This window comes from Alosa alosa, chromosome 2 (genome assembly GCF_017589495.1).
Source record: "Alosa alosa isolate M-15738 ecotype Scorff River chromosome 2, AALO_Geno_1.1, whole genome shotgun sequence".
In the NCBI taxonomy this organism is placed as follows: Eukaryota; Metazoa; Chordata; class Actinopteri; order Clupeiformes; family Clupeidae; genus Alosa; species Alosa alosa.
This window is the reverse complement of record NC_063190.1, coordinates 2,327,670-2,471,848: the sequence shown is the minus strand read 5'-3', so window position 1 is coordinate 2,471,848 and position 144,179 is coordinate 2,327,670. Positions and strand designations below refer to the sequence as shown.

Below are 144,179 nucleotides of genomic sequence, written 5' to 3'. Positions count from 1 at the left end.
GTAGGCCTAAGACTGGACAAGACAGTAAACAAGATTTATGTATTATTATTATTATTATTATAAGTTTGCATATTTTTGTTAGACATATTGCTTGCAGAGACTAGGCTAATTATGGTCATGCCCCCAAAAACGAGCATCTCCACTTTAGCACTTATTAGTGACTAGGTAAGTTTTTGCAGTGTATTAATGCCAAGTTGTTGATGTCCACAACATCTTGAAACAACAACCTTCCAATATTCTAAGCTACTAATTATGCCCCATAAGCAATGTCAAATTCAGTTGCCTATTAAGAGACACATTCTTGCCACTGGGATATATTAAGAAATTATACCATGACTGCTGCTCTGGCATATGTTTGACCAACCAGTTTGTTTCTGTTAACATCACCATGAAAATGTAAACAAAATGTGATGAAATTTGAACCTACCAAGTAATTTAACATCAACAATGATCAGAATAAAAATACGTTTGTCAAGGAAGGTCTGCTTGTCAAAATCAACGTCTAAATATGTCCTGATGGTGTGCTGACCACAGCTAGGCAGAAATGCAAACATTTTCATTTAATCTCTTATGGCACCTAGTGGCGGTAGTACTTCATTACAGGAAGTGACGAAAGAAGCGGAAAAGTGCTACACAAAAACTACGCGGCAAAACTTCTGACTATTTAAATATTATAAGAACAAAGTGGGTTGTTTTCCAGATCCTACAACCAGACGCTGTAGGGGACTTTGTGGTAACGCAAAGGAAATTGGGCTGTCACTTCTGTAATTCGCGATTTCAGGAACTTCAGGGGGTAGGAACTTCTAATTACTGTTAAAGGTACGTAAACTGCATTCTGTTGCAAACAATCTTCGACATCGTACTGGGCTAACTAGCTATTACTACTACATTAACGTTAGCGTTGTTAGCAATTTAGATAAATAGCTGTTGGTCTGAAAAATTCATCCGACTAACATCAGTCAACAATTTAACGATTACGACGTGACTATCATAACTTACATTGAAAGATGTATGTAACTTAACTCTCATTTCAGTTTAGTCACGCCTCTAAATCTGGATCTACTACCCAGTTCAAGTTCATGGGTGATTTTGTTGTCTTACAACGGAATTAAATTGTAATGTAATTTAAAAACTAACGTCAAAGTATTTGTTTTCTTAGATATGGTTTTACTATTTCACGAAATATTCCGAAACTCAGACTAGACCCCTTGAAAGTTGCTCACCACATTGATTGAACCGGTGTAGTTGCACACATTTGTCCATTCAAAGTCTCAGTCTGGTCTGTTCTTTGTAAAGTAACGTAGGGCCATTTCTGTTTGAGAGTTGAGGATAACCCATCTTATGTTACTACTTACCTTTCAGATCATGGCAGTGCCCTTCGTCCAAGACTGGGATGTAGTGCAGGATCTTGGAGAGGGGGCATATGGAGTGTATGCATCATCAAATCCATATTCTTCCATTCACACAGTCTTTATGAGCACCTTATGAACAGCATAGCTAATAACATTACATCTTTTTATCTTCTATCTTCAGGGTGCGACTACTAATGAACAGAAAGACTGATGAGGCAGTAGCTGTGAAAGTCCTTGACACCCAAACTAACTCTGACTGCCTTGAAGTTGTCAAGAAGGAAGTTTGCATCCACAAGCTGTTGACACATATCAACATAGTGCGTTTCTTTGGACACAGAAACGAGTCTAATTTACAGTACATATTTCTAGAGTATTGCAGTGGAGGTGCACTCTTTGATCGTATCGGTAAGTACATATTGTTGTACTGCTTGTGAATGCAAATCTGTTTCCCTGAGACCTGATGCCTTTCCATCTGATGTCTGATACCTCACTCTAACATTTGATGATGTCCTAATATGTACACTGTACTTCTGTGATAAATATGGCACCAAGTGGGGCATTCCGATTTTTCTTAAAAGATTTCCCAAACATGCATCTCATCCGTGTGGCACTTCTTGTTACCCATAGAGCCAGACATCGGAATGCCAGAGAAAGATGCCCATCGTTTTTTCCAGGAGTTAATTGCAGGAGTGGTGAGTGCCATCACAAATAACTGCAATTTTACGGAGTTGAGACATTTTTTCTTCTCTGTTTATCTACATATATTATTCACTGTTTATTTTTGTTGTTAAAGGAATACCTCCATGGACTAGGAATTACACATCGTGATATCAAACCAGAAAACTTATTGCTAGATGATAAAGGTGAACTATGTTAATGTATATATCTATGTTTTGATTTAATCTACTTGTGACTTTGTAAATAACAATACAAAATATCAATTTCTAATCACTTTTTACTTTTCAGATACTTTAAAGATTGCAGACTTTGGGCTAGCAACAGTCTTCCGTCATCGAGGCCGAGAGAGGTTGCTTGGGCGGGCTTGTGGCAGTCTGCCCTACATAGCACCAGAGGTCATGTCACGGTCACAGTTCAGAGCCCAGCCTGCAGACACATGGTCTTGTGGCATTGTACTCACTACTATGTTAACAGGAGGCGAGTTTACTGGTTTTATCATTGACGGCATCTTGCACTTGCGGAACTGAAGCTAATTAAACTCTATACCACTTACTTATTTTGGAGGCTATCTTTTTTCAGAGTTGCCATGGGATCAGCCAAGTGATAACTGTCAGGAGTATGCAGACTGGCTTCAGACGAAGACCTATCTCAACCCATGGAAGAAAATTGATGCCATGCCCCTTTGTAAGATGGTTTTTAAGTGGTAATCTGTATAGTTTGTGTGTGATGGCATACAGTCAGTAGGATAGTATTACAAAGTAGTACTTGATATTCTTGCAGTACCCTGGATGCACAATACTCAACATTGTTGTATTGCCTTGGGGAGGCTTACTTGCTAGTAATAACTGAATGTCCATTTGCTATTAAACTTATGGATTGGCTGCCTCAGTAGTGTAATGTAATTTTATTTCACTAAATGAATAGAATGGATATTATAATAGATATGGCTGAACATTTTCCAGTATTGGTTCAATTGCTCTTTTTTAAATAATTGTCACAGATTGGTGTCTATCAGTGAGATTGTTTATTCTATGCATTATTTATTGAGTTCTTGTTTCCCTATGGACTCAGGCCTCCTCACTAAAATCCTGCTTCATGACCCTAAAAAGAGAATTGCAATTGCTGAAGTCAAGAAACACCCCTGGATTTGTAAGAAATTCCGATCAGGTAACAATGTTAGCAATGCTTACATTTTTCCCCACTTTGTCTGTGAAATATGAAAATGTTTTCTTATGCTACTGTAGATAAAAGAGTTTTCAGACCCATTGTAATAATATATAAAGAACAAGCATCACATTTCCCAACATCTTGGTGCTTTGTTTCTGTTTTCTGTGTTTTATACTATTATTTATGCTTAGAATTATGTTATTAATTTCATAGAGTAAAGTCAGTGGGTTTTGTTTTGGATATTAAAAACTATATATTACACTTTGCACATTACAACATAACATATATTGGTGATCTTAAGATGGGTGGTCTCGCCTCCAAGGCCAAATAATAAAGCTTTTTCTCTTTTTGTTTGTTTGTTTGTTTATTTATTTATTTATTTATTTATTTATTTATTTTTTAGGAATCAATCAGTCACCCAACAAAATACTGGCTTCTGGACGCCATCTTGGACGGACGAACAGGTCAGACTGCCAACGATGTCTGTAGTAAGCATTATACTTTATTTGAGAACATAATCAGATTGCCTAAATCCATCTCTCCCCCCCCACCCCCACCCCCGGTGTGTGTGCTCTGTTGTTCTCCTCTTCCTGTCTCAGTGATGACCGAACTCAGATCTCCAGCTCACAGCCGGAGCCCCAGGATCTCTGGGAGCTCACTGGCCCTGTTAGCTACACTGATGGGACCATGGTCAGTTTCTCCCAGCCAGTCTGCCCAGACCACATGCTGCTCGGAAGTCAACTGCTTGGGACACCTGGAGCGAGCCAGGTAGCTTTTATGCCACCATCAGTATACTAGTTTTGTAATGTGTTATGTGTTAAGTGTAAAGCGCTCTGGCTTTTAAGACCTTCTTTTATTATTAAATTATATATTCCTTCATAATAAGGGAAAAAAAAACATGTTTTTTCGTTATTATATATAATTATTTAATTGATTGTGTATACAGTAATTCATGAATTGTGTATAAATAAGATGCAAAAGGAGAGTATGATGATTTGTTTCTTTCTGTTGTGCCCGTGTCAGAATCCCTGGCAGCGGCTGATTCGGAGGATGACCAGGATCACTACTGCACTGTCGGCTGAGGAGGCGAGCAAGGACCTCAAAGCTGTCTGTATATCACTGGGACACACATGGAAACAGACATGCACCAATCAGGTACAAAGGCTTTTCCTACCACCAGTATCCATTTGACCACTGATGTGGCATACGAAAGGGTAGATGTTTGTAGTTGCAGTTTATGTAATAAGGGCTCCAGGGCTTAGTGAATGAGGTAGGAATGGGATACGGAATACAGATGAGAGTGGCACGTTTTTTATTATTATTATTACTTTACATTTTTTAACCACATGAGCACAGCCGTTGAACTTAAATTGATCCTAATGTTCCATCCCCTGATGACCCTTTTTGTCACTTGCTTCGTAGGTGACCGTCAGCACAAATGATCGTCGTAACAACAAGCTAATCTACAAGGTTTATTTCCTGGATGTGGATGAAGGAACCCTAGTCGATTTCAGACTTTCAAGGGTAACGTGAACCAGCCTAAGAAAATGACTACTAAGATTGTCTATTGTAAGGGTGCACTTTCCTCTTACAGATGTTGCCTAAACTACTGATTCCTTCTTTCAGGGTGATGGATTAGAGTTCAAGAGATACTTTGTGAAGATCAAAGAGAAGTTTTGCCACATCCAGAAGCAGAAGGCCTCTGTTTGCTGATGAAGGATGAGTCTGTTGGAGGCTGTTTGCGGTTTCATTTTGTATCATGACGACCAAAACCCAGCACACATTCAGTCAATTATGTCAAATACAAAAAACATGTTTGCAGTGTTAATAGTTTATTACTTACATTAGTTACACCCAGAAGACCATGTGAAATAAAAGCTCAAGACAAAATATTGGTGAGTTGAAAATGTTCTTTTTGAAAGAGTTATTTTTTCCCATACTGTATCAAGACATTTGGTATTGTATTTAATATGTAAACTTTTTATATGTTTTTGTCTGTGTTCTTATTTGTCCTCTTTGTGTGTGTGGCCTACACTTCGAGTTTGTCTGGTTGTGGAGTTGCAGGCTAATAAACTTAATCCAAACATAGCATGATGTGTTAGGGTTGTGTAATAATAATTTCCATGTCATCCAACTAATGTGTTATGTGAGAGTGTATGACTCCCAGTAATCATAGTAGCTTCTGTCAATCTAGTGCCCCATCCTATGGGCTCAACGTTTTGGACAGCATGAACTCGATAACGATAGGTTATGTAGTTGAGGGCTTGTAAAATTAGTTGGCTCTTAAGTGGATAAAAAACTAATAACTAAAATTTGACAGATATGGAACTTGCAGCCGTAACTGTTTTATGTAGATGAAAGGCCTTGTAATGTTGGTCTTGCGGCTTCCATGACTGGTCCTGAAAGAGAAAATGTCCTTGCAATGAGTAATACGTCTTCAAGCTCATTGTTGTCACACTCAACAAATCAACAAAATGGATTATTATGCAAAATTAAGATTTTGATTATTTGGCATAAGTCTTATACTGGATGATTGTGCCACCTGGAATATGTTCTCGGTTGATATCTTCTGCCCTCCCCGAGATCTCATCCTCAGGGAAGTTTATGTTCTCCCTAGACAAGCTGTTCCTACTTATTGGGTAAAAACACAAATGAGGACCTTAACCTTGATTTTGATTCCAGAAGAGGTATTCTTTTCATAATATGCATGAACTGTAAGATACAAAAAACAACCTTTAACTTTTGTACTTACATGCCAAACAGCAACTCATGCAGGCCTAGAGAATTAGAAAGAGATGGGTTTGGTCAGAATGATCATAGTCAGCATTAATGTGTGTCTATCAGAAATGACAGTAAAACAGCTTTTTTCCCATTGTAAGGGGAATGCACACTCACGTGGGTTGTTGTTGCGATTCCTCATAATATATATGAAGAGCAGCACTATGACCACTACAGCTATGATCATGCCCCCGAGGCCTGCACCAATCACAGCAGAGTACGCCGTGAAGCGTGGGTCAGCTGCAAACACATTCATATAATGACATTTTGCCAACAGTCTCTGTCTATGTACTTTAAAAAACGATTACATCAAAATATGACATGTTTTTTTGTTGGACATCTTTTTATTTATTTTTTTTGTCGTACAACCTTAGGATGGCAACCTTAGTAGGCTACTAACCTGGGCTCTTTGCATCTGATGGATGTCCTATGGTGCGATGATTGACAGCCATGAGTCGGACTGCATAGAGGCCAGTTGGGTCAAAACCACTCATCTTGTAGGTCTGAGTGCTGGGGTCCAGGTTCACTGCCACTTCTTGCCACGGAGGATCAGCGTCTCGTTTCCCTGCAGACTGTGGTAGCCGACGGCGCTCGATAATGAAACCAGTGATGTCTCCCTGAGTCTTTAGAAACCACTCCATGTCCACCTCTGTCCGCTGACGGCTACTGTAGACAAGCTTACTGATAGTCACGTTGGGTGGCATTGGATATCCTAAGTAAAACACAGGATAGATTAAGCAACCTATTTATAAGATTGAAAAAAAGACAAAAAGTGAAGAAAAACTAAAACAACATCAATGGGACTCTTGGTAAAATAAAGAATAAATAATAAAAAAAAATCCTTCTCAATGTATCATCTACATTTTAGTAATGGACTAAGTGCAGGGAAATACATGAAAGTCCACCTAATCCTTACTCTTGACCAGCAGGTGAATGGGAATCTCTGTTCCCCCCACTGCGTTGGTAGCTGAGCACCAGTACTGTCCACTGTCTCTCAGGCCGTCTGTCTCCCTCACCGTGAGGTTGGACCAGGCCGCTGCACGCTGCAGGACGTACTTGGAGGGGGTTTCTATGACGTGCTGCTTCAGGTTGTTGTACCAGGTGATCTCGGTGGCTGGATAGTTTGCCTTCAGTATGCAGGTGAGCTGCACGTCACTCCCCTCATACACAGAGACCATGCTGCGCTGGGTCACCAGCACTGGAGCCTCTGGAAGATATTAAAAAATATGTCTGCTATATATTCAAAAATTTTAAAAGCTAAATTGAAAAGGATTTTATAGAATGGAATACATAATTGAAACGAATGGATCATGATGTTGTAATTTACAAAGCCTATGTCATACATACAGTATACTGAGGAAATGCCATCTCAATATTGCTGCGTAGCAGTATTTCATATGGTTTATTGCTAAAGATATTTTTCTGCTGCAGGGCTTACCTAGCTTCAGGACACACTGCTTCCTCTCTGAGAACAGTGGATGCTGAGCGTGACACACAAAGGACTTGCCACTGTAGGTGGCACTGGAGTGCAGCACTAGAATATTGGAGTTCTCCTCAGATTTGCCCTGGGCTTCTCCCATGCTGGAGGCCCACCATAGCAACGCTCTGGGAAACCCCCCCTCCCAGGAGCATGAGAACATCAGGTACTCATTGTTGCGGGTGGCGTAGGCGTAACACTGGGGTTCCCCTGGAGGATGCCCTTAGAACCACAAGAAAATGTAGGATGTTACAGTCAAAATTTTTTTAATTTTTTTTTTAAGAAACCTTTTATTCTTTGATTATTGTACTTTGATTATTGTATGTGCATGTTAAATGTCATGCTATTACCATGATTATCAGTAGAGCTGCTAGTATATCAGCATATCACCCACAGCCTGTAACACGATCTAATCTCTAATCTCTAAAGTAAATGCATGTAAGTAAAACTCACGACTCACATGTCCTGGTGCTGCAGCTTGTTGATACATTCAGGGCAACATGTGACCCATGACACACAAACACAGAGTTGTTTGCAGTGGCCGGCCCTCTCTGGATGAAGCTGACATTGGCATAACCCTGTCTGGACATGCCTTGCAGGAATGGACTCCAGCGCAGCAAGGCGTGAGGGGACCCCCCTTCCCATGAACACCAGAGGGTCAAATCTGTGTAGTTGTTGGTTGGAAGGATGGTGCACAATGGAGTTCCATCTGGGGGATCTGTAAGAATGGCAAAAGTGTGTGTGTTACGTAAATGGGTGCTTGGTGTTTTTTTTTGTTGCTATTTTACAAGTTAGCTATTCCAACTTTGCTGCAAATAAAGGTGCTTCACATTTCCCACTCAAGGGCTGACAATACCATCCTTCGACCCATAGATAAGAAATCTATTTTATGGAACTGTAGATCATGGACATTTATAAGAATGTCATGGGGGCAGGGGGCACCATGTTGGAGCTTTCAAGACTCCTAAAAACAGGAGGCAGAGCTGCACAAGGCACTGTTAAGGGGAAGGGCAAAATGTTCTTTTTTTGTCAGCTGAACTGACATGAGACTCAGAGGTGGTTTCATGGGTTATGAAACAGCAGCCTGGGAGCTGAATTCCTCTGCAAGTATTAAACAAACTATAATTTCACAGCCCAGTTCCTGTTCTCATAATAGAACAAATTAGAACAAACCTACACACTGGCCCTATGGGACGTGAGGTCATGAAGGTGGGCATACCCTACCCTTTTTCGCTTAGGTCAGCCCTGGTTTTCTGAAGATAAAAATATAGTTTTAAATAGAAATACATCATTCTAAATATGCATGTAACTACAGAACTCATCAACCATGTATTAATAATGTCTATCTGACATTTGAGAGTTTTTTACACCAAATAATATGTTATACAGTATGTCTTGCAATCATGCTTTCCTCAAAAGAGCTCTTGGACCTTGTTAATTATCAACTGCATAACCAAAGCCCATAGAGACTAGAGACTCACAGTAAACAGTGAGAGTGATGCTTTTCTTGGAGCGAGTGTTGAGGTTTGTGTTCTGAGCCAGGCAGGTGTAGTGGCCTGAGCTGGTCCTGGGGATGTTGCGGACGGTCAGCATTTGTCCCGCGTGAACCTGGGAGTTGTTGTAGAACCAGACATACTGACTAGGAGGGTTGGAGGACGCTTGACACACGAGGGAGACCGTTTCCTTCTCCAAGGCAGAGTAGCCCTGTTCTGTGACGGAGCGTGGGGTGACCTCGATGTGAGGCACATCTGGCCCAACTGTAGAATGAAAAACATTCAACTGTCTCTCCCTCTGATTTTCACACAGACAATATAACACATGTATACAGCAGAGCCCATAGGGTGATGGTAGGGTTAGAATAGCACAATAGCACAAAGTCACTTGCAAAAGGTAAATGAATGTTATAGTTGCTATGGTCACTTACAGACAACATTAAGTGATATGCGTTTACTTTGTTCTTGGCTGACCTCGTTTCCCACAATGCACCTGTGCCAACCTGCATGGTTACGTGTAACCATGGTAACATTGACCAGGTTGTTGTTGGTGCCCTGTGCCAGGATACTGGTTGTGCCCTCTTTACTTTCCTGCTCCCAGAGGTAGCTAAAGGGTTCAGTGCCATTTTCTAGGTCGCAGCGCATCCATATGGATGAGCCCTCGGCTGGAGAGGAATGGCTCAGGACGATGGATGGTTTTGTCACAGGCACCGCTTCAGGCACTTTCTCCTCAGAGGGATTCCCCAGGGTGAGATGATTAACCGCTCTGATTCTGACGGCGTAGAGTCTAGTCGGGTCGAGGCCTCTCATCTCGTAGCTTCGAGTGCCAGGTGCCAGTTTGGATGCCACCTCTTGCCAGGGAGGCTCAGTTTTTGTTTTCCCGCTGGATAGAGGGAGCTGGCGGCGCTCAATGATGAACTCAGTAATTTCACCCTGAGCTGTTGTGTCCCAATTCAGATTGGCTTCTGTCCGCCCATGGCCACTGAAGATGATTTTGCTGATGGTCACATTGGGAGGCACTGGATGTCCTAAGATCAAATATAACAGGTGTTAGTTTTGGATACTGAATTCAATATAAGCTCATGCATTGGAATCCATGTTAGCATGAAACATCTTTCTATGAGTAGCCTGATTGATTGACATGAGAGAAGTATTTTATTTATGACAGAGGTTAATCAACAATTTTAAGAGTGTAAAACCTGCAAATAACATTCAAAGCACACTTAAATACATCTTACTGTATGTATGGACAAATGTAAAAAATTAAATATTAACATTCTTACTGTTCACCAGCAGGTGAATGGGAATCTCTGTTTCCCCCACTGCGTTGGTTGCTGAGCACCAGTACTGCCCGCTGTCGGTCTGGCTATCAGTCGCTTTCACGGTGAGATTGGTCCAGCCTCTTGCGTGCTTCAGAACATACTTGGAGGGTGACTCTATTACATGTTGTTTCAGGTGGTTGTACCAGGTGATGTTTGAGGGAAAATAGTTGTCCCTTGCTGTGCAGGTGATTTCAACATCGCCCCCCTCGTAGACAGAGACTGTGCTGCGCTGTGTCTCAAGGACTGGAGCATCTAAGGGAAGAGGAGATTTTAACATTGGAACATATTGTCACCAGAGAAGTCATACAAACAATATGATGGACAGTGGTCTTTCAGATTCATTTCAATTTGTTTAATTACCCATTCATTATTTACTTTTTTATGCTTTTTCACAATTTCACCAGTTGAGATGAAATCATTTTAGACCCACAATTTAGTTTTTTCTTCATTCTTGTTGATTTATCTTACGGTGCGCACACACGCACACACACACACACACACACACACACACACACACACACACACACACACACACACATGTCAAAGTTACTGTAACAGCCCCTGACTACAGCCATTCTTACCTAGTTTCAAAACACACGATTTCCGCTGGGCAAGTAATGGGTGTTTAGCATGACACACAAAGGACTGGCCACTGAGGGCAGCACTAGGGGGCAGCACTAGAGTATTGCTGCTCTCCTCGGATTTCCCTAGAGTGTCTCCACTACTGGACAGCCACCAGAGCAATGCTCTAGGCAAACCTCCCTCCCAGGAACAGGTTAATACCAGCTTCTCATTGTTTTGCGTAGCCATGGCAGAACATTGAGCTTCACCAGGTGGATACCCTAAAAGTCAAAAGTATAATATGACGGTCAAATATTTTTTCAGTGGGTTAACTGAATACATCTAATATGTGTGATATTTTAAGGTCAACATCTCATTTTCAGTGACATCACTTCATATTTCGGAGTAATTTAAGAATATTGTCTAAAGAGTAAACTGATCCCTCACATGTGCTGATTCTGCAGCTTCTGGATGTCTTCAGGGCAACATGGGAGCCATGACACTCAAACACAGAGTTGTTTGCAGTGCCTGGCCCTCTCTGGGTGAGAGTGGCATTAGCGTAGCCCTGCCCATTTGCCCCTGGCAGGAACGGGCTCCAGTGTAGAGAGGTGTGGGGGTATCCCCCTTCCCATGAACACCAGAGGGTCAGATCTGTGTAGTTGTTGGTAGGACGAACTGTACAGGATGGAGATCCATCAGGGGGATCTGTGGGAACAATAACCCTACGTTATATGTGTAATTGTGTGTCAATTTTCTTTATTTTCCGAAGAGAAATTAGCAAAAAAGTTTTTTAGACGAACTATAAAACACATCATTTTTATTTTGGCCCCTACTATCTTTTCTTTGTAGACTTGGTTCATTTCAATAGGCTTGTCTAGGCAGTAGATTCTTACCTATTTTTAGAGCACAGTCTTTCCTCTCTGAAAATAATGGGTGTTGAGCATGGCATGTGAGGGACCTGCTGCTGTAGGTGACACTGGAGGGCAGCACTAGAGTATTGGTGCTCTCCGCCGATGCTCCCAGCTGTTCTCCAGCACCAGAGGACCACCAGAGAAGCGCTGTGGGAAAGCCTCCCTCCCACCAACAAGATAAGATCAGGTGCTCATTGTTGAGAGTAGCATTAGCATAACATTGGGGATCTCCTTGTGGATGCCCTGAGAATCAAAGGTAGTGTCAGAATTGTCACAGTCAAGGCCTAGTAGTTAAGTAACAAGATAAACCTTTCTCTAAGGTAAAACATCATGTTGCCTTTATGGTCAGATTCTAAATTTGATTTAACAGTGCAAGTTGCAACTTGCAACAGACATTGTAGAATACATGAAACATTAAGTGACATGAATTAACTTCCTAAACAACATGCTAACACATCTTCAGAATAGCAATGTCAACTTGTAAATATGTTCAAACTTCAAACTCTTCCTGTGCATGAAAAAGGAATTTTCCATCAGTCACACTGTTTACAAGTCCTGCTTGTTCCATGTTTTTACCTCTGTTGCCCAATTGCACCTTAATACTTGATGTAAACATTACTGTTCTTGCTAACTCCTGCCATGCCATTCCAAGTTATTGTAAGGGTCCAATATATTTCTGCTCTCCATTAGTAAAGCTAATTACTCACATGTCCTGGTGCTGCAGCTCCTGGATGTCTTCAGGGCAACATGGGAGCCATGACACTCAAACACAGAGTTGTTTGCAGTGCCTGGCCCTCTCTGGGTGAGAGTGGCATTAGCGTAGCCCTGCCCATTTGCCCCTGGCAGGAACGGGCTCCAGTGTAGAGAGGCGTGAGGGTATCCCCCTTCCCATGAACACCAGAGGGTCAGATCTGTGTAGTTGTTGGTAGGAATAATAGTGCATGATGGAATTCCGCCTGGGGGATCTGTGGGAATAACACCACCCCAATATTATATGGCTAATTGTCTGTCTGTTGTTCCCTATGGGCATTTCTAGACAGTAAGTGACCAGGTTGCAGAACTAAACAAGTAGGCAAGACAGCATTGTTCCTGCTCCTGGCTTTCTTGGTTGCCCATCAATCACGTCATTGTAATGCTATAAAGACCACTAACTGCACTTTGTTCACTGCAGTGTGTGGGTGTGTGTGTTTGTGTTTGTGTGTGTGTATGTGTGTGTGTGTGTGTGGACTGCAATTCTTACCTAACTTCAGGACACACTCTCTCCTCACTGCAAATAAGGGGTGCTGAGCGAGACACGTGAAGGGCTTGCTGTCGTGAGTAACATTAGAGGGCAGCACTAGAGTATTGCTGCTCTCCTCATATGTCCCCCTGGTGTCTCCATTACTGGACGACCACCAGATCAGCGCTCTGGGAAATCCACCCTCCCAGGAGCAGGACAGTACCAGGTGCTCACTGTCCAGAGTAGCGTTAGCATAGCATTGGGGTTCTCCTGGAGGGTGCCCTGAGAATAATAGAGAATGGAAGATGCCATGAGGCCTGCCATTAGTCAATGATTGATGGTTATCAATGCATGCAGCCCTAGTTCAATAACCTGCCAGAAAACCACTTGAAAGGTGCCACTCTTAGATGGGAGAAAGGGCCCTTGTCTCTCTGGTATTCCAGTGGGGTCACCCTAACCACAGGACAGGTTTGATGTGTACCATCATCCCTTGTAGGAACTGACTCATGTGTCCAGGCATCCCATTAGCAGCCTTCATAAAAGCCCCAGAACCAGGGCCAAATCAAGATTCATAATCTGAATTCTCTGTCCTATTCTTCTGGCCATTAGGGCAGCTCTACACACCGATGACTCATAGCATATAGCCATGACAATGGTAATGATTGTGAAACACTACAGTGCTAAGACCCATTGCATGTGGACTACTCACACTACTCACAGTCATGAGTTTAATATGGCAGTCAAATATTCTTTCTGTGCGTTTTCTGGATACATCAAATGTGCATGATATTTTAAGGTCAACGTCTCATATTGAGTGACATCACTTGATATTTCGGAGTAATTTAAGAATATTGTCTAAAGAGTAAACTGATCCCTCACATGTCCTGGTGCTGCAGCTTGTTGATCCATTCAGGGCAACATGGGAGCCATGACACTCAAACACAGAGTTGTTTGCAGTGCCTGGCCCTCTCTGGGTGAGAGTGGCATTAGCGTAGCCCTGCCCATTTGCCCCTGGCAGGAACGGGCTCCAGTGTAGAGAGGCGTGAGGGTATCCCCCTTCCCATGAACACCAGAGGGTCAGATCTGTGTAGTTGTTGGTAGGACGAACTGTACAGGATGGAGATCCATCTGGGGGATCTGTAGGAACAATAACCTTGCGTTATATTGTGTGTCAATTTTCTTTACACTCTAAAGATAAATTAGCATAAGCCTTTTAGACTAACTATAAAATACATCCTCATCTGTGAGGGGAACATGGTATGATAACACTGACATATTGATAAATTGATGTTTGATACAATTTTTGGCATTTTCTATAGAACATTATCACAAAACATGATGTTGGTAAATATGAGAAATGAAGTCAGTGTAACTCACAATAGACCGAGAGAGAGACGGTTTTCTCAGAACTGGTGTTGATGTACTTGTTCTCAGAGAGGCAAGTGTAGAGACCTGTCTGCCCACGCGAGATGCTGGGGAGACTGAGCATTGGTCCACTGTTCACCTGGGAGCTGTTGTATAACCAGACATACTGGCTTAGAGGATGAGAGGATGCTTGACATGTGAGGGACACTGTTTCCCTCTCCAAGACAGAGTAACCTTGTTCCGTGACAGAGTAAGGGCGTATGTCAATTCGAGGCAAATCTGGTCCAACTGTAGAGGAAAAACATATTTTATGAATCTGCCCCTCACCTTCTCAATTGATGTATTTTTCTCCACATATGCAAACACACATATATACTGAAACCGACAAAACAACCGTCATAAAGCTTTAAAATGACAAAAACAATGAATGACAAAATAATGAGTTGACACCTACAGAAGACATCCAGCCAGAAACGCTCACTAAGCACTTTGTTCACTTCATTACGTGCCAAGCACCTATACCACCCAGTGTGGTTGCGGGTGACGTAAGCAAGGTCAAGCACGCTGTTGTTGCTCTGTGCCAAGACACTGATGGCGCCCTCCTTATTTTCTTGCTCCCAGATGTAGTCAATGGGTTCAGTGCCATTTTCAAGACCACAGCGCATCCGTGTGGATGAACCCTCTGCTGGAGAGGAATCGCTGGAGACGACGGACGGCCTCGTTACTGGCACTGCAGAGTACAGAGCAAGTTCAGGGCTAACATAGGACAACACACAATAGTGTATACAAGATACATAGAGCTCTGAAGTTCGCCTGCAAAAAAGACCCAAAGCTGCTATCTTTGCCTGTATAAGGAGATCCGGGTACCATATTTGCCCATATAAGGATATCCGGATCATCTTTTCCCTTACATGGGAAGCTTTGGGTCCTTTTGTAGGCGAACTTCAGAGGTATACAGAGGAGACACACTCTCTTTAGCACTAACCTAATACACGTAGATATATGTAGTAATAGTAAAGTCTGGCTCCTTGGGCAGTGTCATAAAGTGCCTGGCATGTGTAGAGTCCCTGTGCAGCCAGGGGCAGCTTGGCAATGGAGATGGAGGCACTGCTGTCGTTGACACTCAGCTCTCCCAGTGATCTGGTCAGCCGCTGTATCTTAGGGCCTCTGCCAAAGTTGTAGACCACTGCTCGGAGGGTCTCCGTGCCTGGCTTGGTGAAACCCCAGATGTAGACGTCTGGAAGGGAGGGACCACACTCGAGGATCACTTCCTTTTCCACAACACCGCTTTTCTTGACCTCTGTGTACACCACTTCCCAAGGGTCGTGGACCTCCAACCCTAAAGGCAAAGAGTTGAGATTTTGACCATTAATCTGGCTGGCAAACACAATTGTTAAACCTCAGAGAATTTATTGTCATGGTTACCATAATTCTTTGCTTCTCTGTACACAGGTTCTTCATCACTGTGTGTGCCATTCAACCCTGAACACAGAGAACAGGTCAAATTTTTCAGAGTGCCGAGGAAAATACAATCATTTATTATTCATTTTTGTCATTATTAATCTCTGTATTTTGTGCTATGAAAAACAGTACAAATAAATCCATGATGAATAGCAATCATGATTAAAAATTAAGTGGAAATTGATTGCACAACGTTGTACATTTTTAAAAATACAGAATTGCTACGAAAGTATGTATGTATTGTTAATTGTCTTTAGTAATGGCTACAGAATGTTTGAACAGAGGTGTGATGGTATGATAGTGTCGTTCAAATATCTCATACATGCAAAGACCACAAGGAACTACTGTAGGGAGTGCTCCAATAGGCCGAATCACTTGTGGCAGGAGTCAACAAGTCACAAGTCAACAAGCAGTGCTACTGTTGCTTATACCTTTATGATGTACAACATAGCTGTATTAGACATACATTCAAAAACATTATGTATCAGCAACTTGCTGCAATGATACTATATAGGTATTTATGTGGATTTGACATTTTGCAGATTATTTTGTGGTTTAGTTGGATCTATAAATGCATTATAGAATTTCATTAAAACACACACATACAATAATAACAATAATACAAAAACCGTAACAAATACATTGATAGCTTTGATGTTTGAACCCCTTAATTACATAAACATGATGTAACTGAAAGCATTCTGATGGCCAAAGCCATTACTCCATCACAGAGTGTTTGGATGCAGTTTGGTTTAAAATATGAAAGACTGTCCGACTGTACTGTGAACTGTCTTGTGTATTTTTTACAGAATGCCATCACTTTGCCTGGTAACAATGTTTTCATAGCAACAGATAAGTGGTGGTTGCTAAAGTTAAGTTTTATTGTAGTTTAAATCCAGAACCATGAATACAATAGATATTTATCAGACTGTGACACCCTTTCACATTACAGTACATGCCCTTAACCCATAGATTAGAAACAGATTTTACCGTGTAAGAGTGGAAGCAGTATCACAAAGAGGCAGATGTCTATTTGCCCTATAGGTTTCCGCACCATTGTCCCATGACGCTCCTGTGTCCAACGCTGAGCCTAAGAGAAACTGTCTTGTACAAAGTGTGTACGGATGAAAGAGAGAAGTGGCTTTTCTCATTCAAACACACTCTCTAGTGTGCCTGTTGCCTTAGTGAGAGAGCGAGCATAAACTAGACTGAGTGAGGGATACTGGCATGTCTCACAATTTATCTGGCTTTAATAATTCATGCAAAGATGCACTGGAGCAGAATGGCCTGGTTTTGGGTGACACTGTGATACCTGTATGCCATCTATTATAGAACACGGCGGCAGAGCAGACTTCTCTAACATTCCAGCACACTAACGGCAGGTAATGCATGATCACTCACACCTACTGTAGAGACAGGGTCAAAGATTTTACACCCTCTTTGAACATTATTTCAGAACATTATTTTTTTAAAGGAACATAGCCTATTCATTTGCAGGGTAAGAACACCAAAGAACAGGCATGAATGAAATAAAGATTTAGGGAGGGAATAGATAATAGAAGTTTCACAATAAAAGTATAAAAATATGCTTTTGTTAATAAATGTAATGTTTGATTTCACTTGATTGTGAGAGGTAGATGAACCCACCTTATATTATGAATGATTAGGATATCACTGTGCCGTGCTGAGAAAGATACTCTGCTTCCGGAACATATCAACAAAAGCAGCAACTGCTTTTTTAGTGAAAGAGAATTTATTGTCAATAGAGGACACAGGCAATGAGAAAATAGAAAATTATTTGAAAATGTATTTCATCTCTAGACAGTCAGTGTGATTGATGATGTACTGTTATGTTGCTGACACGTTTATCCTAAACTTTGACAACTTAATACATTTTACCCTATATAATCTACAATGCTCTTCTAATTGAGGTGGTATGGTGGTTCTCTTAAAACAGGTAGCTAATAGCCTTGTAAAACATGTAATGCAGGAGACTTTTCACCTCTGTATAGCTATATGTCTCAGACAACCTGACCTTGCATGACCTGCTTTGACATCTCTAACAAAGTTTGCTAATTCAGAAATGGATGAGTCAGTCTTCTCTGTCTTCCCCTGGTGTTACTGGAATTCAGATTGCGATGTAGTCTGACATCTGACATCTAAAATGGCTGAAGGTTTTACTAGTTGTGACAGAAGTAGTCTTGAGAGCATTTCAACTAGTGCCATTTATTCACAGTAGAGAGAAGACAATACTAACCCAGGAAAAAAAGTTAAACTTGCCACCAGATAAGATGTATGTACAATATATACATATTGTTCACCTAAATATATCAAATCAGTGGAATAAGAACAAAACAGCTTTGCTCAACAATGCAACACACCAACTTGCTTCATCTTACACACTCAAAAGCTGACATACTTGTCATCAAACTTGCCAATAAATATGGGCTATAGCCACAGTAACAAATTCTTAGTGCTGTCATGATACAAACAATGTGTAAAAAATGTCAGACTTTCAGAATACCAGAATACAGAATACCAAAACAAAAGAGTTGTGAAATTGTGAAAAGAAAATTATTCATTCATACATGATGTCACAACTCCTAAAACACAAAATAGACCTTACAACACAAACCAATATGGAGATCTACTGTAATATATGATTGATGTGATTGATGACAAAATTGAATGTCAATATTGAATAGGTGATCAAATCTTTGTGTACTGAATATGACAGTGTTGTAAGTTCTCAGTCCAATAAAGAAGGATTAATACTCCTTGCAGTAGGCCTAACACTTTCTGGAATTGGCTAGCTGGTTTTATTTCCTGCTCCAGCGTGTAGGCTATCATGTTGTTAACTGGTCGCCATGACGGTAATTGTTACACTGACAGGCTCATTGTCATCCCTCGGCGGCAGGTCTGGTGGTGAAACAGTGGCTCTTGGGCTTGTCATGGCTGGTCCTGCAAAGAAAATGTCCTCCAACTATTATTTAGAACTTGTACCAGTCATAGTATGGTGCACTTATGTCATGATGTAGATCAAATATATAGAGTCTTGAGTGTAACTTATCAAACACCATTACTAGGTAAATATACACATTGTTTATTGATTCAGTTTTTAGATTTTGCCATTTAATGTGCTTGATGGTGTTTTGGACCCCCACCGTTGACTTCAAGGCAGCGCTGTCTTGCCAAACTCTGACCCTAATGCCTCTCAGGTAGCGCTGCCTTGAAGTCGATGGTGGGAGCCCTAAAGACCATGTAGCCATCATTTAATGCACTGGCCCGTATCCTCAGGGCGTCTGTTCTTACCTGGACTGCCATGTTCTTCTCTGCTCACATCCCTCTCTGCTCCACCAACAGACTCATCCTCGGGATAGTTGATATTTTCCCTTGACTGACTGTTTCGACTATGAAAGGAAAATGCACATTACATCTCTATAGCACATGGAAACCTTTCAGATACTCCATTCAACTAGGTTACAGTAAATAACCAGTAAATAACCAGTTTTCTGAAAAGCATACTTACATGCCAAATAGCATGTCATGTAGGCCTATTGGAGGAAATCATAATGGATTTAGTTAAAGTTACACCTTAGCAGTTTAATTTTTCTTAGCTGTTAACTTTCACGTCATGTAATTGACAGCAGTTATGGAAATTGCATGTATATTCATGGGAATTGCATTATACTGCACCGTCATTTCACACTTACGTGGGTTGTTGTTACGATTCCTCACAATATACATGAAGAGTAGAACTGTTATTATCGCGGCTATAATCATGCCTCCAATGGCTGCACCAATCACAGCAGGGTAAGCATTGAAAGATGGCATAGCTGGAAGACATAACAGGTTCATCAGCTAAACACAGAACACCAAAGGCCAGAGATCCATAGAGGAATAGCCCAAAGATCCTTGATTACGATCTCCGCTTTATCCCTCTCCGAATCCCCCCAACATCCCGTAACTGCCTGCTGCAGATGATACATGATCATACTGCTGTTCATGTCCATGCTCTCCTGATCTCATCATTCAGTGTACTGTATCATATTTAAACTAGTTCACCAAAATACAGTGAAGATTAGGTACTGGGTAGTCTTACATTAATATAGCCATTTGTTATTAGTTATTAACAATCATGTGTAAACAAATACTAACTGCACCAATGTTCTTGTACATGGTTTATGGACAAAGAGATTAAACTTGAAAGGTTGATAGGGACACCAGAAGAGTTGAAAGGCCAGTGTCATATCAGGCGACAGACAGAACAGATGAGAGAGGCGTGTTTTGGATAGAGCGGAGTGTGTGTGACAAGATGTGTGCTTATGGAAATGTTATGCTGTTCACCTGAATGGATAAAAAAACAAAAAGAGACATTACAGCTTTTATTATCAGATATCATCAGGTCTCACCATATATGCATGTTATTTAGAATTGTTATGTTCCAAAGTGTTTATTTACTGTCTGTCGTCACACTTTGATATACAGCCCTTTCAACTTATTTTCTATATGGTCTATTTTACCACATAGTGACTAGTTTCAACCCAAGCACGCAGTTATTTCTTATAACATGTCATCTGTCACTTCTTATAACATGTCATCTGTCACCTTCTAAACCTGCTCACCTGGTCTCTTTTCCTCTGATGGATGGCCTACAGTGCGGTGATTGACAGCCATGATTCGGACTGCATAAAGGCCAGTCGGATCGAAGCCTCCCATCTTATAGGTGCGAATGCTGGGATCTAGGTTAACTGCCACTTTTAGCCAGGGGGGATCGACGTCCCTCTTTCCCTCGGTCGCTGGTACCCGCCGGCGCTCGATGATGAAGCCAGTGATGTCTCCTTCTGTCTTTATCAGCCAATCTATGTCAACCTCTGTCTGCTGATGGGTGCTGTAGACAATCTTGTTGATGGTGACGTTGGGTGGCATTGGGTATCCTGATTCAATCAAAGAAAATGGAAAACAAGCAGTATTTGAGGTATCCTGATAGCTTGGATTAAATAATTGTGTGTTCCAGTGTAAGAATCAACAGCAGCATTCTTACTCTTCAGTATGTGCTCTTACAAAGTGTAATAGTGTAATTGTTTAGACGTTTAGACCTTTTAATTATACATTATGCTTACTATACTTTTACTGAAATACATAATAATAAGAAGAAGAAGAAGAAGAAGAAGAACAAAACCATTTTATGGCCTCCTTACTCTTGACCAGCAGGTGAATGGGAATCTCTGTTCCCCCCACTGCGTTGGTAGCTGAGCACCAGTACTGTCCACTGTCTCTCAGGCCGTCTGTCTCCCTCACCGTGAGGTTGGACCAGGCCGCAGCATGCTGCAGGACGTACTTGGAGGGGGTTTCTATGACGTGCTGCTTCAGGTTGTTGTACCAGGTGATCTCGGTGGCTGGATAGTTTGCCTTCAGTATGCAAGTGAGCTGCACGTCACTCCCCTCATATACAGAGACCATGCTGCGCTGGGTCACCAGCACTGGAGCCTCTGGACAAAAGAGAACAGTGCACATTAACCCTTTGCAGACTGTGCCGAACATTCAATTTTTTCATACTCGATGGCCTTATGGCACAAAAAGGCTTATTGTATGATTATGCTACATGACAAAGATACAATATACCCACCACTCTAATCAGGAGAAATAGCCCTTTCAAATGGTATAAAATATAATTAATAAGTTTGAGGAGAACATACATAATTTTTAAAAAATATCTTTTAAAATTCAACCCCAAAAACGAAAAATATCAGTTTGTCAAGATTAATCTAATTTTTCTCCCAATTTCTATTGTAGATAGAGAAAACATAGAGTGTATGGGAGATTCACAATTTTGTCCTCTACTCAGTGATAAAACAGAATCAATGTGTCACCTTTTGTTCAAAAGTTATGATAAATTTATTAGACCTTTGCAGACGGCACGAAACATTCCGTTTTTTCATACTTGATGCCCTTGTGAGACAAAAAGGCTTATTGTGTGGCCATGCTACATGACAGAGATAAGATATACCCACCATTGTAATCAGGAAAACTAGCCCTTTAAAATGGTACATATCATAGTTAATAAGTTTGAGGGTAACACACATTGTTTTAAACAAAACCTTCAAAATTCAACATCAAAAACGTGAAAATATCAATTTGTCAAGATGAATCTTTCTTTTCACCTAATGTCTGTTGTAGATATAGTGTGCAAAGGATAGCCAGTGTTGTGTTCTCCTCAGTGAAAAAAAAAAAAACAGAATCAATTTATCACCTTTGGTTCAGAAGTTATGATTAATTTACTCATAACAGTAGCAAGTAGAATTTTTAAAGAGTAGAATGTTTTCATTTCCCGGTTTGGCATCTGATCTAAAAATACAGATATAATGGTCATGTAAAAAAATAAGCTGTTTTACCATCAAAACAAGCTCAATATGGGATGTCTTACTGTACTCTGAAGAGGCTAATTCAATTGTGGGGAGGACAGATAAAGGCTGAAAGACAGACTAGCTGATTGTAACTGCTTCTCCGTGTGCTTCATTCTACTATGAAAACAAGAATATAGAGACACTGGCACATGTGTTAGGTTTACGAAAGGGGAAATAAATCATTTTATTTAGAAAAGTCTTCAACAATGTGATTAAATAACCAGGAACAACAACTTCAGGTAAATAACAAACATATGTTTACAAACATGCAGTAACTATTAGAACTACAAGAATGACAAGACAACAGTATAACAAAGATCAACAAATCTTACATGATGAAGCAAACATCAATTCATACTAACATTCACACACATATATATATAAACAATTAAAACGAAATTCAATACATTTAACAACCATACAGCATATAATTCGATACAATATATAATTATCCATATCATTTGCCCCACACATAAGGTGATACACTAACGCCACATTCACACCAGATCCGTGGTGTGTGTGCATTGTCACAGCTGTGGCATGGTTGTGTGTGTGTGTGTGTGTGTGTGTGTGTGTGTGTGTGTGTGTGTGTGTGTGCATGCGTGTGTGTGTCCATCTAAGCCTAGCAGACGATGGGGTGTAAATGCTATTGGAGTTGGTGTCTCTGTCTGTGTTGGAAGGATAGGCAAAGTGTATGCTTTCTACCTGACATGGGACTTGACCAAACTCAAAATAAAGAAATTGTCAGATAAGAAATATAGAAATTGAATTATAAATCTAACCAAACTATTATCACTATAATCCCTCTCATTATTGTTATAAGCAACACTCTTATCACAACCAGAAATGTGCTTGCGCCCAGATGGACACACACACACACACACACAAACATGCTTACCCAGCTGAGGATGATGGAAGATTATCTCCTACTGTAGCACATCATTGTCTTCTTCTTCATCCAGAAGCTACCCATCCATGTCCCATGTCCATGCCATCGTGGTCCTTGGGGTCATATTTGCCATCAGCAGTCGGCTGCTTTCACCCCAGTTGCACGTACTTCTCTCCCTCCATCTAAAATAACAAATCACAGGTCTGATAGTGAATAGGTTGTTTAGTTTTATTTTACATTACTTCCACATAATCTTAATCACCACCAACCATGACTCTTTTCACTAAAAGTATTATTGTCACTGGAGGACTCCAATATTGCTTGGAGAGGTAACATTAGTCTCAGAGCTCACTACAGTAAGTGTTATTGCCTTGGCTAAACCATACATAGCATACCAGCTTACAAGCAAAAATTGATTTATTAACATGAGTCAGGAGATATGACAGAAAACATCTAAACAGCATATGCATACACATACACACCGTGCATAGGCTACTGCAGTTGCGTAAAGACAAAACACCCCTTAGAAAATAATGTGTTGTGAGTAGGCTTGGGTGTATGAGCTCCCATCATAGTTAGCCACCCAAAAACCTCATAATCGTGAGCAGCCAACCTTACAGCCTAAAAGCTAAACCATACTAAAACACATTTATAACAAATCTTCAGTCATGTATTCATGAAAACAGCAGTCAATGAATAAAATCCTTACGTTACAGTGATCAACACAGTCTTCACGTCGGTAACGTAACATTAACGTTGTCATTCATGTCAGATGTTTCTATCTAAGTAAGCTAAGCAACTTGGCTACAAACAACTGTAAATTGTGCTATACATATTACGAAGGAATGAAAGGTTTATTTGACAATAAAATACCAATTAGGTCTACTTGACATAAAGTTGGTAGTCATGAAGCACGGGAGTGAACTTTATCGCGACTACGCGTCAAGGACATGTTGCAGCCTCTCCTGATGCTAACGTTACCTAACTTAGCTAGTTTTCTATCAGATGACAAGCAAGCAACATCGTTCAAAATAGAACAAATCGTTAAAGTTTCAGTCTTAGTAGGTCTGTAATCTTGGTTGACATATAGTAGCCCCCCAAAAATGACTGAAAATGATGAGTTTACTAAAGATTACGGTGTGCTAAAATACTAGCTGTCATCAGCTGAAGTGAACACACACACGCATTATGTTACGGCCATGCAAAGAAGGTGTAATTACCAGCAAAAATAACTTTTAAAAACGATTTTGAAGTAATAACATGGATAACAAGTAATAATAACATAAAAAGACTTGTTTTTACCTCAGATGATCCAGTAGTTTCTCCTTTAGACGACGTCAAGATCAACGATGCATAGTGCTTCCTGCTGTTTTTCCTCTAGTGGAGAGAGACGTCAACTCTTGATTTTTCCTTCACGTAGTAAAACAAATTCGCGCCACAAATCCCTTAACCAATCATATCGCCAGAAAGCCTATGATGTGACGTTTTTGAGGAAGTTTTCAGTGATAAAATTGGTTGGGGTATGGCGGAGTTATTAGACTGAACGTCATCGGTACTGGGGTACCGAAATTAGAATGGGACGTCTGCAAAGGGTTAAATCATGACAATTGTAACAGAAATGGTCAACTGGAATGTGCTCTTTTTTAAGATCTTGGAAAACAACCTTGGGGTTGTGTAATAGGTTTGTTGTGTGCTGTTTTTAAATCAGAGTTATTTTCTCTTTCTAATTATTGCCCTGGTTTGTCTGTGCTGCAGGGCTTACCTAGCTTCAGGACACACTGCTTCCTCTCTGAGAACAGTGGATGCTGAGCGTGACACACAAAGGACTTGCCACTGTAGGTGGCACTGGAGTGCAGCACTAGAATATTGGAGTTCTCCTCAGATTTGCCCTGGGCTTCTCCAATGCTGGAGGCCCACCATAGCAACGCTCTGGGAAACCCCCCCTCCCAGGAGCATGAGAACATCAGGTACTCATTGTTGCGGGTGGCGTAGGCGTAACACTGGGGTTCCCCTGGAGGATGCCCTAACCAAGCAACGAATTAGATACAAGGTTATAGTACAAGATTAGATCAGGAAGTTGTGTGTAATTTAGTACAATATGATAACTCAACGAGGTAAAGAAAATGGTAACAATCTTTACTAAGTAGAATGTGACACATTGCATCAGTTATAAATTCAATCACTCACATGTCCTGGTGCTGCAGCTTGTTGATCCATTCAGGGCAACATGGGAGCCATGACACTCAAACACAGAGTTGTTTGCAGTGCCTGGCCCTCTCTGGGTGAGAGTGGCATTAGCGTAGCCCTGCCCATTTGCCCCTGGCAGGAACGGGCTCCAGTGTAGAGAGGCGTGAGGGTATCCCCCTTCCCATGAACACCAGAGGGTCAGATCTGTGTAGTTGTTGGTAGGACGAACTGTACAGGATGGAGATCCATCAGGGGGATCTGTGGGAATAAAATCATTGTCTAACACTGCTTGGTTAAATCTTTGCCATTTATTGAAGACAACAGAATGAAGGTGCTGTGAGCCTCTGAGAAGATGGTTTGGTGAGAGGTCATGCTAGTTACCATAGAAACAGTTGGAACATTGGTAATTGGCAAGCCAGAATGGATCCAGAAAGGGATTTAGTTTATTATTAAGCATTCTAAAACTGGATTAGGCATTTGTACACCACAGGATGAATAAATACACACACAAAAAAAACTAGTGTTATTGACATATCACTCAGTGATCATTGATAACACTGATTGCTAAGCCCATAAAAGTTATTTTTGGAAGGATATATTCCCTCTTGATGCTTGAGGTAACCAAATAGCATCAAAAATGTGCATATAAAAAACAAAACTAATTGCCCAATTCCTCATGGAAGCCTGCATTGTGTTAGAGCAGCCAATGTAGAGGCCATGCAAATATTTCCATTGTATTTAACCTCATTTTAATAGCAGGTCTACTGCACTGGACCAAGTTAAGGACAAAACATTCTTTCATTTTGTTCCTATACAGTTCTGTCATTTTGTTCCTATACAGTTGTAATCCACCCATCAGACAAGACAAGAGAAGAGTTAGGACAAGAGAGGGCCTCTTGGCCTTTCAGTGTTTGTCATGACAGAGTCACAGGCACACTGGCTCTATACCTTAAAGTCTCTGCTGTTAAGTTTCAGTCACATCCTCCAGATGATCCATTGTGGGGGGGCGGGAGAACGAGTGAGCTTTTTCGTGCACTTCCCCAGTTTGGCCAGATGTCTGACTGCTTTGTGTGGGATTTCTGTTTGTGCGTGTGTGTGTTTGTGTGTGTGTGTTATGTGGGATTACGACAGAAAGAGCTAAAGCCAGAATAATGTCTTTGAGAGAAAGAAGCCCTGATAGAGACAACATAGACAACCATCAAGGAAAAGAAAGACAGAACACAGAAAATGAAGAATGAACAACAGAAACTCAAAGTAAGAAACAGAAAGTAGACAAAGTATTGGAAGGGTGACTTACAGTAGACCGTGAGGGTGATGGTCTTCTTGGAGCGGGTGTTGAGGTAAGAGTTCTGGGCCAGGCAAGCGTAGTGACCCGTGTGCATGCGCAGGATCCTGGTGATGGTGAAGGTGGGACCCATGTAAACCTGGGAGTTGTTGTAGAACCAGATGTACTGGCTGGGAGGGTTGGAAGGGGCTTGACACAGGAGGGAGACTGTTTCCCTCTCCAGAGCTGAGTAGCCTCGTTCCGTGACAGAGTATGGGGTGACCTCGATGCTAGGCACATCGGGACCGACTGCAGAGGGAAAATGAATCATGTAAGTCTATGTCCACTGTAAAAATAAGTCTGAACAGTTAGAACTAGCAGAACCATACCGTAATTTCCCAATTATTAACTGAAGTTTATACATTGATTTGGCAAAACTTTTTCAGCTATGAGGTTAATACACAGGAGCAGGCTATCCATGGGAATGTATTTGTTTCATTCTTCTTTATGACTAAAGCACGATTTGATTCAGATTCGTTGGGCTATTGGGGCCTCTGGTTAATACACGTGTGCAGTTAATACATGGTTTTGTTTTTTTAATTCGCATAAAACACTGTCCTGTGGCTTATACACAATACAGCTAATACACCGGAAATGACTGTATTGGAATGGGAGATGAAGAGAACTGTCAGAGCTGCCACTTACAGATAATATCAAGCCAGGTGCGCTCACTCTGGGCCTGGTTCACCTCATTACGCGCCAGGCACCTGTACCATCCGGTGTGGTTGCGGCTAACCCAGGTGATGTTGACCAGGCTGTTGTTGCTCTGTGCCATGATACGGGTGGTGTTGTCTAGTGTGGTTTGCTCCCAAATGTAGTTAACGGGTCCAGTGCCATTCTCAAGGCCACATCGCATCCACATGGATTTGCCTTCTGATGGAGAGGAATCACTCAGGACAATGTATGGCCTTGTCACTGGCACTGGAACGTTAGGGCACAGAAGAAAGAGGTCACTACACACATCAAAGGGGGCGAAACAGGATGAGTCAAAAGCCCTTTCTGAAAAAGCACCTGCAAACTTTTTGGTCTATATTTGGCTCACTTAGGTCTTCATCAGGTACTCTGTGACCTAAAGGTCACAAGGGTCACTATGGTTTTGTCTGTCAGTTTGAAATTATTATTATTTTTCAGTGTGCAGCTTCTTTTTCAGGGCAGTAAAAGGTTTAGAAGAATTAAATTATGTTAACAAACTGTTAACAAAAACCTCACATAGCATACCACAGTCAATTCATATATAACAAGAGAGATGCTACTGTCACTGACCTAATACATGCAGGTGAATGTAATAATAGTACAGTTTGGCTCCTTGGGCAGTGTCGTACAGAGCCTGACACGTGTAAAGCCCTTGTGCAGCAAGGGGAAGCTTGGCAATGGAGATGGAGGCACTCTTCTGAATGATACTCAGCTCTCCCAGCGTTTTGGCTAGTTTCTGCAGCTTGGGGCCCTTGCCAAAGTTGTAGGCCACTGCACGGATGGTTGCGGTTCCTGGCATGGTGAAGCCCCAGATGAAGACGTCTGGGAGCAAGGAGCCACACTCGAGGATCACTCCCTTTTCCACCACGCCATTGGTCCTCGTCTCCATGTACACCACCTCCCCTGGGTCCAGGATCTCCAGACCTGAGGAACGGAGAGCACGTTGGAAGTCCACATACACTGGAGTTTCTCTTTTCTTTTTCTCTCACACAAATACATGTTTGTGTTCATACTAAGCACAGACACATTAGGGTTTGTGTTGATTTTTGTTGTGTTTGTGTTTATATTTGTGTGACACAAATATCCGGTTGTGTACCTACTCTTACCATTATTCTTGGCTTCCTTGTACACTGTGTCTTCCCCGGGGTCCAGGACCTCTGAGCCTGAGAGAAGAGTCAAATAGTCAAATGCCCTCTACACTCTTAAAATGAATGTATTGTCCCTATCTGGACACAGAGATGTGTTAAAAAACAACGCAAGTTGTGTTATTTTCAACAAATATTGTGTAGCAAATAAAAAAAGGAAACAACACAAACTGTGTTGTCCCTATCTGGACACAAGCATGTGTTAAAAACAACACGTTGTGTTGTTTTCAACACATTCATTCTAAGTGTGATGTAGTTTAATCTCAATTTCTCTAATTGTCTTTTCATATTTCACTCATAAGTATGTAGAACCAACACATACAACCCTTCAATATTTGGCGCAAGACACATTTCATGTTGTAAGGCAATAGCCAGAGGACATCAATATACAGTGGAACATGCTGTAATTTCTAATGCATTAATAAAAACATCTCGACCACTGCAGGAGGCCTCATATGTAAGTAGAGAAACTGGTAAGCTTCTCTTCCAGCTGCAGTTTACATTAGGTCAAAGACTTATTTAACAGGGGGGAGAATGATTAAACATCTTCCTTGGCCCTGAAATATGGTCTGTTGTCGAAGGTGGATACGGTATGTCTGGAAACATTTGGGAATCTGGCATAAACTAGTCTCTGCAGCATCATTCGTCATTCTTGAAAAATGAGTACATTTGCTGTTGATAGAAGTATGGATGCATGTAACCTCCCTGCCTGCTACCTCACATAGGGTGCAGTGGTCATGTGCGCTCACGAGGATTAGTGTATCACTGCGTCCAGCCATCGGCGCTGTGTCTTGAATTACGGGGCCACATTAAAGGTAATCACCACGGATAGAGTTCTTCTTGGAATCTTACAGAGGTCAGTCAGAGCTTTTACGCAAGCAAGGATGATGGACTGTTCATAACAAATAGCCTACTGGATGCCTGTACCAGTCTTTTATAATATCAAAATAATATAACACATACTGTAAAAAGTTTCTGTAAATTTACACCCAGATTCCAACATTATTCACCGGTTTCCTTTAATAAACAGGACCTTCAGGTCATTAGTAAGACAAATATGTAAAATCAGGCTCCAACACTGTTATTTACCACGCCCGTAATGTTTATTCTGGAACACACGTAGGCCTACTTCCTGTTATAACGTTACCTTCGTTCTGGTGATGGGAAGCTGTCTGCTACGACGGAGTATTAGGGCCACACATGAAGAGAAAAAATATTTTTGCCATGGCGAGATTAAACTCGACATGTTGACTTTAAAGTCGACATGTCGACATTAAACTCGACATTTCGAGAATAAAGTTGAAATATCATATCTACTTTAATCTCGACATTAAACTCGCAATAGGCCCTACTGTTTAAACATAGCCTACACAGTTTAAGCTATGTAGCCTACACTAATACACAATATATTACATGAAAAATGGGCTTCAAATAGGTGTAATTTCAGATAGATTGCAGATATTTAGATAGATTGCGTCTTGTCTGTTAACTATCATTGCCGTCATCGTGAAGTGCTGTCTCGGGTTTATGGAAATACTATGCCGTTTAGGCTAAATAGCTAGAAAAATATATATGTATCCAATGATATAATGTTTCTATACAAAATGTTATTTCACTCTGTTTTACGTGGTTAAGGCTACTGCACATCCAAATAACTGCCCTTCATGTCCCACGGGCGTCACTCTCCATAGGCACAACATGGCAAAACTCATTTTTCTAAAACTGCTTTTCCATGTCTCACCTGCAATACGTAGCCTATAGGAGGCTAGAAACACAGGTATAGCCTAAGCATATATACTATTTTAATCCCGTGAGAGAATATGTGTCCATGCACTTTATTTATGCACTTTGTGTGCATATGTGTGCAAGTAGGCTACTAGCCTACATGGGGTGGTCGTGAGGACAGCTTCATTCGTCCCTCCATAGACATTCAGCAATGGGCTGTTTTGCATCCATTACAAACAAGCAACGTGAAAGTCTAGGATTGGGGAGAGCGCCTAGTATGCCTCTAGTGCATAAGCATGAAGTTGAACATTTAGATGCAACAACTAAATGTTTAGAACAACACTTTAATAATAGGCCTACAATAAATAAATAAACCGCTATGACGTTGTGTTATTTTCAACAAATATTGTGTAGCAAATAAAAAAAGGAAACAACACAAACTGTGTTGTCCCTATCTGGACACAAGCAAACCGCTATGATATTTCAACTTTATTCTCGAAATGTTGAGTTTAATGTCGACATGGCGACATTAAAGTCGATATTACATTTCAACTTTATTCTCGAAATGTCGAGTTTAATGTTGACATGGCGACTTTAAAGTCGACATGTCGAGTTTAATCTCGTCATGGCAAAAATATTTTTTTCCTTCATGTGTGGCCCTAATACTCCGTCGTAGTCTGCTCTGCTGAGAGAAGACGATACGTTGGATATTTTTTACAGTCTATGGTTGGAATCATACCCAAACCCATCAAAAGCCATCAACACAATAAGGTGAGTTTATCTGTCATCTTTGACCAGAAATACAACGTTTGAAAACACACTGGTTATGTTTATATTAAGTTGTATAATACAACATCTCTGAATGTTACCCTGCTGAAACGAAGTTAGTAGCAGTGCTATTCAGCTAGCTAAGACCGCGCTTTCGCCCTTCTTAAGCCATGCGTTATCGTTATCACTTGTCGATCAAATTTTACGTTTCTTCATTGCAATCTGAAGCCATCTAAATGTATTGGTATGTGTAGGGTATGCGTAGTTTTTGAAGGTTTAACTCGCGTGATTTACCTGCTATAACACATGCTTGCGAGCTAAGTCTGCTTAGCATCGTCAGTTTAATAAACTAGTGGGCAAATAAACAATATGGCACAAACGGATCAGTGTTGACTGCTGCTTTCAGTGTTTACTTGTATGCATGGATTTCGCCCGTGCTGGTAATTACTTAAAGTTGTGTTAAGTCCTTCAGTTTAGAAAGCTAATGCTAGTTAGTAGCCTAGCTAGCTCTCCATAGCAGAGGTGGTTGCATGACACGCGTATGGTATTCCTCCTGAGTTCATTTGAGCTAGCAGCATGCAACAGGAAGATGTTTACATGTCAGATATGTGGGCATCAGTCCACTGCGTCTATTTATGTGAACCATACCTAAATTCATGACAATATACCCAATGTAGACCTTCCATGCTGTGTTCCAGATTGCCAAATGAAATTTTAGAGACATGCAGGTCTTGAATTTCCCCTGGGGATCAATAAAGTATCTCTATCTATCTATCTATCTATCTATTTATCTATCTAGGTCTTTAGACGCACATAGAAACGCATATAGAAACCATAAACAATGTGGTTTTGATAAGACAGACACAATTTCAAAAGCAAGCACCCTCACTTTGCACACACATACACACATTCCTCACACAAACATCTTATCACACCCGCCTCATCACTTTTAATCATTCAACGGCAGACACACACACACCTTTCATACTCACCTTGCAGACAACTCGCATTCACTCACTCCTTACATACATACACACAGAGATTACATTCACTTTCTCACACACACACACACACACACACACACACACCATGAAGAGTTGTTGAGTGCCTTTCTTTTCTTTTGCTAAGGGATGTGCGACTGTAGCTGATGAGTCTTCCAAGCCTATCTGTGACTCCTCACAAAATCCTAAAAGGAATCTAATCATAGTTGACATGTGGATCTATATCTTAAATTGAATATGATAAATTCTTTTTTTCAGGTGAACGACAAGGTAATCGTCAAAAGTGGATGGTCAGCATTGAATCCTAAATCGTTTGTGAAGGGTCCAACCTCGCCACATTTCTAACAGGCCTTGGGACATGTTTCTCCACCTTCTACATTCTGAATCTGCAATATCAGGAGGAGGCAGCGTGCACCCTTGAATTCATCCAGAGGTAAGTTCATGTTACACTTTCGAACCAGAATTTGTTTTATGTGTGGTATGTATTGGGGGGGTTGTGTAGTAGTCTACTATGTAGTTATAAGCACTACTATGCAGGATTACACCCTCTGAAGAGAGCAATCATGCATAGTACTGCTGTAATAACCACAGAACACTATACTTCTACTTCATACAACTGATTAAATCAAATATAAATGCAGTTACAGTAAGTAATAAATGTCAGTAAATTTCATTGTGAGAAAGTGTGTTAACGTTACAAATTCACATCCGATTCATTCACTTTGGCACACTTTTCCTCTACATGAATCCTAGTGTACCCTATCAGTTTTTGTAACTCTCTCTCTCTCTCTCTCACTCACTCACTCACTCAGAAAAAAGGCCCAGAACAATCACTAATAAGTAAAGTGAATGTTACTTGATTTCCTCCCTGATTATCATTTATACTAATCTCTGTACTTTAAATTCTTCTGGACACAATCTGTCAGTTTATTCATTCTCACATGTACACAAGCCGAATGCAATGATATTGATAATTGATAAATATCTGTGATAATTATTCTGTATCTTATTTGATTTTGAAATAGTACTACTGTAGATAACATGTCTACATTTTACATACATATGTGATACACAAGCCTAATGCGATGTTTTTATTTTCCATGATAATTCTTTTGTACCTTATTCCCGATTTTTGAAATACAACTAGATCTTGTGTCTACATTTTACATTCATACGTGATGCACGAGCCTAATGCGATGTTTTTGTTTTTCATGATAATTCTTCTGTACCTTATTCCTTGTTTTTTGAAATACGATTTTCAAAAACTACTAGATAGCGTGTCTACATTTTAAACGGGCCTAAAGCAATGTTTTTGTTTTCTATTGTAATTCCTCTGTGTCTTATTGCCTGTTCTTTGAAATCCGATTTTCAAAATACTACTACGTATCTACACTTTACATTCATACATGATACACGAGCCTAATGCGATGTTTTTATTTTCCATGATAATTCTTCTGTGTCTTATTCCCTGATCCTGAAATATGATTATAGTCAGTCTACATTTTCCTAAATTACTATTTACTATTATCTTGCTTCATGTCCCTTCATTTTCATCTTTCAAAAAGATTACTTTACTGTTAGACTGTCAAGAAAGTGCTGTGAAATAAAATATCTGTTAAACTACAAATAAGTAACTGATGTGAAAACATGGATTTTTATCTTTAAAATGTTGTTAAAATGAACTCAATTTATGGCACTTGTTTCCTGTAATTGTAAAAAAATAAAGACCTGTTGTGTAACTAACGTGAAGATCACATTTTTTTTTCTTGTTACCCAACATGAAAATGATGTTATATACTTAACAGGAATTTAATGTTATGGTAGTCTGCCTTTAAACAACGGGAAGCTCCTGGAAATCCTGCCAGTTGTTTCCTGTTAATTTACAGGAAATTAATGTTGTTATTTTACATTAACTTAATGTTAAACCAGGGCACAGTTAAATAACAGGAACTTCCTGGAAACTCTGCTGTCAGTTGATTCCTGTTTTTTTACAGGAAAATTTCTTAGGGACATCAAAATCAAGACAAAGGCTTTAAAAGGATTCCCATGCGTTAACATGAATAGTATTCTGTTATATACGTATATTGAGTAAATTGAAAGAAAGCTTTAACAGAAAGCCCAACGGTAGGTCATCTTGGAGCAGAAAAGTTTTATAGAGCCACATTTGACTGCATTTAGCTGGAAAGTCTTCTATATTCTCACTTCATCTGCAGTTAAAAGTCGTGAAAAAAGGTCATCGATGCTACATGCTACATACAATTAACACTAGACGTAACCAAATACAGTCTCACTGGATATGAAGGGAAAAACTTCACCTTGCAAGAGTGGAAGAAGAGTCAAAATAAGGCAGAAATCAATTTGCCCTATAAGTCTTCGCACCATGGTCCCATGACGCTCATGTGTCCAATACTGAGCCCAAGAGAAAATATGCAGCGCTGAGCACAAGTCAGGATGAAGAAGAGAATATGGGATCTCTGAAGATGAAGGCCCTTGACCGCTTTAAAAGAACACTGCCTACGGCTTTGATGAAACAGAGTGAACTAGGTTGTGGGACTTGTGGCATTTCTCACAACTGATTTGGCCTGAATAATTCATACACACCCTCCCCTCACTTGAATGTGTGGCGCTAGAGATACTTGGTTTTGGATGACGTGACGATACCTCTCATGTCATCTATTATTGAGCATGATGGGGGGGGGGTGAAGGGTATTCTAACATTCCATCACAGGAACAGCAGGAAATGCATACTGATTGCCACAGCAAAACAGGGTCAAAGATTTGCCTGGTGATTACTTGTACAACACGTTCGCCATCTTGTTTCATAGCTTGGTGAAGACAAATGAATATCCCCCAACATCTAACATCCAACATCTCCTTCAAAAATCCTAGAGGAGAATATCTAGATTACTTTTGTCTAGACTTGTAAGAAATTATTATTCTAAATGTATTGGTTAACTTGACACTCATGTTGTATCTTAAGCATAAGCAATAAAACTTCCTGAAACTTATTGCGATATGGTTTTCATATATCAGTAGTCACAATGTCAGTATTACAGAATTGAAATTAATGCTCTGGCTTTTTTTTGTGCCATCCAGACTACCTGCCTCTGATGTATCCTCACAGATTGAAATAAAGATGTATACACACATACTACATGCATTATTGTGGATTTGTTTTGTTTTGTGGTGTTATGGTTTAGTTTCCTGCACAGAGCCACACTGTGAGGTGAAGTGAGGAAAGCTGATCGGCCATCTACATTCATTCATGAGTATCTCACGTTACGCTCCAGTGTATTGAGTCTATGCACACACACACACACACACACACACACTAGGAAACACTTGCACACGTTAGATAAGACATGGGCAGACTGATTTCAGAGAAACTACGCAATGTTTACTGATTTCAGAGAAACTATGGAATGTTTACTCCATCCTTGATCATGTCTTCACACAGGACGATGCACACATTATAATTTACCATACGAAAAAAACAAACAGGCTTCATTCACAGATAGAGCTGGTGAGGATTATACAAGTATTTGCTATGTAGTAAGCCCATCTGATACTGTCTAAAATATGTGCTCATCCACAAACAATAAAGGTTACTACAAGGCAAATGACAAAAAGCTGAGAAAAATATTTATTTATAAAAATGCATAATAATTTCAAGTAGTACACCATGAATATAGTTTCTCATTTCCTTAGATGTCGATTCTGAAAGAAGTAGAATTTTTAAACAATGTCTTGAGCTCTTATCCAAAACGCTCATCAAAAATTGCTCAGGGCATTTAAAGATATATTAACATACACTCTTTTTAAAAAAAAAATGCCCTGCAGTACTGAAAAGAACACATTTTTCTATATTTCCCTAAAGACATTAATTAGTTATTAATTTTGCATCCTTGGCCGGAGGACAAAATTATGATTTTTTTTATCAATTAAAAAAGTTTGTAGGTTCACACAATCCTTACACTCTCTTATAAAAACTGCAGAAATACTTTACAACCTCCAATAGTGTTTCATGTAGAAAACAGAAAACAAGAAATATCCAATGTGAATGTTTCAGTGTAATGATGAATAGTATTGCCTTCTCTGGGTTTACAGAGTGCATATCTATATGTATTCATGTCTTTTTTCCCTTTTAGAATTTTACAATTGGTTAATCATTAGACAAACTTCCACCAGAGGACTAAATGCATTGATCAGTGATGACTGGACACCTCCTTCATGGTCATTTCAGCTTAACGGTGCCAGGCCTGAAATATTGGCACAGTTCTGACATATATATCTACTTATGTCACCTCCCACACTATTAAAGTCACACTATTATTAAGCACTGATTTCTCTCAGCCATACTTATCTTTTCACATCTGATGGTAGAAAAAACCCCAAACAAAAACAATACTATAACAACACTACAGATTATATGGGTACAATTTCTGTACATTCTTTGATATACACATAAAAATATAATATAAATAGTATATTATCTAAATAAGATATAAGTAGTATTGACAAGAGACATCCTCATGTTGGAATTATGGCCTTCACTATGTTTTCCTTGGAATGCTCCACTGGTAGGTTTAAGTGTACTCTAGGTTTGAGGAATTCTGCAAATTATGTCATAAATATTATATATTTGTAGAATACACAAAAGTACATTTGCTAACATAATGTGTAAACATTACCTGCTGTAATGGATAAAGTACTCAAACAAGCATGACTGAGAAAAGCATGTCTGCATACTTGCAATACCAGTAGGTCATGACACAAAACAACTTGTACTTTCACCCTCAATATGTCTTAGAAAAAGCTTAAGCTACTTTCACATGGAAATTCCATATATAATGGATCACAATGAAAATATCACAAGAAGTCAAAATCACCACAAAATTGCTGGGGTTTCTTAAAAAATTAAAATGACCAAAAATAAACAACAGATTATCTCTGTTAAATTCCCAATATGAACAATGTGTACAAAAGTATGAAAAACAAAACAGGTAGTAAAATATCAAAAATGAAATAGAAATAGAACAAGCATGTGCGCACCTGTTTACATCTGTCTGTCTGTATATATGTGGGGGAGGGAGAGAAAAAGAGAGGGATGCAGAGAGCAGATAAAAGAGAGTGAAAGGAAGGGATACTTCTTGTACACTTACAGGGAAGCTACACCAGGCGGGTAACTGAAGCGCCGCGTTGCCGCTGCGTCTGGCGTAGCGTCCCTGTTACACATACTGCTCCTTAGGGAAGGTGTAGGGGGGGATGTTGCCCGGGGTGGGGTACTTAAAGACGGAGCTCTCGCTGGCGTGCTGGGCACAGGGGTTCTGGGGGAGGAAGGAGAGGGGTGGGTGGATGGGGGAGAATGCTGCTCCAGAAAGTCCTCTTTGTGACACGCCAAACGATAACTCACATAGTCAGCCGTGTTCGGAAGATCGTCAAAGAATTTTCCAGAACTCTGCACAAGAAAAGTAATAACTGTAAGTATTTAATATTACATCAGGGATATTTTTTATTTTATTTTATCATTAACTTATCTCTGTGTTGAAACTACACAGAGCTATTCTCAGTAAGTATATGACCGATTAATTGCAATTTTAATCTCAAAATCACAAATACATGTTGGATGCTATTTTATACATTTTGGTTTAATAAACTTTTGGAGTGAATTGATGACAAGGGGCTTACAATTTGCAGACTGAAGTATGAAAATCTAACACTGAAATATTTCCATCTTAGTTATTGAAGACCACATCACCATTAGGGGGCAGTGTTTGGTCATTGCATGTTAGGGCCATGGGGGTAAAGCCTGTGTATGATCCATTACTGAGGCATGAGTAGTCCTTTTCAACAGTGAGTGAGCCACTGGGCAGTGGTGCATTAGTGCAGAATGCCCATTCACTTGGCAGCAGGCTTACTGAAATGAGATGGGGGTGAGTGTGTGGTAACATACCTGGAAGTCATCATTTCCTCTCTTTTTTGAGGCCTTCTTGTGAGCAGGCGATGAGCTGTTCCTGTTGGCAACAAAGACAGTATATATAGAGCGCTGTAGGGGGGGCGGCACTCTTCACATCGGATCGCTTTTAGCATCATAATATGAGTCGAACAAAACATGAACTAGATGAAGTGTTCTGGGTCACAACTGTGTTCCCAAAGCTCTTCACATTCATTCTTATGAACAATTTGAACTGGCCTTTTCCTGACAAATGAGTTGAAACCAAGCATACAGTAGGTATATAAAATGGCCAAAACTTCAGGTGACACTATGCCACCACAATGTATGAAGTAACTTGAATGTTACAGGTAACACTATTTTTGTGTCAATGTCTTATAACTCACATATGTTTACTTAATGTGCTTGAAGAAATAAAGTATATCCTATATCCACGCATGTGGGCATTCTCATTAAAAGAGTAAGGACTCTAACAGTCACACTCTAGGAGTACACTAGTATAATATACTGAACAAAGAGGTTTGTATAGAGGAAGGAGAGAAATTATAAACACATGGCTAAAAAACCCACCACATCTTAGCCATTATTTCCACAGAACTTACTGGTTACTATCAGTGTTGGAGCTCCGTTTCTGCTGCCGGTTGGCCATGAAAATGGCCAAGACCACAGCGAGGATGATGCCCAGAGCCACCACCCAGCCAAGGACGCTCATCATCCTCTCAGAGGCACTGAGGGGCAGCGGGTTCTCTGTGCGGGGGAGACAGAAGAGCGGTCAGCTCGGCAGGGGCTCCTGCGCGCTCCAAGAGCTGTGTGGAGTTGTGGCACCATAGTTCAGTTACAGGCTGTGTTGCTGGTGTTGTGGTTGATCAAAAGTATGTAGTCATGTTCCTTCACCCAAATATGTATGCACACACAGACACACATACACACAGACACACACACACACACACACACACACACACACTCATCCAGGCACTTGAGGACATAAGATCACAAGCGTATATGATTGCATAATATAATTGTACCTATTTTGTGCAGATACTCTGTCCATTATCACTTTTGACAGGGATAATTCAAACCACAAGTATTTCTTGTAACTGTCTGCCATGTCACCCCTTAGAAATGGCATTTATGTAATCATTGCCCGAGGTCATTATGTACATAATAATGTAAAACAGCAATGGCAGTGCCAGCAAATAAAGAAATCCTTCTTAATCTGTTGGCGTAGAAGTGCTATTGTTTGTTTGTTTGTTTGAAAGGCAACTGTTGAGAGCAAAAATGATTCCAGCCAGACAATAGTCTGTTTCAGAGTAAATACCAGGCTCCCTTTACAAAGCACGTCTGGTGGAAATCTGCTTTGACATCTTTCATTTAGGGCTGGCTTTTCTGAGAATCGCTTTACAAGTGTGTTCTGGACGTTTGCAATCACAGCAGAAAAGTATGAAAGAGGCTCAGCGGCCACTTCCCCAAAGGCCAACTCACTGACCCCGAACAGAAAGCAGTGGACAGAGGGGAAAGATTGGACCTACATTATCAGTTGTGCAATGGGCCTCTTGTAACAACATGTGTATGAGTGGATGTTACAGGATGTGTTTATGCCCAGGCTTAGTAATGTGTGGCAAGATCTACTTACTTGGCACTTACATTACAACCCTTAATTACAGGATTACATAAGTGAAGGTACAGCCATACATGGGTTTTTGTGACAAAATATCTTTACTGGAAGTGTTACTGAGACATTTCTTCATGCCTGAGAATGCCTTTGCCCTCTTTGGCTGATTGTTTGTAACAGAGCTTAAGGACTTCACAACTCTACCATAGTGGTGTTGCCATGGTGAATAGGCACATGGATGTGTGAGGACAACAGATTTCATTATATGTGAGAAAAGTTACAACTACAATGCAGTAGTATAGAATCTTTGCAGCTTGTAATGCATGTATACAAATGATCTAATATATTCTGCACTGTTGTCTAAGATCCAAATGCGTGACTACAATGAAAAAAATGGTGTGATCTGCCTGTTGAGATCCTAAATGGCAACAGCAACGAAGATGACTGAAGAATTTGGGACTTATTGGTAGAGCCCATAATGAGTTTGGAGGGGGTGGGTATAGGATGCCAGGCACTACTGCTGAGTCTTCTGGAGGTGTCTTGGGCCTAATTCAATGAAACACAGATGAAGGAGGTTGCCTGCTTGATAACCCCAGTGAAATGCTCACGAAGGCTGCTCTGTTGGTGATATTTTTTTGCACACAAAGATTGCTTTGTTGGTAATTTAGTTTTGTTGCCTTGGTTTTTGGTTGGGCATTCAGGATATTGGCAGCGCATGTAGTACAGTGAAGGAGGGCCTTTACGGATCCTGGGTACAACATGCGGCGTGGTTACGACTGCCGCCAGCCAACTGAGCATTGTTGTTGTGTCCTGCATGTTGTGTAATGTCTGAGTCGCTGATTGGCCACTGTTGGGAAACCCCTACAGCAATGAAACACCTCTTCTGTGTATAGCTGAGATAAGGTCTCTATGTGAGTAAAACTGAAAAATAGTGACTTTCCATGACAAATTTTATTTGCATTGACAGTGCAGTTCGTCTGGGGAAAAAAATTGCACATAACCATGGTAAATAGTTCTGCTGGCAAACACATGCTAATTCACAGTCAAGTTCCATACATATTACTGATCTCTGGATGTCTTCATAAAATATATTACATTGTGGCAAATGCTAAGCCCCAAGCTCTTATGGCAGAAGCACTAATGAAAAGGAAAACTGGTATGTTGTAGGAGGCGTGTGCTACCAGATTATGCATCATTCAAGAGACACATATTAATGGTTTAGATATTCAAGTGATAATATAACTGCAAAATTACTGTCAGAGCCAGAGACACTTAAAACATGGACTTGAGAGCTGTAGCCCAGATTGTGTAAAATAAATGATAGATAACATCATATATAACCCTGTTCTGCATAAGCCACTGTACAACACACCTACTTTATGTTATCCAGGAGTAAGATTTAGTTTGTAGTGCATTAACTTTGATTTATAATATTACCACATATAAACATTTGTACAAATGATATAGTCCATTGCATTTCATGCTGGCATTTTGTGAACAGTGAATCATTTATGGAATGCAAATTGGATTACCACACATTCTAAAAACTCATAAATCTGTTTTTTTTTTCTTCACTGAATAATCTGGTGGGACTGATGTCAATCAACTGCAACATTTTACTATGACGTGAACAGAAAAACACATGCACCCTTGTCCATTTGTGTCCATAACGTTGTCCAGTTAATTATGTAAACATCTTGGGTATGAAGTACTTTGTAAAAAGTTTTGATTGTCAAATTCCTAGAAATTACCTGTCATTACAACAAACTCTTATCAACACAACTTATTTCGTGAATAACCTTGAAAATGTCCACAAACGTCTTAGGGAAGATGGCTGAAATAACTAAATGCACAATTCATTACAGAACCTTTCACATTCGAATGAAAAACTTGTGAGTGTATGAATGAAAACATATGAATGAGTGTGCTTGGGAGGATACAATTTTACATTATTATTTACAGTTATGCACTGTATAATTAATGCGAAAATACAACATGAATCATAACATCACGAAATAGCAGTGCAACCAGTACTGAAAGCAGTACATCACCCTGAAGACATTTGACTGATTTAAGGCAGACTACATGTCTGACTATCTGTACTATCACATCAATAGAAACTGAAAAACGGGTTTGATTAGAAATTAGTTGAACACCTGTTGCATGTAAAGAGGCCACAGTCGGGGCTTGTTTGTGTTCACTTTCTTAGAGGCTTCAAAAGTAGCAAAGGAGCACATCAATTTGCTGAGACATTAACTTTGTGCAAAATTCATGATTACCCTAGGCTTAAAATATGCAACACTTCAAATGACTGGAATTAATGAAGGCAGTTGAAGTGGAAATCAATATATGATATATATAAAAAAACAATAATATTTATTTTCAGTCATTTAATTTGGTTCATGTTGCATTAATTGCCATTGTGAGTGTATCTATTTGTCAGTGAAGGAGGAGGAGGTAGGCGCATGAAGAGCAGCACCAGTGACTGTGAGTTGATGAGATTACAGCCTAGGGAATCACTTGCTTATTTTAGACGTACCACTCCTCTTTTGAGATGACAGAGCCATCCGTTTGCGGCACCATGTCAACAGACATTTCCAGTTCAGTTTCATCATAAAAGGCAAAACACTGTTCGCCGTACCCGCAAGCCTCCACCTCGCTCTCTACACTGAACGAGCGGTTCATTTGTTGGGTGTTGTCTTGGCAATGGTGGATGTTTTCAGTGAGACTAATAGGGCTTCCATACATCTCTGCCTTTTTCTCGTCGTCAAAGTCATCTGGGCAAATGAGGACCTGAGGTATGGGGGGATAGGGCTGCAAGCTGCCGCCCTTTCGGTAGCTGCTCCCTAACACATGCTTCTTGGTGCTGTAATCGCCCTTGAAGGTGCGCTGTCGTCGATGGAACAAAACTCCGAGGAGAGTGAGGGCCACCACCAGCAGAGAGCCGCCCAGGGCCACCATTCCTATGGCAGTGCCCAGTCCCTGCTGCCCTTGGGTGATCTCGTGAGGAATTACAGGGAATTCTGGGTAAGAGAGACATATGGATGGGGAGCAGGGTGTCAATGTTCAACTACAGGAAGGAACTTCAAAATGAAATAAAAACTCTAAGGAGTTAAGAAAGCGATATCGGGGTAAACAGGGATATGAGGTGGAAGCTTTGGGATCTCAACAACCACTTCAGTACGGATTCTGATTTTCACACATATGCTCCACAGAAAACCAAACATGCAATACCAACAGCAGCCAAACATGCAACACGTGCACCATGACATCCACTGAACACCATGACATCCACTGAAATGTTAAGAAGCAGCAAAGAGACAATGCTAAGCTTGGGACTGGATGAGGCAGTCTGGACCCAGCTGAGAGCTGGTATAGCAGCAACATCTCATGACCATGTGACGTCACATCTTCCTGTTACTGTAAGTCCACCCACCAAGTGACTACCTAGCGGCTCTCTAAGAGGTCACAAATCTGTGGCTCCGTGTGTCACCCTCTGTCTGTTGCCCTGTGTCCTGCATGGACATGTGCAGGTCATCCCTTGTTGCCATGATATGATAATGATATGACAATGGTATGACAATGATATGACAATGATATGACAATGATAAACTAAATGCACTGATCTTCACCATTTTGAGGGAGAGGACATGATAATGAGTGGCTTAAAGGTAAAGTCCTTGATTATAATAGAGTATAGTTTTCCTCAGATTCAGTTAAATTATCTTCCCGTTCCACTGACAGGATTGACGGTGTGTGCACTAAAAAAGTGGTGATGTTCCTGCACCAGAAAGAGGTGGCTCCTTGATTTGAAATCAAACCATATCAGAGAAAATATGAACCATCCATCCTATCCATATGTGCATGGATAATGAAGTTGTGAGAAAGTGAAAAAAGTCACCTTGCTCCACCAAAGGACAGGCTGCTATGTCTCATTTCCCCTTTGGGTGAGTTAAGCTCCACTGTGCTGTGCAGCAGTGAGAACAGAGCCTATGAAAATGACACTTCATTGCTTCAGACAGGATCCGTCCTGCAGACATATAAGTGAAACCAAACAAAGAATGAGAATTGATGGATTTGGTTTGGGCTGGGACTGGCGAATCCTGCATGTCTCGTGCAAACTCTGGAGGCTTGCTGCCAAAACATGTATTGTGCTTACATGTCCTGCAAATATTGTGCACAGAAGCTCTTTTCAGAGTCTCTTAATCTCAGCATTTCACAGGATTTCAAAGGGCTGCACACACAGGTCTGTTACATGTACACAACTGTGGTGTGAGAACTGACAAGTGTTATAATCTGGTGTTTGACTGTCTTTGGATTAAAACACATTGAACAATCTGTCAGATGGCAACAGTGTCAACCTACGCATATGATGTACGTATATGCATAACAAATAAGGTAAAATTATACTCTAACATATGATTTGACAAATACATTCATTTACAATACTTTAAGCTGTGGGTGATATATAAAACTGTGTATGTGGATTTCAATCATATTCATACAACACACTGAACCTTTGCTTCAGCGGGATATTTATAGGCCTAAGCAAGAATGTTGGTGGAAACAACAGCACATGCACACATAAAATCGATGTTTCAGAGAGAGAGGCAAAGGTGTGGTTCAAAGCTCTAAGTAGGCAGAGCCAAGTTGAAAATAGTGAAAAGTATTGTTGAAGCTGAGCAACAGGATTGGCAAACAATTTGCTTGAGCTGAATGTGACAGACAAAATCAGAGTGTAAACAATATCATCTTCTGATTATGGCAATATCATCTTCTGATTATGGCAATATCATCTTCTAGAAAGTAGGTGTTGGAATAACATATTTGCATAATGTGAGGCTACTGGTGACTATGCGTAGATATATGATGATAAAAGACATCCCAGTGACAAGGAAAGAACCTGATGCATTAAACACAACAGCAGCAGTGACTGGAAGCTTAAATGAGAAAGAGAGAGAGAAAGAGAGAGAGAGAGAGAGAGATAGAAAAAAAGAGAGAGAGGGATGGAGAGAGAGAGAGGAGGTGTGGGGGGGTGCGATCTATGTTTATGTTGATGAATTTGAACACCTGGAACAATCTGAAAGCAATCTCTTTCTGCAATCTGCAGCTGCCAACAACTTTTGAAGACAATGGTGTGGTATAAAATGTCTCTGCCTGGGCCTAATAAGACTATAATATTTGAACAGAAACAATGTTTTTGTCATTGTTGCATATTTACATCATGGGTGACATATGTTTGCTGCTGATTGAGTATTCAATTTAAGGCCTACAAATGACATTTCCTCTTCCGAGATGCATAACAAGTTTGCTCTGCTACTTTGCTAGTGCAAGAAATAAGTAGCATAATGCAGCACTCTCCACAGGCCTGACGTTCTACACAAACTGCCTGCATGGGCAGAATAGACAGAGTTTGTGCCGCCAAACCTGGGGCCCATAATGTGCATCCAGTGAATGTGAAGACATACATGTACTCAAAGACTGCTGTGCAAATAACAGAATGGCATGAGCAGGACAGAACCCTAATATGGGTATTTACGGAACATGAGCAGGACCCATGTGGATTGTTGTGGAAACACAGAAGAACTCAAATGCCAAAATATCACACACACATACACACTAAACCCCTTTGTAAGAGTTGAAAGCCTAGGTTACTGCAAAACTAAACATGATAGTCTGAAGAAAATCCAACACGCAGGTATTAACACACAAATCACTTAACAATCTGATGTGCATGCCAGAGACAGTAGCAAGCAGCGCTAACATCCAAATATTTATGCTCTGGAGTTTGACAGTTTGTGTTGGCACGGTGTCCTGTCCTATGGGTCAAAGAGGCCGGAGTTATATTTAGTCAGCAAAGGCAGCCAAAATCCTTACTGATGCACGATTGATCAGTAAGGATTTGATTACTTAGCAGGATGATCTTTTCTTTCTCATATATAGAACTCTTCCGTCTTTTTTCTCCACAGAACAGGCTCCACCCCAGCAGGCTGCCCTTTGAGGATGCCAGGATTCAGCAGCTGGCGTGTAAAGAGCAGCACATACTAGCGCAAAAACAAAGAGCCCAAGCGCTATCTGGCCAACACAGGACGGAGATGAAGCAACACTGGGCGCATGGACACAAAGAGAGTGTGCAGGAGTCCCGTGCAGCGCTGGGGCTGGGCTGCTAATGCATGCATCTCTCGCCTCTGCTCTGCTCTGCTCTCCCAGTGGCTTAGCGCCGAGCAGCCCGCTAGAGAGCAACGTGCGCACACTTGAGAGCGCCGGCGAGAGATCTCCCCGCTGTCAGCACACTCAACAGAACATCAAAGCCAGATCATTGTGCTGAGACAAGACCTTTATCTTTGCACGTCGTTCGGACATAATGATTTCCCAACGATTTGCACTACACATGAGAATGTTGGCAGATTCCTGGAGGGACGATAATGAGCTCCTCCTCGGTATCTACCCGAGATGTAAACAGCTTTAATGACAGGAGATAGGCATCTGCCACGGCTATAAAGCACAGCCCATCCAAAGCAGTTGTGCTGACTTTGAGTGGCCTCAGATATTGATATGAGAGACAATGGATGTTTTGTGGGAGCTTATTGCTGCTCAGTGCCTGTCCGGAGGCTGGGAACGCAGGCAGGCATCTCAAGAGGAAGGCACACAGTGTGTGTGTGTGTGTGTGTGCCAGAATACAGCCGACACGTGGGGGCAAACCAGAGTTCCAGAAAAGGGAGAGGGGCTGTGTAAAAGAAAGCCACATCAGTTCTTGTGAAACGTAACACTGTGGTACGTTTGCCGGGAACAAAGGGGAATTAGATGTATGGCTCTGCGCAATCATGGAACACGAGCCCGTCATTCCGATAGGGCAAGATGCAAATGCCACTGCAATGCAGAAAATGTGTGATGCTATGAAGAGCATGGAGACTCTGGCTCAGATTCTGCGGAGGTCAACCACTGCAGACTTCACACCCATCATACACAGCAGCGGCTGCAATAACGCTGTTATTTAGTTAAGGGGGAAACCTCTGGGGCCAACAAGAAGCATACTGCTGATACTATGTTATTTATTTCATTTATTCGCCTATTTATCCTGTGGGATATCATTTAACCAGGAAGGTTCCTGGGGACCGCAAACACAAAAATAAAATAAAATAAAATAAAACATACCAAAACAACTCTTCAAAGTGTTTGTATGGGGAAACATTGAAAAAAACTACTTCACTACTCTGTTACATCAGCCATTTAGAAGAGAGAGAAGACGGCCAGATGTGACATTCATACAGGGCTATCCCCTCTCACCCCTGCGACACGGTCATTCGGTGACAGCATTAGTTTACCAGTCCATGACATGCGGGACTAGACGGCCCTGTCCAGTTGAAGCTCAGCTCGGCCCTGCCAACATCAACACAGAGACATGGAGCAAGGAGACTCCAACCACACAAAACCATCAACAAAGACTACATCGCCATAGCGATGAAGTGGAAAGTATATAATAGCATGTGATACAAACAAAACATTCAAACAAAAAAAAGGGCAGAATAGGTGACAAGATGTCAAGACCACAACAATAATGTCCATGCCACCTATACCCCATGCAAAACAACAATGCTGTCTACTGTCACCTGAAACATATCCTTGGTTTTGTGTCTGACATTAAAATGATACAATACAATTTTATGAAATGCTTTGATGTAATGGCCCAGAAAAAAAAAAAGTATTAAGCAACAATACAGGGTTACCCTTATTGCATTTAGCATAAAAGATCAAACCGATTTTTTCTGTGTTTACTTGTGTTAACAATTTTAGGTTAATATATTAAGGTTAACATATAGCAGAAAGCAATGTGTTCAGTTGCCATAATCTACCATGTCAGCAACATTCACTGAGGACGCAGGAACCAGCACAAGCATGCAGCAGCAGCAGCATACACACTCACAGCAGCATACACACTCACAGCACATACACACTCACAGCACATACACACTCACAGCAGCACATGCTCACACACTCATGCATACTCTCTCAATAGCACATGCATACTCTCTCAATAGCACATACTCTCTCAATAGCACATGCATACTCTCTCAATAGCACATGCATACTCTCTCAATAGCACATGCACACTGTTTCAGCAGCACATGCATACCAGGCAGACACACAGCACATTTACAGACCAACTTCAAACGCAGTGCCCTACCTGTGACGTTGACCTCCATAGCGGCTGAGCGGGTTCCGATGCTGTTGGTGGCGTCACACATGTATGTGCCAGCCAGGTCGTAGGTGACCGGCCCTTTAAAGAGCAAAATGTTGTCACGGACCTCCACATTATCAGGAATGGAGCCATTTAAACTGCAGTGGAGGCAAGAGAGATACCGTCAGGTGAAAAGGGTATGATCAGATGTATCCTTACACATCCAGCATGGCATGGGGAATAGTATGATACTAATAATGCTGAATAGTTTAAAATGCAAACCTTGAACTTTATTATAGCTTTTATTTCAGGGAGCACTGAGAAATACTTACAATCTCCACTGATACAAAGACACGGGTGGGTTAGCATCAGTTTGGCAGATTAGCTGAACACTTTCTCGGTTCAGATACCAGTTGCCATCATATCCCTCAATAGTTACCTCTGGCTCATCTGCAAAAAAGCAAAACATCAAATTGACTGCAAGATCAAATACCTTCAATGCATTGATGTTTCTTTTTAATGTCCTTCATGAATTAAATATACAATTTCCAAAAAAAATAAATAAATAAATAAATAAATAATAATATTTATAATATTTAATATATATATATATATATACAGTATATATAATTGATAATGCTAAATAAGGCAGAACAATAACATCAATTCCCTTACACTGAATGTTGAGGGTCACACTGTCGCTGTATGTCTCGCTGTGGTAAGACGTAATGCACGTGAGCTTCTGGTTGTGGGTCTGCCGCGTGGGAACCATCATGTAATCACTGCGCACTGTGAACGTTCCGTCAGGGTTCCGGATCTCCTGGTTACTGACCTCACCATCCAGACCAGTGTCCCATGTGATCACACCAGCAGGTTTTCCGTTGGCAGACAAACAAGTGGCCACGGTCATCTTCAGATTGGCTGGTCCAGCCACGATGGTTGGAGTAGATAGGCTCATTTGGATCATAGGGCGAGCTTTCACAAAAATCAAAATTGATGAAATTAAATGAAAATGTAATAGACCAGCTTTTAGATTTGAAGTATGTAAGTCTTAAATGTGTTTATCATATCTACATATTCAGATACATATTGCCGTATCTAGGCCATACTAAACATTATGCAAAATATTAAAACCTAGGGGCTGATATTCCATGTTGATGTGAGGTTAAAATTGGGAAAAAATGTGGGAAACAGCTCCTTCAGCTCAACAGCCAGAGCAAGGCGCTAACAACGCCCACGTCACGCTGGAGAAAAGTGTTTGCTGCATGTGTAAGTGTGAGAGTTTTTTTTTTTAATCCCCACTCACCATAAACGGTGAGGTTGACGGTGTTCTCGCGGTTGCCAGCTGGGAAGGTGGTGTACTCGCAGATGTAGGCGGCCTCGTCGGTCAGCCGCAGGTTGGAGAAGGTGATGGTGGTGTCCTCCAGGGAGGGCGTCGGCCTGCGCACGGCCGGACTCTTGAAGCGCACGCGCTCCTTGAAGGGCGGCAGCACGGACACGCCTAGAGCAGGGTTGGCGATGGCCACATTCTGCTTGGTGCCGTTGACGAACTTCTGCCAGGTGACCTGGGAGATCTTGACCGGGGGGTCACTGTTCACAAACTGGCAGCTGAGGTCCACCTGAGAGCCAGCATAACCTGAGCGACTGTCATCCACCTGGACCATCTGAGAATAACCTGAGAAAAGCAGAGAGAGGGGAGGGTGAGAATACAACACCTCACGATACATTAACAGAAGATCAGTAGAACATGCAGCTGCACACATCTGCTCTGTGCAGATTTCATATTGAACTCAATTAGTGCTCCAGTTCACTAACCAGTCAATGAGAAATTGGATGTCTGAGTCACAGAGTATGCAGCAAATTTGTCTCACTGTATACAACCTTTAATGAAAATATTGCTTACAAATACATTAATAGAATCATTCTTCGTGTGCTTACTAAAGGGGGATCCAGGCTTTGGGCTTTGTAAAGGGCTTTGAGACTATGGAAATAGTCAATGCTGCTATACAAACAAATCTAATCAAATCAATGTCATTGTAAACAGACCTTTACTACTACAGAAACAGTGAGACAATGTGCCAAAGACATTGTTTATGATTGTGTTAACATCACCAGTCCAGTGGAACACTCTTTATTGACTATATGGGTAAGTGGCCCCAACAGTAGGTGTCCTTAGTCAAAGCCCCTATTAGGACTCAGAGTCGGTCAACTGCACCAGCGTCAGCAGTGCAGGCCTCTTGTACAATAGAGGCTGTCACACAATACAGTTTCTTACACATGTCATGACACGACGTTCAGAGAACAATATGAAGTGAGATTCTTCTCTGAGAGGACCCGTTTGAGATGGCAATGCCAGAACAATTACTCAGACGACGGCTGGCCTCAAACTGTCTTGCCGTCTGCATCTTGTGAAGTGCACACACAGAGAAACTCGCATTATCTTTTCATCTGCGCTGTCGGAGAAATGAAGGCTGCACGTCGCGCTGAGGATAACATATTGTGATGTTCTTAGATGTTGCTTTGTTTTTCCCTCTGGGTGCATGTTAAGAGTATTCACAGTCCTTAAAGAAGACACTGTCTCACTTGTATCTACAGTAGAATTTACCAACCCCACTAATAATCACTTAGCCTACTTTTCCTTCAGTAATGAAGATTTAATTCTATAGCAATTTTTCTCAGCCATCAGCTCAGTGCTTAGACTTGGAACAATTAGCTTTGTAAAAGCTGCATTTTGACTATGAGCACAGTTACAACACATTCTTAAAACATCACACCCCCCGTGCAAAAATAGTTTATTAATAGTAACCCTAATCCAATTAGAAAATGGCACGTCTTTTAACGTGCCACATTGGTGGCAATAAACGCAATGTAAGAAAAAGAAATCCAAATATAGCTCCAGAGGAAGAGCCCCAAACCTCACGAATGAATATTTATAGCCACACAGGTTGGGAGTCGCTGGCTGCTCATCTCTAGGCAACTGCGGAGCCCCACACTGCACCGTCTCTGAAAGACTGCAGCTTAAGGAGCCCGGGCTAAAAATAGGAGGTCTTAAGAGCTCTGGGTACTGTAGGACACTGACTGGGAGTAGAAATGGGCCCTCAAAGCCAATCAGGGACATCAGATCTGACTGAGGGGCTATTATGGTAAACACAGATTCCGCTGCTTTTAGATGAACACACACACATGCAAAATGTCCCCTGATCCACAGGTGAAGGACACCAGTTGGTGCCACTTTGTGTGTCATTATTGAAGTGTAAATAAGCCAACACTGTGGCGATTTTCCAAAATGAAAGCCTGACACTCCAAGGGCCCTATTTTGGCAATCTAAAACACATTAGTATGGGGAATCGTGCAATTTTAGGAACGGTTCATATAGATTTTTGCAACTGGTGATTTTTTACTTGCTAGGACCCCATTGAATACAAAACAATTGTTTTCTTCATTTTCAGTGCCAAAATTCAAGATGGTGGACAATATATGCAGAAAAATAATATAAAGGCTTAAAGTGGTCAATTTTTTTGATAAATATACACTTAATGTCTTTCATGGAGTTTGTGATGGTAAAGTTGTTAAATAATAAGTAGCCTATATGTCATTGTAGCCTCGTGCTTCACTTTCAACATTTTCAAAGAAGCATTCTGCCAGATCTTAGCAACAGTTTATGTCACTTTTCCTGACAACAATCTCCTGTAGATTGTTCAGATGATGCTGTTTCTGAAACCAGTCACAATTCATGGATGAAGGCAGACTTAGCTGTAGTGGGCAGCATTAGGCTTGCATTGAATCAACAAATTCATATGTTCCCACAATTTCCTGCAAGTCCTGTTAACAGAATTATTGAAGACCAAAGAGCTCATGGTGGACTTCAGGAAGTCTAAAGCTAGCACACACCCCCATTCTCATCAATGGGACTGAAGTGGAGTGTATCACCAGCTTCAGATTTCTGGGTGTCCACATCTCTGAGGACCTCTCTTGGACCCTCAACATCTCTACCCTGATCAAGAAGGCTTACCAGCGTCTCTTCTATCTGAGGAGGCTGAAGAAGGTCCACCGCCTCCTCAGATCCTGGTGAACTTCTACCCCTGCACCATCAAGCGTATTCTACCAACTGTGTCACAGTTTGGTATGGTAACTGTTCTGCCCACGACCGAAAAGCATTGCAGAGGGTGGTGAAAACTGCCCAACGCATCACCAGTTCCTCACTCCTCTCCATTGAGGCCATCCAGGGCAAGTGATGCTTGCATAAGGTGCACAGCAGGTTCAGAGGCAGCTTTCCTGCAGCTGAACTCTAGCTCTGCATCCTGGTGACAACCGACCTACAAAGCCACCCCCACCCCCGCCCAATGCCTCCTTGCCTGTGCCTGTTGAGGTGTCCACGACCATTGCAATCTTGACAGGGACAACAAGGAGGCAGATACACTGCACATATTCATATTACTCTAAACCTCTCTACCTTATATAAATCAACTGTATACTACTGTCTACATTTCTTGACCTGTCTATGCACCACCTATCTATACTTTGTATATCACATTGCACACACACGATTATCACACACACGATTATTTGCAATTTTTGGTGATATATCCGCCATCTTGGATTTTGGACCAGTGCAGTCCGGGAAAAAATTGGAAACAGGTAGTTTTGCAAACTATAGGGTCTGAAGAAGTGAAAAAACATAATTTGCAAAAATCTATATGAAATGTTCCAAACACCTTTTTTTTGCTACATATCGCCCTGCACTACATGGTCACTGGCGAATACAGTAGCTTCAATACATTTAGGGGTTTGTCCAGTCCATATTCGGGGTGGTTCTGTTATCATACATCGGGCGCTTGGCGCAAAAAGGCAGTTCTTATGTTTCTTAATCAGTCATGGGTGTGTTATGGGCATAACATAATTTAAACCAATGAGAATGACATCTGTCAGCAAGCAATGCAACTTCAAACAGCGCATTTTGATAGTCAGTGGCGCATTTGAAAGAATCTGCTTGATCGCGAGACCGTATGGAACAGGTATTCCACCTGTTCCTATTGCTTTACTAAAACCTAGCAGAGTATAGCCTACACGTATCTGCACTCGTCTATTATTTGAACTCATAGGCAAAGTGAAACTTCACAGTGGTGTCATAGTCAATGACAAAACAGTTATACATCGTTAATTACTTTTACTATTGACTGACAATGGGTTACCATCGAAACATAGCCTGAAAAAAGCAACACTTACCCCAATAATGTTCGAATGACTGAATAAACAACCTAAGGACATTTATCCTGCAGAGGAGTTGCTGCTTACATCTCGTGACAGTGCGTCTTCAGCTGTGCTTCATATGCACCTTTCGCTATAGACCAGGCTTTTTTGGTCAGTGGCGTAATGCTTTTTAGATGGTGTAAGATAGAGATTTTTAGATAATGCGCCAGACCCCACCTTAGGCCATTAATTGACACACCCCTGGGCGCATTGTGACAAATTTGAGTGTAAGATAGGAATAAACTTTGCGTCGTGATAATACGCTATGCACTGCGTTCATGATTGTCAAAATAAGGTCCCTTGATTGTGTTTAAAAGGTACAGTGTCATTCTGTGTCATTTTCAGTACAGCGGTGGATGAGGCCATTGGATCAAAGATTTGTAATCAGTGTCACTACCACGAGCGTTGATGAGCCACTACCACAGTGGTCACTAGCACAAGCGTTGATTGAAGAGCTATGTTGGGTTTAATGTCCACTAACACATATCGGTGTAACAAGACTAAAATGAATTGCTGATCACTCAATGTTTGGGTCCCTGTTTAAGAGAGAAACTAATCAGGCTGAGTGACTAATAAAGGGTAATGGATGCAAACGCATTATGTGCTAAATAAGCTACCCTGGTCTACACAAATACCTGAGTAGAATTCTTTCCCAATGATGTTCAATAATAACAATTTCTGGGAGCTATTACCAAATGCAGGATCCCTGACATAGCGGTCAAATTCTCTTCAACACACATTCATTTCTTTTGGAAAGGTCATTTAATAATACTAAACGATGTCCTTAAAATCTGTGTTCACTACCAAACGCCTTTGCAATAATCAAATAAATAAATAAATACAAATAGTAATAACACACACACACACACACACACAGTCTAAATAAATGGCAGAGCGCAACAGGCATTTGGAGGGACAACTAGGATTAGCGATGACAGTAGGAACACTGCCTGGCTTTGCCTGGCTTTAGGCTGTCCCTGCGAGACTACACAAATATTTCAAAGCCATGCAAAGCGGGGCGGGCAGGCAACACATGGCAGGTTGGGAATGATAGGGGAGCAGCTTACAGCACTCAGGATATTGAAGTCCAGGATGGAGTCCAACAGCGTGAGAACATCCTCCTACTACGTGACCACATGTAATACCTGCATTCAGTCTGACCCACCACCCAAATCTCTAGCAAAAAACAGCAAAAGAAATGAAAAAAGCACACACACACACACACACACACACACACATACAAAGCGACCACTGCAGCCAAGCTGCACAGATGCGACAACCTGTTCACAAAAGGGTGATAACTGCGGAGGCCATCACAACTGGCCTCTGGCCCCCGCGCTGCTCTCAGTCCAATCCCTCCCCCCAACCCACGATCCTATCCCTCCACCCCCTAATCTATACAACTGTTTACATCTGAGGATTACAGATTATCAGGACCCCAGCAATCTATACAAAGAGAAATAGTAACACTGATATTGGATTCTCTTCAATGGATTATATTTTCCATTTCCGTACTTGGCAGATGCCCACATACAATATCCATTCTAGGGCAAATTGTGTGTTTTTATAGCTTAGTGAGTATTTTTCTTCGTGAAATTATTATTTTTGAAAAATTCTCTCTCTTTGAAACAGACTGCTTGACTGTGGTCTGTTAGTTGTTGTGGACAGAGAGGCACTTACTAAGCTGATGAGAAATGAAAAATGTCCATCAGTGCGGATGAAGCAGACTGAGGCTGAGGATGCAGAACAGCAACTGAGTCACTTTGTACATCCGTTTGTGATGATCAACCTCACATGTACAAACAGAATCACTGCCACAGTGGATGCATTTCTGAATGAAATGATAGTGAGCTACCAGTCCAATATTGTTAAGTTATAAAACATTTTAAATATTCTAATTCAATACCATTTGATCTTACATATACAACATTTGCATGTCATCGTGTGTGAGAAAAAAAAAGGCATAAACACCAGCAAAACACCATTTTGTCGGAGTCCAATGTACACTGTTGTTACACACTGTTTTACAGTTCGATAGACATGCCTGCGTTTCAATGGAGGATCTCTGCGGTTGAGCTGATTAGCAGGTCAAAAGGTGTAGCCCACACCTGCCAAATGGGGAGGCGTGGACTAAGGCAGCGCCATCATGGGCTCGTCAATCTCCACTTCCTCCTCCTCGCCTCTCTTGTTCATGTGCTGCCACTCATCCATTCTGCAACTGCAACAGTAATCCCTGCTTCTCCTTCTAATCTACCTTATCAGAGAAGACTTAGTCCCCCTATGTGGCTTTTTTAAAGGAAGACGCATGGAGGAGCTTTGTATAGTCGAAGATAGTAACTCGGTGGTGGAGCTACAACTAATCCGACAACACTGTACACAAGGCAAGAGGACACTGTTATTTCCAGAAAGGAGCCTGGCGATAGCCAAGCCAATTATCTGTGTCTGCCATTCACTCTTGGCCAAAGCACACCAGGCTTGTAGGGTCTGGATTAACCCTGGGTTACCCCACAACAGGTGTCAGCTCTTCTGATTGTATACAATCTGAATCGGTGATGCTGATTTAAATGAGTTTTGCCTGTAGTTGTACTGTACATCATGCAGAGAAGGATGGTTGCCAGAAGAGACATCTATTTCTTTAAAAAAAAAATGTTGTTCCCTGAGACAGTTCAGAAAAAGCCTTTCAACCATGTGGAGTAAGTTTGGGTGAAGAACTAAACAGTACATTTATTATAATGAAGTGATGTCAGTACTTAGTGGTGGGTTTTGTGTTCTGGCAGTAGTTTTGAAAAAGATGCCTACGTTATTAATCAGCGCTATCGCCGTCACAATTATCTTCACATTGCTAGTGACATACAATATATGGGAAATAAATTATGTGTTGAACACTAGTTGAGAGCTCACAAAACCTAAAAACTCTGTATAAAAGAAGATTTTTAAGCCTTTTTGATTGTCCTCAGTCTCCTTGTTAGAAGTCCGTAACTGATGTCCCTCAGCACAGCGTCCACTGTCTGTATGTGTCTCTGCTGCTGCTAGCCCGTCCTCTCCAGCCGCAAAGCTGCAGCAGCTGCAGTGCTCCCCTGGTGACCCTCTGGCATGTCCACCTGCCCTGCTGAGCCATCCTCCCCACTCCATACCATCAGACAGAGCTGGACCACGACATGCAAACATCGCTCAACCTCCAACCGACAAAACCTGAACGATCAGACAATACCAGCTAACGACGACAAAACCTGAACGATCAGACAATACCAGCTAACGACGACAAAACCTGAACGATCAGACAATACCAGCTAACGACGACAAAACCTGAACGATCAGACAATACCAGCTAACGACGATATGTCTTCACCATCGTGTCCTACATGCTACCTGTGCACTTGACCAGTCAAGGCTGCTCACCTGAAACACAACTTGTTATTCTGATTTATAAGGCCACCCATGCTATTAGCATCCACATGTCTCTGTACCTGTGTAGTTTGTAAATATACAACAAACTGGGCAACAACATGCACTATACTGAAGCAGCACATTCCCTCTCCCTGCTAACTCCCTCTAACATCAACTTCATGATTTACACTTTAACACATTAATGGCTCGGTTAATGCCAATGGTTTTTGGCATAGCTCCAAATGTGTGGAACACAACTACATTAGAAGAGTCTCAGACTTCACTTCAGTCAAAACAGGTGTTATCCTGATATGCATATTTCTGGCCTTGCCTCTAAAATTCACCCCCTTCTCTGCCCTGATTAGCAAGGAGTGTCTTTTACTTTTAATGATATGTTTATCAGAGGTATATTTACATATGCCTATGTAGGTGAATGTGTTAGGTCTAAACAATAAAGCTCAGGGTTCAGAGTTCCCTAAGATCCCTATCACTGCCCAGTAAGGTCCCAAACCAATATCTCCGTGGCGGGAGTCCAGCACGTAACAGATGGCCATCGTGTGCTCAGTGGTGGCAAAGAGGGAGCAACAGGAAAGTGGGTCAGGATCAGGCAGAGTGCGGCCAGACACAACTGGACAGCACGCATAAACACACACCACACAGACACACACACGCTACACACACACACACACACACATATACACACACACTCCCTTCATCAGCTAAACTGCTTGATCTTTTCAATGCCAACTGTGTGCTCTTTAAATAAATATTTGCGGGAGAGCCGTTTTGGGTACTACTATGTTCCTTCTGTGTCATTTCAAAACAAGCTAGTGTTGCCTAGATAGATAGATAGATAGATCTATCTTTCTGCACGTTTTAAAAAAAGGGGAACCTTCAAATAAATTATTTTAAATTATTAATTAATTATTAAATTATTAAATTTCACCAGATTAACGTTAAAGCAAATTATGTAATTCCCCAACCAAACCAGACGTATTATAATTGCATTTAGAAAAGCATCCGGACCCCTACCACACATATGATTTCTATAATGCCATTCCTATATGGCGAAAGACCAACTGAGAAGTTACAAATGTGTCCACGGGTCCACTATTTGAAAAAGCACTAATTCTGACAGAAGCAATGAAGCCAAATGAAGAAGTGCCCCTGTCCGTGCCCCACCTGTGGCCAAATCTCATCTACTATAGGCGCTGCAATTACAAGTGGGTGATCAGTTTTATTCCTCAAAACTTTAATCCAAGTGAAAAGGGAAGAAAGTAAAATACTGTAAAATCATGTTCTGTTGATTGTTACATTATATTTTATTAATTTGATTAATGATTTAATTAATGATTATTAGATTATTATTTACCCTTCTTCTATATGCTGCAGCTGCCAAAGACTTAAAGAACTGGTGGATGGGACTATGATTTCTTCACTCGTACCGTTTTGTTATGTACAATGAACTATAGATACACAAAGCTGTATCTATACACACAAGCTAGTCATAACGGATATGATAGCCTACAGACAATCGACCAACATTCACATGGCCTTTCCTATTTAGGTCTATTTGGTCACATCTGACTCGCGAGGGTCATACCTCCATATCAGAAAAAAAATATATTCTGTGGATGACTGCATAATAAATACCTCCGTTGTTCACACTGTCACAGTTTGAAGTTTGTGTTTTGCTTTTGGGACTTTTAGTTTGTGTTCCCTTTACCTCCTGTAGCCTTTGTACTTCCTGTTTCCATGTGTCTTTAGGGGGATTCTACTTCATGTAGCCGCCTGCTTAACATGATTATTTCTAAGATTCTGATGCGTTTTCAAACCGGAATTGTGCGTGTCATGGTTAAAAACATGTCAGAATCTCAGAAATAATCACGTTATGGAGCCAGCTTAAGACCCGAGCATGTGTATTTTTATAAACGAAGACATTTCCCTACGTTTGAGCCTTTCATTTAGACGCAAACGGAGAATTCGCCCCGTAAAACGGGTATCCAAAAAAACTCTGGCCAAAGTGATTTTTTTGGAAAACTTTGTTTATGCGTTTGGTTGTAAACTGTGGTAAACGGAGTTTTGGGCAGCCAACGTCACAGTATGCGACAGAAGTACACCAAATGTGCGACCAATGTTTACATTTACATGTTCTCAAGTGCGACTTTTCAGGGTTCTGATTGGTTAATGTGAGCTTGAGCTTATCGTTAGACTGCCACTGTGGTTTGGCGTGCTCATGACAGCATGTATGTACACGGGTTCGTGTAAACACATTTAAAAAAAAAACGGTCTCGTGTAAATGCAGTTTTATTTGCAAAAGTAGATGGCCAGATATTCGTTTAGGAAAATACCCTGCTTCGTGTATACGTAGTCTAAGACTGCTGCAGGTGGCTACTGAAGTCGAATTGCCCTTTTGTTCCCTGTCTCTTGTCTCCGCCCCTCACCTGAGTCTTATTAAGTTATTAGTCTGATTAGTGCCTTGTTCCATGTTCACCTGTGTCCCCTTGGTTTTGCCCTATCGTTTGTGTCCTTTGATTAACTTCCTGTCAAATTCAAATTCAAAGGAGCTTTATTAGCATGGCTGTTTGGATACAGTGTTGCCAAAGCCAGTGTTACAGATAACACAGTAGAATAACAAAAGAAAGAAAATAGATATACAGCAATGCGGGTATAACATGTGAACATAGAATAAATAATAGCATATGAGTGCGTGTGTTCGTGCGTGTGTAGGTCTGTACACATATATACATGTACACACATATACATACATACAAACACATCTGTGCACAGGAACATGTATGTGTCTGTTAACACAGAGACAGGTTTTTTTTAACATACGTAAATAGCAAGAGTAATAATAGGATGGTGTGTGTGTGTGTGTGTGCATGTGTTTGTGTGTGTGTGTGTGATGTGTATGTACATGTTTCAGATCAAGTCCCTCAGATCCTCACATTTTAAAATAAATTGTGCTGCTAGGGCAGCAGAGGGCCCTTCGCCAAGGAGTATGGTCATTTATTCATTATTGTCCCAGTCTTGAAAATGTGGGATATCTCTTGGGGAAGAAAGCCTGTCTAATGTTTTCATATTTTTCACAGTGTAGAAAGAAGTGCTCCTCTGTCTCAACCATCTCTGCCTGGCAGTGACCACATATTCTTTGTTCTCTTGGAAGCCAGGTTTTCCTGCCTGTTTCTACTGCTAGATTGTGGTCACTGAGCCTGTACTTGGTCAGGGGTTGCCTCTGCTTTGTATCTCTGACAGAGATGAGATACTCTGCCAATTCATATTCTCTTTTTAGGGTCAGATAGCAATTCATTCTACTTTGGGTGGTAATTTGGTTTGTCCAATGTTCTAAATATTCTTCTTTTGCTTGATTCATTATTTCGTTGACTCTAATTGAAGTCCCTGTCTGTTCCTTGCTTTGTCATTGTGTGTGTTGTCATGGTTGTTTCATTGTGTTTTTCTTGAGTAAAATCGATTTGAGTTTAACCGAGTCTTGTCCTGCATTTGGGTCCGAACCTTACCTGCAACCCTGACACACAGAGATTACATTTGGGTCCGAACCTTACCTGCAACCCTGACACACAGAGGTTACATTTGGGTCCGAACCTTACCTGCAAACACACTGAGGTTTCATTTGGGTCCGAACCTTACCTGCAACCCTGACACACAGAGGTTACATTTGGGTCCGAACCTTACCTGCAACCCTGACACACAGAGGTTACATTTGGGTCCGAACCTTACCTGCAACCCTGACACACAGAGGTTACATTTGGGTCCGAACCTTACCTGCAAATACACAGAGGTTTCATTTGGGTCCGAACCTTACCTGCAACCCTGACACACAGAGGTTACATTTGGGTCCGAACCTTACCTGCAACCCTGACACACAGAGGCTACATTTGGGTCCGAACCTTACCTGCAACCCTGACACACAGAGGTTACATTTGGGTCCGAACCTTACCTGCAACCCTGACACACAGAGGTTACATTTTTTGAGTCTAATGCAGAGAAAATAGGAGAACTATAGACCTTAAGACTCCTGGCTTAAACAGCCAGCCAGATAGATTTAGAATTTCATTTAAACATCAATGATGTGTGACTGACGTATCGGTTCCACCAAGAAATGGAAGATGACTTTTCGCTGCAGAAGCCTTCACTGCACCTCCACGGCCTTCCGTAGTTTACTCCAGACCTCGCATAAACAAGCAGCCTTTAGCAGGCCACAACAGAGACAGGGGCAAATCTGCATAGCTCAACTGCTTTAGTGTTGGATGTTCAGTGAAAACAGACAGCACAAGTAGTCATCACAAAAAAGATTGAGCAGAAATCTTAGGCCCTAATTTAAATGACAGGGAAAATGGGAAGTCTGGCAGAGAAACAAATTATCTAAAGCTAATTTAATAACTTGGCAAAAGCATTTTGCTAATTTGATACCACGATGAGCATGATCCTGAGCCCAAACATGGGTGGGCCACCACCCACCATTCAAAATAAGGCCCATAATATTAGTCTGTTTTTCAAGAAATAATACTAACCGAATATCAGTGACAGTTGTTGAATATTAACCAAAAAAAAAAAAAAACATGCATCCTCTTTTATCCGATTGATGCTAACATACTGTACATGGGACTGGGTGAGCAAGAGATGCAACATACTGTACCATCTCTATAACATGAACATATTGCTTTGGCATTAGCCATTTGGGATTACATATCTGTGTAGAACTTAATGCGCGTTTTGAGTAACTACATTTTCACAGCTGATCTGCATCCATTCGGCAGAGCATTCATTTGTGGTGATAATCTCCTCTCTAAAATATGGATTTGTAGTGCGAAAATCTTCTAAAGCTCTCTAAAAGGAGAATGTTACACACACGCACACAGACACACACACAGAGAGACAGAGACACAGAGAGAGAGAGAGAGCGAGAGAGAGAGAGAGAGAGAGATGCATATAAACACAAAATGCACATGCCACAGTAACTGTAGGCTCTCTTGCAAATTAACAAAATAATTTCCAAATAATTTGTATAATTCATAATTTTATGGAATGTCTGACACTAACTTATTGTTATGTTAGAGGCTACTCACAAAATTCATGAATAATAGTAATAGGGTAGATAGATAAACATCATATCAAACAATAAAAGTAGACCCTGCGATTTCAACAAAATCGAATTTTGTTGAAATCGCATCAAATTTTGTTTCCTTTCCTAGTGTGACCTCCAGGGACTTTAAAGTCACATGTATTCTAACATCAGCATCTTACTGGGATTGCTAAAGGCACTCTTTTGGCTGTAATCTACTAGTGATTGCTGGAGAGGCACTTTAGACTCCTTCTATAGAGGATAATAAATAGTCAGGAGCAGAGAGATGCAGTCGGTCCAGATGCAGATCTGAGAGAACTAGAGAGGCAGCTGCTGCTCCTGCTAACCCAAACACAGAGACACTGGGGAAATCACTGTCACGCCACAACAGGGCATCGATAAGCGGGTGTAGTATTACACATAGAAAAAAGGCCATCTTCTGTTTACTCTGTGTAATATGCACGGGACACATACCCACTCAAACTATAAGTGGAGGAAATCTGTGCAGGTGCAGTGGATTTCAAATGGATGCAAGAAATCCCAGCAGCACATCTGTGAGGTCCTGTGCAACCGGCGAAATATGATACAACTATAGTTCCATCATGGTGCAAAATATTCCTTCCACATATGAATTAGAATGAGAGGCAGGGACTACAAGCTAACAACAATGAATCTGATTGTCATGACATATAAAAAACAATATTCATCTAATGTACTAAGTCATGAGATAATCATTGAAGTATGGGCAATGTTTAACTGTTTAAACCAGCAGAGAGAGATGATGACAACACAGAAGAAAAGTCATCTGGTAAAAGAAAATGCAGACGTATTTAGACAAGCTACACTAAACCCACTCACTGAATTAAATAAAATAAATTAAATACAAGGACAAGGCTTAAATAGTTGCTTTTGCTTATCACTCTCACTGATTGCTTCAATTTCCAACAAAAAAGCAATCTAACACACCAGATGTTTGGGAATGGCATTTTCACTCAATCTAAGGCAAGACTTTAGCAGGCTTTAGAGTACCGTCTGCAAGACAGGCTAGCCTTGAAGTTTTCTTGCATTGAGTTAAGAATTAAGTTAGATGACAATATCTTGACTAGGTGACGAAACAATATGCATTGATTACGCCAAAGAAAGGGAACAGACTTTTTGCCAAATATATTTTACCAGACTCATGGAGCCGAATCGATTAAATGGATATTACCAGCAGCCTGGGTGTAAAAACATGGCTGTGTTGTTGAGATGTTTAAACCCTTGATGCGCGTTTAAAATTGATCTGGAGTTTAATATGGGGACAAGATCTACTCTCAGCTGAGGGCTAATCCTACTTAAGGAGATAGATAACTTCACCATGAAAGATTATACAAAAACAGGTCTACCTGAAATGATGACAGCCGAAAAGTACATGAAGGTTTTGACCACCATCATAGTCTTGCTTCTGGCGCGATATGTTCACGAGAAGAAAATGTCCCTTGTGAGAAAAAGATTAAACCTAGTTTACAGATAATAGTCCATTGTTTCCTCTCATTTGGGAGAGAAAGAAACCAGTGGGATTTGCCGATGTTTAAAGTTCAGTGTCTCCCCAGGCTTATGGCACATTCAGGCGCGCAGTCCAATGGTGTCTCCGCGGTCATCATATTGCGCGCATAGGAGCCTGCGATGCTGCTTCACGCGTCGTATGAACTTTCCTCTACAACCCAGACGCGGGATCGAACAGAAATCAGCTTAAGACACTCACGATTACAGCAGTGACGCAACCTATAGGATGCTGTGGCGATGTCTCCATGATGGCAAATCCGCTGGGTGTAGATTAGCAGCAATTAATTGTCTTGTTGAGGGTGTAGCATTGCGCGCTTGGCGTTTGGCTGCTTTTATACATCACGGAACTGGTCCATCGGTTTAACTGTCACATTCGAGCATTTCTGGCCGTAACCACCCTACTCGTTCACCTATTCAGTCTGCAGGAGGAGCTACTCCCTGTGTCTGCGGTGTTAACCCAAGTAACTGCAGTGTGGTAGCTCTGAAGCTATTATGACTGAGAGACAGCCATTTAAATGTAACGGAGATATACAGTGATTCATGGTTGATTTGGTTCTCAAAGCCATGTCAGATTTGATCAAAATCCAGGCACACCTGTATGTCAAATACGATGGTAAAATGTGAGGTCACTTAAAAAGAACAGTAATTCAATACAGTATGTTTGAGATTCACAACATCCACATCTAAATTACTATTTACTTATGCACTATCAATGCACTGGAACAACACGCGTTGCGTTTTAACCCCTTTTGGCTGCAATGACTGGGTTGGTAGTCACGTCTGACGCCAGATTTATAGAATGCTTATAGCTCCACCTTGTGGTCACACAAATAACACAAAGGCATCCATTAAGCTCATTTGCACTCATGAATTTTGCGTTAAACTTTTATTTAGTTTTAACGTACTGAAACGTATGTCTTCAAAAGCTTGCAAAATCAACACACAATATCACTTCACTATGTTGCCATTGTTTGCAGTGCATTTGGAACCAAATATAATGCTTCTTTAAGAAGCTTGCTGTTTCGGATACACAATAGCCTACTCTGAATACAATTCTGCCCACTTTTCTATAGGCTCCTTGTGAGTGGTCCAACAGTTTGCAAATGTTGTTACACCATAAATACTTAAACGTCTCACAACAGTAGAAAAGATCTTAAGTACTTCAAACAGAAGATATGCACAAAATAGACACATTCATATGCCAAATAAATATAGTGTGCATTATGCATTAATATTAGATCATCCTTTCCCAATGTCAGAACAGTTTAGCATACACAAGAAGGTGAGAGTGACTTGGAGCCAGTGACATGCCAGCGCATCAGTGTATGTTCAGTGACAAGATAACAAGCAACAGCACTGTTTTGAAGCATGCTTAGGTGATCTGGCACTGTTGTCGTTTTCAAATGATTTTTCAGATGATCATATTAAGGACACAGAAACACTTGTCATTCCAGCTGCCTAGGCTAGGCTATGCACTATGCAGCTCTGTGGTCTGGCTTGGATCACCCAATGGAAATGTAAAAAAATATATAAAATAAAACTAGACTACATTTCCGGCGGGAATTGCGAAATTGCCCTGGTCCGGAATTGCCCTGGTCCGGTCACCAACGTGAGCAGACAGTGGCATACGCCAGTGGTTTTCAAAGTGGGGGCCGGGGCCCCCTGGGGGGCAGCGAAGGGGTGCCAGGGGGGCCTCAGCAAGTTGGAAGGAAAAATAAAAGCAACAAATAAATACATTTGAAAAATTCAAAATATACTAGTATGAGGGTTGTTTATACAATGCCATTATAATAATTTGTCGCATATCTGAACATTATATTTTCCATCAATAGTAGAGTGATAGCTCTCATATAGCAGAAAGCCCCAAAATGCAATTTTTACACACTGCATGCTCCATCGCGAAGTGCTTGTGGCTAAAATAATTATTAGGATTAGCTTTATGTATTTTTAGATTTGCCGTAGTATTGTCGATGGGTTTAATAACACATCAAGAGGGTCCTTGGCCAGAACCTTGTGGTATTTGGGGGGCCTTGTCGTGGAAAAGTTTGGGAACCCCTGGCATACGCTATGCTGAACCTGGCTTGATCCAGGCATTGTAACAGTGACTTTCAGTGTTGGAGCAGTGGCAATATCTCAAAAGCTCTAGGAGAGGGCTATTCAACTATTGGCTTGCGGGTTGAATGCGGTTCGTTAGATTTGACCTTTGGCCTGCCTTCGAATTTAGCTTCTATGACTGAGATCAAATCAATGAAATAAAATGACAGCAGTGATTGGCTGCAAAAATAAATAATGTCACGCGTCTTGCGCCTCTCAAACTGGGCTATCAGGTAACCTACAGAAGAATTGAAATTATGAAATATGACCAAGGCATTAAAAACCTGCTTGTTTGTCAGGATACTTTTTCACTAATTTATTTTAAAAAATATGAGCTATGAGTGTGAATGTTATATATTCCATCCGACAAATTATGTTTTACTGGTTTATTTGACAAATAATCTATATGGATTTGCTCTATAAAGACCTTACGTCTGTTTGGGATTGTTTTGTGAGCCTGGGGTTGTTTTGAGAGCCTATTGATGTAGCCTATCTTAGATGTATCTCATAATAAAAAGGAATACTTCATATTACTCTAAACCACCGTCTGTAAATGAACTGTATACTACTGTCTACATTGCACTATATTTCTTGACCTGTCTCTGTATATTTCATCACCTTTCTATACTTTGCCTCACATTGCAACACAGCTCAGATCTTTGGTTGTTATGAAGGCCAATCGTTCTAAATGGAAGGTTGCTATGGCCAAAGGCCAGTTCTATCTCTGCCGTTGTCAAGCGGGCATATCGTAGAATTCTGATTAACCTTATCTTATTTGAAACATCTCTATTTTACTTAGCCCACTTCCATACAGTGGGTCCCATTAAGAAGTGGCCACTTCATTCGCGCTTACCGTGATTCACACAGCAGCATTATTAAATTAATCTGTCACCATTATATGCCTACGTTTGCAAAGAAAACATTTTAATTTGATTCACATGAAATGTTACATTTAATGTACATGTTGACAATGAGTAGGCTAGTTTTGGTTGTTGGTCACCACCAACAATTATTCATTATTGCATCCCTTAGTAATGCCAGAGCCCGTCTACGGAGAGCCTTGCCACTCCGTATTAAGTCCCATTGTACCGAATTTTGGATGCATTTCCACCAGAGTTCCACTGGGGGCGATCGCCATGAGTGCAGAATGAATGGGAGTCAATAGAGCTAGACGGCTAAATGTGTCTCTTTCACCTGATTGTCGTTGACAAATCTCAGATTTGATTGTAGTTTGTATAACTTCAACATGGGTTATAGGTCAAAAGTTGAATGAACGAGTACTTATGTCCTTTTGATTTCTTACAGGTTGGGTCGTTGTTGCACATAACACGCTAGCATTGTGCTAATGAATGACGTCATTGACACATGTTGAAGGCTTTTTTGAACAATTAAGTGACTTTAAATAATATAATACTTAACCAAGTGTATTTTCTTTGCCTCTCCGTTCGAATACAATACTCAAATTACTTGAAAAAAAATTATATCCCGAGAAAAGTGGATTTTGAGGGGTACAGCTCCATAGACCTCCATGCATTCTGCACTCGTGGACGAGCGCCCTCATGTGGAACCACAGGAGGAACTGCAACCAGTTCAGAAACCGGAAGTTTTCCGAGAGTGGCAGTTCTCCCCTTATTAGACATTCTCTGGTTATGCCTACAATGAAGTTCCCTCGCGATTGGAAGCTCCTGTAGACAATAGACGCATTTCAAAACATCGCGTTAGGAGTCCTCGCCACTTCTTTTAAGCTGTCACAGACTTAGGTGCTACTTTTAGGGCTAAAGTGCTAAATAGCAGTCCTAAAGTTACAAGTGACGAAGTTACGAGTGCAAGCATCTCATATCAAATGACCATGGCATTACGCTAAACCATGGCATTACGCTAACATAAATCCCAATTAGAAACATGTATCTCCTCCCTATAGCTAGCCACACAAGAAATTAATGATACTAAATCTCTGCTTAGCATGCTTCTCCGCTTAGCATTCTAATAACAGAAGGGGCACATTTATGTTGACCACTACAACATGACTCATTATGTCTGTAACTCTAGAAAACACTTACTTTCATAAAGGAAGCACACCATCCAGCACATACACATGGAAACCGATATTTTAGGTACTTTGCCAAGAACTCAAAACGTGTCTCTCTGAAGCTCTGTTCTAGAATCTTTGCTCTGAAGGGTGCGTTGCTAGGCAACATCAAATAAACGAAATGAGAGTCAGAGAGGGTTAAAGCCAAGGGGGCAGGCGAATTCCCGGAAGTAGAAGAATCGACGTAGGCTGGAGGGACCACCTCTCTGCTAACTCCCATAGAAGTCCATTCATTCTAGGATTTTTTTGAAATACCATAACTTCATATAACATATATCCTGTGCCGATATTGTAGCTTCTGTGTAATCCACATAAACACTACAAAGGCAAAACAGACTCCACTACCTCGTCCGTAACGTTGGTTACCCGTAAAGAAGAGTGGTTAGCTTGTTCGGTTGGAGGGAAGCTAGCTTTGACGTAATCTCTCTTTTACCCGTGGGAGATAACCGTATTGTTTGGATAAGAAGCTCAGTCCACCTTACTGTCTATGATGGTAACTCATAAGCAAAACCTAGCATACACGACCGTATGTTAAGGTAAAGCATTACACAGAGGCAACCTAATAATAATAATAAAAAAAAGTAAACCTAATTTTTTTTTAAACGGCACTAATCATTACAGAGGTTTTTTGATGGATTGACCGTAGGTCGGAAAAGTGGAAAGAAGATTAGCTTCAAGGCTATAACTTTTTTTGTGTTTTGTTGACTGTTTTTTGAAGATGCATGATCATGTATGGTAGCTTCAACATTAACACCTACTTTGGTGAGGATGATATTAATAATAATAATACATAAATAAATGTTTAACTTTTGATGACTTTGAAGGCGGCTAGAAGTGTGAGAAGAATTTCTGTGTATCTATCATATGAGTTACAAGATTCAGTTCGATGGCTAACGTCCGCCAATGTTAAAAGCAACACCAAATTTTTTTTTTACCTTAAAATAATGTTTCCAAAATCGTTTCAGTGGTTCATCAACTCGTAACAGGGTGAACGGCAATTCTGCATTAAATTAGTGGCCCTCTATCGGCTATAACCGCACTATGTAAGTTTGCCAGATCGGGTAGCGGATCTGTAGTTCGATGGAATGAGACATAAGAAACTACAAATTTGACTTGCATCTGATGTCGCAATACATCGTACTTTTATAAGTCATGCAAAATATTCTACCTTGTCTGTGGACATCGTTATTTGCAAAGCCGGTGCTGGATAAACAAATAGCGTGCGTGCGACAGAGGGAAAGTTCTTTGGTGTTGCTTTAAGTGTGAGTCTGCGCAGTACTGGGGGGACCAACTGAAAAATCGTTCTATTTGACTCAGTGCCCTCCCATTGAAAACGACGGAGTCTGTTCGTCCATTTCTTTTACTGTCTATGGTTAAAGCGGAGCGAGAGGCGCAAACGTTCAACAATTTCCGTGTTCGATTATTGCAAGAGGGAGGGGGGGAAATCCCCCTTTATGCAGACCAGAGTAAACCCTCGCTGCACTAATGTCAATGGAGACTTTTTTTATGGGGGAATGGGGAATTTTACCAATAAATTGGTCATTATGTCTTTCTGGATTTGTTGAGGGTTTTTTGGAAAATTTTGTCATAATCTGTAAGTGTTTGGGATCATTTCAAGCCTAAAAGTGTAATTTTTTAGCGTTTGGATTTGTAATAAAATAACTTAATATCAGACCATGCTGCTGCCTGTTACTGTCCGGTTGTTAGCATGCTAGCTAGCCTCTTAGCTAAGGTAACATTTTAAACGGAGAAGTGTAATTTCTTTGAAATGACAACTAGCTGAATAACATAACTGACATTAGTTAAAGTGGATAGTTTATACTCAAGTGAATTTGCAACAGTATATTAAGTTTAAAGCTAAGTCCTTCAACTACTAGTCACTTGTTAGCGGGGCTGTATTGCCATAGCTACTCCCATCCACTTGTGTAGCATTTTAAGCTAGCGTTAGCTAGCTAGCTAGCTCGGTTCACATGACTAATTAAATTATTCATATCATGTCCTAAAGAATGATTCATTGGTATCATACATGATTATAGACAATAATACTGTGAACACAATTATGTTTATCTGTTCTTATTGCTCATTAAGAGAGAAAGTTTATTTAGTGACACTCCCACTTATGCAGACCGGAACTGTCCCGTTTTGCTCCCATAGTAACGAATTACGTTGCTCTATCTTGCTAGTAATCAAGGATCTTTGTGAGAGTCTTTTCAAGGTATTAAAAGTGTACGTGTGATTACGAATGGATGTGTGTGGTTTGCAATTAGAATAAACAAGGAATTACATTTCCAATAATTTCCCATGATAAATTAATATTTACACCTTCCTTACTTGTGAAGCTCACACTTAGTGAAATGTAATACAACGTTGCCACCTAGCATTCAGATGTAGGCTATTTAACATTAACGTGACATTTCCTGCTTATTCTTTCGTCAACTCCATGCTTTTAGGAAAACAATCTTTTTATCATAGTTCCCTCTTCAATGAGCGATTAACAGCTCGTTTTTGTAAAAGAGATAGCGGTTTATTGTCCCTAGGTTTACAGAAACACCTATTCATATTAAAGGCCCGTACACACCAGATACGATACGAAATAACAGTGCAAAAATGCGAAAAATTTGTGTGCAAAATTTTCGCACTGAAAGTGTACACACCAAGTCCGGATCGCGATTATTTTAATATTTCAAGATTCTATTTCAAGACTCACGCCACGCAGGTTCACACAGCGACTTTCAGTAAGTAGGGAGAACTCATAAAATCATCAAGATTTGAAACAGATTATAGCCTTGATCATTCATGGAACCGTGCATTGGCTTGAGAGGTGCTGGGGAAATTAAAGCTTACGGCCATCCCTTGTCTATTCTACTTGTGCTATTGTACAAAGATACAAGGATACAAGGAAGTTTGTCACATATAGTTACTGGAAGTAAGAAATGCAGTGAAATTATGTCTGGTGTCAGCCTATTTGTGCAAAGTGGGGGGGGTAAAAAGTGCAGTAGAAGAGGGGTTTAGTAGATTAAGTGGCAAGGGCTGCATAAGAAAGGTGGGGGAGGATTGGAATTGGGGGGCACCAACAAGGAGCACCCAAGAGCAACAGGGGCAAGGAAAAACTCCCTTACCAAGGAAGAAACCTTGGGCAGATCCACGGCTCAAGGGGCTAACCCAACTGCCAGGGGTCTTGGTGTGTGTGTTGGGGAGATGACAGGGGAGATGGGATAGTGTGCTGTGTATGTGGGGAGAGGGCAGTGTGCAATATGTTGTGATTGTGATAATTGTGCAGTCGAACCACTGATGTAACATAAGTTGGTTGGGCTAATTAGTGCACCCATACACCCACCCCACTACACAACACACACGCAACCAGATTCTAACGCTAGGCGGGAAGGGACATGATTAACGTTGACAGTAGTTACGGAGGATACGCTTTTAAAGAGTTAAGCATTCTTCCTTGAGAAAAATTTGAACTCCGAGTCCGGGTAAATAGACGGACACAGAGAGGTCAGCAGGGAATGACTAGCTGATTTTGGGCTGAGCTCAACGTTGTGCTCTGCCCCACATTGAGCCCAGCCCCGATCTGCAAGCTGCAGCCAGGGGTGCCCGCATATGGACTCGAGGTATGCCATTTGGGCGGACTGGTGTAGCCTAACAAGTTGTAGGATAGGCAAGGCCTCATTTAAAATGTTACATGCCAAAATGCTATACGCCAACACGCTATAAAACGGCCATAGCCTATATCATGTACATCTCACGAAACCATTTCACACGCAGGCTACGTCAAAATGTATCTGCTAAGGAGCGGAGGCAGAGACAGCCTGTAGAAATGAGCATGGGATAAAATCGCACTGCTGCAACAAGTGGTAAAAATTGATCAGCTTGTATGACGATGATCCAACACACAGCAAAAGCTAATAATGATAGCCTACCAGTTATTAGCTTACCTTTATAAGATCCACAGAAAGTTTTTCAGAGTTCCACATTGGGCTACTTCAGTTATGAAGCATAAAGCAAAGTTAACGCACCAGGAAATGTGAGGCAAAATTACGATAGTGGTAACCCTGGACATAATGCTGTTGTCAGCAGCATAGCCTATCATGACCTATTCTTAAAACTTCCATTTCCATGAATGCATGTTGTATTTTTTCATTGCAAATATGTGCAGTGAGAAGCCCTCTGTTCACTGCTGTAATGAGATTTCATTCTTTTTGGTTAGAGTGTGAATTGGGACGGTGGTAAGAAGTGGGAAAAGCTGTCTGTAAGGAGTTCGCACTACGTAAGAAGTTCGTCAGGAGTACTCTTGAACACCTGAGAGAGTCTACTGTAATGTAAACTCTTTGTAACTTTGGCATATAGGCCTATTAAGGAGACTAGTCATCGTGAGCAGGAGAGTAGGATCACCCAATCTATCAGCTTTTTTTCTGCTCGTCGTTCTATTGTGACATCAATGGAACCCTGCAAAATCATTATTTGATTGGTCAACAGCTCTTTTTCGCATGAAATGAGACCGTTGCGAAAATGTTTTTAATCGCAACGAATTTCATCCTCGGTGTGTACAGACTAATACGAATGCATGTTTTTAATAGGCTGCATAATTTCGTGCGAATATTTCGTCCGAGACATTGTGCATACTTGGAAGGCATTGTGATAGATGTACAACTGCAAATGTGGAAGGTGATAGTTACCAAATACGGGTGGGTGGTTTGCCAAATGCTGGAAACTTTTGGAATGTTTTCTTTTTTTTTTTAGCTTATGCACCCTCACATTGGAGTCCCGAGTTCAAATACAAAATTTGGTATCGATATGTTAACAGTGTTCCTGAGATATGGACGACTTCCTGTTTCGGAGCTTCGCCGCCGATTTTGTTTGGCTGTGACGAGCAAACGCTTTTGAAAATCAAAAATCCTTCTGGTAACTTTTGTGAGGCTTGGTCCAAGGATAATGTACGTCAAGTTTCGTGGCGCTCGGACCAAATTTGTGACCTGTGAAAATTTAGTTTCGCTTTCTGTTCAATCCAATATGGTGGACGAACGACACGCCCACCTGACGTCATCTTCGCAAGCAACTTACACCGGTACTGACCGGACGTTTTAAAGTTGGAACGGTGTCTCTGTCTCAAAGGGCCTAGGCGCTAGAGCTGACAAAAAATTAGGGAGACGGGAAAAATAATAAAACTTAAAAAGAACAATAAGTGTGCTGCTTTGCAAGCACACTTAATAAAACAAAATAAATCACCAACTATATTGAGTAGTATTTATTTATTGTGGCACTAACAACATCCAAGTCGCACTGTACCTTTATTGTACCTTGATTGTTGTAAGCCGCTTTGGATAAAAACAGCAGCTAAATGGCTAAATGGAAATACTGCCTAAGACATAAGTTGAAATGTCACACAGAACCAACAAAGTGCCAGCTATGCTGTTTGTGGTGTTTGCAAGGTTTCTGTATATTTTTTCAGACGTTAGATGGTCAGTGTTTGACCAGAAGTCTATACTGCAGTTCTATAGTTTGATCTTCCATTCCACACCCCATCAGCCTTTGGAGGAGTTCCAAGTGTTTGGAAGAGATAAGGCTTTTTCTAATTTAATGAGGCATAGTATTCGTGTGAACAGAGTCTGAATTTACATGCAAAAATGTATTGACCAAATGTATTCAATTTCACCTTGAAGATAACTTAGATTGCACAATATGATCTCAGAAAACAAGGGTAATACTGTTTGAAGTGTTTTGAACTCCAATGTTGCTGTTCTTTTTTATGTAAACATTGAACTGTAAACATAAATGTTGTTGTATTTCAGCTCCAGTTCAAACCAAACTTGCTTGTTACAGGATCAAACCATTCCAGTTGAGCGGATGAGGGAGAGGAATGCTGAAGTTGTCTGCACAAGCACTGTCCCTTAAAACATGCTTGTTTGACAATGTGTCTTCATTAGCCAAATTCATTTACATTTCCCTTTTTTAACATTACATTTACAGTCACATCTTACAGCATGGACATCCCAGCAAGGACTCTCCAGCATCCCGCCAACCCCGCCCACCTCACCCACCCCTCCCTCTCCTGCTTCTCTCCTCCACTCCCTTATAGCTGTGCGTTCTCCTTGAGCAGGACAGAGCGAGGAGAGAAGCCTCTGCAAGGCTGAGCCAGCGTGCCTGGTCTCCGCACCAGCACACGGAAGCCACGACAGCAGCACACACACACACACACACACACACACACACACACGCGCGCGCACTCCACGTCCGAGGTAAGCCCGTCTAAAACTGCTTTCTCATGGTGCACCTTAATGATGGCTCCAGAGCTCTCTGGATGTCTTAAGCTAGGGTGTGTGTGGAGGTCATTGGTTATTCGTTTGTTATTTATTTAAGGGATGCTGAGTGATCTGAGTGTCTGTTGACGTGAGCGCTGGTACTTGTGATGTCTGAGGAAATGTTATTCTGGAGTGCTTGAGTGCCCCTTACTCATCAGGAGCATGATGGAGCTCACGCATTGCTAGCACAGTAACCAGAAGGTCATCTGCATGCTTCACACAGTATGTAGGTGTTTGCCTGAGGCATGGAAAAACAACCTTCTGTACATGTCTAATTGATGGGCCGGAGCCAAATTGCTGGGAGGGGGGGTGGACGATTTCCCCCTCCTCTACTGCAGCGATGTGCGTAGGCAGGACGTGAGGGGTGGCTGCCTGGACGAGGCACTCCACCTCACATCCGTGCAGTACCCAAGGAGGGACGTGGGTGGAGCTGTGCAGCCCTGGGAATCTCTGGTCACTGTTGTTGAGGGACATATGCATCTAGAACTCTCCACTCAGCAGTACAGGGATGCCTGCAGACTGCTGACCTGACACAGGAAGGATACAAAAGACTCTTGGGTTGTACAGGGATATTGTGTCCTCTGTTGCATTTGTGTCGTAATAATTCACATTGACCCCTGAGAGTTTTAAGAAAAGACCTTTCACGTCACTGGGGGCTAAATTTGAAGAGCTGAGGGGAAACTATTGAGGCAGTATCTATTCATATGGCATCTAAGCAGCACTCAAGTACTACAACAAGTACTTTAATATTTGATCAATTTGTTTTAATATTCTCCCGTGATAATATCACCTTCTGAAGGAATTCATCACCTTGTAGCCGGCTTTACCTTACTTGACCTTGTGTGGTCATGTAGAAGCAGCAGTATTGTGTGTGTCAGTCCAAGAGCACACAGTCTCTTGAAATGACAGATAAATAGATTTGTCTCTGTATTGAATGTCTCTCTACATTCAACTGTTGATATACAATTGGATGTATACAGTATGATCCAGGATATATGCGTATGTTTTCACTTACTTGTATATTATGCTTGTTTACATTATATGGTTTGCATGAAGTCTGCCAAAAACATTTTTTGCTCCACATCAATGCAACATAGGGCTATGGAATGAATAGTTATAATAAGAGATAAACATTATTTGTACTACCTTTAACATCAATTTCAAATAAAATATTACAGAAACAGTTTACCTGGCAAATACCCTTATCTCCAGTCTGCAAGGGATGAAGTCTGTCTGGATATGTCTGTTTTTGTAGCTAACTATAATCACAGGTACTTTATGATGTAGGACCTACATAATGTTTCTATGGATTGTGTCAATAATTTCAATAATCTTCTATATTAAATTTGTTTTGTAATGTCTATGTGAAATCAATATGAATGGACTCTTACCATGTCTGATATGTCAGTTTGCAGACTGATTGAAAGTCATGTGGACCACTGTGCTCGTTAATGGGATCATACTGGGAGGTAAGGCCCACTTTACACACACACATTTTGTGTAGGGACTGTGACTGTGTAACACACTGGGTCTTGGTTTATACAGTCAGCTTGGGTTATAAATGTGCCAGGCAAATACACACGGGAGGGATGTAGTGGGACAGACAGAGGCACTCAGTAAGGTTGGCGTGAGAGGAGGAATGACCCAGAAAGTGCACCAGCTGAATAAAGCCATATGTCCTGCCAGCACTGACAGACAAATCATTATGGGTCATTATGGAAGTTACACTAATGGAATTTCAATGATAAAATCCATGTCAATAAGTGACCTAAATGTGACAAGCACGTTGTGTCAACATACAGCCTTGTCATCACTGCCCTACTGCTGTTACATTATAACAGGGATTCCCAAACTGTACGCAAGCTTCCGTTAGGTTCCATGCGAGAAGAAAAGGGCAATGTCAGAAAGGTGTTAAAATGTTTTTTTTTATGTTAAGCCTATTTTCTCTTTGTTCTTTGTGTTTCATTATGTATTATATATTAGGGCAGCCGTGGCCCACTGGTTAGCACTCTGGACTTGTAACCGGAGGGTTGCCGGTTCGAGCCCCGACCGGTGGGCCGCGGCTGAAGTGCCCTTGAGGAAGGCACCTAACCCCTCACTGCTCCCCGAGCGCCGCCGTTGTAGCAGGCAGCTCACTGCGCCGGGATTAGTGTGTGCTTCACCTCACTGTGTGTTCACTGTATGCTGTTTGTGTTTCACTAATTCACCGATTGGGTTAAATGCAGAGACCAAATTTCCCTCACGGGATCAAAAAAGTATATATACTTATACTTATGTTGTTCTCCACGCTGTTTTTTTAGTGTGAGAGCTCATAGACCAGTTGCTCATTTTGATTTTGTTATTTGTTATCATGTAGGGAGACTAATTAAACATGATGCCTGGAATGCATCAATACGTTTGTATGTGTTGGATGGTGGGGGTACGCGAGCTGAGTCAGGATGTAGGTGGTGGTACTGCGCTGAGCTTTGCAGAATTGCATAGACATTTAACTCGCTGTATTGCATTCTGCTTTCCAGTTTTTGGGGGGCCTGTTCTGAGTGAGAAAATTACTGTGTGCCAAGAAGAGGACAATGACCTTCGGGTGGACTGTCCAGTTGACCCTACGCCAAACCAAGTCCGCATGGAATATGAGTTCTCCATGGCCACAGGAGGCAAAGAGACCCTTATAAACACCAATGTCTCTGGCGTCATGGCGGACGACAAATTCAGACGAGATCAGGCCTACGCTGAACTTCTGGACGACATTCTACGGCTAACAATCAAAGATTTCATCTTGTCGGAAAACACAACTTTCATGTGCAAAATATCTGGACATTTGGAATCTGTTAACATTGAACCTGGTAAGATGGGAAAATGCTATCGACTAAGTTATCTCATAATGTTAACTACAATTTCTCAATAGCTAATATTTGATTGTTCCTTTTGCCTTGCAGATCAACTAGTGCCATGCTCTGCCCTCAGTGCATTTCTGTCTAATGGTGCTCTGATGCTTTCTCTGCTGAGCTCCCTCTACTTACTCCTGCCTTTGGGCCTGATGTCCCACTGAACCCACTGAATGAATCCACAGCGCACTACGAGTAGGACAATACTGCAGAATGGTAGTCTAGGGAAACTCACTATTGTGCATAGAATTACAACACACCAGTCACACAAGTCAACTGTTGTAGGTTTGTTTTGTTTATTTTTTGTTATTATTATTTGCTTTGTTGCACTTCTGGGAATTGTGCTAAATGTGCAAATGGTTGTTGCCACTAATCCTGACTGATCTCAGCTGCTTCGTGCTACTCAACATGGTAATACACACCCCAAATAAATAAATCCACAAAATTACAAAATAAATCCCTGTTTTCTCTTTCCTTCAAAACAAACAAAAAAATGTATGTAGTCAGTAACTGTAATTATCCTAATGGTTACTACTGTGTGTGTTGTACTGACAAATTCACAGCTGCATGCTAGCCAGCTATTATAGTTTAATCAGCTCCATAATTTATTGAAATCATACTGTAATGTATGAAAGGTTATTGTGATTCATTTGTGAGAAATGAAAGTGTGAAAGAGTTCAAGCAGGAGAGGGTGTGCTGTTGATGTGATGACTTCTCTAGAAATCATCCAATAAAGAGAAGGGAGGAGGAGCAAATAAAGTGAAACTGAAACTTGAAGCGAAACAGAACAGCAGTGTAGACGCCAGAAGGTAGGCCAGTATTTCCTATTTACAAACCATATAAAAACACACACTTATTCAATCAGGTGTAGGACTTTTTGAGCTGGTTGAACTGCTACTTTTCACAATCATAACAAAAGCACTGGATAAAACATGATATTAAAAAGGGTATCACCAGAAAAGCAAGAGCAGAACAGCATAAGCACAGAGATATCTCAAGTTGATTTCACTTGACAGGTCTGCAGGCCAAGAGGAATTTCAAAGATGTAGTCGACGGTTTTGTTGAGGCGTCTCGAAAGGTTGTTAATATGTGAGCTCAACAGCTAATTCATTTTCCCGAGTGCTCCTGAAGCAAGTATATTGGCTATGGTTATTTATGGCTTGGTCTGAGCCACCATGATGGGTTGTCTTCCATCAATCATAAAAAAACAGGGATAATGCTCTGAAGAAGGGCCTCTGGCCCAAAAGGTCCATGGGGCCATTAAAGAAGTTTAAAGTAACGACTGAATTGGACTGTGTATGAGCAACAAAAAATGAACAGACAGACAGACAATTTTTGGAAAATTGGAAAAAGTGCATGGTATGCTAATCATGGGACTGTACATTTAGATACTCTGCTTACTTTTATGATTTGACTTCCACAGGAACTAATTATTAACAATAAAGCTTAATTCAACAGTTAAAGATTTCATTCTGACTGATAAAAGATGAATAAGGCTGTATATCGACAACATTCAATATAGTCATGATTTATGAAATGGTTGATGTTTAACCAATAAAATAGGTTGATCAGTTTTATAGATTCCAAAGAGGTTAATGACATTTAATTATTAAAAAGTGCCCAACTTCATACACCACATAAAATGAAGAAAAAGGTAGCCCACTTAGTGTAAAATCATGCTTATTATGATGCAATCCCTCTCCCTAGGCATTACAATGTCCATCAAATTCAGTGGCTGGGAAGTGTTCTGTGAGAAATCACGGGACTTGAAACCAGGCCAGGCGCCAAAGTCAAGCCGTGGCTACACTATGTACCACGGAACACACAAGACCAACGCCACGGCCATCATATCCTCCGGGTTCAGGCCCTCTGCAGGGGGGAGGCTGGGACCTGGAGTCTACTGCAGCAGAAACATCAACAAGGCCATGGGTTATCCCGCATTTTGCCCGCCCAATGAAAGAGTGGTCCTGAAGCTCAGTGTGAGGGTTGGGAAGGTGAAGAAGATAGACGGCCAGGCCGCAGGCATGTCACACACCTGGCATCAGCATGGTTACGACACAGCCTGGCTGCCCCCCACTGCTGGGTTGGAGGAGGACTGTGTTTGGGATCCTAAGCGGCTCACCGTGGTTGGCATAGCACACTGCACAGACCCAGCTACAAAGACGTCTCTTGAGACACTTATAAAGAAACAACAAAAGGAACCGCAAGGGGGCCAAAACACACAGAAAAGTGCCAAATGTCAGGTCTGTGGAAATCAGACAGAGTTAAACCACACTATAGAAAAGTGTTGGGAATGCAAGGCTGCAATTTGTCCATTCATGGACAAGCATGTTTGCCACAAACGTGGTTGATTCAAGATGTCTTCCCATCAATAGGTTGATCCCCTCCCTGTTATTTCCCTAAATATTTCTTTATTTCTTGTATTATATCGTAACCCATCAAGTTAATATTGGGAAATAATTATTCAGCAACAATTAATTATGAAAATAGGCCTATGTTTACGGTGATTGACAGGTTTTCTGATAAGTTGGTTTATTTGTCTCAGGATCAAGGTGTAATAGTGTAAGCACTGTAATTCTTAATTTCAGACGGACCACAAACTGACTATGGACGGTCATGCATATGCAGCACTCTGAATAAATGTCATGCCCAGTGTAGGCCTACTTAGCCTACATCTGCTTCACGGGTGTTGTTTTCTCTGTGCAGTTCTGTTTCTTTGTCTCAGTCCAAATAATAGGACCAAAACCAATGTGTCACTTTCTGAAATAAGCAACCGTTTTAAAAAGCGTTATATAAATCTTGTAATTCCTTTTGATGAGGGTTTAGGCCAGTGGTTCTCAAAGTGTGGGGCGGGCCCCACTAGTGGGGAGACATGTCAGGTGGGACGCGAGGAACAGGAGGAAATTTGTTTTGTTTTTTTGTTAATCTTTAATAATGCCTTTCTTTTTTGAGATTCAAAACAAAATAGCCACACACAAACAAAGGAGTCAAACAGACAGCAGATTAAAATACCATCTGATCCAGCGGACAGGAAATGCAACGTGGAACCATTTTTTTAACATTACCATTTTGCCTAGTTGATGGGGTCAGGTGGGGCTTGAAAATTACCCACTTCCAAAGTGAGGAATGACAGAAAACGTTTGAGAACCACTTAACTGGTTTAGGCCCATGTTGCCTCTGTGCGTCTTCATTCTTCACGTTCTTCCTTTTTGTCCCTCAAGGCATTATGTACGGTGACGTAATGCGATTGTGTATTAGGGAAAATGGCTGCCTCCACAGGCAGTAGTAAAGGCGCTGCTCTCTCTAAAGCGGACTATCTGAAACGTTATTTGTCAAGAAATGAAGATTCGAAGAAATCTAAAGCAAAGAAAGTTAAAAAGAAACGAATTCTACAGCCTGGAAAAGGGTCAGTAAAACACACAAATGGCGTTGCATGTTTTACTAGCAACTGCTATTGAAAGCATTAACGTTAGCATTCATGCCACTACTTAAGTTTGCAGGCCAGCTACTCACTGAAATTGCCGTTCAAATCATTACTTACAAACGTACTAATTGTGGTTCTACATCAAACAGTAAGTGGTTGTATTTGTGTGGGTGTATGGCAGAAGTCAAATGTAATGATTACGATTACCTGGCATAACTGTAGGATGAAAATTGTGGATGACGATGTGGACTGGATGCAAATGGATACCAACAGTGAAGAGAAGCAGAAGGAGAACGAAGACGAAGACGACGAAGCCCCCGTGGTAAGCCTATCGACTTTAGAAGTTGCGTTCTGTTAGGGTAGAAGTGTCTTCCGCGAGTAAGTTTAGCTGATTAATTTGGAAACCTAGCGCAACGTAGGTCCAGGTTGAAAACTTTTTTTTTTTTTTGTCAAACCGTCAAAAGAACTTGCTTTGGCAATCATCTGTCAGACCTTTATGGAAAGGCTGTAACGTAACATTTCTCTCTTAGGTTGCGGAATTCATAGACGAGCGTCCAGAAGAGGTGAGGCTACTAGAAGCATTCAGGACAAGCAACAAGTGGAGGACGCTGGGTGATGACGAGTCAGGTGAGAGATGCATCGTGCTTACTTACTGTAGGCTATAATACTGACTGTCAGTTTCTATTATTTTCACACATGTGAAGCTATGTTTATGAATAGCCATGGTCTTTCAGTTTCGGTTGGCGAATCCCAGGAAAGTCAAGACAGTTTTGACAATAGCAACCAGAAGCGAACATCCTCAGTGAATCGTCAACGACATGATTTTCCTGAAGACTCCATACCTAGAGGAGCACGTCATGATTCCCCAGACATCTCACCACAGAGAAGGGCACGTCATGATTCACCAGACCTCTCACCGCAGCGAAGAGCACGTCACGATTCACCAGATGTTTCACCTCCAAGATCAAATGTCCGAAGTGGACGGCATGACTCTTCCTCACCTTCACCCCCAAGGAAGATTTCAAAGGGTTCCCCCTTGAGGAGGACGAACAGAAACAACAAAGGTGGAGTTGTTTGTTTAGATATACTTATATACAGTAATAATGTAACTAAGTTATATATTACATAAAGCAAAATATATCTCATATGCGGTTTCATGAATCGTGTATGTGCAAACACTTTGAATTACTCTCTTGCACTCTACTCTCTTCCATTTTTGCCTTGTGGGTAGCTGTTGGTTGTTAAGATTTCTTTTGTTGTCTCCAAATGGCACTTGAGATTTTACATGACCGTTACAAACACAATGGCACAGTATTTTGTTTACTCACACTTAATGGTTATGGAATGTCCACCCATAATATATGTCTGCTTGAAATCACAATATGCAGTATGGCCTTTCATTTACATCTGTGACCTATATTATGCGGATTAAGGTTCAAACCATTTTTCACTTATTATTTACAGAAGGGTCCTCACACTCCAAAAAGTCCAAAGGCAGTTCCAGAGATCCTGACCTATCACCGCCACGCAGGAAGGGTCCAAACAGGAGGGGTTCCGACTCGGACCAGTCGCCACCGAGGAGACGTCCTCAAACCGGACGAGGGTCAGACTCCGATCTATCCCCCCCGCGAAAGAAGAGGCAGGGTGGCCGAAACTCTGATTCTGACCTCTCCCCTCCTCGGAAGCGACCGCAGGGTGGAGGAGGGTCTGACTCTGATCTCTCTCCCCCTCGCCGACGCGCCTCCCCTGACGCGCAGGTACACTAGCAAGTCACAGGCGGCTAGCTCTTCCCAAAGAAGTACTAGTGTTCTGAATAGGGGTGTCACAATTCTCAAAATCCTCGATTCCATTTAATTTTCGATTTTAAAAGTTACGATCCAATTTAATTTTCGATCTACTATTAATGCATTCCTTATGTTTTTTACTTTTTTGGGCCTTTTCCTATTCTGTTTTTGGGGCTTTTATTTTGAAACAAACATTAAACAGAATGATAATTTGATTGTGTCAGCACACTCCGAAGAGTGTTCGTGGAATATGCACTACTTGTCAATGTGCTTTTTTTGCCTTAAAAGGGTAGTTCAGGATTTTGGACAAAGGACCTCGTTTCCAAGTTAGGAAGTGTGATATTTATCAGTGGAGACCTTTTCAACATGTTTCATCCAGTCCTTCTAGTTGCAGAGTTTGCAGGTGCTAGGCTAGCGCAAGTCAACGGTATGTGTTAGCCTGCCACTAAAAACAGTCTTACCCACTCCACAGTACACCCGAGGCAAATAAATTATAACGGCAGACTATCGATGTAAATGTCTGTGTTGATAGAATAGTGTTATAAAACTACTGAAATGTGTGAAATAAAACTACTCTAGCATCAAACAAGCCTAGCACCTGCAAACTCTGCAACTAGAAGGACTGTTTTTTTTTTTTTTTTTTTTTTTTTTTTTTTTTTTTTTTTTTTATTGGCTGCAGCCAAAAGTTAGAGTGTTGACTCCCCAGTTTAACGTGTGTGTGTGTTTGCATCTTGGCATACATTAGGGGTGTGGCTACAAATCGTGTGGCTACAATCGAAATCGTGACACCCCTAGTTCTGAACAAAGTTGTTTTTAAAGATGCGGTTTGCGATTCTGCTGGAAGTCTATGTTTTATATCTATATGTAAAATTATTAGCAGACGCTCTTGTCCAAAATAACATGCATTATATTTTCACCAAGGACCAAACAAAACACACCAGAGATGTAGCTCAGCCTTCCGTTCAGTATTTTCAGAGAAACTCCACACAAGGTTTCATTTTTGTTTGGGGGATAGGCTGCTCTCACTTGGTTTGCTTCCAGTTTTTGGAGCCTGTGTAGCCTACAGAGACTGAGTTTTTTGCAGTGTACTGTACTCACGGAAATAGCAGCCAGAAGGTCGCTGACTGCACCTTTAAGTGATTGCGTGACAAGTTAAAAGTCGAATGACTCTATTGTCCCTGAGGAGAAATTGTTGTGCAGCTAGTAGGACATTGTTTCAATTTAACAATTAATCGAATAATCAAGAAAATATTTGTCAGATTAATTGACGGTAAAAATAATTGTTACTTGAAGCCCTAAGCAAAGGTCATATAACAGATGGACGGTCAAGACACATAAAAAGCTTAACCGACAACCAAATAACAGGACAAAATTGAATGCATCACATTGGAGTAATATTGCAAGGGATTTGAATGGCATGGATTCACTTGATTGACATGATTGACCTGTTAATGTTGTCCAGGCTCCACGGATGCTGTCAGGCGGAGCCGCAGGTCTCGTATCTGTGGAAACCCTGAGAAAGGAGCAAGAAGAGATTCGACGGAGGGAAAAGCACAACAAACCTCTTGAAGGTCTCCATTCATGACATCTGTCTTCCTGTTGTTGGTCATGTGTATATTTTTTATACAATTATATATTTATTTAATATAATTATTTTGGTTATTTCATATTCAGAGGAATCCCGTAATGCGCAGACTGTTTTCCGAGACAAGTCGGGGAGAAAGCGGGACATCGATGCTGAGCGGCAGGAACAGAGCAGGAAGGCAGGGGAGAAGGCGGAGAAGGATGAGAAATACACTCAGTGGGGCAAAGGGTGAGTCTGTAGTGCTTCTCAATAGGGATGGGCATTCGATTACATTTTCTAAGTCGATCGTCGGGAGAATTAATGATCGATTATCGATTAACCATAAATATTTCTAGGCCTATATTAAAATTCATTATTTATTTAACTATTTATTTTTAGTCTGTAGTGCTTCTCAATTATTATAGTTCCACAGGATATAGACTTGTCCAAATGGCCATTTTTGAAAGCCCCATACAACTGACATGTGCCCGATGATAGTACTTTAGATTTTTCTGAGGACGATGTGTTATGTCATTATGTTGCTGTACATTACAATCAAGATGTGCCACTCACTCTGACTCCATATGGAAAGGCTTATTAGGCAATGACGTTTTGGCCTATAGGGCCTTCATCAGATCATAAAAAACACAGAAGACAAAACATAAGACACACAACCCATTATATGTAACTCTCATTTAGCGCACCTGGCAACAGGGCTCCCCCATTGGAGAGTCACCAAAATGGGTGTGGTCCCAAAAGGAAGCATTTCATATAGGCTATACATTCACTATAAAATACAAGTGAAAATACATACAATTTGACCAATAGGTCTACAAAAACAAGTTAAAAACATCAGCTCTAATGAGCATCATAAAGAACTTTTGCATTTCCAATAAACAGACATTACATGGAACACCTTAGATCATAGTCAATATTCAAACCATGGGGAGATAATATTTTTAAATTACTTATCCAGAGATTTCCTCTTTTTGAGAGTAAATTTTTCAGGTCTCCCCTCTTGGAGGTAGAGACTTTTTCAATATCTATGTATTTTAGTAAGAAGATTGGATGGTTAAATTCAGCCAAATGGGCCGCCACTGAATGAAGTAATATTTTTGCACCTAATGTAGGGCTAAAAGTGTTAAGGCACCATGCCTGAATTCAGGCGTGAGTTGGTATGTGTAAGATTGGAAAATAGGCAATGAGACTACAGTATATATGACGTCCTCATAAATGTCTGATAACTTCAGGCACAGATATTTGTATTGATTTAAGCCCTGCTAATGTCTAGTCTGTGTTCCGCAATGCGAGTTTTTAGGGCTCTCCTAGTTTTACCCATATAAGACGGGCCACAAGGGCTCTTTTGCTGAGTGGGGGTGCTTAAAACTACTACAGTGATGGGTATAGTTACACTGGCTACAACACCACAGCGGCGGTTGACATCTGGAAAAGGCATTAAGGTGGTTTGAGGTGGTGATGTTGGTTCAGGAGGTAGATATGAGTGTATTAATTGATTCCTTAAGTGGTTGTTCATTAAATATATTCTTAAGTTGATCTGATTTTATGTTTTGTTAGTATTTTTTTGAGTTGCTTTGAACTTTTGCACAATACAACTCCCCTCCATCCCCTCTGATCTGTTATTGTTATTTCTTTGTAAATACTCCATATTTGGTATTTTCCTTTTATTTATTTTTCTTTTATTCACTGTCACTTTGTTCTTAAATGTGCTCGTGTGGAAATGAAACATATTTACTTCAACTTCTCTCTGTTCCGTAGGCTGGCTCAGGGCCAGATGCAGCAGCAGAATGTGGAGGACGCCCTGAGGGAGGCCCAGAAGCCTCTGGCCCGGCACCGAGACGACGAGGATCTGGACCGCATGCTGAGGGAGCAGGAGAGGGATGGAGATCCCATGGCTGCCCTGCTGCGCAAGAAGAAAGCCAAGGAGAACAAGCTGAAAGGCATTAAAGGTGTGTTAGACGTCAGCACCTCAGGAGCCTACTCTTAGGAACTTTGCCTTGTTTTACGTAGTGCCATCATATACTTCATGCACCTGTGTATTTTTTTTTCAGAGAAACCACGGTATAGAGGACCAGCCCCGCCTCCAAACCGCTTTAACATCATGCCCGGATACCGCTGGGATGGTGTGGACAGGTACAAGCAGCGCCTGTATCAACATGCATCTTTTGATAGTAGGACTAAAGAAAGATTATCTGAAGTACTGCGTGTTGAGCTTATTGTAAATCTCTCTCCCTGGCAGGTCCAACGGTTTTGAGCAGAAGCGCTACAATAGGATGGCTGACAAGAAAGCAGTGCAAGACATGGCTTACAAGTGGAGTGTGGAGGACATGTAGATATCCACCAAGGACCAACAGGGCCTGTGGCCCCCTCGCCACCACCATAACGCTCGACTGGACACTATGCTGCTGGGTTGTAGAACTCAGCCCTGTAGCCTTTGCACTGATCTTTGGCTTTCTTCTTTGCCGGAGTGGACACTCAGATGGTCTCCTAGACGACAGCAGTGAAGCTGTTGTGAACCCATATGTCAACTTTATTTCCTTTTCACAGTAATTAAATGTACTTTTTATAAATCTGACTTAAGATTTCATTGTTTTGCGGTGAGACATTTATTTATCTATCAGGAATGAAGAAATGAGAACTTTATTGGGCCATGGACATAGATGCAGGTAGATGTAATAAAAGCTGCTGCACCTGCGATCGTAGATGCCGTAGACCAATGTTTCCCAACCTTTTTTACCTTGTGGGCCCCCTTGCCTGTGTCTAAGACAAGCCAGGGCCCCCTACCCGAACTCCTACCCACATACACACACAAAAAGAATACAAAATTAATACAAAGTGATATAATTTTGTAATTAAAGTTCAGAGATAATAAATAGCTACCGGTACATGAATTTAAATGTGGAACAAAAATATGTTTTCATTTGAATTATACAGAATTTTGATTATCCAATTGGGTGTGTTGTTGGGATTTTATACATTTAATGTGCACAAATATAACTTTGGCAACCTCACAACCTCAGCCCAGGCAGCATTGTGTGGACCCCCTGCAATCTCTGGCGCCCCCTAGTGGGGTCCGCGGACCCCAGGTTGGGAACCACTGCCGTAGACTAAAAAAGCCCTGCAGCATTGTTGGTAGACAGGCCTTATGTGCAGAACATCCACTCCTTCACAGCATAATGCACTATATACATGTAGTGAATCACAATATGGTAGTTAATTATCCACTATAGTGCTCCATGCTGTACGAGTGGATGTTCCAAACACAAGGGGACACAATCTTATCAAGTTGTGTCATACTCTTAAACAAGTATGACACAACCTTACAGTTTACTGAAACTAAGCAGAACTTACAAAATACACTAGCTAGCACCTTGATGGTCCGTGTACTTCATTCGTGTTCATTCATTAATCATTATTCTGTTTTGGAAGTGAAATGGAAAATTAATCGTGGCCATCTGAATGATATGGCATCTGTTGAGGCATAAACACTATAACATACAGACAATCTGTGACCTGTGGCCAAAGCATGCAATGCCTGCAGACATCGGCACAGGGTGTGGAGACTCAAGCCAGGGGTAGGCTATAGGTTATCGTGATTGGCAGTTGGTTGACGTTTCGTCAGCATATAGAAGTAACTTAGGCTATTAGCCTATGGGCATCCCTGCGCGCATCAGTGTTTACACTTCTGTAGAGACTGGTCCAACCTGGTGAAAATGTATGACCGCTACCAAAGGAACATTGATCAGATAATCTAGTTGAGATCTTTTAGGTAGGTCTATAGCCTACGGTCCAAATAACACTTAGAATTACATTTATTTTTCTTTATTGCATTTTACATTATACAATCATTAAGTCAACATTGTCTTTGTAGCCTAATACCTGAAATAGGTGGAAATACGGCATCATTTTCATTTAGCAAGTGACTATAGAACTTTAAACAGTTATAGCCTACCACTTGTTTTTCCATTTTAAATTTCACTTCCAAGATAGAATAATGAATTTCAATTTCAATTCAATTTTAAATTTTAATTTAATTTCACTTAGAGCGCCAAAACATTACACATGTCTCATGACGCTTTACAGATTGTTAAAACATTCAGAGAGAGCCCATGAGTAACAGGGGCGAGGAAAAAAAACCCCTAGAATTGGCGATACATATGGAGAAACCTCGAACAGATCCACCACTCAAGGGCCTGACCCATCTGCCTAGGGTCAGTTACAGGGCAGTAAGGTGCATGAATGAATGCAAAAGTACAGGCCGTACCTCTGACACTGTGGTCAGCAGCACCGGAGCGCCACAGGGAACTGTGCTCTCTCCAGTCCTGTTCACCTTGTACACATCTGACTTCTGCTACAACACCGAGTCATGCCACATGCAGAAGTTTTCTGACGATACTGCAATTGTGGGGTGTATCAGGAACGGGCAGGAGGAGGAGTAAAGGAGCCTGGTGGAGGACTTTGTGCAATGGTGCAAACTCAATCATCTCCAACTCAACACTTCAAAGACCAAGGAGATGGTGGTGGATTTCCGCAGGTCTAAGCCCACTCTGCTACCAGTCTCCATTGATGGGGTCAATGTGGAGGTGGTAAGCACCTACAAGTACCCGGGTCTCCACCTGGACAATAAACTGGACTGGTCAGCCAACACTGATGCACTCTACAAGAAAGGGCAGAGCAGGCTGACTTCCTGAAGAGGGTGCACTCCTTCAATGTGTGCAGCAAGCTCCTCAGGATGTTCTACCAGTCTGTTGTTGCCAGCGTCCTCTTCTATGCAGTGGTATGCTGGGGAGGAAGCAGAAGAAGGATGCTGGGCGACTTGAAAGGCTGGTAAGGAAAGCTGGCTCTGTAGTGGGAGCTGAACTGGAGTGCATCACTTCACTATCTGATAAAAGGACCCTGAACAAACTGATCAACATCTTGAACAATGAGTGTCATCCACTCCACAGCACTATTGTTAAGCAGAAGAGCCTGATCAGCTGGAGACTTCGCTCACTGCCTTGCACAACAGACAGACTGAGGAAGTCATTCATCCCCAGGGCCATTGAACTGTTCAATGCTTCACTTAAAGGAAGAGGAGAAATAGACTTCTCTGCATAGTCTGTCTGCCTCTTCACCACCTCCATGTCTTGAACTGTCTGTCCACTAGCCACTTTTTACCACTGGCACAACCCCTCCCTCCATGCCACAGCCGAACTGTGACCACACTTATACCTTTCTTAATATAGTTATTTATTTATAGATATATAGACTTTATTCTTGCACTGTTGCACTGTTTGACTTACTCATTTGCACCATCACCATGACACTCATTCACAAAGAGCATCTTACCTTACCTTATGCACAGAGAACCACAGGCTCAGTCCCTGCTTCAGTCTTTGCAAGCGCACCTGATTGATTAATCACCCACTATGTGGATACTGTTTTTTAGAATTGATTTAGATTAAGTGTTATTTAGTATAATTTGTATTTTAGTATATTTAGTATATTCTTTATCTTCTACAGTCCTTATTGCTTAGTTGTGTTTTTTTATATTATATACTTTTAATTACTTTTTCTGCTGTTAGTGAGGGATCAATAAAGTATCTATCTATCTATCTATCTATCATCTCCATTTCACTAATTGTGAGACTATTAGCACCAATTGGCTGGACCGCTGTTGATTTAGGTCAGCCATTTTAAAGGGACACCAGGCAAGCCTGATGCTTTTTCTCTACGAAACTCCCCCTTCGCTCGGTCTGAAGCTCTTTTCCTTTTCTTTGCATCTTCCGTCAAGGGTTTTCGCTGCTTTTTCGCCGGCTCTGCCATTATACACACATTTGCAACAATCGCTAGCGTTTAGTAGCCTGCCTCTGAGGATGTAATTGATCCTGCTTCGGTCGGCAGGTAGGATACACTGAACTTGCAAGCGGGATATTCTTCCTACAGGCAGTAGGGGCGGGCGAGAGAGTCTTCATTCGCCCTGTAATGAGTCATTTAACCATATACTGATTTACGAAGATGAGTAATTAACACGAAAACGTTGCCTGGTGTTCCTTTAAGGCGGATGTATATGCAATCACTTATTTTGCATTTTATATTTCTAAGACATTTCTTTGTAGAAATTTGCTTTCACTTTGACATTAAAGAGGTGATTTTTGAAAATTATTGTAAAAAAGGTGAAATTAAATAGACAAAGATTCCATTTATTGCAATAAAATGGAAAGTATTCAAGGGAAGTGAATACTTTTTATAGGCACTGTAGATGGTGGTGTTGAGTGAAAGGTTGCCAGTAGGTGATATTGAGAAATTAAGATGTTGATGTCAAAAATACACACATACCATTACACCATCCCCCCACCCCCACACACACACACACAATAAACCCTGCTCCCCCTCCACACACACACACACACACACACACACAGTAGTACACACACAAACTGTTTTCAGACATGTCCTCCGCACTATATGAGGGTCTTTGTCAAACAGATGTCCGACCTTTCGGGTGATTCAGATATGATGGTTACATGCGGACGTGCAAAATAATGTCCATCTGAAATACTAGGAGGGGAGTAGTGTAAGAGCCAGCTAAGTTCAGATTTCCAAATGTTATGTTGTTCAGATATAAGACCCAACCACTTGATATCCGCCACCTATGTCTGAAAGCAGCTACACACACCACGCACCCCCCTTCACACACACACACACACACACACACACACACACACACATACACACACTCACTCAGTAGCACACATGCACATACCCACACATAGCATAATGCTTTTGTTTAACAAAACTGAATTCCTGTTTCTCTGTGTCGACAACGGAAAGAAGATTATTACGAAAATATGATTTTTTATAAGACTTGCATATAACATGAATGAGCAACAGATTACTTCAATGCACTTTCCAATGCTAGTGCATATCGTTTCTCAAGACAAAAGCTAACATAAAAGAATGGACACAACACTATTTAGATCATTTCAAATGAACGTAATTGCCTGAAGCAGGTGTAGTCCGTGATTATAATAGATTATACACTTTTCATCAAATTCAGTGACATTTTCCTTGAGCTATCCGTCTTGTGTGCATGTGTAGCCTACTCTGGGACTCTAATCTGTATGACACACAACATGGCAGGCAATGTCCTGGGTGTCAGCACACTAGAATCTTTGACCAGAATAGCCACTGTTGCTTTACTTCTCCTTGAGAAGATGCAGCAGGCAATCCGATTGACCGTATACATGGCTATTCAATCAGTACACCACCCCTTTCATTCCGATTAAATTCTAATCGTATCCACAGTTTTATTCTGATCAAGGTGTTTAAATGTGTCATTTTTATTCCGATTGAGCCATTTGTTCAATTCTAATCGTAATAAGAGTGTCCATGGAAACCCACCGATCAGCTCTCTGCTTGGGTGTGGCCATAACGAACAAAGAAGCAACACTATTTTTGTGAAACTTCTAAAAAATAAAGATGACCAACTCTCATTTAAAGTTAACCTCGGTCATGTTCCTCTAGATGGTAAAAATTACTTACTCGGCCAATTGTTTGATTGCACCCAGTGCTGCATCAATATTAGCAAAAACTGGTATCACCACTTCCCTGGTTCTCACAATGGTGAAGCCAGTTCATGGTGTGCATTGTAGCCTCCATTATTGTTATAGTCAATTAACACATTACAGGATTATTGAGGGGAGGGATATAATTTAATTTGCTGTTGAACTTTACGCCATAATCAAGGACTGTACCTTTAATGTTGTATTTTATTACAAAAACATCTAGTCAAACTATGACTTCTGTTGTGACACTTTTATCAAAACCCTAAGTTTTAAAAGGCATGAAAGCAAGCATGAATGGTCATTTAGGATCTGGTTTTAAACAACTGATGTTTCAGCCTACATCACGATACAGACTACAAAAATTGCATTTTATCACCATGTTTATCAAAGAAAGCAGAATTGTTTATCATTTGCCATCCCATGAAGTAAGCAAGGATAAATATTACACCAGTACATCCAGAACCTTTAGTTTCTTCTGGAAATTCAAAAAGTATTAATTCTAGAATTAAAAATGAACTATTGCTATTTTCTCAAAACAGCCAGATAGTTCACTGTTCATCTTGTGTAGCAACATTCTTCTGCAGCTCCTGAATGACAGCTGAAATAAAACGAAGATATTGTGACTACAGATACTATTGATAAACGATTTGCCCTACTTAGTACTTAGTGCAATGGGTTGGGAACCAAAACATTAGAATCAAGTAGAAAGAATCAAAACCGAGACTGGTCACCGTGTTCAGGAATCGATAGGCAGAACCAAAATAAAAATGTTTTAAAAAAATCAGAGATTATTTTTAAAAATGTTAGTTCTGCCTATTAGATTTGCATTCCCTTGTGAAACAATGCAAATGGGATACATGCTATGCAAATGAGACAACTGGACTGTTGTCAGCAAAAAACACCATTTTGATGCTGTTATGCTGAATATGTAATTATTTATTAATGCAGAAAAAAATGATTACCTTGAATGATTTCATCCTTTATTTTCTGCAGTTCTTTGCGCATTTCCTCAAGGATGTCCTAAATACACAGAAATCAGAGTGACTGGAATACAATTTCATTAATTTCATCTATTGCTCAGACAAAGAAATTCAGAAACCAAAATGGAAACCAAAATAATAATATATCTGTTTCTGAAAGACTAGGGCTGCTAAAACTTAGTATCCATTAATTCATGCATAATATGCCTACTTACCTCTTTAAATTTCTCCAACTGAGACTCACTACATGAGCCTACTTCACTGTTGTTGTTTGAAGGCTTGATCCTTTTTTGTTGTGTTGTCAGACATTTAAAAGAATAAAGAATTTGCAGTCAATGAATGGTCAAAGAGAATGGTAAATGCTATCTTTTTTCATGTATTTGTAAGTCTATGGCCCCTATCTGGGACCTGGCGCAAGTTGGCGCAAAGCGCAACACAAAGCTTATTCCTATATCTTACACCCAGTCAGTGCATGGCGGATTTTTTTTTTACTTTTATTAAACCTTGAAAATGCTAATCGAGCGCATATGATTGACTGTATGTAGTGTCTACCACACTCAATACTCCAAGCAAAATACACCAGTATAGAGACATATTACTACCTTTATAGCAAAGACAGGATTTCTGTTATCTGTTTTTCAGATGTTTCTATTTTAAGGACATGGATTTATCCAATTTGAATTTGAGAGAATTGCATTCTATTCATTACCCCTGATATATAAAATATATGTTAGTTCATACCCTATAAACCTCAATACCCTGCTCCCCCCATAATATATAATATCAAAATGTATAGAATTAAGTTTAATAATTCAGTAGCAATCATTGCCTATGTGCATGCTAATATCAACAGTACACTGCAAGGCACATAGAGTATGTAAACCCAACCAGCACTTTGTAGCGTAGTTGTTGAGGGCATAGCAGACTGCTCTATCCCCCCAGAGAGCCAGTAAAGAATACCTTGACACCACTGCAGAGGAAGGGGAGGATGGGATGGGGCTGCTGCTCTCCTGAGGTCGAGGGCTGGATGAAGTTCTGTTTGAAAATTAGCATTGAGTGTAATCAGTTCACAGAAGAGTCACAGACCACCTGATTACAAGACAGCATCTTGCTATAACAGGCCAATTCTTACTTTGGCAGAGTAGAAGTCTTCTCCCAGGGTTTTTTGACATCTAAAATAAATGACAAAAAAGATTAGACAATACTAAGTGGAAATATAAGATAAATCAAGTTGAAGCTGGAGAAGTGCAATAACAGATAGTCTGCACATGCAATGTTACGTTAGATCTACAACATATGACCAGCGCCCAGTCCTGCACATTCTCTCCACAAAAAAAATCCCGCTTGTCAATTTGTTTCCATTTACTCCATCCCCTAATTTTATGTATGTAAATTAGTTTCTACATAGTGTGTGTTTGTTTTTATGTGTGCTTCTGTGTGGGTGTGTGGAGTGTGTGTGTGTGTGTGTGGGGGGTAATTGGATGATTATGTGTGTGTGTTTATCTGTCTGTGTGTTTGAGTGCTTGTGTGTGTGTGTGTGCATGCGTGTGTGTGTGTGCTTGCCTGTGTGTGCATGTGCATATGTGCTTGTGCGTGCATGTGCACTGTGTGTTTGCGTGCCTGTGTGTGTGTGCGTGCTTGTGAGTGTGTGCCTGCTTGTGTGTGCATGTGCGTGCGTGCTTGTGCGTGCACGTGTACTGTGTGTGTGTGTGTATGTCTTTATGTGTGTTTGTGTGTGTGCATGCATGTGTGTATGTGTGTAGCTGTTATGGCCCCCCTGAACGGAATTACATGAAACTTGGCATTCAGAGGGTGTCATACTTATTCTACACTTTCCACAAATTGCGTGCAGTTTTGAACCTGTCAGCCAAAAATACCAGCGATTACAATGCCTCGTTTTTGCCTTTTCATTTTTAACTAGGTGGCGCTATACCTCAAATGAGTGGATATGGGATGTGTTGATATGGAGACCAACAAGCAAAAACAATTTGGTCATCCTAGGTCTGGCCTACCCTCATTTGGAAGGCCCGGTGTGGGGGGCCAACGGATCAAAACTAATGGTTCCGTGTCATCCTTGTGGGCTACAAGTTTTGTGCAGCATGGTATTTCAGTGTCCCAGGAATCGACAGAAATTCACAGAAGAAGAAAAAAAATCTGGAAGAAAAAAAACTCTGACTAAACCTATATGACTGTCGCTTCGCTAGCGCGGTGGTCATGATGAAATGCTTGATATAGCTGAAGTGATTTCTTGGGGTGCAACTTGCAGTCCTTGAGCCTCTCCCCCAAATTTTGGTCCATTGGTACCAATTGAGGGGAATAAGTCTCACAGTGATATTTAGTAAGGTATACAACTCTAGAACTGAATTGGTAGTAGCACTGTAGCTGCTTGGGAGCTCTGGCTGTTGGCTGCAGCAACTCGAGCTAGGTACAACCGATTGTTTTCAGGTTTTGTACAGACAGTACTTGGTGACCTCTAGAAACAGAGATCTATGTGAAAAATCACTGGTATTCTCCTACAACACTAGATAAAGTCAGGTTAAAAATTATTCTTGTTGTTTATCATTTTGGTGACATACTGTAGTACTGTATTACACAGACAGGTAAACAAATAGATTGATAGATATAGAGATAGATTAAAAAATAGTCATGGTCACTGAACTCACCAGTTTGGACAGACACGTTTGAAGCTGAGGACTCCTGAGTGCTATTACCCTACAACAGAACAACAAAGTCATCATTAATTTCTATAATTACCCTTAAGGCAACATTATTCTGAAAATGTTTAACTGTAATGATGATATAATAGTATAATTGTATATTATATACTAACATTTGATGTTTATAGTAATATTTACAATAATAATGTAAGTCTACATCAACTGTTATTGCAACTGCGTGCAACTGCAATTGTTCCTTTAGCGAAGTGTATGCTGCAATAATTAAAGGTCAGGGATTTTACACGATTTCAAGCCCATAACATTTTTTTTCACATTCAGCAATCATCTCCTCACGACCGCTAGCTGCCCATTCCGTGAGTACAGTGTAAAAAAACAGTCTCTGTAGGGAGCTCAGGCTCCGAAAACTGGAAACAAACAAAGTGGGGGCAGCCTGTCCCCAAAACAAAAACAAAACCCTGCAAGGAATTTCTCTGGGAATACTGAAGGTAGGGGTGAGCTACCTCTCTGGAGTGTTTCGTTTGGTCCTTGGTTAAAATATAATGTACGTTTTTATGCACAAAAGCGTCTGCTAATGAACGTAAACACAAACACAGACAAACATGAATCCCTGACTGGGCCTTTAACTGACAATGGAGCTGGCTACACCAGAAGTGACAGAAAATGAAACCAATTTATTTTTAGTTGTACACTCCACAATGTTCTACTTTCTATCTTGTACTCAATCTTAAGCCCAATTCACACCAAAGATTCGCGACAAGACGAAACCGTTGCAGAAAGGACTTGTAGCGGTGTAAATTAAATGTTGCACGTCGTTGCCAGCTGCTACAAACCGTCACAAAGCATTCACCATGTCACAGTTGCAAGGTTTAGAACACTTTTACTTTCTATTACTACTACTATTGTGACACCCGCTCAATTAAGTATAGAATGAGTTCATGGATTGACTAGACTTGGGCCAAATTCAGTATTCATGTAAAATATTTTGATCTCATACATTTGAGAATATATGCACTCTTAAAACGAATGTGTTGTATATTTATCTGTAATGCTCTAACTTGAGCACAGCTTTGAGGATCAAAACAAGGCCATTGTGATTAGGTCAGATTGGAGTTCACAGGAACTTACACTTTGAGGATCCACTTTTTGGGGAGTAGGGGCATCAGTAGCTTTTCTCCTTAAAAACACAGGTGAAGGAATAACAGAGACAGGAGGGAGGATTTGTTACTGCAACTCATCACATCTAACAGTTTGTTTAGAGACAGAAGTAGTAAATAATGTGAACAGAAGAACTTGTAGGGAATCAACCGTCTTGCTAGCATGGCACTCATTTCTCCCATGAGTCCTCCACCACCACCGCCGCCACCTCCACCACCACCGCCTCCTGAGCTTCCACTACTTTTGCTGTCTGATGCTTTGGATTCACTTTCCTCCTGCATTATAAAATGATTATCAGGTTTATCACTGCAATCTGTCCGCATGATGTTTCACAGACATGCCAGTACAGTAGTAGAAACAGTGATTAAGTAACTTTTTTCCCCTTATAGCTGCTCTCAGCTGCCAGTGGTCCATCTCCTCACTTCAATTAAACTGAAATGACATCACTTTATATTACATGAAATATGATTATACTGTTGGCTATATGAAAACTGCAAATAGACCGAGTTGGTAAATTGGTGGGCTGTGTGACTGATAAAATTAACATTGGCATTGGAGACTTGATCTAGGATCTGTAGTCAGATTAAGATGCATTTCATCACATTGTGTCCTAACAGCATTTGACACGAAAGAGCAACACCGAAATCAGACAGAGTTCATCTTCAGTTAGAATGTTCTAGCTTACTGCTGGTCAGTCCGAGTACTGTTTGATTCCAGACACACTGTAAATATTAATTTGTAATGCTCCAGAGGAGTGTATAAAGCAAATGCAATATACCCAGTAAACCAGCTCGACAAACCCTAAACGCACAATCAGAGATAACTAGTACTAGAACAGGCGTTATCAACGTTCTTTGTTAATCTAGGTGTTGTGCTTCAGGCTCTATGTACATTCCCATAAAAGGTGCAATGTTGACACAAGATATCATATTGTCACCATGTAGAGGTTTAGACCTGCATTTCAATAGAAAAGAAAGACAAACAAACAAAGAAAAACAAACCATAATCTTTGACAAATGGGTGGGTTCACAATCAAGTTAAATGCCTAGTTTTACATGGCCTAAAATTAAACCTTCATGAAACATCATTATTTATTTATGTGTTTAAGAACCTATAGAGAATAAGGATATATACATGGAGATATCACCTACTGCCCTTACCCTCACTTGTGTCTTATTGCCTAATTGAACGGATCATGAACTTCAGATGAACACACCAGTTTTGACAAGAAAAACAAGAGCATGTGGTCTATAGCAGTTCTTTCTCACCCTAGCTGCTTTACGTAGTTTAGCTCCAGCGAGGGCTTCTGCAAGCCCACCACCACTACCTCCCCCACCTCCACCAGAGGGAGGTGGAGGTGGAGGTGGAGGAGGTGGGCCTGATCCAGGAGGTGGTGGAGGGCCAGGCGGGGCAGGTGGTGCTGCTGCTGATGTTGAAGGTGGAGGTCCGGGTGGTGGAGGAGGTGGAGGAGGTGGAGGAGGTGCTGCAGAAGCAGAGGGGGGAGCAGGAGGTGCTGCTGATGCAGCAGCCTGTCTTTCTCTCTCCAGATTCTCCTTTGCCAGCTGCTCTTGCCTTTGCCTCTCCAGTCTAGTCATACGGAGGCAAACATTCCATTTTTATTACAATTATCTTCATGAAAAAGAGACCAACAAGTGTGCACAGATGTCTTTTCAATTTGAAGAAACTGGGCAGCATATTGCACAGAAGGAAAAGATTTGATCTGTATGTATAGAATGTCTTGGACTGAGCACCTCTTCTGCTCCTCCTGCTCCTCTAGAGAGGGCTCGTTCTGTACAGGCGGTGGCACTGAAAGAATGACACGACAAAACAATAAACAACTTTACAACTAAACAAAAACAGGAAAATAACATAAATGCACTTGTCGAGAATATTTCCTACTTGTGTTTGACTGTCCACTCATTACATCAAGGGCATTCATCATGCTAGCAGCAAAAAGGGATGCATCCTCTTTAGTGCTGAAGTTGAGACCCCACACTTGGCGAGAATCTCTCCATTGGTGGAAATTGGGTGTTGCCTCGTTGTACTTCTGCCCTTTCAAAACTGGGCAATTCATGACCACCTAAAAGTAGGCAAAATGTATAGTTACACAAATAGCATAGCATCATATAGTGCCATATAAAATAATTTCACATAGCCTGCCTACCCCTACATTATGCATATTTCCTTATCATGAGTGTATCGTCCATAGACTGTATTTAACCCTTTGCAGACTGTGCCGAACATTCCATTTTTTCATACTCGATGGCCTTATGGCACAAAAAGGCTTATTGTATGATTATGCTACATGACAAAGATACAATATACCCACCACTCTAATCAGGAGAAATAGCCCTTTCAAATGGTATAAAATATAATTAATAATTTTGAGGAGAACATACATAATTTTTAAAAAATATCTTTAAAATTCAACCCCCAAAAACACGAAAATATCAGTTTGTCAAGATAAATCTAATTTTTCTCCCAATTTCTATTGTAGATAAAGAAAAACATAGAGTGTATGGGAGATTCACAATGTTGTCCTCTACTCAGTGATAAAACAGAATCAATGTGTCACCTTTTGTTCAAAAAGTTATGATAAATTTATTAGACCTTTGCAGACGGCACACTAAACATTCCGCTTTTTTCATACTTGATGCCCTTGTGAGACAAAAAGGCTTATTGTGTGGCCATGCTACATGACAGAGATAAGATATACCCACCATTGTAATCAGGAGAACTAGCCCTTTAAAATGGTACATATCATAGTTAATAAGTTTGAGGGTAACACACATTGTTTTTAAAACAAAACCTTCAAAATTCAATATCAAAAAAAACGTGAAAATATCAATTTCTCAAGATGAATCTTTCTTTTCACCTGATGTCTGTTGTAGATATAGTGTGCAAAGGATAGCCAGTGTTGTGTTCTCCTCAGTGAAAAAAAACAGAATCAATTGATCACCTTTGGTTCAGAAGTTATGATTAATTTACTCATAACAGTAACAAGTAGAATTTTTTAAAGAGTAGAATGTTCTCATTTCCCGGTTTGGCATCTGACCTAAAAATACAGATATAATGGTCATGTAAAAAAAAAGCTAAGCTGTTTTACCATCAAAACAAGCTCAATATGGGATGTCTTACTGTACTCTGAAGAGGCTAAATTAATTGTGGGGAGGACAGATAAAGGCTGAAAGACAGACTAGCTGATTGTAACTGCTTCTCCGTGGTGCTTCATTCTACTATGAAAACAAGAATATAGAGACACTGGCACAAGGTTTACTTAAAGGGGAAATAAATAATTTTATTTAGAAAAGTCTTAAACAATGTGATTAAATAACCAGGAACAACAACTTCAGGTAAATAACATAAACATATGTTTACAAACATGCAGTAACTATTAGAACTACAAGAATGACAAGACAACAGTATAACAAAGATCAACAAATCTTACATGGTGAACAAAACATCAATTCATACTAACATTCACACACATATATATATAAACAATTAAAACGTTAGAAGAAATTCAATACATTTAACAACCATACAGCATATAATTTGATACAATATATAATTATCCATATAATTTGCCCCACACATAAGGTGATACACTAACGCCACATTCACACCAGATCCGTGGTGTGTGCATTGTCACAGCTGTGGCATGGTTGTGTGTGTGTGTGTGTGTGTGTGTGTGTGTGTGTGTGTGTGCGTGTGTGTGTGTGCGTGTGTGTGTGTGTGTGCATGCGTGTGTGTGTGTCCATCTAAGCCTAGCAGACGATGGGGTGTAAATGCTATTGGAGTTGGTGTCTCTGTCTGTGTTGGAAGGATAGGCAAAGTGTATGCTTTCTACCTGACATGGGACTTGACCAAACTCAAAATAAAGAAATTGTCAGATAAGAAATATAGAAATTGAATTATAAATCTAACCAAACTATTATCACTATAATCTCTCTCATTATTGTTATAAGCAACACTCTTATCACAACCAGAAATGTGCTTGCTTCCCAGATGGACGACACACACACACAAACATGCTTACCCAGCTGAGGATGATGGAAGATTATCTCCTCCTGTAGCACATCATTGTCTTCTTCTTCATCCAGAAGCTACCCATCCATGTCCCATGTCCATGCCATCGTGGTCCTTGGGGTCATATTTGCCATCAGCAGTCGGCTGCTTTCACCCCAGTTGCACGTACTTCTCTCCCTCCATCTAAAATAACAAATCACAGGTCTGATAGTGAATAGGTTGTTTAGTTTTATTTTACATTACTTCTACATAATCTTAAATCACCACCAACCATGACTCTTTTCACTAAAAGTATTATTGTCACTGGAGGAATCCAATATTGCTTGGAGAGGTAACATTAGTCTCAGAGCTCACTACAGTAAGTGTTATTGCCTTGGCTAAACCATTCATAGCATACCAGCTTACAAGCAAAAATTGATTTATTAACATGAGTCAGGAGATGACAGAAAACATCTAAACAGCATATGCATACACATACACAACGTGCATAGGCTACTGCAGTTGCGTAAAGACAAAACACCCCCTTAGAAAATAATGTGTTGACGAGTAGGCTTGGGTGTATGAGCTCCCATCATAGTTAGCCACCCAAAAACCTCATAATCGTAGCAGCCAACCTTACAGCCTAAAAGCTAAACAATACTAAAACACATTTATAACAAATCTTCAGTCATGTATTCATGAAAACAGCAGTCAATGAATAAAATCCTTACGCTACACCATCGGTGATCAACACAGTCTTCACGTCGGTAACGTAACATTAACGCTGTCATTCATGTCAGATGTTTCTATCTAAGTAAGCTAAGCAACTTGGCTACAAACAACTGTAAATTGTGCTATACATATTACGAAGGAATGAAAGGTTTATTTGACAATAAAATACCGATTAGGTCTACTTGACATAAAGTTGGCAGTCATGAAGCACGGAGTGAACTTTATCGCGACTACGCATCAAGGACATGTTGCAGCCTCTCCTGATGCTAACGCTACCTAACTTAGCTAGTTTTCTATCAGATGACAAGCAAGCAACATCGTTCAAAATAGAAACAAATCGTTAAAGTTTCAGTCTTAGTAGGTCTGTAATCGTGGTTGACATATAGTAGCCCCCCAAAAATGACTGAAAATGATGAGTTTACTAAAGATTACGGTGTGCTAAAATACCAGCTGTCATCAGCTGAAGTGAACACACACGCATTATGTTACGGCCATGCATACAAGGTGTAATTACCAGCAAAAATAACTTTTAAAAACGATTTTGAAGTAATAACATGGATAACAAGTAATAATAACATAAAAAGACTTGTTTTTACCTCAGATGATCCAGTAGTTTCTCCTTTAGACGACGTCAAGATCAACGATGCATAGTGCTTCCTGCTGTTTTTCCTCTAGTGAAGGGAGACGTCAACTCTTGATTTTTCCTTCACGTAGTAAAAGAAATTCGCGCCACAAATCCCTTAACCAATCATATCGCCAGAAAGCCTATGATGTGACGTGTTTGAGGAAGTTTTCAGTGATAAAATTGGTTGGGGTATGGCGGAGTTATTAGACTGAACGTCATCGGTACTGGGGTACCGAAATTAGAATGGGCCGTCTGCAAAGGGATATAGAACTATACAGTCTATGGTATCGTCTTATTGAAATTTGCATTCTATCCTTTGAAGTGTAAATTGAGCCTATAATGGTTATGACCATTTGAATGACTGAGTAACTAGTAACTACGGTCCAAATGATGCCTGAGCTTGCACTTACTGAAAGCAAGCTCTATTCTCGCCCTGAAGTGTCGTAGGAATTCAGTTGTTGCAGGAAAAAAGGTAAACAGAGTAGTGTGCAGATGTGACAGTACAAACTTTGAATTTAAATGGTTTCTTCACAACTGTAGAAAACGCATTGTTTTGCCACATAAGGACCCTGTCCATGTTGCACAGACCTTGACATTTTGAGTCTGTTAAGAGGCAAAAAGGCACGTTTAGATGATGCCCCCAGGCCTAGCATTGTAGCTCACTAGAGCACTGGCCATTAGCTGCAGTTACTCCAGTTCGGTAGCACCGATTTTGGTCATGTTTTTTCCTATCAACACTACTCGGTAAAAAACGGCCATATTTCTCCTTTAAAGGTGCTGTAAGCGATGTTGGGTAACGTCATTTCTGTTGAAATTCAAACAAAATAGAGGGCTAGCTCGCTACTCCCTCCCCCCCCCTCCCATGCAACTGAAACTGTCCTAAAAACGCATCTCCTTGGTGATTGGCTGGAACAGTTTGTTATGTTTTTATGGTCAAGGCTGGAACAGGTTGTTTTTGTTGCTGTTTTTGGAGCCTTGGCTATCCACAGAGACCGCATTTTTTACAGTGGATTACAGGCAGCTAGCGGATGGTGAGGTGATGTTTGCTGTATGTGACAAAAAATGTTTTAACTTAAAGGTGCTCTAAGCGATGCCACGCGTTTTTTAGGCTAAAAGATTTTATGTCACTTACTGCAAACATCACATAACCAACCGCTAGCTTTCTGTGTCCTGAATACACTGTAAAAAAACGCGATCTCTGTGGACAGCCCAACTGTTCCAGCAAATCACAGACGAGATGCGCGTTTAGGAGAGTTTCAATTGCACGGGAGCAGCACGGGAGGGAGGGGGAGGAAGTAGCAAGCTAGCTCTCTGTTTGTTTGAAAGTCAACAGAAGTGACGTTACCCAGCATCGCTTAGAGCACCTTTAATGGTGGAATAAGGGAAAGAGAATAGTAGCTTAGTCTGCTGATTGAGTAAGAGGTTTGTGATATACAGTACTTTACACAGGCTGTCTAAGCATGGTGGGAAGGACTAAAGTTGATACTGGTAAATTGCAATAAGATTTCCTCTCATGGATGTAGAGTATACACAGCACATACTAGTTTACTTTACTCTCGTTTTATACTGCTCTAGGTAGATTGGAAAATATGAAAACATATTTTGTAGTCCTCGCCAAACACATTGATTACATTTCACAACAACACATACACAATAACAGCATACTGTTATCATACCTGTTGGTCAGCTTGTATTTTGCGACCCACGACTCTGAAGGAGTTGATGCTGGTATTGTGGTATATGTGTAGCCGGCTAACACTTTGAGCACCTGATCCTGCAGGTATCCATCGTTTGCTGGCATCATCATACATCATAACAGTAGCCCGAGCCTGGCAGATACTGGACTCACTGTCATGAGACACAGACATGGGAAAAGGGCAGATACGATTTAGAAACATATGTCCATGTTTATTGTTTAAACAGATATAAAAATCTGTACCAGATAAAAAATATTTACACATAACATAATAACATAAATAATACTTGATAATGCTGAAATGGATAACCAATGAAACCAGTGATCCTGCTGACTTATCAGACTTCCCATGGTTGGATACAGATTCCAGTTACAGACGTTTCTATGGCCATTCCAAATGTTTCTTCTGCCTTCTCGGGGTCATGAGCACGTAGACAGCATGCCGTTCTACATTACCTATTTAACTGACTGATGCTAAACCACTGCTTTCAGTTCTACAACACTGAACTCCACCATCAGTTTCCAACAACATCTCGATTTAGCAGACCAAGAAACAACACAGATTATTCAAAGAAACCGTGTCTGTGTTTTCTATGGAGTGAATCTCAGTGTAAAAGTAATTGTAGGCAAGACAAAACCTCAGAAGCTAGTACCGGTAATGCTTTCTTGTCTCATATATCTGGTACCCTTACCCGTGGTTGTGTTGCTAAGATGGTAGAGGTCATCAATAGTAGCCAGTTGATTTAAAAAACAACTCAGTTTTTTAGCTTTTGACTGAGGCTTGAAAAAAAAAAGCACAGGCCTAAGGTATTAGGTATAATAGTTATCAAAAGATGGTTCATCGAACATATTTCTGCATATTTCTGTGCAGAATGGGGTGCAAAGGATAAAGATTTTGTGTGCGAGGCTGTCATGTCTAGTGGAGATGCTCTATGCAGCTCATACTGCGGTCGAATAAAAAAAGAAAAGTTACAGCTTCACCTCAGTTTGCCCTAGCGACTGTCAGAACAAGGTGGGTGCACGCTTTCCCTCAAGCTCAACAAAGAGAACACGTTTCTGAACTAAGAAGGCAACACACCATTGAATGCCCCCATAAAACCAGTTCCTAAAGTCCCTCAAATCTAAGAGTATCAAAGAACAGGAATGTCCAGAGTATACTTATTGTGAATCAGAATTACATGATAAGTGTTGCATTTTGCCATCGGATATTGGGCTTGGAGAGAAATAAAATGAGTTGAATATATTTTAACTAAAATAATAGCCAATAATCATAAGGTTAAAATGTGCAGAATGATTTAAATGCTTGAAATGCCTCTTGCTTTAATAGAATACATATTCAAGCTCAATGTGTAAAAAATACTGGTGCTGGTGTAAAAATACTCAGACAGTTCATCTAACCGTCTGAGCTGAAGACAGGATGTGCGTGTAAGTGGCTTCCTCTTACCCCTGCAGTGTTAACCCTGAATCTGCTGTGATACTTCCTGTGACAGTACTGACTCTCTGACCACTAGTTTCAGTCACTGTACTTTCTCACAGCTACCAAATAAGGACGGGCCAGTCTTTTAGCTTGTTGTTGCTGTGAAAGCTCAACATGTCAGCACTGGCCTGAATGCGCAATCTGATAGCAGGTAAATTGTAGGCTTAACATTTTGTAACACAGCTCAACAGATGTCAGGGTAAACAGGAAATTGTGGTCCATTGCACACTTCAGAATTGTCAGGGTCATGCAATAGTTTGCTGTTGCATATAGCAAATCGCCATGTTCCCATCCTCATCATTCACCTACATGCACCCCACTAACTAACCAATGTCCAAAGCTGTCACTAATATACCCTTTATCTATCTGTCATTTGCACCTCCCATGTGCAGCAAACCATCTTTCATGTGCATTGCTCATATCTTGCAAAAATGCTCATTTAGCGCTTCTGCTTGCTCATAATATGAGCAATGTACATAGACGTACACTGGAAATGTGCAGCCTACTGTAAAAGACAAATGGATCGAAAGTGCATTTAATATGTGGAAGTCTGTGATGTTTTGATAAGAGCCTATGGTAAGTAGTTCCCTTTTGCTAAATTAAAAAGGAACTTGACATGCACAACAATGATAGCACTCTTACATTATCACAACTTACTTGCTTTTGGAACATGAACTCTTGTCCTCTATAAGAACCTAGCACACATGTAGCCTATGAGAGGAGGTGTAGCATAATGGCTTTTCTAGACAACCAAATGAAGCTATAACTACATGATATACCAGGAGACTTCTTTACACAGTTAGCTGATCTCAGTTTTATTGATATTTGATATTGTATGGCAATGCAATCACCATAGGTTGGGAGAAAGTGGCCTACATCAAGTCTATAACAATAAATTGTTAATATGTCCTTTGATCCAAATCTGATATAAAACAGATGAGGTACATTTAAGCTCAGTGAAATAATGTATATAACCTGCTATAGACATGGGAAATATTTCAGGTGGTGGTGTTTGGTTTACAATGCAATTTGTAACCTAAATTGTGTCACTTTAATTTAGTCAATTTCTCATTTATTTATAATGAAATGTTGCTGATTGTCAATGGTTTAGGAAACTAATGTATAGGCTACTGCTTGGGTTGAATGCCAATATCCCTCCTCTGTAGTATAGATGAGCTGTCATAGACCTGTCAAAAGTTTTTTTTTTTTTTTTGTCAAAATTTGCTAACATCTCAATGGGAGAGAAAGCCACTAACTGTCGTCATCCCTAAATCAAAAGTGTCATATTGACGGAAATCAAAACTATAACCATTTTAATTCGAATCAGAATAATTTCGTCTTTTGTCAACTTACCTCATTATGGCGAAGAGGCGAATCTGATTTTCAGATCACGCAGCCAACTTTTTGATGATGAAGTATTCTAGTGAAAAAAGGTTACCAAAAGATCTTTGGGAATTACAAGTTACAGGAGGCTAACACAGCAAACACGTAGCTTAGTCTTCGCCGTGTTTAAGTTCACAGAGGCTCGGTAACCCATTTCCTGGGTTGGTGGTGAAGAAGACTTTCTGTAGCCTTGAGAGGGCGATAGAAATGACTTAGCAAATCACGAGAGAGCAACTGTCAGCGACCACCTTCAACTTCTATCCATGTTCAGCAGCATGAAGACACTTTAGCTGAAGGCACTAAAAACAATTAGAATATAGCCTAGCGGTGATAATAGGTCGTGTTAACTCCAAACAGAATCAGAGTCGCAACCAACTAACAAATCAATCAATCAGCCAGGCTTTAATTGCATGTAATAACAACAGTGCAACAAACCACCAGAAATGCATGGGGGTGTTTAGGATAAAGGGGAACTACAGAGACAAATTATGAACACTGAAAGCAAACAACTGAATTAAGTTAAAAAGGCAATAAAATAATATCAAACAAATAACCTAAATGTATGCTGAACATTAATATCACTAAGGTTAAAATGCTGATATATATATATATATATATATATATATATATATATATATATATATACCAATTTGGTCTCTACTGATATATATAAATCAGTAGAGACCAAATTGGTCTTGACAGTGGGTCCTGAAGAAAAACACACAGGAAAGACTCAGCAAAGCCTTACAGGCAGTGAGATGAGTACTTCAAACAAAAGCAAAAGGAGTAGGCCCATAGACATAATATACATAGACGGCGCATCGACCGCTACTAGTCCAGGCAAAGTAATGTCTGACCCAAAACTAATTGCAACAGAATTTATTTTCACATTTTTATATTTCAATTGGTGATCTAAACACCATAGAAAAAGTCCATGAAAATCCAGTTAGTGGAAATATGTTAAAATTAGGGTTGTTTTATGCATTATCCTTCAGCAAATACTGACAAAACTGTAATTAGAATGTTATAGAATAAGCATTCTAAAGAATATCTGATCCAATCTAAATTAACATGGGATTTTAGAATATTGCATTGTTAAGGAACATTCTTTTATTTTCAAAGAGTTAGTACATTTCTCAGGCTTATTTAGATAGATAGATAGATACTTTATTGATCCCTAGGGTAAATTCAAGGTCACAGTAGAATACAGACATACACACACACATTCACTAACAGCGGAAAAAGTAATTAAAAGTATATAATATAAAATAACACAACTAAGCAATAAGGACGGTAGAAGATAAAGAAAATACTAAATATACTAAAATACACATTATACTAAATACAACTTAATCTAAATCAATTCTAAAAAACAGTATCCACATAGTGGGTGATTAATCAAGAAAACTATTTCTCCTCTTCCCTTAAGTGATGCATTAAACAGTTCAATGGCCCTGGGGATGAATGACTTCCTCAGTCTGTCTGCTGTGCAAGGCAATGAGCGAAGTCTCCAGCTGATCAGGCTCTTCTGCTTAACAATAGTGCTGTGGAGTGGATGACACTCATTGTCCAAGATGTTGATCAGTTTGTTCAGGGTCCTTTTGTCAGATATTGAAGTGATGCACTCCATTCAGCTCCCACTACAGAGCCAGCTTTCCTTACCAGCCTGTCAAGTCGCCCCACATCCTTCTTCTTTGTGCTTCCTCCCCAACATACCACTGCATAGAAGAGGACGCTGGCAACAACAGACTGGTAGAACATCCTGAGGAGCTTGCTGCACACATTGAAGGAGCGCAGCCTCTTTAGGAAGTACAGCCTGCTCTGCCCTTTCTTGTAGAGTGCGTCAGTGTTGGCTGACCAGTCCAGTTTATTGTCCAAGTGGAGACCCAGGTACTTGTAGGTGCTTACCACCTCGACATTGACCCCATCAATGGAGACTGGTAGCAGAGTGGGCTTAGACCTGCGGAAATCCACCACCATCTCCTTGGTCTTTGAAGTGTTGAGTTGGAGATGGTTGAGTTTGCACCATTGCACAAAGTCCTCCACCAGGCTCCTATACTCCTCCTCCTGCCCGTTCCTGATACACCCCACAATTGCAGTATCGTCAGAAAACTTCAGACTGGTTTGTTGCTAATTTGTATCTATTTTTTCCTTTTGGCCCTTTGGATCAATGGAAATGGTTGTTGAGTCTTTAAATAGAGCCAGTGTGTTTTTGAATGTAAGTGTTCCACAATGTAAAGTTGTACAAACACATAGTTAAGCATTATTCAGCCTAGGAAACTGTTTTTGGTGGTCTGATTTAGAGGTCACTGAATCATATACAGTATATCACACGAAAGTATCAGTCCATCATTTTCCAAGACTTATAGACTTATAGTAATTGACCTCTTGCCGGGGGTTGACTGATAGACTGTCTGCCCAATCAAAGGGGCCTGTATGCACAATTTTGGTTAAAACAGTAATCAGACAGCACAGTATGTTTATGTAAGTGAATGAATGAAGGAAAATTGTAAAGGCAAAGTTGAAGATTGACATGATAATGTCCAAATTCGACAGAAAGGTGCAGAGAGCTCCAAAGAGGTGACTATTGTTGTGACGTTTAGCAAAAGGTGCATACTAATAAATGTAGTTTAAGATTAATAATTAAAATGCATGCCTATGCATGGGTCATGGTTTTACCAAAATCATAGAACAGCCAAAACTATACATATTCTAAAAGCATATGCCCTGTACATATGTGTTTTGCGCTTTAAAAATAAATCTGACTTGACTTGACTTGACATGAAATATAGCATTAATCAACTTATGTCCCATCTTCCTCCATACCATGCATAATACATACTCCTCTATTCTGTATAGGCGAATCAAGTGAACAGCTGATACATTTTGGCCTGCACTATTAAGGGAAACAAATTAAACATCATAAAATATATATTTTCTAAAAGCATATAACCTCTAGAAGTGATATGACACCAATTAGGACATGTCCAATCTTCCTCCATGCAATGCACAACACATTGCCCTCTATTCTGTATAGGCAAATCTAGTGTAAAGCGGACACATTTTAGCATGTACAGTCAAGGGAAAACAAATTAAACACCCTAAACTATATATTTTCTGACAGCATATACTCTCTCGATGAGATATCACACAATTTAAGACATTTCCCATCTTCCTCCATGCCATGCACAATACATTGCCCTCTATTCTGTAAAGGCAAATCTAGTGTAAAGTGGATACATTTTGGCCTATAATGTCCAGGGAATACAGATTAACCACCCTAAACTATATATTTTCTAAAAGCATATGCCCTCTAGATGAGATATAATACCAGTTAAGTATTATCTTCCTCCATGCCTTGGACATGGTACATATTCCTGTATTGCATTTACTCTATTAAAACACATTGATTTTAATAATTGCTGAAAAAGGTAGAGCATTCCAAAATGTTCAATATTAACATTTAAAATCATATTATTGTTTAATTTGACCATCATCTGTCCTCAGATTCATCCCTGTGGGCTGAATAGTAATTGAGATATAGGGCTATATGTATTTGTATTTGTCCACTCGAGTGTACAATAGAAATATGTGTTGCATCATGATGATTATACGCTTTGCGCCGTGCTGTTGACTGTCATGATAGGGCCCATAGCCATTCTAACCTCTTGGCAGTAATTTTGGTGGCCATCTTGAAAATGACCCCTTTCTCAAGGTCAGATTTTACTATATTTTAGTATGTTATTTAGCATGTCTAACAGTATAAGTAAGTATATATACTTTTTTGATTCTGTGAGGGAAATTTGGTCTCTGCATTTATCCCAATCCGTGAATTAGTGAAACACACTCAGCACACAGTGAGGTGAAGCACACACTAATCCCGGCGCAGTGAGCTGCCTGCAACGACAGCGGCGCTCGGAGAGCAGTGAGGGGCTAGGTGCCTTGCTCAAGGGCACTTCAGCCGTGCCTACTGGTCGGGGTTCGAACTGGCAACCCTCCGAACAAGTCTGAAGCGCTAACCAGTAGGTCACGGCTGCCCTAAACAGTACCAGAATCCATAAAAGAACCCTATATTGACCCGCCTAAAGTTACTCAACTTGCACTGTATCATCTTCCTGAATCTCAATATTATCACAAGTGTGGGCAAATTTCTAAGTCAGCACCAGTCAGAGGCTACATTCATTGTTTTGCACTTTTATGATGTCATCACATCACCAAAAGTATTGGTTTTACCAAAAATATTTGTCAATATTTGAAACTACAAATACATACCTATAAATTATTTTGATACAAAATATGAAGCCATTTTTATACAATATATTTTGTATTTGAAATATGGAATACGTATCATAAATACTGCTCATCCCTGTAGCCATCACTTGTTCTGAGATACCATGTTTGGTTCAGGAGATATAATGAAGAATATAGGCGTAATTCAGTTATAGTGGAACATTTAATGGTTGCCACGGCGACCATTAGGGTTTTTTGATAATGGTTTTATATCTGAAAATGTTCAGGGCTCCAAACTGTACAAGTTCACCAAGTTTCATGCCTTTATGAAAGAATTTGACCTTATTTTCACATATCCCCTGTACTATGAAAGTTCAATAAAACTGGTGCAGCTTTTCGCCATTGACCTATGCAAATAATTCCAATTTTGAAAATTTTCCACCACTTGGATTTTCATGGACTTTTGGTATGTGATATGGGAAGGTTTCATGAACTGAATACAACAAAAATAATTTCTGTTGCAATTAGTTTTGGGTTGGGTGATTTTTTCTCACAGATTGCCTGGACTATACTCCCTACTAGCGCTGACGAGATTTGGAGCCGCCATCTTGAACCGGTCATCCACTCCACTCAGTGTAATCTGTTTGGCCGGTGAGATGAGCTGTCAGCGCACTTAATTAATCATATCTCACTGAATACCGAACAGATTCTCACACGTTTTTTTTTGCTGCAAAGGTCATACATGTAGCTATGATACAGGACACATGATTTAGCGTATTTTAATATTCATAGTGGGTTTAACAGTAATAGAATATTCTGATATATGATATAAAGTGACCTGACGTCCGATATCAAAACTGGGAACATAATCCATGTTTGACAGCATAGACAAAACTAGTTTAATACAAGTTTAATGAGTTAAATATAGTTCACAGTTGACAGAAAAGTTCCATCAACAGCATAATTCATAGAAAGGTTCCATAAACATTTAAGTGAGATCAGTGCCATTCAGACATCTGAGGGGTATTCCAAGTAGGCCTATGTGGTTTAGTGACAAACTTGGGTAAACTGACAGAATAAGTTGTAAACCTCCCAGTAGAAAAGCTGTGATACAGGAAATATGGTTGTGTGTATTTTAATATTCATAGTGGGCTTAATAGTAATAGAATATTCTGATGTATGATTATAAAGTGATGACATCCAATATAAACATTGGGAACATAACTAATCCATGTTTGACAGCATTGACAGCAGTTTGATACAAGTTTTAATGAGTTAAATTGACAGAAAAAAATCCATTAACATTTTCAGTTCAGTGCCATCAAAAATAAAGTTTGATGAACAGACATTGGTGTGGCATAAATAAAGGAAATGGAGTAACTGGGTTCAATATCAACAGCATTTGTTAGACAAGTTCCATAAATATTGTAAAGTGCAAGTTTGCAGGTTTGTTTCTGATCCTTAAAAAACAGACATTGGTTTGGCATAGTAAGTGTAACAGTTCATCAATTCAAGACAAAAATGTGACTTGTCACTTGTACAGTGTCAATGGGTTCATCAACAGCATCTGTTATTTACAGTTCACAGAAAGGTTTCAGCCCCAATGAAGAGATTAAATAAAAAGGAATTAAGAAACATTTTAGAAACTGCTAAGATCAGCATCAGTAAAGAATCGGGGAGTGTCTTCACAGGCTCAGTGAGACAGAGGCTACAGTCATGCAGTTGGTTCTATGATTTCGACAACTGGTGCATGTAATTTTGTATGTTCCCACCTTGCTAAAATTGCTTGGGTACACTTTGGCTAAGAAATAAAAGTGCTTCAGACAGCAGGTGGGCAAATAAGATAGCAGTACATAGTGAAACTGGGTAAACTCCATAAAAGAGGACTGAGTCAACCAGATGATGGGAAAATGGGACACAGAGTGGTGAATGCAGGTGATGAAGGTGGAGCTCATAAATCAAATATTCAGTCACAGTGTAGCAGATGCCCTGCAATACTGCAATGAAGAGCTGCACCTTCCTCAGTTCCAGGGATGTGAGGAGACTGTTCAGTTCATTCACAGTCTCCTTGAGCAAGGCAGTTGTTCTGGGGAGACATAAAATAAATAAATGAATAGGAATTTGAGAGGCATCTTATTCTTGTTAGGGTAAATGACATGTGAATAATACAGTGTTGGGCAAGCTACTTCGAAATTGTAGTGAGCTAAACTATCAGTTACTCTGCCATGAATAAAACACTACACAATACTACCACCCAGTCAAATGTATTAGTAACAAACACAGCAGTAGGCTAGTTCTCTACATAGGAAGCTACTTTAAATTGTGCCAATTACACATGACAAGAAAAGTGTAGCTTGTGTGGCTAAGCTACTTGATAAATAAAGAAGTTAAGCTGAAAAGTTACTTTATTCAGGAAATAGTGAAGCTATGCTACCAACACGCTAAGGCTACAAGTAGCAGCTAGCGATTGCCCAATAGCAGCTAATAGGCTACAGTCTGTGCCACTTGTGTAAAATTCGCCGGCCAAATCTAGTATGATTTATTTCTACAATAGCCTTTTTGTGTCAGTTGTAATCTAAGTCAGTGTTATGGAATATGACTTATCAAGTCTCAGTTCATAGCCGGGTGAACACCGAGTAAACATAGCCTAGCTAGCTGGCTACGATTCTCATACAGTAATATCAAAGATCCTTGCTCCTTCTCAACTCTCTGGTAATATTCTATTCACAAAATACAACCAATAGTACGCTAATGTTAAATCTTACTTGTGAAAAGTAAATCCCCCGAGCCCTGTTTGCGATGGTCCGCCGATTTGAGCAGGAACATCCTGCACAGGGCTGGCATCTTGTGTCTTCTGCTGCACTTCAACGAGGAGTATGACCGGTCCAAGATGGCGGCCGCATTTCTCGTTTCCAGCAGCCAATGCAGCGTCTATGTATATTATGTCTATGAGTAGGCCTACTGCCAAGGACTATATATAACAGGTGATCCAACCAACCCCGACTATATGTGCCAACTAACCCTGTGCCTGGGGCAGGTTGGCACACGTGCACAACACCACTTTAATCATAGAACTCAAAACAAGGGATCATTGGTCCAGCCAGCCCTGGTCTCCCATAATCTGCAGTGGTGTCATGGATACCTAGGGTCTATTTAGGGAAGATAACACTTTCTTTTGAGACCAAAATTATGTTAATTGTTTTATTGTTTGAGCAAGACCATTGTTTGCATTAGCAATGAATGGCTTATAGTGAAAGCACATAGCACATCAAAAAACAAAATCTATTTTATACCACTGACAATGCTCAAAAAATATAAATACACTTCTGTGGTTGTGTGGTGAGGTCCCTAAGTACAACCGAAATATTGTACGAGTTTTAAAATGTTCAAAAAGGTTATAACCAAGGCTTTGAACCGGTTCATGGGCCGAAAATGAAAACCTGATAGATTGCTAGGAACAAAAACAAAATCGGAGACTTATTTTTTTATGTTCTGGAACAGAAACGTGTATTTGAAATAATAGTAACCGGTAAATAAAATAGGTTCTCCTTGATAACTGGTGCAGAGTTTGCGCATGTCAGTGAACTGTGAACTGTCTCTTTAAAGTTAACCGTAAAAGGAAATGTGTCCCCCGTCACTATTTGCAACCAAAGGAGGTAATTATTGTGCTGTGTAGCCTACCTTATAAATGTTGGTCTTAGACATCAACTTAATTTGAATTTAAATTAGTTTGAATCTTGTCAGGATCTGGCCTGGACTGTTGAGTTTGTGCAACCCTGGTGGCCATTTTGTGTAGTGTCCTGTGTTTGTTTTTGCCTGTTCCCCATGTGCTTTGTGTTACCTGCCTGTCACCTGTCTTTGTCTCCGCCCCATCTCCTTATTTGGTCTGTGCTTCCTGTCTTGTTAGTTTTCCCTCCATTCCTGCCTCCTCACCTGTTCCCTGTTATTGTCTCGTTGGTTTCGTTCAGTCCTCTGTCTTTCTGTTAATTGGTATGTGTATTTCTACCCTCCTGTTTCTCCGAATGGCAACTAAGCAAAACCAAAAAGCAGAACCAATATTTCATGGTGAGACATAATACCAAACTAGGACATGTCCTGCCTGACCGAGAGGGGTATAAAAAGAGAACGGCCCCTTCATCAGGGTTCTTCTTTTTCCTTTTCATTTTTCTTTGGACCGAGCATTTAGCCTTTAGACTTAGACAGTTTTCATTCTTTGTATTTTTTAATTTGTATTTAATAAAAGTCAAAATCCTAACCTTTAATTAGGCGTTTGTAAAAAGACCGTCTAGCGTTTTCTCGTATTTTTCTGCCTCTCCTGTGTTGCTGAGAACCCGGATGCCTTGCAACAGGGCCTCCTGCTCCAAAGACTTGACTTCGCTCCGGGTAAGTAGGGCGTCCGTTTGAGGGCTACTTTCTAAGACGCTGTATATGGGCAAAAAACATACTGCACTGACATACACAGGAGTAGTGAACTCAGCCAGGCATTCGGGAAGGAAAGTCCTATGCTCCAGGGCAGACAAAAAACCAAAAAGGCTTTGTTAGTGTAGCGAAGCGGGAGTAGAGTTTCAGATTTTAGTTGTCGACTACGCCACCTAGAGGAGTTATGCTCCCCTAGGAATTAAATGGTGAGGTGGTGTGCTTAAATGCAGCCTGGGCACACACTTCCTAGCTATCAGATTTGTAGACACACAGGTTCGTTGCAATTATGAGACAGAGACAGAATTCTATAAACCAATAATTACGTGTTTTTATTGTATTTCAAGAACACATCAACCTGAAGAGAATGGCATACGGTCATTTTATTTTGGACAAGACAGAACAATTCACATTAGGGATACTCCCATAGACAGGACAAAACAAATACTTAAACACATGGAGTGGGGCTTACCCAGGGGAGGCAGGCTATCTGGACTGGGGTCAACAGGACCACACGTGGAACTCTGGATACACCACAACCACCCAGGTGCACGCTACACTGGGAATGCACAGAGTAAAAACACACACATGAAAAATAGGACACCCACCACAAGGTGACAAGCCTCCCTGCAGTAAAGCCCCAACTTCGGTAACAAAAAAAAAAAACAATGAAAGACACAATCACACCAATGGGTCAAGAAACCGGTCTAAGTCATGAGGAGCCAACAGACGCTCTCACCGTCTGAGGGGCAGTGAAACAAAGGTGTAAGTAAGCTTACAGTTAGAGTAAACACAGCATGCACAACTGCAACAGAACCAAAACCCAACAGGGGCACCACAAAAGCGCCTTAACCACTCACAGCAGACTTTGTGACAAATACAGACACATGCCCATGCAATAGACGACACTTGCCACTGGTGAGACATATAATGGACAAAATAACAAAGAAATAAACAAACTAAACACAACGCCAATGACGCGCTGACCTTTTCCCACAGACAAAGACAGAAATAAAACCATACAAATAACACATACACAGGCCCGCATGCACACACAAGCGGAGGGTTACTGTAAGAAGCCTGTGCCAGCACGCACAGTAGGCTCGCCTAGATTAGGCCTACTGCTAATGGCATCACGTCGCGGACAGACGGCATACTAAATAAAACAAAACAAAATCAGAGAGACAAAACAGCAGCACAAGTATTAGTCAAAGTCAAAGTCAGCTTTATTGTCAATTTCTTCACATGTTCCAGACATACAAAGAGATCGAAATTACATTTCTCACTATCCCACGGTGAAGACAAGACATATTTTACCAATTTTAAGTCCACAGACAAACATAACATTCAAGTAAACAAAAAAGTAAGTAAATAAGTAAATAAGAGGGCACATATAATAATGAAAAAATAAGAGCAGCAAAATTTTGTTTAAATTGTGCATAGACAGTCAATAAAAAAACTAGTGCAAAGTCAGGCCAATAAGAGGCTTGGGTAGTTCTGTTTGACCTGAGTAATGAAGAAAGTGGCATAGTGGTGCAAGTTATGTAAGAGCAGCAGAAGTGTTGTGTTTTCAGGACAACAACACCAAGTTGTAAAGTGTACAAGTGTGCAAGTGTTCAAGTGGCTGGTGAAAATAGAGATCCACTCCAATGGATGTAGCCAGCGTACAACCACAACAGCTGATGAAATGCGATTTCCCTGCGATAGTGGACGCGTATTGAACTGGGTGGCCAATCGGACCATGAAACCAGCAGAAGACAACAAAACCCACACACTCCTTAGCTCACGAATCGCTAACTGAGTCCAAACGATCAATCGCTCGACTCCCAACTCCTGCAGCACCACTCCCAACCATGGGTCCTGCAGAAGACCACCCACTCCCACACCATGGGTCCCGAGGGGCACAAAACTAGACAGACAAACAATCCCAACCTAGTCCTGCCGAATGTCTGACACCACACTTATAAAGGCCTCTTTGATAATTACTACCCATCCGCATATCCGGTGGGTTTTATATATTTCAACCTAGATAAAAAATTGTTTGTGAAGCTAAAGTCTAGGACCCGTTGTGGTCTAAATACATCACACACCCAAGATCCTGTTGTGGATAAAATCAAATTGTTATAGATTCTTATTCTTATGTTACAAGAACTGTCATTTAAAAAGAGCCTTAATTTCAATTTGACATGTCTGTAGTGAGTTTTTACCCTCTCTCAGATTTTGATGACAAACAACTATGGCAAATACAGCTCTGAATTTCTTCCTCTTTTAGTGAAGTTAACCACATTTTGAAGTACGAGTCGAAGGGAACAGGGAATAGCGACTAAGAGATAGAGAGAGACTTTGAAGTGGTCTATTTTCCTTAGCCCCTAAAGCCCAAATTAGGATTTTGATCCAGATAGGGAGAGCCTCTCCATCAAGTCAATCCTCTTGTACAGCCTAAACCCGTCGAAAAGGGGCCCTCGCATCAGATACTTCCTCTTTTACATGGTTCGAATTTTTTTGGGGGGTCCGACCCCCTTAGATGAGACTTGGACCCCCCCAAAAGGGTTGAAAATAATAGTTTGGGGGGTACTGAAAATTTTTTATAAAATGTAATGTTATCCAATATTGCATGTAATTAAATGCAGTATTACCATCACATACCAAGAATTCAGGATATAATCTAATTAAATACGATTTTCAAACCCTCACCCCGATTGGGCTGTACCATTTCTCTGGTACGTTCAGACTGTATTGTTTGCTATGATATAATACTGACGAATTAAAACAAATGCACAGTGTAGTAGGCTGCAAAAGCCTGAAACGAATGGGTTAACAAGCGGTGGCCAACTGGCCATACATTTGTCTAATATTTCACTGCCTTTGTAACATAGTGATAACCAACCTTAGAGAAACATTGAGTAGCAAGATCACTATGGTTTAACCGTAGGTCTCCCTTCCACTCAGCGGCCACGACCATCGCTGCTGCTTAGCTTAAAAATCAGGCCTACAATCACACGCCATAGGAGGAGTTCCATAGATATACTGACACGGGGAGAGGTTTAATGAGGCAATTTATCATTTTGTGCAATTTCATTCTTAATGTCTTAACAAGAGGGAATTTGCACTAATATTCAGGGAATTTTGCATGTACTGTAGATTAGTGGTTCTCAACCTTTACGCAAATGCCCATACATCCATAATTGCAACGTTACCTGCAGTTTGTTTGAAACGCTACGTGAACATATAGCCTAATAATCAATTGGACGTGAAATGTCTTTCCTCGTTGCCATTATTAGAGATCAGCCTTTCTTAAAAGAGTATTGCTGCACAAACGTTTTGTGATAACACCAGGCGCACAATGCACTAGGCTACATGATATGAAATGCCTAGGCTAAACAACGTGAAGATTTTTGTTTTCCAACCGTGAACAAGTCATTTTTTATTTGCATGTTTTGCAGGCTTAGGATATCCCAAAAAAAAAAAACGAATCAAATGAACCAAAGGCTGGCCTTGTATTAGGCTAGGTGAACTTGGCTATTAAACGGGAGATTTTCTGTTTCTGTTTCTGTAACAATTCTGGGTCTTAAATTTAAGTTGTATGTTTGCCATTTCCGTGCTATTGCTCTGTATGCATCTCCATGTTTGCATTGCACTGCTATACCAAAAATATTTGACTGTGGCGTGCAATTTTACGCACGGGGCGCACCTTGAAACAGTGTTTACCCTATTTCAACCCTTCCCATAACGTGTAAGGTAAATTGTGCTTGCTAGTATGATTAGTTTCTTTTAACTTGTCGGCCAGCCAGCCAGCTATGGTCATATGACCTATATTTCGAAGGAAAATTGACTGAACCACAAGTGTGAAATCATGTGTGTAACCAGTCGAAATAGCGGTACCCCCGAAGCTCACGGTATAATTCGAACACTGCTCTTTTACCCTGTGATATTATCACAGTCCTTTGGACACCAGAGTAACAAAGCCAACAGGAGTAGCGATTCTCAACTGTGTTAAAGGGAATCCCTTTGGACACCAGAGTAGTCACAAAAAGCCCACCTCCTCCAGGAGTTTACCCTGTGAAATTCTGTACAGTCCGAATGTATGTATGTATGTATGTATGTACCTACAGGAGTAGCGTATCTGTATGTATGTATTATGGCAATGTATGTATACACCAGATGTGGACATGTATGTATGTATGTATGTATGTATGTATGTATGTATGTATGTATGTATGTATGTATGTATGTATGTATGTATGTATGTATGTATGTATGTATGTATGTATGTATGTATGTATGTATGTAAAATAAATTGTGTTTGTCCATAATTCTGCCAGGTGGAGTCTTGTGCTTGGGTCCGCCTGCATCCCTGACAAGTCTATCGTGTAAAGTAGAACTAATGTTGAAAATCACTCCTGTTTCGGGAAACAGCCGACAAATCTTAAGACTTAAGAGGGGCTTAACAGGGACTTTACGACCATTTTAGGCTTACGATGATTTTGGGAAACCCAGCCCAGCTCCATGCTACTGTGACCTGTGGAGCTATTAAGCATCAACTGTGGCATTAAAATTATATAGTTTCTCATTTAAACATTTAAATATAGTTTCTCATTTAAACTAGGGTAGTTTGTTTTTCAGTGGTAGGCCTACAAATCTAATAGACCTTTTGCTCATCACACAGTTGAGACTAGATGATGCAGCTCTTTGATACCAGCAACTTTGTTTCCATATAAGTGGCAAAAAGCTTTGCCCCACCCATCATCATTCTAGATTTGTTTGCTCCCTCACAGGTCTGTGCATAATAGCACTATTGCGGTATAATGGATAACATAAGATTGCTATGTGGGCGGTCTGAGATCAAATCCTGCCAGGGGAAAATGATGATTTTACATGATTGATGTTTTTTTCTCCAACTTCTGCACAGTTTTAAAAGTTTACAAGTTGTCAGTTTCCTCTGAAACACCATTTCCATCCAAGGAGGGTTCTCAATGTTTTTTTCCTAGGGGACTCCCCTTGGATTGGGTCAGGGCATCAGTGGTGGTGAGGGCCTGGACCAGTTATCAGGAGTTTGTTAGAACTGTTCTGCGCTGTCAGGTATGCCCTCTTTCAGAGGACCTGGACACAGAGGGCACTGCCCAGAGGGGCCATTCCTTCCTGTTCCATTAATCCCTCCACTTCTCCAAAGGATCAAGGTGGAGGGCTAGACGGGGATATTAATGCCTGGACGTCACAACTCCATCTGGTTTCCAGAGGTAGTTTGCCTTACAATAGCAAATCAATTGCCTCTTCCCAGTTCACTTCTGGCTGCCCTCAAAGGCCTGGCTCCTGAGAAATATTATTATTTTATTAATTAATTAATTAATTAATTAATTAATTAATTAATAAAAAGGTGCTCTAAGCGTTGCCACACGTTTTTTTAGGCTAAAACATTTTATGTCACTTACTGCAAACATCACCTAACCAACCGTTAGCTGTCTATGTCCTGAATACACTGTGAAAAAACGCGATCTCTGTGGACAACCCAGCCTCCAAAAACGGCAACAAAAACAACCTGGGCAAATAAAAACATAACAAACTGTTCCAGCAAATCAGAGACGAGATGCACGTTTTGGAGAGTTTCAATTGCACGGGAGCAGCACGAGAGGGAGGGGGAGGAAGTAGCAAGCTAGCTCTCTGTTTTGTTTGAAAGTCAACAGAAGTGACGTTACCCAGCATCGCTTAGAGCACTTTTAATACAAAAATGTGCTTACTATTCGAGGAGCCAGGGTGGTTTCCATATGCAACATGTTGGGAGCTGCTCTCCAAAGGGCATGACATGTTTCTTCACACATATTGTCATGTTTGCAGTCTTCTTTAGATGCGGCCACATCTACCATCACGGTATATGCTGCTGCAATATTGGCGTGTTATGAAGGGCTGCAGGGTGTGCAATGTTTTGTGCAACAATGAGACCCTTCTGTGCTTCTTGGTGGTCTTTGTGCTGCATCTTTGGTCTCTTTATTGCTTCATTTGGAAGTGCACAATTAGCCCCTTGATTTTGTTGACACTCAGCTGGAGACAGTTTGCCTGACACCAGGCAGTCTGCTTCTCCACCTCATCCAAGAAGGCCGTCTCATCATTGTGAGTGACAGACAAAAGTATTGGCACCTCTTTAGAAATGTTGGTTTTTAAGCAAAATAAACACACTTTTGTAGTTTTTTTTTTTTAGTGTGTGTGTGTGTGTGTGTACAGATGTGTTTGTGTGTGTGCGTGTGTTTAAGTGTGTGTGTGTTTACATGTAAATGTGTGTGTGTGTGATTGTGTGATGCCACACAAATGTGAGTGAAAGAGAGAAAAACAGGAGTACAGTCAGTAGCTGCAAAGCCACCAAACAAGAAGTGAGGTCATATCTCAGCAACACTTTCATGTTTCCAAACCTAACTTGTTATGTGGACACATGGGTCCATTACAATGACGCACATAAAATGTGGTGGCCTTTGACCTCTAAGGGGCACTGCATTTAGCAAACACATTTTGGCTTTTTGGATGTTGCGTTAATGCAACTCTTGACCTGTGTGCCTGATTTTCAAAACTGAGGTACTGTTGGTGAACCTCGGAAATTCAGTCTATAAAGGCTGCCCTGCAGTGGTTGTGAAATGGAACAATGAGGAACCCCACGTTACACTACTGTTATAGTTATGCAAGGGGTAATGGCCACTGAGGTATTGCAATATACAAATGGAATGAATTAAGTGGAGGCAAATGACTCCATGTCGTGAAACCGAGCGGTAGGGGATCTAGATGCAGAGATGTCGCAAACTGAGAGGATTTTAACAATCCACTTTTAGATCAATTTTATCCATAAAGTGCCATATGAACTGGCCTCAGAGCCCAGCTTGAACTTAATTCCTGAGGGCAAGCACTAAGCTATCTAGGACCAGAAAAAAACTCTCTGTAGGAAACCTTACCAAGATACAGGACAAAACCTTGACTCATACGCCTATCAGCTGGGTAGAGGAATGAATTAATTCACATTCACACAATTCACATCCAGATAAGTACATTAGCATACATGCAGTATAAGTACATGATACTTACAAGCTCTAAATGGATACATACAGAGCAGCCTAAGTAAAGAATGCATGATGAACCAGCATTGAAAGTAATAACAGTGAGGGTTGGCGTAGAGCAGTTAGAAATCAAGGATCTTTGGTAGCAGTTTATTGCGTGTGTTCTTAAGTTCACCATTATAAAGATGATTACAGCAATAAATCAGAAAACATTGATGACATTTGTTTGCTATGTTATTATGGCTCATAAGAGGACGCAAATGAGGTGAAAATAGTTGGACGGTTGTCAATAATAGTCCAAATAGAAAGATATAGAATAGTCCACCAACGTGCATTCCCCTGCTTTGAGCAACACATGCTTGACATGAGCCGGGAAGAACATGAGATGAAGCTGGAGCTCATCAGGGCCCAAGCGCGCCGCAATGAGGAGATGCACACTGAACAGAGGAGAACACTATGAGACAAAAGGAGGCCGTATGGTGCAAAATGCGCTATTATCGAGCACAACAATTGACCCTTTTTGTGTGTGTGTGTGTGTGTGTGTTCTGCTTCTTTTGTTTGCAGAGTTGTTAACTGCTTGGCTGTGTTTTTTGTTTGCAAAGTTGTTGACTGTTTTTTTGTTTGTTGAAAAATACATTGCACCCAAAATGCCTTGTGTTTGGAGGCGCCTTGGCGAAGGTTCGTTTTTCAAATGTGTAGAGCTTAAGTGAGTTTATTTCTTCAGCTGTAGTAGTGAGTTATTACATTGTCATTACCTGAGACAATTAAACTTTCTAGCACAGCCTGGGCGAGATGTGTAACCATATAACCCTGGCCTATACCATGACTAAGTGACTAAGTTTCGTCTTGAAAACCGACAACTTCATGCATATTACTTTCTGCACCAAATATGACAATATGGATAATTCAAAACACATTTGTTCATATATGCATAGCCTGAAAAGCAATATCAAATGAAATTGATGCGTAAAAAAGTATTATAAAATGGTGGTCAACTGGGTTTTTAATCTTGATAGTCTCTGAAGTAGCCTACAGGAGTTGGGACATTGCTAATTCTCTCTCACAGCTTACTTAAAAAGTACTTTATCACACTAGTCTACATTGGCATATGGTCGTAATTAGCCTATGGTCGTAAGATGATCATTGCAATCATCTTAAGGCCTTGGGTGTGGCCTTTAAATGGTCATTGTGGTAGTAGCAGTCTTTAACAGCCATGGATGCCCTAAACAACGCTGTGATGGTGTGCAGACTGCAAGCAGCACACATTATAAGCAGATGGTACAGGCTAGGCTACTTTGTGACCCTTTTAGAAGATACAACGCCGAACAATTCCGACGACGGTACCATCTATCTATCTATCTATAAAGCAAGAAGCTGACCGTTTGTCAGACTGATTTCAAACTTGGCAGGTGTCTTGCTACGGGCATGAGTAAGTGTAGTGCCAAATTTGACGTTGTTTGAATAAGAAATGCAAAAGATATCGTTAAATATATCGGTAAAAGAAGCACACATTGGCTTTCGCCGCTAGTCCCTCCCCCTGCCACACAGCACTGTACTGTAAGCTACCAGTGAGGATAGAAGCAGGGCTTTGGCAGAACTGGATCAGTGTAGGTTACACGGGTAAAAATTAAGCGAGTGCAAGATGTGTATGTCTGACCTCAACAATAAAGACCCCCTGTATGTGGTTTGCTTGCATTAAATGACTCTGCGGATTTTGCAACAACACGCCAACACAGGTATGCAGTGGCACTTCAAAATGATGTAAAAAATGATGTGCAATAAACGGACATTTCAAATAGCCCAGGCTACTTTGGACTGTCTATAGACTTTGAATAAGCAAATGACAATTCCAACGAACGATATAGTAGAGCGGCTACAAAGGCCAATTTGGCAAGAATCGTGCAAATTATGATACAAGCATGAAACTTGGTAGGTATGTGCTTATGACCAATACAATCAAATCTACCTGATTGGCCACTTGAAATGGTGGCCATTTTCCAAGATGGCTGCCAAAAAAGACCCTAGAAATTGATTTATTGCACAGAATTGTCAAAGCAAATTATGATGGACGCATGAAATTTGGCATGGATGTGATCAAGACCAATACAATCAAATCCACTTTATTTGCTACTTGAAATGCTGGCCATTTTCCAAGATGGCGTCCAAAAAGACCCGAGAAATTTGCAAATTTCAAATATGCAAATTGCAAATGTGGTGTAAATAATTGTTCACTCTCCTTAAAGGAAATTCACAATTTCGTCGCCGTTTTAAAAAAAAAAAAAAAAACATAGTCCAGTCCATACAACTTCATTTCAATTTCGAAAGAAATACTAGACTAAAAAAAAAAGAAATACTGGACTAAAAAAAAAAAAAACAGCGACGAAATTGTGAATTTCCAGAGCGTGTTACTCCACACTCAGCAATCGACTCCTACGGACTTTCCCCTGAAGATGGCAGCAAAGATGGCAACATTTCCGGAAAGGTACTGGCTTGATGAAATTCATTCTGGACTCTATCCGACCACATAAAGACCTCGGGATACTTCGGTTTGGCTTTAGGGACCCTCTACTCACTACCACATAACTGTAATGTTGTTTGGAACTGTAGAAGAGGTATAAAAATAGCGTTTTGTAGCGGCGAAATGACATGCCCTTGTCACTTCCAGGCTAACGAGTTTTGACTAAAAACAGTAACATCAAACTTTCTCAAAACACATCCGAATGACATGATTTGGATGTCAACTCAACGTACAGTATGTACTCCCAATCATCCGTAAATTGATCTAAAGTGCATTTTACTCCGGATAATTCCTTTAAATATGTTTCCATAGATGATGAAGTGATACAGATATTAAAAATGTTCCACAATGACAAATAAGCCACTTATGACACACAAATAGCATGGTGATAACATGCTAATAATGCCAGTTCTTAATGTCAATGGAGGGCGTTATGTGATGCCACCCCAAACAAATAAAATGGTTATGACATGCTAATAATATAATGACACTAATATGCTAATAACGGCAATTCATGGTCACGATGTTGCTGTTAAACAAAAGATGCGTGTACACCAGAAACAACCGCAGCTACCAAGTAGCCAAGGTCGTTGAAGAAGCTTTGTCATGAATTAAACTTTTTTTAAGCTCTGGGCGTGACATTGACATGTTTGATTTAGCTAATCACATAACGGCTCTGGCTTGTCAGCCTGGGACATTCGAAGATAAGAGCATTCCAATTGTTTTTTGCCGAACCGCTCATTGCCATTATATTAGCTGACTTTTAATTGCTAAATCGCTTAATCGCTCTGGTCGCCCAGATTGGTTCGCTCCCGGCGAATTCACTTTGGTCGCTTTATTCGCCGACCCTCCATAGACAAATAATGACTTCCGTCTTTCCGGCCGCATAGGTCGCTTTTGGTTTTACATGCAAATAACAGCGGTAACAGTTATTAACGACAAATAAGCCCCTTATAACACACTGATAACATGGTGATAACATGCTAATAATGACAATTCTTGATGTCAATGGAGGGTGGTGCGTGATGCGATACCATTGTGGTAATAATATGCTAATAACGGTAATTTTTGATTTTCTCGATATGGGCGTTTAAAAACACTAATAACGTGCTAATGGTACTAATATGGTAATAATGTGCCACTCACTATAATTTGTGCTCTCTGCAACTGTCCCCACAATTACCCCAGAGTTGGAGAACAAGGCGACCAGAGTGAATCAATCAGCAGTGGTCCAATGTCGCTGTAAGTGGCTAAAATTAATTCCAAATAACCTCAGTGGCTGGTTTAATTCAGATAGTTTTGGTCTAAATATTGTAAGGATTTCGAGAGTGATATACAGTACATATACTGTCAGGAACTCACTAAGTGTTCATGCAAAAAAGGTTGCACCCATAGATGCAAGTGCTTCCGTTTGGGGCTTTTGTGCACAGCACTATGTGGTTGCACATGTGAATAGTAGATGTAGAGCACTGTTACAGTGACTCAATTAATTCCAAAGGGTGAAATGTTGATGGTGTTTTCTTAAAAACACAATTGAAAAATTGCTCACATTTGCTGTGAAATGGACTGTTATTTTTTCCATGCTGAGATACTTACTGCCATATTGTTCTTCTTGGCATCCGAGTTCTTTGCCTTGTTACAGTTAACAAAAAAAAAAAAAAAAACATGCTCTGTTATCGCCTGCTCTGGTTGTACAGTCATATTTTAGATAGGCAAGTTGGTGCACGGCTCTGTCAGTCCTGATGCTGTTGCATACGCTCTCTTCTATTGTCCCTCAGTGACATTCCTAAGATTAATTTAGCTCTTCCAGGGTTTGTAGTCTTTGTACATAGTTCATTTGTGAAACACTGAATCTCAGTTATATGCCTTTTTGCTTGATTTTTGCTTGATTGAATTTCCAATGACTTCATCATAGAAGGAAACAGAAATGTAGTGAATGTTAACATTGATTTGGGCCACATCTGCTAAATTAATTGCAATTAATGAAGTTCTAGTGTCTTATTTGGTGGCCATCTTTAAAAATGGCTGCCATATTACATTTTCAAGTTGCAAATGAGGTGGATTTGATTATATTGCTCTTTAGCACAAACACACAAAATTACATACTTGTATCATCATTTTCTTGCTCACTTCTAGGCTAAATTCAGTCTTTTGGTGGCCATATTGTAAAATGGCTTCCATTTCAAGTGGCGAGTCAGGTAGATTTGATTGTTTTGTTTTTCATGCCAAAATTCATGCTTGTATAATAACTTGCTTGATCAATTCTGTGCAACAAATCCATTTCTATGGTATTTTTTGGGGGCCATCTTGGAAAATGGCCGTCATTTAAACTGGAAAATCAGTTAGAATGTATTGTGTTGGTCTTAAGCACATACCTGCCAAATTTCATGGCTGTATCATAATTTCCTTTGTCAAATCTGTACAACAAATCAATTTGAGTTTTTCATGGTGGCCATTTTGGAAAATGGCCGCCATTAAAAATGGCAAATCAGGCAGATTTTATTGTATTGGTCTTGAGCACATACATGCCTAATTTCATGCTTGTATCATAATATCTTTGGTCAATTCTGAACAATAAATCAATTTCTGGGGTCTTTTTTGGCGGCCATCTTGGAAAATGGCCACCATTTCAAGTGGCCAATCAGGTAGATTTGATTGTATTGGTCTTGAGCACATACTGTACCTGCCGAATTCCACGCTTGTATCATGATTTTTCCTGTAGCCGCTCTACTAATAATGGTCCCGAATTAAAGAACGTCTCAGAATGCCACACATGCCAAGCATAACCAGCGACAAGCAACGAGTGGCAGACAGAGTTTGATATCACTTATAGGCCACCAGAGACTGTTTTTGAGTCACACCGTTGCAAATTTCATATGATGCATCATTCCACAAAATGGTTTGTTTTCTCTATCATCAAGTTATTCAATAGGCTAAACATATAACCTTGACTCAAAACAGCTGTTAGGATTATGTAATTTTGATTTGTAAAAAATGTCACATGCAGCCATGCTTAAATTCTGCTCACTTCACATTTATTATATTATTATATTATTTGTAGGCCTATTCATTATTGAATGCTTACCTGGAATTATGTTTTTCCCTATCATCCTATTTTTAAAGCAGGCTTACCTGCAGGCATGTATTTGGGCTACAGGAATAGCATGTTTGAACGGGCACTGCAATAGTCTGTCCAAAAGAGCGGTCAGGCACCTTATCACCTTGTTGGCATATCAACTTGGGTCAAGAGGTAGAGGGAACATGCATGTGCCAGTAGCGCACAAAGTTCTCCTGGCCTACTTTGCCACAGGGACAATTCTCCGCTGCTGTGGTGACATGATAATTGTCCATGAGGGCACAGTTTGCCATGTGGTACATAGGGTGGCCCATAGGACTACAGCCCCTGATATTTGGTCTGCCTAAACATAACGGATATACAGTACACTAGGCAAAATGCATTTGTGTGCTGTTTATAATTAAAGGTGCTATAAGCGATGTAATGCGGTTTCTAAGCTAAAACAATTTTTGTCATATACAGCTAACATCACCTCACCATCCACTAGCTGCCTGTGCAGTGAATACACTGTAAAAAAACAAAACAAAAAACACAGTCTCCGTGGACAGCCTAGGCTCAAAAAACGGCCACAAAACAACTTGGGCAAACCTTGCCCATAAAAACATAACAAACTGTTCCAGCAAATCACAGACAAGATGCGAGTTTGGGAGAGTTTCAGTTGCATGGGAGGTAGGGGGAGGGAGTAGCGAGCTAGCTCTCTGTTTTGTTTGAACGTCAACAAAAGTGACGTTACCCTGCTTATAGCACCTTTAATGTTACAATTGACTTTAATGCCTGTGAAATGCACATTAATGTGTCAGACAATTTACAATAATAATAATAATAATAATAATAATAATAATACATATTTTATTTGTAGAGCGCTTGTTTCAGTCATGTACTCAAAGCACTGAACATTGTAGGGTAAAAAGGGAGGCAGGCAGGATTAAAAGTAAAAGAATAAAATAGAAAGTAGAATAAAATAAAAATTAGGAGGCACACACAAGTGGCAGTTGGAAGTGTGGAAGGTAATAGACATATGCCAGTACTGATCTATAGGTCTCTGCTAAAACCACATCAGTTTCGAGATTAGACTAACATGCACTAAATACGCACTCTAGTGTCTGATATGAATTCCTTGAATTAAATTCCCCATCATTTGAAATCAAGGTCAAACGCAGCAGCAGGTTAAACCACAGGTAGCCTACATTTGACACAGCAATGGAGCTTAAGACATCGCGTGAACTCTTGAGTCACCGGCGAGTTTGAAACCGTGTTGAACTCTAAAAAGTGGTTAAGAGACAGAGCAATTGCCCCACCAGAACCACAATAATGAGGAATGTTGCCCAGCAAGAGACAAAGTAAAAAATAAGGGATTAAAAGCAGACCAAGCTCAAAGCAGCTGACAGAAGAGATTGGAAGCAGACAATACACATAAGGTGAGAATAATGGACCAGGTATTATACAGGACGAGACATGGAAGCTGTCTTTAAAGAAGCCCTATGCAACAATTTGAGCAAAAATGACCTTAATCATGCAGGTTGAGAGTCGTTCTGATGGTTCTACAACACTTTTTGGGTCGTTTGGTGGGTGCTTCATCTCCCCCTAGTGCTTCTCCGCGGAAAAACCGAATATGCAACTTTCTGGTCCCGGACCGAAGAAATCGTTAGCTAGTGGGGGTTTAGCGTAGCAGTCACTTGCTACCGAAGCTGCAGGGGGAGCTATGTCGTGAAAAATGCGAGCCCAAATCAGGCGAAAACCCAGAAACAGCGAAGGAATAACCAGACTTGCATAGGGCTTCTTTAAAGGAAGGTGAAACCAATGGCTTCATCTAATGGTGGTATGGGTGAAGAGCCAGAACCTCACGATTCCTACTATATGTTTGCAATCGAAAATACAATTAATCTCTGCAGCTCTTACTTTTAGCTACAGCATTTAAAATATTTGCCTTATCAAGCATAACCTCGGTTTCTTCCTCCTGTTGAACTATTTTTGGATATTTTCATCTCAATTCATCCAATATCAGACAAACAGATCATATTCACTGTTCATTGTGATTTTTATATAGCCCACAACATTTTTAGAAAATGTACAGTATAGGCTACTTTGAAACATGAAAACAATTACAGGCTAACTTATTTGCAAGGTCCAAGTTTGATATACCTGTTTGAAACAGTACAAACAATGCAATGGGTTGTTCAAGTTTGTTTTTGCGCTATTTAAGAATAAGTTAGGCACATACTTTTTAATTTCCCATATTTAAACACTACATTACCAAAAGTATTGGGTCCCCTGCATTGACTTACATATGAACTTAAGTGACATCCCATTCTTAATCCATAGGGTTTAATATGACGTCGGTCCACCCTTTGCAGCTATAGCAGTTTCAACTCTTCTGGGAAGGCTTTCCACAAGGTTTAAGAGTGTGTTTATGGTTATGATAATACCATATCGGGGGGCCCAGAATTGTTGTCTGTCAGAGGGCCCACAGTTTCTAGCAGCTGATCAGTCATCACCAGTGTTGATACTTATTGACTTAGCCTAAGTGCAGCCTTTGACACTGACATTGATCATATACACTGAAAAAAGTGTTTCTGAGCATGTGTAGATATAACGTAAATGAAATCTGTGAAATTAACAATAAAAATCTCATGTATCTTTACATGAAAATGTATTGTTTGAAATTAATCTGCATTTGTTCAAATTACAATAAAATTGTGTGTTTTTTCATTTAACATACATTATTAAGTTATCCCAGTCGATCTTCTCAAGTACAAACACTCAACAAACAAAAAGCTTGTTTAATTTACGCTGTTTCGTACTCCCGCCAACTGGCACTCATCCGTTGAAAAGAGCATAAGAAGACCGCATTTCCAGAGGCTGGGTTTATGATTGAGTCCACTGAACGTTAAGGTAAGAATAAAGTTTGCCAAGTATCGATACTTGGTTATATTTATTTTACTGTCTATGGTTAGATTAGCTTCCATCTTCAAGTTAAACTAAAAGACTCTAGAACAGTAGAACTAGTCGAGTCTTTTTTTTTAATTTGAAAATGAATGTTAACGTTAGCAAGTGGCCTTACCCAACTAGTGGACTTAGCCTAGCACTACTAGTCGTGTGTGACATTAAAGCAAAACCCTCGCCAAAATGCATTTGTGTAAATACTCGAGTCAAACGTTAGGTTAAAAGGATACTGACAAAGGCTGCACTTAAGATTGACGATGGTTTAGTTTTCTGGTCAAACAACTTCTTGAATTAGCCAAATTAGAACTATTTGCTGCCGCTAGGGTGCGTCTGGATTTCTAGGCTATTCTTAAATGGGCTCACTACGAATGGGCACAGCCAACAGTGATAAACTTGAGTGATAAGGGACCGTAACACTACAACCAACTGCCCGTGGCGAACCCATTCAAAAAGCCATTTGACCCGAAAACTAAACCATGGTCAATCTTAAAAGTGCAGCCTTTGTCATCAATATCCTTTTAACGTAACGGAAGTTTGCCGTTTTTACATCATTTAAAATAAATCCAAGGTACACGTAATCTCCCACACGTACCTGGGAATAGGTAAAATTTAATATACACCGAGTATATCATGTCAAAACTATAAAATGTTATAGAACTTTCTCGAAGTTTAGTAAGATAAGGAAAGGGCAAAAATGTACATGTAAGACTTAAGTCTATGAGAGGCAAGGTCTTTCTGTAACCAGTTCTGCAACCAGCAGACTGATTTATTCAGTGTGGTCTTTGGATTAATTTGTCCATGTCTTTGTTCTGTTTCTCTTGCCCATGTGTGTCTGTCTCATTATGTTTCTACATCTCCATGTCATGTCTACATCTCTTGGTCTCTCAGATCGAGAAGGAATTCTGCAGGATCACACTGAAGCTATTGCAGTCCACATTCCTGGGCAAGTTGGACCAACACACACCCAAGCTGTTGCCAAGCTGGAAGGGTGGAGCCGTTGGGAAGAAACTTGATGAGACCCTTGACATGTTAAATGAGGCATGTATTTACAACAGTGTGGTAGTAATTAGTTGTATGTAGTAGCTTTCTGATGTCTGTAATCTCATATTTTATATTAATCTCATATTTCTCGTATTAATTAGTAATCTCATTCCATATTTTTGTAGGACGACACAATTGAGTCGCGAAGAGAAGTTGTGATCAGAGGACTCACACTCTACCTTGGTGAATACACTGGAGAGTTAATGAAGGACTACCAGGTAAAGAAGATATTACTATGCATGAAGGACACAAAGTATAATCAAGAATAAAAACAACACAAAGTTCAGGACTTTTTTCCATTGTGGTACTGATAATATTTTAGTATTTAATTATTAATTGCCACTAGATATCTAGTGGCATGTACACGAATATCCTAGGGTTTGTTGATAACACTGATGTATAACCATTTGTATAATTATGTAGTTAACAGAACCAAATATATGATACTCTTTATACTGTATAAAGCTGCATTGCTTAATTACTCCAACAAATTGAATTAAAATGCCCTTAAATGGCATTTGATTGAACTCTGTGATACCTGTAGACACCCTTGTTAAGCTACAATACTACTCAAAAGTACCACATAACAATCTGATCATCTGTTTGGAGAGGGGAACAAAGAGTTATGCATCCTTCACATTACTATACAATAAATAAGTGTTATTGTATTTCACAGGTTTTTAATGACGACGATGCTGCGACCATCCAAGAAGCTATTACTACATTTGCCCTCGGCATCTTTGTTGTCAGCAAAGCCAGGGATGGTCTCCCCAAGCAAGCTGGAATAGCCATCGAGGGAGCAGAAGTCCTTTTTGGTATCCCAGATGTGGCACATGCTTGCACCTATCTGATGGTAGATCTTCCTAGAGCTAGAGGATGCAAACCAAAAACTGTCCTCCAAAGTCCATGATCTCAAGGTCTGTTTGCAAGCTTAAAATCTATACAGATGGTGTATACAGTAGAATGTATTTTGATTTGTTTGTAATAGAATGTATTTTGAATTGTTTTTTTGGCCTTTGTCAAATAAATGTATTTATTTGAGCTAAATGACTTCCAAGTCTTGTTTTGGGTTAAGATGCATAATTATATCTGAGATTGTTTGACTCATGTGGGTTGCTCAGTTTCCAGTGTTGGGCTGCAACCAATTAATTAATCTGTCGATAGTCTTGATAAATTGATTTGTGGATTCGTCCATACAATGTAAGAAAATGGTGAAAAATCGATCACTCTTTCCCAAAGCCCAAGCTGCAACCTAAAATGTCTTGTTTTGTCCTGATCACCAGTTCTCAATTTAAAACATTCACATCAGAGAATCTGGGATTCTTCTTCTTAAAAAAAAAATGACTCAAAGAAAATCCTAATTACTGACAAATTATTTAGTTGATCAATCAACTAATCATTGCAGCTCCTGTCTTTTTATCAGTATGGTCTACACTTGGCTCCACGGCAGCATATCTTGACATGTGATAAGAGGATTGTCTTTTCGAACACATAGATGACACATACTTAAGTTTTTAAGTAGACCAAACATGATACAAAATATTGTGCCTGATCTACTTAAAAAAGGTAAGGCAACTTTTTGCATCAGATGATTATGTATATAATGCAAGGCTAGTCTTTGTATAGGCTACTTAATTTCTTGAATGTAAGACATGAGTTTTGGAAGTAAAGTCTACTTAACTTTGCAAGTAAAGTCAACTTAGTTTAATTAAGTAGAATTTACTCATAAAATAAGGTTCAGTCATTTACAAAACTAAGTTGACTTTACTTGAAAGATTAAGTTGAATTTACTTGATAAATTAATATTGACTTTACTTACAAAACTCATTTCTTACACACAAGAAATTAAGTAGCCTATACAAAGACCAGCCTTGCTTTAACTACATATTAATCTGATGCAAAAAGTTGCCTTTCCTTTTTTAAGTAGATCTGGCTCAATATTTTTATCAGTGTACGTCTTAGCCATTTAGAGAAGCATATTGGGATCCCGGGACAGTGTTTTCTGTTTCTTGGTGTTTTATGCCCCCAACGTTGTCTTCAAGGCAGCGCTGCCTGGAAGGCACTAGGGTTAGGCATGGGTTAAGGTTAGGATTAGGGTTGGGGTTAGGTTTAGGATTAGGTGCCTGTCAGCAGTGGCAGCGCTGCCTGGAAGACGATGTTGGGACCATAAAACACCATTGTTGTGTCTATTCACCTTATATGCATTTTGTTTTTCTAAATGCATTGATTACTGGAGGCACTAGCGGGCGCTAGTGACAAGTATGTAATGAGATGAGAAAGAGAGAAGTAAAGTTCTGCTGCTCCTCCGCTCCTGACTGCGTGTGTGTTCATGTCTTCTTCTGAATCTGAATATGAACTAACAACACAACAAATTGGCGATGAGAGTAGTAGTGAAGACGTGATGGCTCTTCTCTCCTTGCAACCGCCTGCCGTGTTCCTGGATTGCCCAGGTGAACCTAAACTTCCATTTGCTACGTGGAAGAAGTTGTTCGACAACTACTTGCTTGCCATTGGGGGGCGACGGTTTTTCTGCTGCGAGGAAGAGGGCCCTGCTTATTCACTGCTTGGGAACGGAGGGTAACCGAATCTACAGCACCTTACCACTCGAAAGTGATAATTACGACGGATCAGTACAGGCTTTGGAAAAATACTTCAGCCCCAAATTGAACGTTGTCGCCGAAAGATACAGTTTTAGGCAACGAGCACAAGCTGTGGGTGAGTCAATAGATTTGTATGTCGGTAGCATTGCGAGAGCTGAAACAATGTAAATTTGGAGGGATGGAGGATGAAATGCTACGGGATCAGATTGTAGAGAAAACAAATAACTCCCGCATACGTGAAAGACTGTTAATGGAGGAAGATTTAACGTTGGAAAAAGCATTGCAAATAGCTAGACGCACTGAAGCTGCCATAGCCGATGCAAAGGCCATAGCTGTCAGTGAAACTAAGCCTGTTGCTGCCGTTCAAGTACAAAAGAGGGCGCGCAAGGCAAAAGCCAAAACCGCTCAGAAGAATGACGGAGCTATCACGTGCTATCGATGTGGTTCTGCAGATCACAAAGCCAACGATAAACCAGGCCCTGCCAAAGACTGTACATGTAACACCTGTGGGAAAATTGGACACTTTTCAAGAGTGTGCAAATCTGCCTAAAAGCCTGTTAATGAAGTGACTGTGCCTGAAATATCCGTTCTAACTGTTGAAGGTTTCACTGCTGATGCAAAACTAATGTGCCCTGTTACTATCACTGTACCAAATACTGCACACAAATGTAATGTTAAATTGCTAATAGATACAGGGTCTGGTGTTTCTATTCTACCAGAGAGTGTTTACAAAGGAAATTTCAGTCCAGTTAATTTGAAAAATCCTGGAGTACAGCTTGTGACCTATTCTAGGGAAAAGTTGACTGTATTAGGATGCCTTAGAGCTGATGTTACTTACAATGGCAATAGTGCCTCTACAGACTTCTACATAGTGAACACAGGGACGCCTATACTGGGCATGGACCTGGTGACTGCCCTCCAGCTGCACATTAAAGGTGGACAGTTAATATCAGAGGCTCCGAAGGTCTGTGCTACACTTGACCAAGCCAAAGCTCCAATCACTCAATGTGAACAGGAATGTGAATCTCCAGTTGCATTTGGATGTGCTAAGAACTTTGTGCACAAAGTGAAGCTCCGGCCTGAAGTGAAGCCTGTACAGCAGAGACTTCGACGCTTACCCTTCTCATTTCGTGAAGCTGTTTCCAAGGAACTAAAGAACCTGGAAGAGCATGGTATAATTGAGAAAATTGATGCGTCTGAATGGGTTTCTCCGATTGTAGTCACTAAAAAGAAGACTGGTGGCATACGCATGTGCGTTGATTTGAGAGAACCTAATAAGGCTGCGATTATGGATAGCCAACCTTTGCCACTGATTGAGGACATACTGTCAGAATTGCGAGGCACTGTCATGTTCTCAACTCTAGATTTGAAATCCGCTTACCATCAACTGACACTGCATGAGGAGAGTAGAGGGCTCACAGCTTTCATTACGCAGGAAGGCTTGTACCAGTATTGCAGAGTCCCCTACGGGCTGAGTTCAGCACTTTCAGCTTTTCAAAAGATGATGACTGAAATCCTCAAGGGCCTTAAAGGGGTACAATGCTACCTTGATGATGTCATCACTTATGGGTCTTCAGAAGCTGAACATGAGGCTAATCTGCGTGCAGTGTTACACAGAATTAACAATGCAGGACTGAAACTCAATGTTGATAAATGCCAACTCCGTCAAAAGGCCAAAAGATTGGACCAGAGGGTCTGCTACCAGATGACTCACATGTTGCTGCCATCTTACAAGCTCCACCTCCTGCCGATCCTGCAACCCTGCGCTCATTCGTTGGCCTGAGTGCATGGTATAGCAAGTTTGTTCCCAACTATGCAACTGTCGTTGAACCAATGAGAGCTCCCCTGCGAAAAGACTGCTCATTTCACTGGAACAAGGCAGTTCAAGCAGCATTTGATCAAGTCAAGCAGTTGATTGTGCATAGCCCCGCACTCGTGCTTTTTGACCCCAGCAAGCCTACCATTGTCTCAACGGATGCTTCAGACTACGGAGTAGGTGCTGTCTTGACTCAGCTGGACAGTAAGGGTGCAGAGCAGAGCAGTGCTTTCGCTTCTCGCAGTCTGTCTGATGCAGAGAGGAAATACTCAATTGTAAAGAAGGAAGCTTTAGCCTGCGTCTGGGCCGCTGAGAAATGGCGCACTTGGCTGTGGGGAAGAAAATTCCTCTTACGTACTGATCACCAAGCTCTGACAACGCTGCTGACTACCAAGGGAAATAATCGTGCTGGTCTCCGCATAGCGAGATGGTCTGCTTGCCTACTGGAGTTTGACTATGATGTTGAATACAGAACTGGATCTCTGAACCATGTTGCTGATTGTTTGTCTAGGCTCCCACTTCCTGAAACAGACAATGCATGTGCAGAAGATGTTGAGTCTGTAGCTGCTATCCTCACTGACCTGAGTGCTGTGTCTGAGGAGGTCTTTCGCTCAGAGTGCAATGCCTGTCCAGTACTCACCAAGCTACGTGTGCAGATACAGAAAGGCTGGCCCTCACGAAAGACTACATTGGAGCCTGCCTTACAGCCATACTTCCCAATTCACCATGAACTTGAAGTCATGAATGAATGCATCGTTAGAGGTACTCATCGTTCGCTGGTTCCACTGTCACTGCAGAATAGACTCATTGACATAAGCCATGAAACCCACCAAGGTATTGTACGCACCAAACAACGCCTTAGAGAATTGTACTGGTGGCCTAAAATGGACTGTCAGGTAGAGACTTGCATTAAGAACTGTACTACATGCAGACAAAATGATAAATCCACTGTCACCCATGATGCTCCACTTCAGCCTGTTCCCCTACCAGCTGCTGCCTGGGAAAAGGTGTCTGTGGACATCATAGGCCCAATTGAAATAGCACTTCCTGACTGTAGGTTTGCCATATCAATGGTAGACCACTTTTAGCAAATGGCCTGAAGTAGCAGCTGATACAGCTACTATCATCTTGTTTCTGACTTCAATTTTCTCTCGAGAAGGGAATCCAAAGACATTGATCAGTGATAATGGCCCTCAATTTCTCTCTTCTGAATTTGCTGATTTTCTCAAAAAGAGGGGAATCCAACACCTGAGATCTTCAGTGTATTATCCGAGAGCCAATGGAGAAGTTGAGAGGTTTAATAGGAGTGTTAAAGACTGCTTACAAACTGCATCAATTCAAGGTGAACCCTGGAAGTCATTCCTGAGAGCTTACTTAACCCTCTATACCCCAGTGGAATTCTACAACAATGCTTCAGATTCCTGGGAATTCTAAGAGAAAAGGGCAATTTGAGAAACATTTTAAATAACCAAGAATAACTAAAAAATCTAATGAAAAGTGTCAATTGTAAGTTTCTTTCAGTTTAAAAGATTAGAAATTGCTCTTTCAAATGATATATGATCCATTAAAAATTATATATTCATGTTTCCCATAGACAGCCATAGGCCTACTCACTTACAGTCTCAAAGTTTTTCACTAACAAAAAGTTATAAATATGGTTCACATATTTCTGTATTAGAAGCTGGGAAACACGATACTATATGAGTACTGATTTCATTGAAATAGACTGGCATATCTTGCACTTATTTGGGATTTAGCTGGACAGTGAGCCTTACAGCTAAAAAAAATGATGAGGATATGAACTAACGTGAGGCCATGAAGCATAGCGTATGAAATCGCACCCATTTGATAAGCATGTCACCAACAACAGGGACTGTTAATCCTGACATGGATTTACGTTTTGTTTTATATGCACATCATGTTATATAATTTATCTAAACTTGATCAGTTGATGATAATGAACCTGTTGCACTCGTTCACTAACCTTCAACCTATCCTGTGCTAACATTACGAGTCTCAGACTAACGTTAACGTTACATCAATGAAGGTAGCAAATTAGCAGGCTTTTTTTTGGTAATCCCTGACTAGACATTGGCCTACTTGTATACAAATACATTTTCCTGACATCCATAAGCAGAAAACACAACGGTGGTTCCCGCTGGTTATTAGTCAACAAAACTCATTTAGAGAGACATACATAAGTAGTAGTTTGCAATAACTATCTGTAAGTGGGATAACGATAATGTTAGCTTTACTGTACATGCCAGAAAGGGGTAATGTTAATGTTATGTGTTAAGATATAACTGCAAATAAACCTGGCATGGGTTTATCATAAACTTTATTGTTAATTAGGCCATGACCCATCATTGAATTATGCCTATATTTTGCTGGTGCTAGCTAAACTCAAACTGACTTTCACAGTGACAGCCATACAATTTTTTTTATGCCAGAGAGGCAGCTAAGTCAGTCATGACAAACGGGAGGATGCTAACGTTAAATTTATTACACTTTCATGTTTTTATTTTGTCATTTTCTTACATCAATATGATCGTCACTTACATCAAAACATGGTGGATGCACATCAATACCATCTCATCTAATGAGAAAAGACGCGGACGCTTGTTAGAAGCCATAACTCCAGAGGCACCGTAAGTCCTCAATCAGTCAACAGGCTAAACTCAAAAAATACCGGAGAAATGTCAATAGCGACCTAGCCATTTAAGTGTGTCAAAATAAAAGTCTGGTGTTTATTTATCCACTAACGCTGTATTATTTCATGTATGAAGGTTATACTGTAGCAGATGTCTCTTTAAGAATTGCGGCCGGCCGCGGCCGTTACAGGAGAATACAGAACGGCCGTCGACGGCCGCTACGGGGTATAGAGGGTTAATGGACTACAGAGCAACACCCCATTCCACGAGTATCCCCTTCAGAACTGCTCCATGGTCGGCGAATGAGAACCAAGCTACAGGTAATCGACATGCCTGTCCCACCAACAGATAAAACGTCTGTGCAAGAAAGAGTGGAGAATAAACAATTAAAAATGAAAGAATACACTGATTTGCGCAGACATGCCAAAACCTCCAACTTCCAACCCGGTGACCATGTGCGGGTTAGGAAGCCATGGAAAGTAAAGAAAGGAGAACTGAAGTTTTCTGAACCAAAAACTGTTCTGAAGAAAAAAGGATTAGACACTTACCTGCTGGATGATGGAAGGACCTGGAATGCCTCACACCTTTCAGCACTTCCAGAATTGAGCACAGATACTGATTCTGATAGAGCAATGGACTGTGTTAATACAGGGACTGAACAAACGTCTGACTCTGACTGTGATACCCAGCCCAAACCTGTCAGGATTAGAAATGCACCTAGCTGGACAAAAGACTTTGTCATGGGAAAGTAATGTGTTATTTACTATGGTGAAATGTGTTGCGGAAATACATACACTGTTAAGAGTGATAATGCCAGGTTAATTTAGCCTAATTTAGTTACTAGAGGCATTCTTTGTTCAAAGGGGAAAATGTTGTGTCTATTCACCTTATATGCATTGTGTTTTCTAAATGCATTGATTACTGGAGGCACTAGCGGGCGCTAGTGACAAGTATGTAATGAGATGAGAAAGAGAGAAGTAAAGTTCTGCTGCTCCTCCGCTCCTGACTAACAACACAACAACCATCGAGCGTGTTTTCTTGGTTTCAGTTTTCAAATAGAACTCAACATGTACAACCCCAAAACAGAAAAAGTTGGGACATTGTGTAAAATGTAAATAAAAACAGAATGTGATAGTATACAACTCTTGTAAACCCATATTTAGCAGCAAAAAGGACATAGACAAAATATCAAATGTTGAAAATGAAAATTTGGACTATTTCATGGAAAATATATGTTAATTTAGAATTTGGTGCCAGTAACATGTTCAAAAAAAGAGACGGGAGCATGTTTACCACTGTGCTGCTTCACCTCTTCTTCATTTACCAAAATTCTGTAAATGTTTATGAACTGAGGAGACCATTTGCTACAGTTTTGAGAATGAAATGTTGTCCCATTAGTCCCCGATATAGGATTTCAGTTGCTCAACTGTATGGGGTATTCTTAGTCATGTTTTTCATTCCATTATGCATCTAATTTGACAAATCTGGACTGCAGACAGTCCATCTTAGCACCTGGACTCTTCCTCTATGGAGAAATACTATTACTAAGAAATACTAAGTATGTACAGAATTTATTTTGGCATTGTTTTCCTGAAATATTTAAGGTAGTCCCTGGAAAAGACATTGCCTGGATGGCAGTATATGCTAGTCCTAGTCTACGATTGGCCATTAACATGATCTAAGGCGGGACCTTTCTTCATGCACAAGTGTCAGACGTTAGAAACACGCTTGCCTTTATTGGCCTACAGGCTACTGCATGTTCTAACAGGCAAAGATATCTATCTACCTATTGCACCTGCCAGTGCCTATTTATCTAATCACACACCTAAGTCGCCGACATTTGCTAGGTCATTAAGTGTTAACTGTATATACTTTTGTAAAAGCGTTTAATGACAATAAAGTCCTAATCTAATGTTAGGAAAACTTTTAATTTATGGTTCATCAAGCTTACTCATACACTGCAACACTCGTGGCATCTAGGCTACAGGTAGTGATATTCTGATGACATGTATGACCATTCAACCAATCAAGCATTTGTTGTAAAATATTGAAATTATGGGAAGTTTACATAGCTTAGGCTAAACTGTATGTTTCTTTTGTCCCCCATGCCTGTTTTATTCGTCCCGATCAGGAGGGATTAATGAAACATTGCGCACGTTCCATTTTTGCTTAAATAATTCCTGAACGCTGAGCTGGACTGGCCATCTGGCATACTTTTTTTTTTGTTTTTGCCTAAAGCAAAACGTTGAACATTTTATTTAATTAATAATTTGCCCAGACTTGTTGTGATCATATTGAGATTCAGGAAGATGATCCAGTGCAAGATGACTAACGTAGGTTGCTCACACACACAATACACTCCCTCATACCAGCCTCAAGTTTCTTGAGAACTTTAATGATCAGTTTATTGAGTATTGGATTTAATCATCCAATTGGAACACATGGAACCAGTTATGTGGTTGCTCTGCAACACTGCTCAATCTGGGCATGCAGAGACTTGTCTCCACTTTGTACCGCTTGACAAGTTCAGTTGTGACTTTTTGAGTGCATCTCTGATACAGTGTTTAGGCGATGAGATGTAACAGGCAGCTCAGCATAGTTGATCTGTTTGCAGGTTATGGCATGTCTCCTAGGCAGAGAAAAACTGAAAAACTCAAACACTGTCCACTTAATCAACAGAGTCAGTGTACTGATGAAGGAATAGATTGGATAAATATGGAAGGTTTGCAAAGGTTTGCTCCTTTTAAAGAGTATTTTTGGTACTTTCAAAATAGAAAAATACAGTTGATTTTGATACATGGTGTGGCTATGTATTTTATAGTTTATTTTGATACATTTAAAATTAGGGTATATTTGATATCTTAATTTAAAATACATTTTGATGTATTTTTGCCCATCCCTGCCAACAGCTAGATGAGCCAGGCAGCTACAGTGCTACACTCTGTTGGCTGCAGTGCTACCTAGGGCTGGCCCTGATGCAGTGTACTGTCAAGTAGTGAAGTGATATGCACGTAGCCAATGTTTACTGTAAGTCACCTAGCTGAGTTAGACAGAAGGCGAGCCCTGCTTGCTCTGTTAAGGTATTTCTGTCCCTCCCAAACCAAACTTCGTTAAAATGGTATGTTTAACAGCACCCCTAGAGCCTCATAGGCCAATATGATCCTCAATATTAATCAAAATAGTAATAATAACAATAATATCAATATAATATTAATGAAAAAATAAACAAATAGACAAAAAGCAGGTCAAATTATTTTAACAGCTACAAAAATAGATGGCCATAGATAGCATAAGTTATTGTGGGGGAAAATATCTTGGATGAGTATATTTGTATATCTTCATTTAATAGAATAGAATGGAATATATACTTTAATATCCCCATGATGGGATTTGTTTTAGCACAGCATAGCCCAGTGACAAACAACTTAGATAATTAACTTTAATAAGTTTGTTTATTTGTATTTGCATTTTATTCAAATACAAAAAATTGTATGCGAGAGTAAGGTATTTGTGTTTTTTTGTCCTTCAATTTGAGTATGGTGTTTGGTGCCTGGTTTCCCTAATGCATTTATGTTAATTTCACATCTTGAGCCTGTTTCTGTTTATCTGGATGTTTTGCCTCATGCCACCCTTGAATTTATCAGTGCCTCACTAGTGCCACCCTAAAAATGTCTAGAATCGCCACTGATCTGAGGTCCATAAGACCACGGCCATCCAATGTGTTTTTCAGCTCTATCCCTTGTTTGATTTCTCATATTTCTCTGGATTCTCTTAATGTTTTAATAATATTATGTCCTGTAGATGATTAACTCCCCAAATACGTTACAATTTCGTGTTAAGAAGCATTAAAATTACATTGTTTCATCATTTGTGCGCAGTCTGCGCACAAGTTCACACAGAGTGATGAATACCCCTACATCTTTACTTCTAAGAGACCCTACCTCTCTGGAATGCTCTTTTTCATACCCAATCGTGTTGCCACTTACCCTAATTAGTTGTGAAACATTCTTCCTTTTGTTTTCTTTATCATTACACAACTTTTCCAGCATTTTGTTACCCTGTCCCAACTTTTTTGAAACACGTTGCTGGTACCAAAGTCGAAATTAACATATATTTTCCATGAAATACTCAAATTTGTCATTTTCAACATTTGATATGTTCCCTGTGTCCTTTTTGAAATTAAAAAAAGAGTTTAAGAGATTTGCAGATTATTACATTCTGTTTTTATTCACATTTTACACAATATCCCAACTTTTTCTGTATATTAAAACATGGTTTCTGCATTTTCTGATGTAAAGTTTGGTGTACCCCAGATCAGTCCTTGGCCTTATGCACTCTCTAATTAGCAAGTATACAGTTTTAATGCTAAGCTGATGATACCGCTGTTTGTTCCTGTACAACCAAATTGCCTTTCCCATCTTAGAAGCCTATCAGAAATTAAGAAATGGATGGTATGAATTGTCTACTGTTAAATACCAACAGAACAGAGTTCTTAGTTGTCAAAGAAACCTGTCGGATAAATTGAGTTATAGTATTGATGGATGCATGATTACAGCGACAAACCTTGGAGTCATTTTTGATTGTCACCTAACACTTCAGTCTCACATGAAGACCATCTCCAAAATGGTATTTTATCATTTGAGCAATATTACTAAAATTAGATCGATCTTGTCATTGTGTGATGCTGAAACATTAATTCATGCATATCGTCAAGACTTGATTATTGCAAAGTCCTCAACTTGTTCTTGCTGCAACAATATTATTGACAAAAACCACATAACAATTAAGAGCTCTACACTGGTCACCAGTTCAAGCCAGAGCTGATTTTAAACTACTAAAATAATTAGCTAAGTTAGCTAAGTCACATGGTTAGCATAGTTAGCATATTAACATTGCTAACATTATTAGCATTTTAACAAATGCTAGCATGTTAGTTAACATAGTTAGCATAACTACTAAAATAATTAGCTAAGTTAGCTAAGTCACATGGTTAGCATAGTTAACATAACTACTAAAATAATTAGCTAAGTTAGCTAAGTCACATGGTTAGCATAGTTAGCATTTTAACAAATGCTAGCATGTTAGTTAACATAGTTAGCATAACTACTAAAATAATTAGCTAAGTTAGCTAAGTCACATGGTTAGCATAGTTAACATAACTACTAAAATAATTAGCTAAGTTAGCTAAGTCACATGGTTAGCATAGTTAGCATATTAACATTGCTAACATTATTAGCATTTTAACAAATGCTAGCATGTTAGTTAACATAGTTAGCATAACTACTAAAATAATTAGCTAAGTTAGCTAAGTCACATGGTTAGCATAGTTAGCATTTTAACAAATGCTAGCATGTTAGTTAACATAGTTAGCATAACTACTAAAATAATTAGCTAAGTTAGCTAAGTCACATGGTTAGCATAGTTAGCATGCTAGTTAGCATAGTTAACATAACTACTAAAATAATTAGCTAAGTTAGCTAAGTCACATGGTTAGCATAGTTAACATAACTACTAAAATAATTAGCTAAGTTAGCTAAGTCACATGGTTAGCATAGTTAGCATTTTAACAAATGCTAGCATGTTAGTTAACATAGTTAGCATAACTACTAAAATAATTAGCTAAGTTAGCTAAGTCACATGGTTAGCATAGTTAGCATGCTAGTTAGCATAGTTAACATAACTACTAAAATAATTAGCTAAGTTAGCTAAGTCACATGGTTAGCATAGTTAGCATTTTAACAAATGCTAGCATGTTAGTTAACATAGTTAGCATAACTACTAAAATAATTAGCTAAGTTAGCTAAGTCACATGGTTAGCATAGTTAGCATAACTACTAAAATAATTAGCTAAGTTAGCTAAGTCACATGGTTAGCATAGTTAGCATTTTAACAAATGCTAGCATGTTAGTTAACATAGTTAGCATAACTACTAAAATAATTAGCTAAGTTAGCTAAGTCACATGGTTAGCATAGTTAGCATTTTAACAAATGCTAGCATGTTAGTTAACATAGTTAGCATAACTACTAAAATAATTAGCTAAGTTAGCTAAGTCACATGGTTAGCATAGTTAGCATGCTAGTTAGCATAGTTAGCATGCTAGTTAGCATAGTTAGCATTTTAACAAATGCTAGCATGTTAGTTAACATAGTTAGCATAACTACTAAAATAATTAGCTAAGTTAGCTAAGTCACATGGTTAGCATAGTTAGCATGCTAGTTAGCATAGTTAACATAACTACTAAAATAATTAGCTAAGTTAGCTAAGTCACATGGTTAGCATAGTTAACATAACTACTAAAATAATTAGCTAAGTTAGCTAAGTCACATGGTTAGTTAGCATATTAACATTGCTAACATTATTAGCATTTTTAACAAAACTGCTAAAAACGATTAGCTAGGTCACATGGTTAGCATAGTTAGCATTTTAACAAATGTTAGCATGTTAGTTAACATAGTTAGCATAACTACTAAAAATAATTAG

At 40.4% G+C, this 144,179-nt stretch overlaps 7 protein-coding genes across 7 annotated transcripts; 3 read left to right on the top strand and 4 right to left on the bottom strand.

The window, feature by feature from the left end:
- Positions 1 to 613: 613 nt before the first annotated feature.
- On the top strand, positions 614 to 5,285 carry chek1 (checkpoint kinase 1). Its single transcript, XM_048269771.1, has 13 exons — positions 614 to 819; positions 1,363 to 1,430; positions 1,534 to 1,757; positions 1,980 to 2,044; positions 2,146 to 2,215; positions 2,319 to 2,507; positions 2,610 to 2,714; positions 3,102 to 3,197; positions 3,601 to 3,661; positions 3,797 to 3,965; positions 4,221 to 4,352; positions 4,620 to 4,721; positions 4,824 to 5,285. Exons 2-13 carry the CDS (start codon positions 1,366 to 1,368, stop codon positions 4,908 to 4,910), a joined length of 1,365 nt encoding a protein of 454 aa, XP_048125728.1. The 5' UTR covers positions 614 to 819; positions 1,363 to 1,365; the 3' UTR covers positions 4,911 to 5,285.
- Positions 5,243 to 17,841, bottom strand: LOC125291358 (hemicentin-2-like). Its single transcript, XM_048238079.1, has 22 exons — positions 17,820 to 17,841; positions 15,749 to 15,805; positions 15,309 to 15,662; positions 14,778 to 15,053; positions 14,336 to 14,611; positions 13,838 to 14,095; positions 12,980 to 13,240; positions 12,447 to 12,704; positions 11,722 to 11,982; positions 11,276 to 11,533; positions 10,849 to 11,109; positions 10,229 to 10,519; positions 9,377 to 9,973; positions 8,934 to 9,209; positions 7,913 to 8,170; positions 7,414 to 7,674; positions 6,892 to 7,182; positions 6,376 to 6,687; positions 6,093 to 6,215; positions 5,950 to 5,974; positions 5,740 to 5,828; positions 5,243 to 5,596 (listed from the first exon to the last, which is right to left on the bottom strand). Exons 1-22 carry the CDS (start codon positions 17,839 to 17,841, stop codon positions 5,544 to 5,546), a joined length of 5,118 nt encoding a protein of 1,705 aa, XP_048094036.1. The 3' UTR covers positions 5,243 to 5,543.
- On the bottom strand, positions 17,651 to 29,208 carry LOC125291357 (V-set and immunoglobulin domain-containing protein 10-like 2). The gene is made up of 13 exons (XM_048238078.1): positions 29,151 to 29,208; positions 28,391 to 28,447; positions 27,855 to 28,208; positions 27,237 to 27,512; positions 26,565 to 26,840; positions 25,268 to 25,525; positions 24,843 to 25,103; positions 20,986 to 21,276; positions 20,410 to 20,721; positions 19,498 to 19,620; positions 19,314 to 19,338; positions 19,097 to 19,194; positions 17,651 to 18,745 (listed from the first exon to the last, which is right to left on the bottom strand). Exons 1-13 carry the CDS (start codon positions 29,206 to 29,208, stop codon positions 18,639 to 18,641), a joined length of 2,496 nt encoding a protein of 831 aa, XP_048094035.1. The 3' UTR covers positions 17,651 to 18,638.
- A 6,221-nt stretch (positions 29,209 to 35,429) lies between these two features.
- Positions 35,430 to 63,675, bottom strand: nectin1a (nectin cell adhesion molecule 1a). The gene is given in 9 exon segments (XM_048269761.1): positions 35,430 to 37,279; positions 37,282 to 37,381; positions 37,877 to 37,937; positions 38,479 to 38,623; positions 47,674 to 47,825; positions 48,000 to 48,117; positions 48,343 to 48,642; positions 48,974 to 49,342; positions 62,776 to 63,675. Coding segments are annotated over 9 exon segments (1,422 nt in total). The 5' UTR covers positions 62,825 to 63,675; the 3' UTR covers positions 35,430 to 37,151.
- Positions 63,676 to 77,073: 13,398 nt separating this feature from the next.
- LOC125311614 (gig2-like protein DreN) lies at positions 77,074 to 78,983 on the top strand. Its single transcript, XM_048269848.1, has 2 exons — positions 77,074 to 77,111; positions 78,010 to 78,983. Exon 2 carries the CDS (start codon positions 78,018 to 78,020, stop codon positions 78,651 to 78,653), a length of 636 nt encoding a protein of 211 aa, XP_048125805.1. The 5' UTR covers positions 77,074 to 77,111; positions 78,010 to 78,017; the 3' UTR covers positions 78,654 to 78,983.
- A 531-nt stretch (positions 78,984 to 79,514) lies between these two features.
- bud13 (BUD13 homolog) lies at positions 79,515 to 85,662 on the top strand. The gene is made up of 10 exons (XM_048269748.1): positions 79,515 to 79,708; positions 79,949 to 80,048; positions 80,257 to 80,353; positions 80,461 to 80,790; positions 81,191 to 81,483; positions 82,973 to 83,081; positions 83,185 to 83,323; positions 84,851 to 85,041; positions 85,144 to 85,225; positions 85,332 to 85,662. Exons 1-10 carry the CDS (start codon positions 79,566 to 79,568, stop codon positions 85,423 to 85,425), a joined length of 1,578 nt encoding a protein of 525 aa, XP_048125705.1. The 5' UTR covers positions 79,515 to 79,565; the 3' UTR covers positions 85,426 to 85,662.
- Positions 85,663 to 90,764: 5,102 nt separating this feature from the next.
- LOC125291385 (vasodilator-stimulated phosphoprotein-like) lies at positions 90,765 to 105,677 on the bottom strand. The gene is made up of 13 exons (XM_048238130.1): positions 105,344 to 105,677; positions 102,494 to 102,665; positions 97,352 to 97,532; positions 97,204 to 97,258; positions 96,721 to 97,039; positions 95,603 to 95,727; positions 95,423 to 95,471; positions 94,283 to 94,331; positions 92,752 to 92,791; positions 92,580 to 92,654; positions 91,835 to 91,904; positions 91,602 to 91,659; positions 90,765 to 91,237 (listed from the first exon to the last, which is right to left on the bottom strand). Exons 1-13 carry the CDS (start codon positions 105,346 to 105,348, stop codon positions 91,188 to 91,190), a joined length of 1,248 nt encoding a protein of 415 aa, XP_048094087.1. The 5' UTR covers positions 105,349 to 105,677; the 3' UTR covers positions 90,765 to 91,187.
- Between the last annotated feature and the right edge of the window lie 38,502 nt (positions 105,678 to 144,179).

Coding starts and splice junctions, on each gene's coding strand:
- chek1 (XM_048269771.1), top strand. CDS start 1,366: ATGGCAGTGCCCTTCGTCCAAGACTGGGATGTAGTGCAGGATCTTGGA. Junction 2,216..2,318: donor CTTATTGCTAGATGATAAAG/GTGAACTATGTT, acceptor TTTACTTTTCAG/ATACTTTAAAGATTGCAGAC. Junction 4,353..4,619: donor AACAGACATGCACCAATCAG/GTACAAAGGCTT, acceptor CTTGCTTCGTAG/GTGACCGTCAGCACAAATGA.
- LOC125311614 (XM_048269848.1), top strand. CDS start 78,018: ATGTCCATCAAATTCAGTGGCTGGGAAGTGTTCTGTGAGAAATCACGG.
- bud13 (XM_048269748.1), top strand. CDS start 79,566: ATGGCTGCCTCCACAGGCAGTAGTAAAGGCGCTGCTCTCTCTAAAGCG. Junction 80,354..80,460: donor GCTGGGTGATGACGAGTCAG/GTGAGAGATGCA, acceptor ATGGTCTTTCAG/TTTCGGTTGGCGAATCCCAG. Junction 80,791..81,190: donor GACGAACAGAAACAACAAAG/GTGGAGTTGTTT, acceptor TATTATTTACAG/AAGGGTCCTCACACTCCAAA.
- LOC125291358 (XM_048238079.1), bottom strand. CDS start 17,841: ATGTCAAAGCAGGTCATGCAAG. Junction 15,663..15,748: donor CAGAGAAGCAAAGAATTATG/GTAACCATGACA, acceptor CTTTGCCTTTAG/GGTTGGAGGTCCACGACCCT. Junction 5,975..6,092: donor GAATCGCAACAACAACCCAC/GTGAGTGTGCAT, acceptor CTAATTCTCTAG/GCCTGCATGAGTTGCTGTTT.
- LOC125291385 (XM_048238130.1), bottom strand. Junction 94,332..95,422: donor AAAAAGTGGATCCTCAAAGT/GTAAGTTCCTGT, acceptor GTTCTGTTGTAG/GGTAATAGCACTCAGGAGTC. Junction 91,905..92,579: donor TCCTCTGCAGTGGTGTCAAG/GTATTCTTTACT, acceptor ACAACAAAAAAG/GATCAAGCCTTCAAACAACA.
- LOC125291357 (XM_048238078.1), bottom strand. CDS start 29,208: ATGGCTGGACGCAGTGATACACTAATCCTCGTGAGCGCACATGACCAC. Junction 19,621..20,409: donor ATCAGAGGAAAAGAGACCAG/GTGAGCAGGTTT, acceptor TATGTCTTCCAG/CTATGCCATCTTTCAATGCT. Junction 19,195..19,313: donor CATGACATGCTATTTGGCAT/GTAAGTATGCTT, acceptor TTCCTTTCATAG/TCGAAACAGTCAGTCAAGGG.